The sequence below is a fragment of the Thunnus albacares genome, chromosome 7 (genome assembly GCF_914725855.1).
Source record: "Thunnus albacares chromosome 7, fThuAlb1.1, whole genome shotgun sequence".
NCBI lineage: Eukaryota > Metazoa > Chordata > Actinopteri > Scombriformes > Scombridae > Thunnus > Thunnus albacares.
In genome coordinates, this window is record NC_058112.1 from 9,960,038 (window position 1) to 10,099,075 (window position 139,038).

Here is a 139,038-nt window from a genome sequence, read left to right on the forward strand (position 1 = left end):
TGTGTTTTCTATCTATGAAATTCCTTGTCCAAACAGCATGAAAATTAACCACATAAAGTCAACTGATAAAAACATCAAGGTAAAGACTCAGCAAAGGCAATCAGCTCAGCCACACTGTTGCTGGAACAGCTGAGGACCTCCACTATGGTTGTCCAACACATCCTCATAGTTAAATGACAGTATAGGTCTAAAATTCAGGCTGGCAAAAACAACCTATAGTTATGTTTACGCCATCTAGTGATCATAGTAATGCACTCCAGAATGACCCATAGGTCCGTAATATGCTGCTTTCCAAAACCGTTAAAAATCATTGTTAAAAAATAATTATGTTTTACGGTGCAAAAACCACTTGGTTAGGGTTATGGAAAGATCATGGTTTGGGTTATAATGATCACTTGAAACGTGGTTTAAGCTTCCTTAAAGTTACCAACCTTCATTGTCATGGCAACAGTAAACACCACAACGTTACAGTTTTTAAAAAGAATGTCCTGACTTGCGGTTGCAAAGCAAAGCAAACAGTGGTCTCCTGCAGCAAAGTTCACCATCTAACTATCTAGCCATCTTGTCAAGTCACCTCATACTCACGTCATCTGAACTGCGTTGTAATTGCTACAGCTGCTAAATGGCATAAACGTAACTATAGGTTATTGTTGCTGGCCTGAATTTTAGACCTATACTGTCATTTTTCTTGTGAGGATGAGCTGGGTTGTCAGTGTGTGTTAAATCACTTGGAATCACCCCTCCACAGGTCAGATGAGTAATTCTTCTTTATCATTCTATTGCACGACATTGATCTTGCGGCAGCAAATACTTCCCAGAGGAGTTCTGAGCCCACACTGGTTCACACACAACCCACCTATAAATATTGTCCCATAGAATGATTTCCCCCTTAGCATGCATGCAGTCCCCATAATGGTCTGAATGGAAATCCAGCTGTCTGGAGAAGAGCCTGTTGTTTTGACAGAATACTGCTGGATCTTCACATCCTGTCTCTGTCTCTGGAACTAATCAATCCTGACGTCTCGATACGCACAGGCCTCACCTGCTTCCTCTCTGACAACCACACGTGCACACGTGCACGTGTATGACATGCACGCCTTTGCATACACATAATTCTACACACACATTGCGCTGTTCCAGCTCAGAGGACAATGCAGTTCTACTTCTCCACATCAGTGAGGGCAGAAGGAAGACAAAGTACATTCTGTCAGTGTAGATGTAAAAAAAAAAAAAAAAAAAAAGGTGCCATATCCTGAGATGTGTAGGTCTCAGCTGCCAAAAAGCACACAAAATGGTGTGTTCAGAAGGCCTCAAGGGTTTGGCTGGTAATAGCACTCTGTAAATCCTCAGGGGTGGCCATTTTGTGGAGATGGGGATCTGGGTTTTGTCTCCGACTCCTTTTTTGTGCTAACATTGTACAGTACACCTGCATAAGCACACATGGCTACCCATACAAGATCACACACACACACACACAGAGTCCAAACAGCGAAATAGTGCAGAGTGCAGAGTAGTGCTTCGCCAGCAATTAGTCAGGAACCATAATGGGCTTTGGAGGACTCCTACATGTCTGTACTGATATTTTGGTGAGCCTTGGTACTGAAACTCCAAATTTGAGTTCTGGGAATCACAAGCATCAGCAACTTCAGCTTCAAACTTTTCAGAAGACATTTTCCAAACACTTATTGCACTTGTGAGTAGGATGGTGTGAAGGCTAAATGCCAATATAGAGTTCTGTAGTGTTGAAGAGAAGATTAATAGCATGAATTACAGAGACTCACCCAATGTGGTAATTTCCTGTGGTATGTCAGAGCTCTCTACAACACACACACACACGCGCACACACACACTAATTTCAATGATAATATCAAAAATTCATTCCAGTCCACTGTTATTACATGTACATGTAGTTCTGAAAGCAAAGGATTTGACAGTGTAATTTTGATGAATGTGTTGTCATGTTACTACAGTAGACTACACTTAATGTGGTCAGGATTCATGGGAAGGGAGGATTTGGATTGTGTTAAGCTTTTATTATGACTCTTAATCCTTGGTATTAGAATATATGCAAAGGCTATAAAACTCAGTTTCCTAAGACATGAGATCAGAATATTTATTTCATGTGTGACCACATCTGCTGTTGGATTTAATATGGCAAAGATGAAGGGTAGAACAACAACTTTTTGGTGTCTGCCCATTTATTTCCAAACTTAAAAGTGAGAGGATGACCCAACTATGGCAACATGTGTTTCTTTATAACCAATACAATGACTCCAAAACAGCGTGCAGCTTACAAAACCATTACTGTGTATCTACCCACAATACGGAAAGATTTGACAGAAGAAAGACTTAAATATCTCTATGAACTTTGCCATGTTTTTTTTAATTTTATTTTTTAACATGTTCGAAATAAAAATCTAAATCTAATCTAAATGTGCTAATGAGAATAGCAATAGCAGTACCTTATGTTACAATGGGCAGTACAGTAGCAAATATTAGTAACACCAAAGAAAGACAATTTCCTTTCTGGACATCAAAACACTTCAATAATATGAAACAGAGTCTGCATCTCATGCAGGAGCCTCATCTTAATGCTTCTTCTATCAAGTAATAACATTGGCTATTGGGTCCAGAGGCGAGGACTTCTCAGCATCACGCACAGCCGTCCGCTCTAAAGAAGCCAGCTGTGTGATGTGAGCGCCTGGCTCAGGCACTTCAGATCAAAGTAGCAATAGTTCATCAGCACATACCACAAAATATTTGCTTGATAACAGTGGGGAGATTTGCCAGATCACAGCATAATAACAAAAATCCTTTCTCCTAGCTTGAACTCTTTCAGATATAAGAGGTCATATAAAGCCATGAAGTGCACTAAGTCAGGAGAGTGGAAGACAGACATGCTTGATTTCCTTGGGTGATGGACAGAGAACCCACAGATTTATCTAATGCCATGAAAGAAATGAGAATATTTTGATATAAGAACATGAAATCAAGTTGCGAGAGAGAGAGGTGTTTTTTTCCAAGGGCAAAAAGTATTATGTCTCGTTTTACTTGACAAACTTTTCTTACAGATTTATTTATGAAGGACTAGCACATTGAAATAGAAACTTATCCGTGCTACACATTTTTCATATCATTATGTCACTCTTCTTCTATGACACTCTAAGCCTTGAGAGGTAACTGTTTGTTTAAAGGCCCCTGACACTGAAATCCAAATAAACTAATAAGCTCAACTTGTGTTTGCTGAGTTCATTTTAGGAAAGCTAAAATGACATATTGTAGCTAGATTTGTGCAGAGAGAATTTGATCAATATGTGGTGCGGCGACATGGCTGTCACAGGTATGCTGAAATTCTGATTTACTGTGTATTAAAAAGATTAAGAGTGAGATTTTGACCTGATTATGGCGCTAGACCAAAAGTGAAGGGGTCACCACAGTTATTACAATTCATCTTGGAGGGGACAATGTTCTTACAAGATTTCATGGCAATCCATCCAACATTTGTTGAGACATTTAACTTAAAACAAAAAATGTCAACCTCATAGTGATGTTAATGGTAAAAGTCAGGGGATCATCAAAGTCAGTAGGTTTCATCCTCTGGGGACTGAATGTCTGTATAAAATTCCATGGTAATCCATTTAATAATTGTTGAGATATGACCAAACTGTGAAACTGACTAACATACTGTACGTTGCCATCTCTAGAGCCATGCTGCTAGTGTGGCAAAAATTGTAGGGCCAATGTGAATGTGCAGGGCATGTATGCAACACTGCTTGCCCTTTTAGAGATCCTTAAACACTAACACCAAACCAGCACTAAAATTCTCTCTGCTGCAACTGCCATGTGCTCCTTTGACATATCATTTCAAAGCGCATATTTAACATATTATATGTGGGAAAAAAACCATATGCCTACTGAGGCCTATAGCAAGAAATGGAAGCACATTTCCTTTGTAGCGTGTCTCCACAACCCTACAAATCAGCAAGCTTCACTATTTCATTATTTGTCAAGATAAGTGAGGCACACCTGTGTTATGAGAAGAAGATTCAAACTGAACTGGACAATGCAAGCAGCCTCTGCATTCCAGTCCAATAAAGAAAGCTGGGCACCATGGTGAGCTCAGATCATGGGAGCATACCTTCCATGTAGACATGTGAGAAACATCACAAGGCAGACTGCTTCGTTCTCAGGGAAGGGCCTTTTGCTTGTCAGCGGGGTCTGAATTGTGGGGGAGGCTGTAATCGAAACACACCAGCCATATGTAGACACTGTGCTACCCGTTCCATATGGGAATATTTACATGCCGTCTTTGTTGTTCAAAGATCAAAGCAGAGGAGATTCATTTGAGTTGATTTTATGACACGTTTTAGCAAATTTGGAGGGGGGAATTTTAAATGCGCTGTAAAACCTGTTCCACAGCATGCAAGACCACCCCATTAAGTCTGATATTCCACATGAGTATAAAGGAAATCTCACTAAGAACTGCAGAGGTTTCTACAGAGTGTGAAGGGAATGTGTGTTTTGAATATTACAAATCCATAAAGTATGTGTGTGTGTGTGTGTATGTATATGAAATGTAATCTATGTCTTCAAACAGTCGCACAGGAACAAAAACAAAAGCAGAATGTCATAAATTTATTGTGGAAAAAAAGCAACATTTGGGGGAAAAAAAGTCTATTCTGGCACATTGTTCATTTTTATATTACAAAAAGGAGAAAAGGCTACAAATCTCGATAATTTATACAAATACAACAACTTTCAAAAAATAAATCTTTAATTTAGTAAACGCTCTGTGAACACGTTTCTGCAATAACCCACTGCTTGAGATCCCTGAGCAGAGACACAGAGTGAAGCGCTTTTTTTGTTGAAAAAACATCTTCACTCAAGCAATTATCAGTGTTTTTTTTTTCATAAACACTTTATATATACAGAAGGAATTAGCACATGTGGGGTGTGTTAGGTGTAGGGCAGGAATGAATGTGAACTGTGATTATCCTACTCAACATCTTACTTCACTGGTGACTATCACAGTCAAAAACAGGACAATACATACACCATCATGACTGCAACAGATGACACATATACTCAAAATTTTACCCTCCTTTTTAGGTGTTTTGCTGTAATAATGGGCCACATTACTGTACTCAACTCTATTTGGGGACTTTTGACCACAGACATGGACATCATATCTGCTAACTTTCTTCATTTTACATGTAAAACACAGTACCAGCTGGTTCTGTTGCTAAGGTAACACAAAGCAATAACTTACAATGTAATAGACTAAGGACACAGATAGTTCAGGAGGATTGTAGCCAATAACAAACAAATGATGGGAGACTCTTTTACTCCATTACAAATACTGTACATCTTTCTGAGAAGGTGCTGTTTCACTTCATGTACGCTGACAACAACAAACAAATAGATGTTAATAACACAAAATATATACAAAATGAAACCTTAACACCAAGAACAGAGTTTTGACAATATGGGAAATACTTCATGTAACAAACCAAACTTGCCCAGAAACTTGAGCTTCCACTTTAAGTCTGGCTACTTTTTTGCTGCATGACTTTCTGTATACTATACACAATGTAGGTATATATTAGGATTCATTTATACAAACACATGAAATTAGTTTTATTCCAAACACAAAGATAGGCATTAAAACATTTCCCTCAGATTTGCTATGTCTGTGCACTGTTATGTGATGAAAAGGTGTGCATCAGCATAGCTTTTGTATTTGGTTAGAAGGACTCCTTTCATATATTTCAGCTCTGCACACTCCACTATAAAAGCTTCAGGCATGTGGGAAAACGGTGTACCCAAAACTACCGTACCTGCCTCTTTGTTGTCTACGACTTCCATGGGAAGGTAGCTTAATATTTCCATTTATAGCTTCTGACTGTTGGCGACAGATAAGTTTCCATGGTGACTTGGCTTCTTTACCAGTGCTGAACAAGAACTAGTGTTACAATGCCACCTGTATGCTATATTGATAAAGAAGATTCACACCTTTTTATTATAAGGCATTATAATATTGAACATAAAAAGAGTCCTATTTCCTTTTCCTTTCTTTTTGAATTTTCTTGCCAAAACATAGTGTATTTGGTAATATACACTCTTCGTGGAGCTTTTAGAGGCAATCGTTGTGCTGTAATGGCTAACAAATTCAATTCCCTTTTCAAGTTTGCACTAAATGTCAGGGTCTGCTACAAATGGCTTGCAATAATACTGATACTTTTTTTCATCTCTGCATTATGAAGTGTGTAATCTCATAAGCAAAAGACACTGGAGAATTACATGATTAATTTTGAGATTTTGGATGGTTTCCGATTCTTCATATTACCTTATTTTCTTTATTATCAAGATGGGACATCTGATCAAACCAAAAACTTTATTAAACGGTGATGGAAAACCCTCAGTGCGGTGTTCTGAGATTCTTTTATCTCTTGTATATTTTACTTTATCTTGCACTGCTCTGGGACAAAATTCACTCTTTTGAACTACAATTGCTTATTTAAAAAAACCTAATTCATCACAAATGTTGAAGGATGTACCTATTGTCTCACTTTAAGTTCAAGTGCTCTAGTTCAAAAAAGAAAAACAACAACAAAAAAAACATGGTTCCTGTGAGATCTCTAGTTTTTAAGAAAGTTCTAAAGAGTCCAAATACCATGTAGCGCCTGCCAAACTGTGAGCAATGCTTCTGAGGAAAGCTGCTGGCCTGAGGTGTATGCAGAGCTCAGGAGTCATTAGGAGGGCTGTGCGGCGCAGTCATGGCCTCTCTGAGCAAACATCCTCCCTGAGTCTCTTCCATCTCTCCTGGATAAGAAGAGTGAATGAGGAACTTTTGGACCGTCCTTTTCCCCCCCAAGTCTGGTGTACAGATGGCAGGTAGGCGGGCAGGGTGAGATCAGGGGCTCATGGTCCTCAGGCCCTGTTTCTCCATGATGTTCCAGAGCTTACGCAAGTTGGACTGGGTGATGGTGTCATCCGGTTTCAGTTGCAGCGCTCGGAGGTAATTGGCTTCAGCTTCTTGCAGTTTCCCATTGAGGTGGAGGATTGCCCCAAGGTTCATCAAGGCTGCAGGATACTAAAACCAAAAAAAAAGGAAAAAAAAAAGAGATCTTCGTCATTTAGGATATCAGTTTCATAAACCTCAGGCTAGCTTAAAGATTTGTTCCATATATACTCTGTCTTGTCTGTCCAAGAACTCATACCTTGTTATTGAGAAGTAGGTAAAATGAGTACAAACACAGTGATTCAACTGCCTGACATACATTGTAGCAAGAGACAGCTGACACATACACACAATGACAGATTTACTCACCACTAATGGTCTGTTTAGACTAAATTGATTTAATGAAAAATTCAAATTTTACAACAGCTAGGGGCAATGAAGGGATGTTTGGTGAGATTAATAATGCAAATGAAGTATATCTATTCACGCTCTGGGGGTATGCATAATTTAACAAGGAATGAGATTTGACCAAAAATGTTTTATGACACTCATTCACATGCAAAAATTAAAGACATTTTAGGAAATACACTTTTTCACTTGCTGGTCGAGAGTTGGATACAGTAGGAAGACTGATAAAACTTCTCATGTCTCTACGGTAAATATCTGAAACTATTGCCACCAGCATTCTAACTTAGCATAGCACAGAGGCTTAAAACAGGGGGGAACATCCAGCCTTGCTCTGTTAATGAGCATGTTATATTTCATGTTTTAAAATCTGTGCAAAAAACCTGTGTAAAAACAACATGTTTTGGTGTTGCATGGGTTATCTGACAGATTATTTCTTGACCAGGTGCAGTAACTTCACGGTGCCTTGTCATCCCAGGGTCATGAGGTTGCCAGGCAACTAGCAGAGATTTCAGGAAGTTACTGTACAACACTGCAACATGTCGATTTTATAGTTTTTTGTGAAGATTTAACAAATGAGATATAATTGTTGATTAGAGAGCTTTCGATGTGCTTCTAGGTTAACTAGATTAGCCGTTTTGCCCTGTTTCCAGTTGTTGTGCTAAGCTAAGCTAACTGGCTGACTTGCTGTAGCTTCATACTACTTAGTGGACAGACATGAGAGTAATAATAATAAGAAATTTATTATATAGTGCTTTTCAAAAACAAGTTACAAAGTGCTTTACATAAACAACATAAACAAGAGAAATTACCAGATAAATAATTAATAAAAGTAGAATTGTGACAAGTGAGGTATGAATTACTAAAACACAGTAAAAAAAAAAAGTGACAAAAATGGAAGAATAACCAATTAAAGAAAGCAATTCTGAAAAAGTACGTTTTTAAGAGAGAATTAGAAGAAACAGAGCTAGCCTGCCTGATCTCCTCCAGCAAGTTGTACCAGAGTCTCAGGGTCCTGACTCTAAAGGCTCAGTCTCCTCTGGTTTTAAGCCTTGACCTAGGAATTACTAACAGACCTCTGCCAGAGGATCTCAGGCTGCATTCAGGCTTGTAAGGAGTTAGTATATATAGTGATATTATCAGGGGCCAACCCCAAACGTGCTTTGAAAATAATCACTAAAAATTTAAAATCAATTCTAAAACATACAGGTAACCAGTATAGATGCTAAAATGGGTGTAATGTGAACTCTTCTATTGGACTTTGTGAGTTCACTTGCTGCAGCATTTTAAAGTAGTTGAAGTTTGGAGAGGTTGTATTGAAGGAGACAGGAATACAGCGAGTTACAGGAGTCTAGGCAGGATGTAATCAAAGTGTGGATAACAGTTTCCAGATTCTTAGTGGATAAAAAAGATCTAATTTTCAAGATATTACAAAGTTGCAGAAAGAAAGATTGAACGACTGACTTCACCTGCTGGTCAAAGTAAAGTTTGTCATCAAAGATAACACCCAGATTTCTGCACTGGGTTTTGATGCAACAAGACAGAGAACCTAAGTGCGAGGAAAGTGTTTACCGGAGGGGTCTGGACCTATGATAATGGCTTCTGATTTATCTGAGTTTAACTGAAGAAAGTTTTAATAGAGACAGTTTTTAACATCTGTAAGACAGGATTGTATTTTTACCAACTGTGTTGTTAGGTGTTTTATACAGTATCAAAGGTCAGAGAGAATTTGAGAATGGGGGGTAAATGCATTCCTAACAGCTTGAACCTTATTAGAAAAAAAAATGATAAAAACTCTTCACATTTATCAACTGAGGGCTCAATAAAAAAGTAGCATTATTCTTCTCCCTGTTTTCTATAACTAATTGTCATCTGGAGACTGAACTCTAAAATTTTTAACTGATATTATTTATCAAACCAAGAGATCTACGTCCTTACTATTTAAAATAAACATATTACATAAGATAAAAAGTAGAGATTTCCTAGACCTAACACACTAGTGATTCCTGTTTGTCAGATCACCCAGACTGTGGTGCAGTGTTTGGTAACCATGCTGCTTTGCGTGTCCTTGTGTCTTGTCTGTGGCCACAGATGTCATAGGGTGCAACTGTGGTGGTTGTTTGAAGTGGTTCTAGATGAATATACTGTATATTCCTGTTGGTGCCAAGAGGTAAAATCATCAACAGTGTGATGAGTGAGTCATGAGGATACAAATACAGGAAAAGTGTCCAGGGTGCAATCACGTTAAGACCATGAAGTATCCAGGCCAAGGGAGGGGCCACATCTGATCTCCATTTGAATTTGAAGTGTGGAAAAGATGTCTAATCCTGTAGAGAAGCTACTGTTTTACTACTTGAGACGATTGTAATTTCCTTAATTGTAATTCCTAGGAATTAAGGAATGCTCAAATAAAACAAAATGGCAAATGATGTGCTATTACTGCAGTATTTGTGACTTTTTTTCCTATAATTATCACCACATACATAATTGTCACATGGAATGGCACATGATTATGGCATCTTGACATTAACCGATGAGCTGTCCCACAAGGCTTAATTTCTTTCCCATGTCCCATTAACTAATCAAGAGTAATTCTCAGAGCAACACTCATGAGAGAATAGTGTTTTTCTGTAATTGTGCAAACCATTCACAACAGCAACACTGCTACAGAAAAACAGTAAGGTATACTAAAATATAAAAGATATTCATGTCACCGAATGGCTTAAGAATAAAATCTATATCTATACAAGATATAAAAAACGTATAAATATTTAACACAATCTGGAAAGTAAATTATGTTTTGGAACATGAGGGAAAGCAACCACAGATGTTTTTTTGAACCTATACACTTCCCATACATGTATTACAGTAGGTCTAAAGTTCATATTTGCATATTCATCTATGCATTGGGAATACTTTTTCAGAGAGGTTACCAAACACCAGACACTCTCACGTTGTTCATTTGTCTTGCTTTGTCTTTGAACTCCCCTCCTTTGCTCGACTGCTCCACCTTTGTTGATTATACTCACAAAACTGTCCAAACATTTCTCTATTTTTCCAGTGTCAAGGTTGAATGAGTGATACTCTATGCATGAGAATTTCAATGGGAACAATCTGTCCAATAGTGCTGCTTTTACTCACAGAGGGGAATTAAATTGATGAATAAATCAAAGAGACTCTGGAATAGTCCTATTGTCCCTTAGAGAGGGGGCATTTCTTCCCTCGACACATAAAAAAAAGTAAAGGCTGGCATGACCGACCGTGAGCTGTTGCTCACCGACTCAAAATGTGCAGCATTAAATTAGTAGATACCAATTTACTACACTCGATATTGTGTAGTGACATTAATCCCCTAACAAAACAAAATCAACATTTTCTCTCTGGGTTTCGATTATTATTCACAGGAGCAGCCAGGGTTCTTGACTGTAATGGTTGGGGTAATTCTGAGGCTGTTTGAGCTATAAATTACCTTCTGTTTGACCTGCCATTTGAAGGTCAAACCACAAAATAACGCTGGAGGGATCAATTTGCAAGTTAGGGATTTTAACTAGTGAGAAAAATGCTAGCCAAAATATAACTGTTTATACATATGGACATAGTTGAAAGCGGCAAGTCAGGGGGCCACACATAAATACTGTATCCACAACATGTAGGTGACAAGTAGGTGCAAGGCAAATTACTGTTAATGCCATTTTGTGGAGTTGGTGAGGATGCTATATTACGAGAAGTGCAATCAGTGGTGGAAGGTAACTAAGTACATTTACTCAAGTACTGTGCTGACGTACAAATTTGAGGTACTTGTACTTTACTTAAGTATTTCCATTTTATGCTACTTTGTACTTCCACTCCACTACATTTCAGAAGGAAATATTTGACTTTTTACTCCACTACATTTATTTGATACTTATAGTTAATTTTTAGATTAAGATTTTACATAAAATAATATATTTTAATATTCTAACTGTTGTTTAAGTTGTCTCTAATTTCTTATGCACTTTGTGTGAAAAGTGCTATATAAATAAAGTGTATTATTATTCTTATAAAAAACATAGTCTACACTTATGTAATATGATGCAGCACTATTATTATTAATCTACCCAAAGTATCTAAAATTGGCTCCACATTGATAAACATTAAAATGCTCTTACATGCATTTGTTAGTAATAAAAACAAACTATAATACAAATATAATACACTATAATAATCAATAATAATAATATTTATTATATCATCAAAATAATATTAATAGCACAATAAAAGAAGTCAGTCTGCATAATGAGTACTTTTACTTTTGATACTTTAAGTACATTTTGCTGATTTTTACTTGTAATGGAGAACTTTTAGACAACGGTATTTCTGCTTTTGCTTAAGTAAAGGATCTGAATACTTCTTCCACCACTGAGTGCAATAATCTCCTACTTCTGTTTCTGAGAGGTCGGTCAGTTCATAAGGTAGCATGACTTAGGATGGTGTCATTTTTCTCACTGAATGAGAGGATGACAACAGTCAAGTAATACTTTGCTTGCCACAGGGAGAAACAACTACTGTACATGTCCTCAAATCTAGTTGCTGGCAAATGTACATAAGAAGGTATTACTGGCAATACATGCTTCTTGTATTCAATATCTTTAGCCCATGGCAATATGGTGAATTTTTGATCTCATGACTCATTAAAAGTTCCTTTACAGATGGTACAGGTTGTAGGAGGGATCAATTAATAGGATTTTGAGAAGTTATGAGAAGCAAAACTAAATAGAAAAAAACACAATACTTGTACTGAAAGCTTCCTCACATCCTCCAGAATAGATACTGATGAGTGAGGCAACATATGAAGCACTGAGCAAAGACTCCTGGGTAGAAAATCAACAGACTCCTGGTTTTCCTCTCAGTGCAGCTGCAGCAGAGATTCAAAAGATCTTTTTCTTTGCCCATGCAGAACTTATCAATTCCTCAGTTTTGTTTCCTTCCTCCACTCTCCCCTGTTGGCTCCCATCTTTCCTCACCCAAGCCTTTCTCCCCCTTCTTTCACATTAGCTAAGACTTTTGTGATTTATACCACTGCTCCTGCATTCTTCCTTGCCCTAGCAACACTTGCAACACTCTGAAAAAGGTCCCTTGTCAAAAACTTTCATTTTTTCCTCATTTCCTGCTGCTCTGTAACCTCTCTGCCTCTCTACCCTTCCCAAAACTGGCATGTAGCAGCAGAGGCATGGCCAGATGTGGAGTATATTAGCCTAGACCGTAAAGCAACATAGGCTATAAAGACTGTTAAAGTCAAATATGAAGCTAGGTTGGGGAATGACCTGACCAAAATGACTCCAGATAGACATTTAGGTAAAGAATATCTGAATGTTGAAGAGCCAGTGCACAGCAAGCATCTGATAGGACTTAGCTTGTCTAGATAGAGGGAATTTGAGGACTAAAGGACAAAATCTCCTGAATGGAGCGAATTGTCCTCTTTCACTCAGAGCGACCAGACATATGTGCTTAATATAAAACACCAGAGCCTTTGGAGAGTGAAGAGTCAAGCGGCAGTAAAGCATGAAATGACAAATGAAGATGGACAGGGTACATGGCTTAAGTCAAGTCGCATCGGAAAGAACAAAGGATAATGGTAAAGAAGACGGATGAAGATCCTAAATTATAATTGTGCATCAGCTGTAAGCAATAGAAATGGCAAAAGGCATCCAAGCAAAAGTGACCAAGTAAGGACAAAAACATGCCTCCGTGTTTGGATGTGGTCATCAAATGCATGTTTATATGATTACAGATGCCAAGAAGCAGTCATGTGAAAATTACACTGATCTGGCCCTGAAATAGATCTGTGTGGAGCACAAACATCCTCATTTTAAAGAAGTACAAATCCATCAGGAGGCCGCAAACCAATGGTATTCTCTGGTTAACACTGTCACAGGAAGTGACTGAACACTCCTCATAATAAAAGGCTACTAATAACAAATAATTAATGGAAACATTCCCACAGTTCACCTTAAACTTTATGATTCTGTTACATTATTCATGTATGCATTTGAACTGGGACAATGAGAACAATAATTCTCCTTACGATACATCTGGGTTTAATTAGATGTTAAAAATACACAATGCTTTGGTAAGAGCTGAATGCTGCATCAACACTGAGAACAACAAAGGGGATAGGAGCTCAATTTCATGGTTTGTATGGAAATGTAAAAATGTATTCTTCTGTTACAATCAGGGTTTTTTTGTCTTTTTGTTTGTCATTGTTTGTATATTATACCAGGGTTTTGTGTGCTTGCAGAACTAAACTTTATGTCTGTATAACATTGTCCAGATATATTTTGATCATTAATCCTGAGCCAATTTCTTCTAATCAAGATGCAGGAACAAACAGGGTAACCACATGCCAAACATATTTTGCTCCCATTGCGGACCTCACTTAAACAACTCGACCCCTCTTGTCAGAGCTGCCAAAGACTGGACCCCATTCATTTTCAAGATGTCAAAGTCCCCTGACTGAGTGTTATTATCATTATTCTTTTCAATCTACTTACCCATGGCCTCTCCTTTGAAGTTGGTGATGGATGCTGCACAAACAAACCTCTGAGCTTGGTTAAAAGCTAGCCCTGGTTTTTTTCTGACATCCATTGACAATGAGGGCCGTTGTGAGGAGGCAGACGGGGCAGTAATATGGATGGGATTATTGGAAAGCCACCCAGACTGTGATTGCATAGTGTCCATCAGGGTAAATAGTAATGGGGATGATTAGCTAGTTGTGGCTGTACTCACATTGGGTCTCAGGCTTGCTGCTTGTCCGTAATACTTCTCAGCTGCCTCATTTAGGCTGGCTTGTCTGAAAAGGTAAAACAGAGAAAGGCAATCATTACTCATCTTTATTGCTCCCGGCTTCAGTTGAGGCCTTGAACCCTATGTGTTTACTGGCGCTTAGGGGTCACTGAGAAAATAACAGGAGGGAACAGCATGAGGAAAGAGAAAAGCCGATCCAATCGCCTGTAGGGTTCTCATTCGATAGCATCTTTCACTTGATAACATCTCTGCTGAGCAGTGCACAGCAAGCACTTTCTGTTTTAATTGAACTTTGAGGTCAGGACATGTGGCTTATTGGGTACTTGAAGAAAAGTCATCAACAAACTAAAACTGATGAGAAATATTCAATGTACTAATTACAGCCAATAGGGGAAAATGTGGCTTGACATGCTGGATGGTTAAAGAAATTGAAGGTGTACAAACAGTATGGAAACATAAAATCATTTAATCATACTATCATAAAAACAGGACAGCAGAGTTGATGGCACAGATGCACTAAAACATGCTGTATATTCCACACTGCGACAAAAAGGGTTTTTGGGCAGATGGCTTGTCGGCATGACTCCCTGGAACCAGAAATACTTTGTTCCTGAGGACATAAAACCAACAGTCATGACAGGAATATACTATATTATGCTTTTTATCTTCCTCATAATCCACTGCTCTGCCTACTGTTATACATGCAACTGTGGCTCCTCTGTGACATGGCTTTTCCTGTCATTAATACCATGGTAAACCAGAAATCACCTTTATGGTCCGCAGCTGCATGCTTTTCACTGATGGTAACAATTGTCTCATTGCAAACAATTTAACTTTGACGAAGTCAAGGGCAGAGCAAACGACGGCTGGCTGTGGAGCCCCTTAAGTCGTAATGATCAAAGGAAGTGAGACCATTGGAACCACAGTTTCATTTAGGCTGTCGCAGTCTATTAAGGGATCATCCTCCATATGGTTCCAGATAAAAGGAAAAAGCTTTTATTTTAGGATAACCAGGTCAGTGGCCTAAGAACGCACACGATACTTATGTTTGGTTCGAATGACACTGTCTTATGTGTTCTAGATGCTTTTATCATTTCTCATTGAACAATCAGTAGACAGCTTTTATTTCTTATTCTGAATATAACATGATGAAACTTTAACAGCTTACAGATCCCCTTCACCATGTTTTAAGATATATGAAAATAATTTACTTTGAATAATAATTCATCTAATATATTTTTTTCTACAAAACGTTCAATAACTACTCACAAATTCTTGCTCATTTTCCCTCATTGAAAAATCCAGAATCTATGAATATACAAGTATGTTTTGTTTGAAAAGTGCTAGAAGCACAATGTCTTCTTCTTCACTGAAAAGTTCATTCTCAGTGTATATGTGCCGGAAGTTTCAAATTTCCAAACAAAACTTGTGTAAGCTGCATACTGGACCATCAGAGGGACTTCAGAGGTAGTTGTGATGTCACAAAAATGTCAGCAGATGAATTTGAAAACGGCTTGCCAAACTCTGCACATACATCACTGTGAAGTAACAATAAGCAAAACATATTTTTGAGTGAAGGGGGTCTTTAAATATAACATTTTGAGGACACTAATTTTTCATATTGCTTGTGTGTTATTTAAAAATGAAAATATAGCGTGTACAGAAATTGTGACCTTAAAGTCCATTGAGAGTTGTGACCCTAGAAACTGACATTCAAAACTAATGACTGGCAAGTAGAAGAACCAGTGTAGTGGCATCTAGCGGTAAGGTTGCAGATTGCAACCAAATGAATACCCCTCCCATCACCCTCCCCTTCCAAAAGTGTAGGCGAACCTACTGTGGCTGCAAAACTCACAAAAAATGCAAAATGCCCTGTCTAGAGACAGTGTTTGGTTTGTCCATTCTGAGCTACTGTAGAAACATGGCAGTGCAACATGGCGGGCTCTGTGGAAGAGGACCCGCTCTCTATGTGGATATAAAGAGCTCATTCTAAGGTAACAAAAACACACTGATTCGTTTCAGGTGACTATACACTAATTAAAACATATTTATGAATATTATATTCCATTTCTGCCATGTCTGTTCTGCTAGATGCCACTAAATCTTACACACTGGTCCTTCCTTTAAAGAACTTATCTTTCATGTTATCCACACACACAAGAACATGCCACTGCTATTTTTTTTTTTTCAGTGCAACTGAATTTTTCCAACTGCGCTCCAAAGAAGCATTTTACATTCCAAAAGCGATCCAGACACCGAGTTGAGTTGCTGAATTTGTCCTGAGATTATAAATGTGGGTTCCACGTCCAACCACAACCATATGTTTGTTTGCCAGCATAATATTTAGAAAGCGCAACCTTCTAAGAAAAAAAAAAGAATCTAATCTAATTCTATAATATCATTATCACATTTATATGAACACATTATCAGAAGGGAACTGGAGAGCTGCCACACCATGACCAAAGGAGCAGCACAACCTCCTAGATCTGTCTGACTGCGGGTTATGAGAGTGCAGAAGGCATTGGACGCCAAGTATGTAAACCACTGCTTGGGTTTAAGCCCGAGGAAGAGTGTGAGACTAAGAGCACAGGAACAAAGAAAGAGAGATGGGAAAATGTAGCATGAATTAATGAAAAAAGCATGAAAAAATCTTGATCATGTTTCAAATCAGCAATTCAACCACTGATCTTCTTACCCTGACATCTTGTTGTCTGGAGATGGTTTATTAACTCCAGATATGCACAAATCACAACAATGACAGTACTGCTTAATAGCGTGACACTGTTAGATACTAATGACTCAGTGAACAAACTGCATTTTTGACAGCAGCCAGATATTTGTGCTTAAAACCGCAGCCGTCCCATCTGTCTTGAGTACAGAATTGCATTTTTTTTCAGATTCTCTTTATTAGAATATTACACTGAACACAGACATCTTCCCTAAGGAGAGTACGGTATGTGCAGTACACCTTATGTAACTTGCAACCACTTTCTCTTTATTTCCATCCTAACATTACCAATTTAAACCAATTTTTTGGAAATCGAGACACAAATATGCACAAATGGGCATATCTAACATTATGACATGCTAATAATATATAAAGTACTCTTTCAGATTCGGTATATTATATTATTATATTAAACATATGGTTTGGATGGGAATCATGTATGAGGTGAACTATGAGTGCTTCATGTGTGTTATAGTGGTTCTTTTTCTGGCTGTGAACATCTACAGATTGTACTTTACTGTTATCACATCACAATTTAATTTTTCACTTTCATTGATTTGATACATTAAATGAGCAGTACAAGCACAAGAGGGCAATAAAAGACATTTGCACTTCTGAAAGCTTCTGCCCCTCCCCCCGTGTAGATTTACTTGTGTCCCCACCAACTGTGAGCCTTTCCACGTCTGCGTCCAAGACAAACACATAAAGAACATGAGCTGCGGAGGAGTGAGACCCCATGCCAAGCAGGCGGAGAAAAGTTCAGCCTGATCACTGCTTGAAGTTCTTTTTAGCTGCCAGGGGTCTGGACCCTGGAAGAGGCTCTTGATGCTGAAAGCTGTTGGTGGTGAAGATCCTGCGTGATCAGACTGGTGGGCGAAGAGCTATGCATGAAGCAGCTGGGCAAGAATCTTACAAAGAGCTGTGCAGCAATTCTCTTGGGTAAAGAAGCAGTGGTTTTACCAAACTGTGGTGATTCAAGATAAGCAATAATGGTTTCAAAAATAACCCTCCTTTCAGCAGGCAGCTGTAATTTCAATGCAAACAAGGAAATCTCTATACTGAGTAATATAATGTTGTAGGTTTATTCAGTCAGTGGAGCAGCATACCGTAAATTGGCACACGGCTTTATTTACAAATTTCCACTCATGGCTTGCATTCAGAAACACAACAACTTGTGGGCTGCTAAAGCCTCGCTTCTCAGGCTCATCGGCTGAACCTTGCACCGATTTGGAAGCAGACTTTCAAGTATGAGCTAGGGCCAGCAGAGAAAGAGTGAAACAGAGCGGGAGAGAGGTAAAGAGAGAGAGCATATGAAGATACATAGCTGCACAGCACGCTAAGACAAACCAGGAGCTTTCAGGCTGGCACTGCAGCAAGAGGAGAGGATTACAAAGTACAGCCAAGTAAATCACACTGGCTGAGGAGTAGCGTAAGCCCCTGGATAAACCGTGCAGACAGTAGACCTCCCTCTCTCATACACAGCTTTTCCTTTCTACTCAGCCATGGAAAACTGTGGCCCACCCATCTCATCTACAGAGAATGAAATAAATACAGTGTCTTTTGTGCTTGTGCTGGGGCTTTTCCCCAGCACGTGTCTAATCAAACACTCACCTGAGCATGTGGGCTGCGCTGAAGACCACATCAAACTCCCCGCTGTCCAGACGTGCGGCTTTCTCTGCCATCTCTGCCGCTTCCAGCAGCCGTGACTCTTCCAACAAAAACTGACCTGGTAGGGCAGGAGAGAACAGCACCACTGTTAAAACACTGAGGGATGCCTAGAAAGGCACAAAGGGATACATGATAGAAGTGTTGCCTTTGGCCTATGCAGAGGGACAACCCTGTCTGTCCTGGCAATAACATGCTGAAACACTAGATATGAATGCAACATACCATCACTCTTTGGCCATCTCTCAGACTCATTTGTTCAGATTAGTCAGCCTTGATAGATCTGTTTCTTTATGATGAAAATGTTTCTTGTAGGAGGTTTGTGTCTTATTACGGGTGGGGCAGCTTTTTGCAGTTAACCTCTCATGAGATGGGATTATGACACCCTGACAAGGCCATGAACTAAGGGTGGATCTCTTGGTAAGGGCCAGGTTTAGAGAGGAATTAATACCCTGTTGATTTTGGTTAGCCCCACTACTGTACCAGGATGATAAACCACCAAGTGAACTGAAGCATATTTTCCTTAATAACCGTGGGTGAAATTGAAGCCGTTTGTACAGGCCTGAGGTGAGAGCTAGACTTAAAGGGAGACTTTAGACCATGACTGAGCGTAGCTCCAGGCTACAAACACCTCAGCAGTTGTCGGGCATGTGTGATATTTCAAAACAAGTCTCACAGTTAAAAAGCTGTTGTGCTGACTGTAAATATATGAATCTATAAACTACTAGAGCCTTATCAGAATAAATGACTGAAAGTTGGATGGATGCATGTTTGAATCGGAGCTAATTGAAACTCCCATAATATAGGTGTTCTATCTTTAATCATTTATCTATTGCTTGGCTATCTATATCCTACTCTAATGACATTCTTTCCCTCGTTATCAACATTGTTCACCTTATCTTTAATAGAGTTCTTTAAAGATGACAACTTAGACCGACACAACTTCAACAGAATACAAATCCTCTGTCATGGCAGATAGATGTCACATGCAAGCTGGTGCAACGATAACAAGCTGACAGATCAGTTCATCATAAAACGCTTTTAGGTTTTAGAGGCCTTTAAAGAAAGGAGGTAATTAACTCAGCTCATTCAAACTCACTCTTACTATCACAGTAATTCAAATCCTTTTTTGAGATTAAACACTGCAACTTCGAGGCATGTGTGAGTCACATGGTAGCAGGCTCGGACTGGCAATCTGGCAACTGTGGCAAATGCCAGATGGGTCGGCCCACCTAGTGGACCACAAGGCCACCAGTAATGTAGGGAAAAAAAATTGTGGGAAAAAAAATTCAACCTGCTGGATGCAGCCTACTTGATGTAGGAATAGCCCATCTGATTGGGGGTTACACTGTCCTAATTGTCAATAGGCTACCTATACTGTAAGGCAGGTGCAGGAAGTGCTACCGTTGTCCTCACCCCACTCCTTCAAGTGGATGCATCCATCCATGTAATGTCAGAGGTCAACTGGGAAATAATTAAATATAGATACGAAAATAAAGCTAGCCGATACAAATGGATAAAGATCCCAAAAAGCGAAAACATGGAGTGGAAAAGGTCAGAGAGAAAAAGCAAATAAAATCTTGAGGCTGATGCTGCAAAATGTTTTAAGTTAACATATTTATTCAAAAATACCGATGCCACTGCCACACAAAATCCTGTTAGCCTGCCTCGCTGAAGTAATAATTTAACAGTCCAGTGTCAAATGTAGAGGAGGAGGAAAGAGTCTGTACAGATGAGCAGGCTGATTCCAGTAGAGAACAGGGGCAAGAAGAGGAGGCCGCTGCTGAGGACGAGCAAAGGTGCATGACAACCTCCCAGCAGGTGATACTGCTGGCTCATGTAGCGACAGTGTTAACAGCCAGAGGGGATTCATCATACTCAGGAGCCTGCCATCAATTATTATCTTCTCACCACCTAAGGTAGGACATGCTATTCTATTCTATTCGCTGCTTAAGGCTGCTGTGCTGCTTTGCTATGCTGTGTTTTTTAAATGATGTCAAGGCGAGAGTGTTATTATGGCTCAGCTGATTAGTCACTCTGGATATGTTCCAATAGAGTGCAGGCATGCTGCTTGTCACAGTCTGACAATAGCAGTGAATGAACATTTAAATAGTGTCAGTGGCATGAAATCCTGACTGTTAAGCCTGATGTGTGAAATGCATCAGAACAGCTGTGAACATAAATAGAGAGCTGTTAATTAATGTCCAATTTCAGACACATTTCCAGATCATCATTAGGGTAGGCCTATAGGAAAGCTTTTGTCCAGTGTGAAAATTAAGTTCTGGCTATTTTGTTTCATGATAACAGCATTGCATTTTCTCATAGACCACATTCATGACACATGATTATGTCATATTTGTTTTATTTGTGAAGCATAAGTGCACCAAGAGTCGGGTTGCCAATACCAACTGTCAAATGAATAAAATCTGAAGTGTGCCTCTTGAGGTGCTGACTTTTCCTCTAGGCTATTTCTTGGCTATTTATTTATTTATTACATTATTTTATGAAAATAATAGTGCCAACTTTATATCTATTGTTTAGCCTATATGTTATAAATAGCCTGATATTGCTTTATGCAACACATAAGGGCGTATGTTGGGGAAAATTGAGGCTGGTCTAGACGGAAATTGCCAGGGCTGAATTTTGCTCCCAGTCTGACCCTGCATAGTAGTAATGTAAGACAGAAGAGACGCTGACATTGTCACGTTTCCATAAAATCAAAGAACAATAGGAGGAAATCATCCTCTCTTCTCACGACCCCCCACCATATACAGACTGACATAATGGCTGATTGGAGGAAGAGACGGCAAAGGGGTCGGCCAACAGTGTTGTCTTGCCAGGTGTGTACAGTGAGTTCCTGCCTTTGTGCAGACAAGTGCGGCATGTATGTGTTTAATTGCCAAATTAAATATTTGAGGGAGTAAGAATGAAGTCAGGATATGTTAAAATGAAAGTAAAAAATATCACTACTTACCATAATGCATGTAACAGTTGCCTTTAGTGGGATCAAGTTGGATGGCCTTCAGGAAGTACCTCTCTGCTTCTGTTTTCTGACCCTGAGGGAGATGGATTAAACACAGTGTCATTATTGTTTCAACTGCTCCTCAAAACTACTCACTGTAAAAACACCACACTCAACTTAACAGCCAAAATACCTTTGTGTATACCTAATGTCCCCCTCCAAACCACAGACCTACTTTAACAGTAAATCTTAATAAATAGACATGAAACACATGTAGCACCAGTGTTATTCTTTCAAGCTCATGTGTCGTCCTGTCAAACTACACACTGTCATGCTTGGCACAGTGGACCAGACGGGGCAAAGGCTCATTCATTACACACTTTTATCTGTGCAAATAACACTTCCAGAGCATAACCACAGATTGCCGGTGTGTGTGGCCTGACCGCTATGAAACAAGACAGAGAGCAGTAGAATGGAAATGGGGAAGTGGTGCAGGAGGGTGGAAAGGAGAGAGGAGTTAAGACACAGAAAAACTGAGAAACAGTCAGTGAGCTCATGTATCTATGTGGATCTCTGGTGTTGTTTCACTCTTTGGAGAGATTAAATGAATCCATACTGGAAGGGTGAGTACAGCATGATGAGGAAAAGCAACAACGAAGCCCTGTGGACCTCAAGAGCTCCCTTAGGTCCTTTAGACTGTGACACATAACCAATCACAGCTCAAAGAGAACAAAGCAGCTGGCCAATAGAAGTGGCAGCTGGGACTTTGACACATCTCTGCTCTCCTTTGGGGACCAGATGCCATCTGATCAACAATTAACAATGTTCACTCATCTATAAAGGCTGATGTTCTAGCATTAGCAAGGCAACAATTAGTGTGCGTTTCACTCTAAAACACTGCATGAATTATGTATAAAAAAGACTTATTAAAATGGAGATTTACCAAGACTATAAAGGCTTTAGATATAATGCCAAATCATCAGAAAAAGATGGAGGAAGACTACATAAAGATTGCATAAGCCAGAAAAAATAATGTGTTTGAACTCAGTGTGAAATAAAGCAAATTACTTCTGTTTAGTCAAATAGAATAGGCCCACATCCAATCAGTACAGTCTAGTATTAATGACTGTATACTTAGTCAAGCATATAGATTTTCAGTGAACTGTAGATTCAATATAATACATAATTTTCTAATGTAAACATCTGAGTGTGGTTTCCCTTGATGCTGCGGAAAATCAAGCCTGTGTTAAGTATATGTTTAATAGAGATGATGGTGTCCAACTAGCGATCACTGTTCCAGTCTGAAAAGCATCATCTTTGTGTATTTTTATACTTGTATTCACAGATGGAGGAATGTGTACGTTTGAGGGCCTGCTGGTTTTATAATAACAGTGGCCTACGTCTGTTTGCTAAACCTCAGAATTAAGCTTTCACACACTGAAATGAGTTGCAGTTGTGAGTGGATAGAAAATTTTGATTATGACAACTATATTAATGGAGACCATGGCCAGAATAAGCTATAAGGTAAACGAGTGTCGAACCTCCAAAAAGCAACAAGTTGTACCTTTCTCATTACTCATCTCAAAGGAAATGTTATAACTATTCTTATTAATCCCTAGAAAGGCAATTTGTTACACTACATGCTATATTACTTCACTGTTGGACCCTGTAACCTGGCAACTTTGCTTTCATCCACAAATTTATGGATTATAAGTCATTTGGCTCACCTGTACGCCTCTAGGAATAATCAAGGTACCCAAACAAGTATCGGTGTTCAATTTCCCCCTTGTTAAGTAAAATTGTCACAGTGCCTCCACCCAATAGAAGTCAGCTACTTTGCAGGCCTGTGGAGAACTCAAAATTGAGTGCATTAAAACCAACTGATATTCCTAAAATACATTTAGAAGCTTCTCAATCTTAGAAGTCTTGATAATGTTTGGACTACTGAGATTCAGATTTGTACTGGGCTGAGGGATCATTTCAGTGAAGGCAAACATACTTGACTGTCGGAATAGAGATTTATCTTTAGCTAATTGTGTGTGGCCCAGGATTTTCTTTCTAAAGTGGAACTTATATACTGGCAAAATAACTACTATGTGTGGCACTACTCTAGACTACACTACTACTCTAGTGAGAGCTAATAAAAGGCATGTCACTCAGTGGAAATGACAAAAACCAGGATCAATGGAACCCACTGCTTGCTTGCAGTCACTCCATTTCTACATTTTGAGACATGGCAACCTCTTTGTTGATCTGAAAGCACCTTGAGGCCATTAAAATCAGGAGAGGGTGGAAAACACAAAAAGAATGCTGTCAATAACATCCCCTCTTCTACTTTCTGTTAACTATATGTACTTCTCATTCCAGTCAGCTCACTGTGTGAGTACATTACCCTTCGTTTTGTCACACATGCTGAGTTTAGTGGTGCGTACCTCACACCTCAAGTCTCCTGATAAGATCAGATAAACCACAAATGTAGCTCTGGCTCTGTTAGCGCTGAGGTGATTATGAATGAAGCCTGCTTCGTATTAGCTGAAGGAAATGACAAGTGGATGACTGAGTCCAATATTACAAGCGTCACCGTGGCTGTGTCCATCTCTGACCTGTAGTGTGTACACGGTGCCCGAAATACATCCTGATCCCCTGGAGTGCCAGCGGAGGTGTTGAGGGGTCGGCACAGCAGGGGGGTGATACTGATCTGTGTAATTAACTCTCCCTTCCTCCCCTGTTTTGCCCTTCCTTCATCCACAAATCACAGCGACTCTTTGCTCTTCGCGCTTCAGCTACCAGCTCAGCTCCACCTCCCTCCTCTCACCCTTCTCTGACCCTGCTGACAAGCCTTATCTCACAGTCTCTCCACCTCTCCCGCAGGGATCTGAACCTCAGAAACCCCTGACAGTATCTAAAGCATCTTCATCACTCATAGTTGTGCCACAGGGAGCACGGAGGTAGGGGATGATAGAGGTGGGGGCTGATGGGCTGGTCAACTTCCAGAAGTGGTTTTGATCATTCTTAAATGCTGTTGTCACCAGGGACAGAGGCTATAGCCACAACAGAGAGAACATACATAAAATGATATGACTCAAAGTCATGGGTACAAACTTTCTGACACATTTCAATAAAGAATCTTCTTTCTTTTAAAATTTCCTCATGGTTGAAGAGGCTCTAAGCCTGTCCTAACAACTGACTCCCCTTCTCTGATGACATTATTTGCACTCACAGGATCATGCAAGCTCAAGACCCTTCTTCCATCCATCATAGTCAGAGATCTACAGAGATTCATCCCTGCAGGTTTGAACTCTACTTTCCTCCAAAATCAATAACACTTTCTTAAATAAAATGAGTTTCTCTTCACGGCCCACTGAATTTTTCCCCTGAGTCCACTTCACCAAGTCTTAACGCTCTCCTCTAAAGGATTGTGTTGTTCCTCTAGACTGTCCTTGCTGACAGAATTTGGTTTCAGATGGTTTTTGAGGTCCAGCGGCTTTTGTGCAGAGAGGAATTCATGTCAGTTTAACAAGCAACTTTTAGCTGTGATGTCAGTTGAACTATTCTTAAAGCTGGCAATCAGTCGGAGTACAGATGGGAAAATCAATCTAGTATGCTGCTCCAGCTTAATCCAATTTAGACACACAAACTGTAAGACTTGTAAGACTTCACTGAGGATGCACTACGGTAATGGTGTTATTGCATGACACCCATGAGTAAGAAACAAGACTAATATTGGACTAGGGGCTCACTGTTAACTGCTGATATGAACACGGACTAAAAATTGTCAAAACATGCTGGAAAATTAGGGGTTTGCCAGCAAGTTCAGATAAGATGACATGCCTGTAAAATTCCTCCACACATATCAGTTGTGATACACACAAAATCATAATTTTGGAAAGATTCAATGAAAAGAACTTGAAAAGGACTCTGTTTCCATGCGGGAAATGAGAGGGGACAGAGCCAGGAAGAGTCTAGTCTTTCTGTGGAAATCCAGATCCCACTGCTCCGGGCTTTTTGAACACAATTACGTCCTTTCATTAGGGCCCAGACTGTGAGAGAGAGGGGTGTCAGTTGAAGAGAAGGCCTCTGCCCTTCTTTTGCCCTCCTGTGCAGCTCTTCCTTTTAATTTGTTTATTTCTGTCCTGACAGCCCTTTTCAGCTCTAACTGCTCCTCTGACGCCAGCTCTATTCCAAGAATGCCTATCTAGCGATGATCTGTAACGGATGACTGTATGATCCAACCACAGGACCATCTCCTCGTCATCTGGGACCCTGGAAACTTCTGCCCCTGAGACCCTTCTACATAGATGGCCTTGTCTTTGCTTATCCAAACATAGGTCAGCTGTCTGACCCTGAAATTATATTATCTTTGTTGACCTAGAAAATGTAGCGTTTTTTTTACAGCGTGTAGAGATTTCAATTTTTTCTACATTTAACTTTGCAAACATGCCAAATGCCTGATCTGTTCTTGCTGCTGTTGATCCAAAGCAGCTTGTTGTGCTACTTTTTAAGACCTAGACAAGGAATTTAGCAACAAGTTACACAGGCCAAAAAAAGGGCGGCCACGAAAATACTTTTAATCGGGAAATTATTTTCCCATGACAGAAACATCTTGAGAAACTCAATGTGATCACTCTCTTCCGCTCTTTTTCTTTTCTCTCACTCGCACGCTATTGATCAACTGTGGAGACTTCAGGAGAATATTACAACCAACAGAAAAGTGCCGGACAGAGCTGATGAAAAGTTAGAGGACATGAAAGAGAGCGTAATGAAAAGAACCGAGAGAGGACAGGTAGAGAATGAAAATTGGTTTGGGGATGCAAAAAGTTAGACGGTGTGAGTCAGGCAAGTCAGGCTTCAGACCAGAGGTCGATACAGAGGTCGATACAGCAGACCAGCAGAAATAACTTTGGTAGGGACGTGACTGACTAACATTCAGCCTCCAGCACATCCATTGATGAGCGAGGCTCTTAACCCTCGAGCTACAGTATACAGACAAATTTGCTGTCAAAGTTAGTAGTTGAAAATATTGAATTTAGTTGACTGTATGAGTTTGATGCTGGGTGTTGCTCATAAATCTTAAACCTAGCCTATATATTTGCTGGCCACAAATGGCAAATACATAATAATACATAATAAGAGATGCTAAAACATAATGTTTAAGTAGCACTAATGACTCACTAATGTCAATTTACACAGCAATATCTATATAAAGTTTGCTAACATTAGCCATATCAAACCAAGTCAAACTGTAGCAGAAAAACACCTGAGTGTACTGCTTTAAACAAGAGTGTGTTTTGTTGCTTATGAGTTCAACTTTTGGTGTTTAAGAGAAAGAATTTCTCATTTCTTCTCTCAAAAATAACATAGTCTCGTCTTAAAGATGAAACAGAGAGCAAGGGAGGATGACATAAAAAAACAAAGTCTTACCGTCATAGCCAGGAGTTTGCCGTAGGTGAGGTGTGCAGGAATGTGGTCCGGCTTGGCTCGCAGGGACTCTTGGTACCAGTGTTCAGCTTCAGTCAGCTTGTTTAGTCTCATGTAGGCCTCTCCTGTGAGAGCAAAGTGGGGGTCGAGTCAGGGGTCAAGCTGTCAGAGGTTAAGAAATCACACATCTGCCGATTGTTCTGCTGAGGATGACAGAGTGGCAGTGAGGCCAGAAACTCAACCCCAGACGCCATGTTGTCTATAAATTTCATTTATTTTCACTTGTATGGTAATATCTGGCACTGAAGAGACTGCAAGTTAACCTTTGTTTAAAATGCCATGTTCATACTGAATACTACATGACTACCTTCCGTATCTTTTACAACAGCAAACCTTTCATACAAAGTCAGTAATAATGTTTCGCAAGAGGTTTTGATTTCTTAAAAAAATAAAAAAAAACCTCAGTTCAGTGGGTGGCTTAAACAACTATGAGAGAATATCACTGAGTCTGTAACACTCTCTCACTCTCACTCATCTGTCAGACATCATCTCGTACCTCCCCCACCGCCAAATCTGACCCTCTGCCTGCTAACACCTGAAAAAACAATGACCTGTTTCAAAGCCATCCAATAACACCTGTGCTATTGCAAGAATTTGACAATATCGGATGGTAATTGGACACAACACAGTTCAAATCAACATCCTAAAGTATCTAGGGGAACAGACTGAATGCATCACAGGTGTTAAAATTTCACTACCAAATTTCGTGAGCTGGACAAGTTGTTTAGACTAGAGCGGACTGGAACTTTAATTCTGTGGGGATCAGGTTTAGTCACTTCCCTGATAAGAAACTGTGATAAGCAACAGGTGACACACACACACCTAATCACAACTCAAGGACATTTTTAATGATGTGACAAAACACTTTCTCCTTGAATGAGCGATGACACCGTGTAATGATATCTCTTGACACATAGGCATGTAAAAAACATCAAATTTAAGACGTAACTTCCTTTTATTGTAAAAAAACCCCCCAAAAAACAAACACTTTGAGGATTAAGACCTTTCCCCTGGGATGTAAAGTAATCCATGAGAATATATTTTCAAGATGATATCCATTAGCACAGCTTTACATTTCAGATTCAAGTGTTAGATATCTGTGGTATGGTCCTTGTCCTTATCAACAACCAGAGCAAAATAATGGATTATAGGATATCAAAATATCCATATCTCCCTGTTAAACTACATACTGATGCTTCTATATTCCCGTGACTTTTCAGAGACATTTTTACTATCTGGAAAAACATTTCCAGAATAAAAACTTGATAGCACTGGAGGATAATATAAGAATAACTAAAGTTTCTGTTAACAAATCCTTAATGTGTTTACAGACAGGATTATCTGAATTTCAGAGGTACTTAACATTTTTAAAATGTAATAGAGCTGTATGTATACAGTTCTATTTTGACATGACCTCCATTTGTTGATATGGCTAAAAGCAGCCAAAATATTTTTCTCGCCTTCCTGGCAGCAGACCTCCATATGAGATTAGCACAAACATCAACGTGCAATTAGAAGTGACATTGAATCCAAGGAGCTGAAAACCAGCTCCTCGGAGTGGAACATTCCTCAGCCCACCAGAGAGCGTTGGAGTGAGACCAGCGGGGCGCAGATTACCACCCAGGTCTGCTTCTGATGAAAGGTTCTGCTCCTTGGCGTCTGACAAACAGCATGAGAGCGGTGCAGCGAGCGAAACTGGAAATAGATACGAGCAGGTGTGCCAAATGTGCAAATTCAGTTCAGTGAGGAAACAACGTTAAGCTGCAGGAATCACACATCTCTGGCTCAGTGCCTCCATTACAGACGCTGTGCTGCTCCTTAACGGTGACTGGAGCTTTCATCAACATTTTGACATAATCTCAGTAGCTCTGTCAAATTGCATTTTGCCAACATACAAGCGAACCCATGGCACTACCAAGTCTGGATTACAGACATCCAAGGTTTCAAGTGTGCTTGTACGTGTGTGTGAGAGAGAAAGCAGGAGGGAGACAAGAGATTAAAAAAAAGCAAAGGCGCTGAGAGAAGCTATAATGAGCCTGCAGCAGCTGTTCTACAGCTGTAATCGAACGAGATGGATTGTTCTGGTAGGGAAAAGCAAATTAATTCTGTTTAACATGCTATTTAATAAATTACTATGGTCTGGTCATAACAGCATAAAATCTAATTATATTTGTCACAAAATCAAAAATTAGAGTTTAATGTCTATCTGGCTCTGATTTTACAGGTTCTTTCCTTTGTATTTTACAACCACTTCCACCACCAGCTACAGAAAGTTAATGAGTGTAACCTTGTTTTCGTAATCATATTTATCAAGCAAGGGCTTAAAGTAAGCCCCAGCTTTAGGATTCACTACTGGAAATCGGAAAATAGAGTTAACATCTTCTGAATTCTGGCAGCGCTAGAGGTATGACAAATGTTTGACCTTCTGTTTTCTATATATTTAAATGTTTAATCATTCAGGAGCAAAGAAATATAGTCAACAACATTCAGTCTTTTGGTTTTGTTACAACTTTATTGCTCACAGGTGGTTTTTGCCTGTGTTTCTGTGGCAAATACTGAAAAGTCAAGGATAATACAACTGCAAGCCCTGGGCTAATGGAGCTGTAAGCCCTGGGTTTGCTTGTGATGAGTAATTGCTAATGCTGGTTCTGTTGGACTCTGCTTATCCAGAAGATATTTGTCTTAAAAGGCTCAAATAATAAATAACAGAAAAATGAAAAAATACATGATGTATTGCAGGAAACTGCTCCAAAATACTCCCAAAAATAAACTTTTACCCTCACTTCCGCTATATGTTATTTCACACTAAAAAACAACAACAGCTTTTGTGCTTCAAGTCAGGAAACAAAAGCAGCTCTTACCCATCATGTTGTAGAGACTCTGTGGTGCAAATTGTCTTGGCATTTTCTGTATTGCTTCTTTAAACACGGAAAGGGCCTCCTGTGAATGAAGCAAATACAAAAAAGAAGGTGGGGGATGTTTGCATTAGAGACCGGAGAGACCCCGCTAGAGAAACTGGCGCTGGGGTAACTAGTCATTCCTCCCCTGCAGCCGGGGCCCTGACACAGTGAATACACAGCGTGGAATTGGGGGTCGCTGAGAGGCTGGTTCATACAGAGCCGAGCAGAAAGGGTCTATCCTCAGTGTCACGGCTGTTAAGACGACTAGAGCGGTGTCACATATTCACTCTAGCATGTATAGAGAGTAGGTACAGTTCCTCACATTTTAAATGATAGAAGGAGCTGTAACTACTTTATTGCTGAGGCAAATGCTCGAGTTAGAGGTCGGAGGAAGTGGGACTCCCCTCCCTCTCCAGCATGCAACAATTTTTCAAAAGCCTTTATTGAATCTGCAGTACCACTTCTTCATTCCTGATTGAATCAGCAGCATCAGTGCTTGTGTACAATATAAATGTGCAGCATTGGAAAAACAGTTACTTAAGCCAGTACTGTAGGTCTTTAGGGGCATGAAAGAGAGTGAATTTGTTGGAAACAGCCCGAGGATTATCTGCGCAAAACATTGTGTCCCCTATGACAGAGGCAATTTTGGAACATGTCCATATAAAACCGAGCATTTTCTCAGTGTCCCCCAAAGGCTCCTTTGGCAACTGTCTGCATTTTATCTCAATTCACCATGGTTTTATATTTTCCAGCATGTGTAAAGGAGCACTCCTTGGAATTTCATGATAGCATGTGATGTGTGTTTCTTAGACAAAATATGCCAGAAATATGTATAAAGTATATAGAAACCACCAGTCAAAAAAAGATTTGTGCATATAAATTATAGTACATACAATCATGATATTTTATACTTCATATTTTGAGCGGCCAAAATATACATTATAAAGATATAAACAACAACATTTTGTAGGAATGTCATCTTCACCTTGTGCATGGTGATTTTTGTAATTTAATATTGTGTTGAGCTATCACTGAATTCCCGACTTTATCACTAAAAATACACACACAAGTTATTCCAGCTATTCAATGAGGCAATAACTAGCACAGCTAAGTCTGAGATGCACATTTTTGCTGGTAAAATGATGTTTAAATTAACACAGTGGGATACTTTGGATGCTTGCTGTGAATTAAAAGCTGCATTGCTAAGATGCTAAAATATTTTGAAACATTCATGCATCTCTTAGGTGAAATTTATTTTTCCGCAGTTGGGGGCATTACCTCCTGGTGTCCCTGCTCATGGAGCTGCTTGCCCAGGTTGTACAGGCAGCTGGTGACTGAGCTCTTGTGGGCGTGGGGGTCCTTCAGGTTCTCATCTGGGATGTCAGCGCAGGTTAGGAAGGTTCGCTTGGACTCATCTAGGCGACCCTGATTCATCAGGATGATGCCTGTGTTCAAGTAGGCCGCTGTAGGGAAAACAAAACAGACAAAACAAGACACAGAGCATGACGTTAGTTCAGGCGGAGCACTGACATTGCACTTCCATTAGCTGACTGGGATTAGCTGTTTCATTCAGTCTTGATGATGACTGGCTCGTTCACCAGCTGTGCGGCTATCAGCTGACTAGTAATATCCAATCATATATATGTCATGTCTGCAATAATGCGGCTATTATAACCTGACTCTTCTCACCATGTCACTGCTGATACTTTGATATCAACACAGCTTCCTCCCAACCTCCTCCTTAGTGCTATTTTTCAGTTTTGTTGATTTAACTAATATTTAATGTTCATGTATGTGTTTATTAAGCAGGGGGTTTGCTCTCTTCGCAGAATCCTCGATGCTGCTTAGATTCTTTTGAGCGCTCCCTAAGAGAGCAGAGCTTTTTTCCATAGAGTGTAACCCTTTGCTATAAATGGTCAAAAGCGTCTGTGACTGAACCGAAGTCATGTAGAGCAATAGTGCTGACAAGTTGAGTAATGGCCATTTTGCTATGAAATACACCTTAGGGGTGGAACAATGAACCACTGTGGATCTTATTCATGCTCTACGTTTGACCTTTGCATGCATCCCACGGGATACTTTGGATGCTTGTTAAACTTTTTCTTGAGTGGTCAAAGACAACATCTAATAGTCAATATGCAGCTGGAGAGTAATTAGTCTCTGTGGACCCGCCTCTCTAAACAACTCCCTATCAAGTCTGGCTGCTGGAATAAATTAACTTGATACAGAAGATCAATCTGGAAGGCTCCATTATAGGGTGTTGCCGTATAATCGAGTCATGAGAGGGTGGTTCAGAATCAAACCACCTTTTTTTTTACATTTCTTCCTCTCCTGTCCTTGGAATTTGTTATCTCAAAACCTTATATTATTTTATTCCACATCCTTACACATCACAGTCTTATCTATCCCACATGGTATTGCACTCAATGCTCAATATCTAGACTAGTTTTCCACTGCATGTATCTGCACCGAAAGGAAAACAGATAAAGAAAACCACAGATGGACAAAAGCAAGTCTTTTTCACCAGCCTCCCAAACTGATTTTTTTATGCATTGTATGCATAAAATGTGACAGAAATCAATAGTGCTTTATCACATACAGGATAGCTCTGCATATATAATACAACAGGCTACAGTTTGCGCGACGTAGCTCTCATTAGGCAGTGAGTAATGGTGTAACCTTGAAAAACACTGTCACATTCTCATTCTGCCTTCAATGTGTCTGCTGCTTAGGGTAATTAATTAACCTTGTTATCGGCTATAACAGATTGGATAATTGCACGCTGAATGGAAATTTTCTAGTCTAACTGGGATCTTGATTGGGTCTATAATTAATCCTGGGAAGAAAGGAAGAGATGTTTAAGATTTTCTGTTTATCTGTCATTGACTGATGCCTAGAACAATGGGGAGCTAATTTATTGCATGATCAGGTAAGATTGTGAGTGATTTGTACTAATTAGGGAATGAACGTGCTGCAGATGACACTGTATGGAAAATCTAATTGCAGGAAAAGCAGCCAAATTGTGTTGAATGGAAAGGAGAGGAAGAGAGATGAGCAAAGGGGGAGAGACACACCAGACACTGAGAGAAAGAAGTAGATATAGAGAACGTGGGAGGCTTTAGGAAAAAAAATGAGTGTCATGGCCTGAATTCATAATAAATGACATCATGCAGTTGCTTGATCTGTTGACATGACTTGACTCTGAAAGCCAGTCAGATGGCTGTGTTGAATGTTTAATTCAGCTGTACACCCACTGCCCTTTGCCACCTATTCCTCTCTTTCCACATAACCACAGTCTGTGCTCACTGTTGCCTGGACACAGCACAACCACAACCACAAGAGCTGGAGATTGTCAATAAAAAGAAGAGCTGTACTTACAAGCCAGAGTTGGCCGACTCCCAATGGCCAGCTTATAGTAGTGGAGCGCCTCTGAGAACTTGTTGCTCTCTTGTAGCAGCAAACCGCTAGTACAGACAAAAGGAATGACAGTTCAGCAGGTTAGAGCTTAAAAACTAAAAAGCTGGGGTGTTTTAAGGTTAAACACATCTGTTAGGATTTGACAAGAATACAAGCGGGATAACAAAGAGGAGGAGAGGGGGAGATATTTAGATCTTAGCAAACCACGGACATTTGAGCACACTGTGATTATTGGCTGTGGACGCTTTGTGTTCCCTCAGGCTAATACAGCATCATTAATATTGCTGTCAGACAGAAAGCACTCCGGGGAATACAAGACAAGGCGGCACTTCCTCTGAGAGAACAGCTCTGATCAATGGACACAAGCGTGTACAAAGAGAGCTCCTCCATTTGTTCATGCACACTCAATTGAGAGAGCTATTTGTGAAGACACAATTTGCAGAAAATCATGTATACAAGCACTACGGACATTTTAAAGCCTTATGGACAACAGTTTGATTTAAAACAAAATCACAAGTGAATTTAGTATTAATGATAAAACAAACAACGACAAAATAATCACTAACACACAAAATGATAAAACACAAACTCACAGGTTATACAGCATGTCAGCCATGTTGCTGCGGTAATAGAGGGCATTTCTGTACGCCTGTTCAGCCTCCTCCATCTTCCCCTGGCTCTTTAGGACATTTCCAAGGTTGCCCCATGCTGATAGGTTCCAAGAGAAAAGGTTAATCAAAGCAAAACGATTAACAAAAACAACTTTTTATGAATCTTAAAAGGCTCTTAAATTAAAGCAGCAGGAGAGAAATGTCTGTGGCAAGTCATAAATTTCTGTTGTTATTCACAGACACTCGCTGCTATGGGTTCAGTGTTTTTAACCTCTGAGGAGGATGTTGTTCTGCTGCTGCAGCTGGTATACCAAGGCATTATGAGTAAATAGAGATGACACACCAGGGGAGCTTTGTGTCAAAATCACCACTCATTCCTATGAGAGTGTGTATGAAAAGGAGACCACCACGGTGCTATTGCATAGCTAATAGCATTAGTGTTGAATGGCATAGTGCAGTAACTGACAGATGAAATAAGGTTGCTAAGAGCTTTTGTATATTTCGTGCATAGACTCTCGAGTCTGAAAATAAACTTAGAGGGTTTGCTGGAACAAGACGAATTGCACCGGATGTAGAATAACAGTGGTAAAGGGTAGAAGAGTGCACTTTGATGCCTAATATTTAGTTGCAAACATAATATACTGATTGATAAGTTATTTCATAGATTGCACAAACCTGCCAATAGATATGATTCAACACAATGAATTTCTCAACAAATGTGCCAGTAAATGCACACAGACAGGCCTAATGTGATAATTGTGCATTTATGGTGTTATGTTTTAATGCACAAGAGAAAATGATTATAAATAACCTGAGATTTTGTTCCTTCTCTCTACTTGTCATGTAGAATAGGAAGATAAAATCCTGCTGCTTTTGTTGACGTGTTTAGAGAGCTAAAATATGCACTGCGCCTTTAAGCAATGTATTTATTTAAATGTTGAAAATCCTTCCATCTGCGTGATCCCAGAGGAATATTCAGTATAAATAAAGACAAACAGCAGGAAAAAAACACGAGTAAAGCCTCCTTCACTCAACTGTGCTCCCAGTTATGCATGCATGTTTAGAAGACTTTATGAAGTCTCTTTTACTGTAAAGCGTTTGTGTATTGTGAAATTTCACAGTTCAAACAATTCAATGAGCGTGTCTGTATTTGAGGTTGGGTTCCGTTCAAATCTCATATTAGCTTTAATGAATGTGAGTCGGGGACATTGCTGCTGCTCTGTTCGGCTGATGGCCTGCCAAAACAAACAGCTGTCATGCCTCAGCTCCTCTGCAGAATCTGAAAGGGAAATTAGCTAACACAACGTGTCCTGCTGTTGCCTTGAAAGTCCCTGCCCTGCGTCTCTCTTCAGCAGAGCTGAGAACAACGCTTTGGATAGGAATTCTGTGTCTGATGACCTTGAATTTAAAGGCTGTTGAATATTTCATCTCCTGTTGAAGGTGCCAATCAGAGACGGGTGCCATGGCAGTGATGGTGCCCTTCCAAGTGAGAAAGGGCATCTCGTGTCATTAGACAGAGTGAATGTTGGGTGTAAGAAGAAGAGGGATAAAGACATAAAACTTAGTTGTATTCATTGTAGAGAGTTCTGAAGAATTAAGTTTGCCTTGAGCAGCACCATCTATACCAGTCTCATTGTTTTTTCTAGGGCACAAAGTTTAACTTGTATACTCTAAATTGTATATTCTTTGGTAAGGCTGAGTGATGAAGAGAAGACATATTGAAGCAGCTATACTTTGAATTATTCAGGGCTTCAGTAGACTGAGAGAGGCAGCGCACATTATCAAATTCAAAAAAATTCCTCAAACCTCACTCGCACTATTCAGACATCCAAATATGATGGGTAGAGAGGTTTTGATGTGAGAAAACATGTTTTCTCCATGTGCATAAAAGTGCGAATGTGCGCATGTTAGAGCAGTTGCACCTGTGTGCATGCTAATGGGAATAAAAGCATGCATCTGAGTTAAGTCTTACCTTTAGCAGGATTGACATAAATCCCTGACTTGTAGAGCATCTCCTCATTTTCCCAGTCCCGGTTCCTCAAAACAGTTTTGACACCAAAAAGAAGAACCAGGGCTGCGCTGCAGTACACCAGCATCGTCCTGGAGGACCTACGTCGCAGTCGGACGTACAGGGACCTCATCCCCACTGCCACCAGCAGGCAAAAGCCCATGCTGGGGATGTACAGTACTCTTTCTGCTATCACAAACCCCACATAGAAAAACAGGTTTGTGGCAGGGAGGAAAGGGATAGCTAACAGGCCTAGAGAGAACACCACAACATTTTCAGAGGTGGGCAGGGGAGTCCTGCTCTCATAGTGCTTTTTGGTACCATTTTGTGCACTGTTAATGTGAGTGTTTGTGTGGGAGTTGTTCATTTGTTCATGTTCGTGATATTGATAACTGTGTCCATTACTGTTCCCATTCCTGCCATTGGTATAATGATACGCTTTACCATTGGTTTCCTTGCCCTTGGCTGTCTGGTGTGTCCACAGGCTGAACCAAGCCAGCAACAGCAATCCAAGGTAGAAGGCTGCTGTATGAAAGTTTCTCCAATCAGCAAGGCTTCTGATCAAAGGCAGGGCATCCATTGACCAGTCAAAACTGAGTGTGTGCGGGCAGAGGAAAAGCCAAAAGTTGATGGCAGGCAGGTAGAAAAAGGTTAAAGTCCTGGTGAGCAGTGAGTGGGAGTCGGCTGCTGGGTTGTCAGAGTTGGAGAAGTTGGGGGGTTTGTTGCCCATCCAGTAGAAGCGGCAGGCCAACAGGACGGCTCCCCAGGCTGCCAGCAAAAACACATTCAGCAGCAGGTGGACGTTATTTCTCTGAAAGACAAAGAAAACACAGAGACAGGGCTCAAACCCTCAATCCACTGGAAAGGAAAGGAATGACTGAAGGAGAAAATATACTGCACATCTGAGAGCAAACTAGTTTTCTGGGTGATTGTAATATTTATGACTCTTGGTCCTTACATTTACTTTGACCCAGACTTTGGATTTGAAATTGATGAAAGGAATGTCTGATCTTAAATCACTTCACCTCAAACATCTCAAGAATTAAGTGGCCACTATACGGCCATAATAGCACATCTGTGTAATGTGCCATCTGGAAAAGAAAGAGCGTTCAATGACAATTTATTAAATAAAGTATTGACTAGCTTTGATATGTATTTCATTAAAAAGTTTTGTTTTGGCTGCTGTGATCTTTTTGAAAACCCATGAAGCAAGAACAAATCAGTTCAGTGCCATCCTTTTTTTTTATTATTCAGACTTTAGAGGACAACAGAGAGGAAAAAAATAGCACACAAACGTCTTTTATTAAAGCCAGAAACATTCACATAAACTCAATTTATTGATTGTTTATGCAAAAGATTGACCTGACATCATAACTTTCTATTCATGCACAAGTTTTTTCTTCCTCTGAGCTCCATCGCCTCCACAGACATATCAAAACAAACACAACTATATGAACTCCGTGCATCATATTACAGATTTGATATTAAACACTTTCCCAAATGCTGTCTGGAAATACTTCTGAAATATTTATAGTGTGTCTGGTTGTTTAATACTTGGCAGGGCATTGAAAAACGACTGGACATATTTCCTCACAAGTGTATTCCACTATTAGGACCAAATGACCTTTTTTACTGTTCATGTTGGGAATTCTAAAAAAAAAAAACATAATAATAATAATATCAGCAGCCACCTGTGTCCTGCAGTATTGACTCACTTTCTCAGAAAGAGAGCTACTTGAACCATGCCTGAAAAATAGATTAGACAAAACATAGATTATCAATAAATGAACTATACAGCTGAGGTTCGTTCCATTAGTCTCAGCTGTCTGAATCAAAATCTCCAAGGATTCATGCCATGTGTTTCCCTTTATTCATCCGATAGTCCTACATGTTTTCTCAGATGTAATCTTTTTCATTATTCAAACTTAAACCCAAGCCAACAGAGACTAACCTCACATTACCTTTATTTGATTTGATTTAACCTGGAGTTTCATTGAGATTAAAAATCTCTTTTACAAGAGCGTCCTGGCCAAGACAGGCAGCAGCACAATTAACAGGGTTGCAGACATAAAAAAATATAACAATTTACAATGAAAATAAAGAATAAATTACAGAAAATATTCAAAAAATATTCATCAGTATTCATTGCAAGTCATCAACATCTGGGATCAAACAGGGGCAATATGAGTCAGTCAAAACATCCACAGCCAGATATGTCTGCCTCCAAGTCATTTAGAATTACTTTAAATGCATCCAGTGAGACCAGCTCCTTAAGATTCAGGTAATTTTTCCAACTGATTCCAAGCAGAGGGAGCCTAATACTTTTTCCCAGTTCAGTACGGGCTTTAAGGACAGATAGTAGGAAAAAGTTCTGAGAGAGAAGACAATAACTTCCCATACTTTTCTTTTATGCTGGTGGATGTGTGACCTCTCTCCATCTCCACATGCCGAAGGGCACAAACATGTCTCATTTGTGATCATAAACTTCAAACCACCACTGCTTTGGGGATGTACTATTGATTTCCTCGCCTGTCCATTGTCATTTACAGATTGCATCTGTGAAGAGAGGCTTCGGTAACCTCTGGGGATGTCTGACGGCAGAGGAAATGCTCTCCTGTCTGCTGATGATCACTGCTAATGAAAAGAACTGCAGCCACAGGAAATGAGACTGGAAACATAGGAGACAACACCATGACACCACCGTGAAAATGATCTGTAAACAACTAATTATGATACTTGCTGTGGGGCAATATGGGGTGTGGACACCATTGCAGGAGGATATAAGCAATCCAATACAACAACTCTGCAACAAATTCTTCCCATGCAAAGCTTCTATGCTCAGTGTTTGTCAAAAATGTGTTGGTTTGTATAAAACTCTAGCAATACTCCTCATAATATTACAGTATGACTGGAATGACATCTTAAAACTGTAGGTCATAGAGAAAGAGAATGAAAGAATATTATTCAAGAAATAAAGGAAGACTTCCTCTCCTTAATGGTTCATTTCACAATGTTTTTGCAGAAAAGAAATCCATTCACTCCAGTCAGAAGATTGATACTCTTAAGTGCTCAGATGAGCAGCTAGCACACTTGTCTTGCTAAGGCATAACATTCTGGAGCTGAATATTGGTATGCAATATTCGTGTCAGTTTTTGAAATGTCACAAGCATGAAAAAAACCCCAACTTGTATAAGGTCAGCTCTGTCAAAACCTTCAGGGGAGACCTGACAACAACCCGTAGTGATTCAGTATTTTGTGAAGATATGCCACTGCTGAAGAAGTCGCTCAGTCGCTTAGCAACAAAAGGTCATCTTTTCAATCCACATCACCATTTCTCATTAATACTGCCAAAAGCATTACAGTCAGGTCCTCTTAGACATCTAGGGGAAAATGTGGACTGAAAATACTAGAATTATGAAAAATTGTTATTAGATGTTGTTAAATAAGGCTATATTAAGAGCGTAGAGTCAAAGTGATCTATGCAGAGACCTAATGGATGAACCAATTCGTGATAATGAATCTAGTTTAGCTGGAAACCCACTATGACAACAGAGGCTCCAGCATAAAAACAAAAAACCCAGCTAGGCAACTGAATACAAAACAATGGACTCTACGTCAAACAATCACCATTATCTCAATGGTATTAAAAGTAAAAAAGTACTAACATCTGTTGGTGTACACAGAAACAAGTTTCAGAAACAGTAACCAAAGTGGGTATTTTTCATGTGGAAATTTAATGTGAAACTGTGCCAGTTCAAGTAAAAGACTAGAACAGAAAGCAAAAAGATCATGAAGCAAAACTATGTTTAAATGTTCTAGTAAAAAAAAAGAAATAAATAAGCCACATTTCCTGTTGAACAAATGTTAGTACCATGACTATGTATCATTTTAATTAGCCCTCAGTGACACTCAGGAATGCTGATTGTGGGATAACCCACTGAGGCTTGCTTAAAAGTAAATAAACACATGCGTAAGGACTAGATGAATTAAACTCTTCTATACAGCTTAATGTTTTCAATCATCTGAAAAACAAAAATCTGACAGTGTCAATTTGACAACTTTGACAATACAAAGTTCTTAAAGTGCTTCAATTGTTTGGGCATGTGTGCATCAATTAAAAATTTGATAAAGGAGGCACTTACACCAAAAGAAACATTACATTAATAAGACATGAAGTGGACTGAAGTGGTCTGTGAGGCCCAGCAGCTGTACTTTGTGCAGACTTTGCCAGAGAGGCTTGTTGAGCTGTGTTAATACGTCTCAATCACTGCTTCAGGGAGATCCAGCTTGGATTTACAAGGCTCCTCGACAGGCTTTCATGTCGCCTCTCAGGCCCAAGCATGGACTTATGAGACACCACCTCAAAGTTAACTTACAGTAGAGCACTTTGCACGAGAGAGTGGAAGAAAAGCCTCTATTTTTGGAGAGGCCCAGTTGCCCAAAATTGGGTGTTATATGGAAGGTGCACAGTGCCTGGTTCCCAACCAAAGACAGATCTCCTAATTTCTTTGTTGTTGATGACTGATTTTTGCAGCATATTTGATTCTGCAGAGTGGCTTTGCTCCTGCTGTGATGAGACCACCATCCGTAGGGCAGTGGGACAACAGGTGAGGTTCGCAAACTGCTGATGATCCTGCTGCCTTCAGAGCTGGTGACGCAGCCAAACTGAGAACAGCCAGTCAACCTGTCCTGTGGCATCAGAAAAGCCAAATGTCTGTACACCAAAAAGATAACCCATCATTTCAAAGACAGCAGAGACACATGGAGCCTGTGGCAGCTGATTCAGACCATCACAGACTATAACCCTCCACCACAGGCCTGTAACGACAACATCTCTCTGCTGAACTCAGTGACCAGGTTCTGTGCCTTTCCTCAGCCAGTGTGAAGAAACAACTCTCCATGATTACTGCCAACAAGGCTGCTGGTACAGACAACATACCTAGTCGTGTGTTGAAAGACTGTGCAGAAGAGCTCAAGAATATCCTCACAGATGTCTTCAACACCCTCTTGAGTCAGGCTGTTGTCCCCACAACCAACTGGCCATTTAGTGCAAAGATAACAATCTTTCCCTATATGTAGGGAAGACTAAGGAGACTGTTATTGACTTCTGGAGATCCCACACTCAACACCCCCTGCTGACCATCAACAGTACTGCTGTGAAGCAGGTGAGCAGCACCAAATTCCTGGGTGTGTTCATCGCAGAGGACCTCTCCTTGACTAATAATACTGCATCACTGGCCAAAAAAGGCCAGCAGTATCTCTATTTCCTCTGGAAGCTAAAGAGAGCAGGAGCCCCAGCACCCTTTATGTGCTCCTTCTACCAAGGCATCATTGAGAGCATTCTGACCAGCTGCGTCACTGTGTGGTTTGGGAGCCACACTGCCTCCAACCGTAAGACCCTGCAGTGCATAGTAAACGCGGCTGGGGAGATCACTGGTGCCTCATTCCCCTGCCTCCTGGACACTTACAACACCCGCCTGGCCTGCAAAGCAACCAGCATTGCGTGACCCCACCCATTCCTCACACAGTCTCCTCAGTCTCCTGCCATCTGGGAGAAGATACCGGAGCCTCCGAGCCTGCTCCACCAGACTGGGGAACAGCTTTATCCATCAGGCTGTCAGGATGCTGAACTGTCTCCCCTCTGCCTCCAAGAAGTCTGGACTGTAACTCACCCATTCCACCCCCTACATGTCCAACATCACCAGCCATAAGAACTTTTTATACAAATATATACACACAGACATACACGCCAACACTCAGCACCAGTCACTTTGTACAGAACACTACTCTGAAACTGCAAATTACTGTGGATGACATATTACTTGGACACTACTACTTCTTATCATTACAGTTTTTGTTCTTGACCTGTGCCTTGTTATCGTCCCCCCCCAGCCCCCAACTTAATTTATAAATATGGAAATTCTTAGTACTCTTTTAGTATTATTTATTTTTAAACCTTTTGTTGTTTTGTTTAGGACCTGTATATGCCTACACCGGTGTCTGAGAGAAACGGCATTTTGATCCTCTATATGTCCTGTACATATGGCAGAATTGACAAAAAAGTTGACTTTGAGTCTTTGAAATAATTGAATTAATTTTAAATTAATTTTCACAAAAAAAAACAAAAACAAAAAAAAACAAGCTGGAATGTGTTTGTGTGTGTGTGTACACCTCTGAAGGCCTGAAAGTGCAGTAGTTCTTTCTGCCTCTTTGTTTCTGACGAGAACCTGGCACTGCTCCCACACATACTCATACCTGGCGCTGTGACAAACAGATATGTCATCCTGACTCTTCCCAGACACAGCACACACTCAGACACCAGCACCTTAACCACATCCATATGTCGACAGTGCGGACTGAAGCGGTGTTTCATTTACATGCTTGTGCTGTACTTGCACTTTGAGATTTCCTTTTTTTCTGTGCAGGATAAAGTCTTTGGGCAGTACTGAGAACATAAAACAATCCTTTGATTGCACCTCAGCACACATTTGTAACCCCACTGCTCCTCCTCTTGGCCTACTTCGCCAACTGCTCTGACTTTCTAAGGAAAACATGTGAAGACAAACAAGTATATCGGCAGTGAGCAAATAGTAAGGCTCTAGAGATGTTCTGAAGGGTACACTTATGGGGGACAACATAAACCTTATGTGTATTATCTCTTGTATAAACAAATGTGTACATCCTTCCTAATATGCCTGTGGTTAAAATGTCTACCATTCAAAAGCATAAGTTCAATTACCAGCCAGGCAACGGCTCCCCTGGTGCCACGGCATTATTATTCAGGAAAACCAAGGCATTCCAGTTTTGTGTCTTTTGTCTATAATCCAGTTTAGTTCAAAATAAGTGGTTTAGCACAACCCCGTAGGAGGCATGAGGGCAGTGTTTTTTTCTTCCCTTTTGTGTTTCAGGCGCAATGAGTTCAGAATTGAAACAGTTTAGCTTTTATAAGGCAGGCGTGTGAATAAAATATCCTTGGAGATGAAATGCAAAACAGGCCAATTACGGAATCCCTGTTTGTGTCTGCCTTTTTTTCACTCAACACTTTGATTAGCTTGAATTGACTGAGAAGAAAACTCAATCTAAAGTTTTTTCTTCTTCTTCTTCTTCTTCTTTTTTTTTCTTTTTACATCCTTAAGGGTGTTGTGAAAGAAGTGTTGTGGCAAAATAAATTGGAAAGAGCTCACAGAGAAATTTAATTAATTAGTTTGGTGAAAGTGCTCTATTCTCTGGGCACACACAGGCTTTTTTTTTGCATAATTGGCTGATGCACACCATACCATTTTTCAAGAGCATTTTAAGAACAATCCATCACATGACACATCTAACTAGCCCATCAGACTGCAACACCGCGACTGGCTCACATTCCAGCAAGCACCTCAGAGAAAATCAAATGAAAGAAGAAGTGGCATGTCTGACCTATCCCCTCCTCTTCATCATTACTGAGATCAATTGTCTGCAGAGGGCCTTTCATCAAGATCCTGCTTCACATTGATAGACTTGTAATGGAAGCGAAAATGAGCTCAGGTACCAATTAAAGAGTAAAACCACCTTCAAAGCCTTCAGATACACACACACACACACACACACATAAAGCTAATGATTGTTAGCAGGCAAGACAAGATAAGAGTCCAAACATTTCACTTCCTAACAACGTGTTCTGGATGACCAACAGCTGGCTCATGTTTTCAAAATGTGATTGAGCTGATGTCTGACAATTTGCTCTCACACAAAGAGTGTGTAAGCTGTTGCACTTTGTAATGGCCAATTTCACAGTCATTTATGCAAAAACTGAAATAGATTTGGGAAAATTGTCTGGCTACATTTTAATACTGGTGGTCATCTACATCACTAATAAAACAATAACATTTTCTTGCTTGTAGAAAAAAGGAAAATACAAGTGTTCAACAAAGACATGCTGTAAATTATTCAATACTTTTCAGTGAGACTGCATCTTATTCCCAATTCCTTGAAACAGAAATACAGTTTTCTTGTTGAAAGTTAGTTTGTCTGTACAGTAAATTTGTTGCCAGAGCAAATAGCCAGTTAGCTTAGCTTAGCTCACAAAAAGAGCAACAAGTAGTTTTTACACTTCAGTTTTTGTACTTATTGAACAACTGACATATGACATGTTAATTAGTAAATTTTTGAGGTGCTGGTAGGTAAATAGGTAATGCTTTATTTTACATGTCCCCTAATTTTATACTAACTTCCTGGAAAATTTTTGTGTAATTTGCTGGTATTTAATGGGTAATTTTTAGGATATTTGGTACAAATTATATGAAAAAACTGAAAAAGTAAGTTGGTTTAGTTGGTAAGAACCCACTCATTATATGCTATTTGGATTCAAACGTAGATGTTCTTTTTCTAAATCTCTAGTCTTTTGACAATTCTTTAACTGACAGAAATGCATGCTAAACCTATTATTAGCATATTAATTTTTTCAGTAATTTCCTAAAAGTAGCTGCTATGTAATTGTTAATTCTTAGGACATTTCTTTGTGTGTATGTAATTTGGTATTACGGGAAATGTACTTGTTATAAAATTTTAAGAAACAACCGAATGTGCTAATATGCAGTTTGACACACAAAAGTTTACACTGAAAACTGAATATTTTTATGTCAGTTGAGGAAAAACTACCAACTAAACTACCTTTTCTGTTTTTTTTATTACAATTTACACTGAATTGCACCACCCTCTCTGTAAAATGTGCAAATTACTCAGAAAATTTCCAGGAAATTAGTATAAAATGAAAGGACCTGTAAAATAAAGCGTTACCAGTATATATTTTCACCATTGGACAGAGAGCCAAGCTGGCTGTTTCCACCTGTTTCTAGTCTTTGTGCTAAGCTAAGCTAAGCTAACCAGCTGCTGGCTGTGGCTTCATACTGTATAAGAGTTAGTGAACACCTAAGAAGACCCAAAGTCTCATAACAATTTTTTAAAGTCTCTAGCAAATCATACTGTGAATCATCTCAAGATACATACAATAAATTCTCATTCCACAATTTCTCATGTAGTTAAGATTAGCTACATGGATGCTGTCGTCACTTTAGGATGGATAACCCTCTATAAATGACTGTGTAGCCTCAGTACATGGTTTACCATGTACTTTAAATCAAGTGGACCACTGCTGGATCGCGGGCCACATGGTGCGAGGGGTCATGGAGTCAAACCCCACAGTGGACCTGCCGCGCACTACTGATGATCAAAGCTTTTAACCCATGTGAACCCATCAGAAAACCCACCGAGTCAGCTGGTCTGGCTGGCGGATAGACAGAGCACAAAGATGGAGGGAGAGGATCTGCCTCAGAGACAGCAAAGGCCTGGAAATAGGCCAGTGATGAGCAGGGAATCAATTTGAGGTAAAAACAGACATTTATTGACTGTGAAACATTTAGATAAGAGAACTGAAAATATACAGTTTCAGCGGTGAGGTTAAGAGAGGTTGGAGAAAGTGGGAAAGAGACCGACATATTAGAGAGAAGGGCTACGGACAACATACATTACTGTAACTCTGCATTATGTGGTGTCTATCTGAATGAAAGGTACTGACAAGTTAAATTTCTCTGCTGAATGTGAAAAGAACAACATTTTCTTGTTTAAGTTTTACTGGCTATCTCCTAAGACCTACTGTGAAAAAAAGAAGAAGGAAGAAGGAATTTAAATGTACGTGGTCAAAGCAAATAAATCTGAGCAAGAAAATTTCCGACCAAGACGTTGTAAAACATGCCAGCTCATGCTCTCTTGGTCAGCTTTTATTAACCATAACCATTGAACCAACACAGGATCCATTTCTCTTGAAACTTTCACTCAACATTCCAGCTCGTCTCACTCTGTCTCACTTTAACTCAACCTCTTTAAACACACTTCTATTAGATGGCCCAATCATCCTTCAAAATGTCTTATTTTCATGCTGAAGCCAGATAACCCTGATTTAGGGGTCAGAAAAGGTCTTCTCTTTCCCAGTGCCATAATCAGAGAACATTTATTTTGTCATCAGTGGCAATCAGACATGGAAATCTATAGATCTATAGGGGAATACACATCTCATTCTGTCCAACCAGAGGGTGCCTCTAGAGGCGATGAAATCCAAACTTTTGTTTGGGAGTAAATAGAGAACTGTGATATAGGTAGGGAGGAGGAAGATGAAGGAGGGCCTGAGGGAAGGAACATAAACAGCTAATCAATGGAAAACCCTTACATTTGCCAAGTTCTCAGTGGTTACTGAGACTTGAGTTGATAAAATGTATGGCAAAGTATCAAAACGTTTCAATACATTTTCAAAAAGTAATGACAGTTTGTCCTCTTGAAGTTCAACCCATTTGACCCATTGAGAAAAATCCCTGCGCCATTTTGTCTTTCTGTTGTTTTTCAAAAATATATTTGCCGGGTCACACAGCCCCACAGTCACATATCACAATTCATTAAAGTAAGTGAAAAGTACAGAAAATTAAGCAACTCCGAATTCATTTTCATTAGTACTCAATACAAACTGCAGTCATATTCTGAACAGGCAAAAAGGTCAAGCAGACCAAACAATAAGAACATAATGACAATGGAAAACCAAAGTCTACTCAAACCCTTAACATTTCAGAGGGGATATTTATTGAGTGAAACCACAGTAATGGTTTAAAAAATAAACTGACTTCCTGATTTCTGCTCTTTCGTTTCCAATATTTATTTGTACTATGAGGGCCAACTAGACTGTGTGACCACTACTGCAAATTTGCTGTGACAAGATGCTGATTCAAGCTCTACAGAGGGGGATGAAATTTGGGTTGGAGGTAAGTGCTTTATGCTCCATGCTGCTCATGGTCTCTTAAGGACTTCGATGATTAGTAAAAAAAAGGAATTTACAGTACCAGAAGTGTGGATTTACTGTTCCAGGGAGGAAACGTGTTGCCAGTTGCATGTTGCCAGTTAGATGCCAGAAACTAGATTTGTCTAGTCTATGCATGGATTCCCAGTCATTACTGCGCATTTGGGAGATCAGACCCATTGTATTGCAGGGTTTAGAGAGGTGGTAAGCTCCTGCAGAACATGCATGAAGGAGAGGGACAAAGCCAAGGCTGGGGTCAAAAGCTGAGCAGATAGACTGTGAGAGGATTGTCAGATGCTGGATATGCAAAATTGCTCCAATGCATTTTTCCTCCCTGAACCACTTTTTGAAAATTGCTATCTTGTGTGTCACGTTATGGTTGACCACCACATCTCAGTGACAGCATGCCATTTGTTGCTGTTTATACTGGCTAGTAATGCGCACGAGAGGAGCTCAGCAAACGTAAAAAGATGATTTGTGGTGTGGGACGATGATGAACAGCAGAAACAGGCATCAACCATAAAGCAGTTGAGTCCAAAATTCACTCTCAGCAGAATCAAATCAAATGATAATGTTTTACTTATAACCAACAGAAGAGAGGACGGGTGACTGAGTTTATACAGTATGTGTGTTGTGCAGGAAAGGAAAGGTGAGAAGGAAGATGAATGGAGTGCAACATTTCTTTGTGAGAAAATGATCAGGGAATAATGTTTACTATGTTCACCACATTAGTTTAGTGTGTTAAGATGCTAACATTTGCTAATTAGCAGTGAACAGCTGATAGTACAGCTAAGTGCAGCATGACTGGAATTTCATTAGCTTTGGTATTTGGTCATAAACCAAAGCATTGCACAAATTAAACATTTTGACAAAGTGTTGAAATGTATTCCTAGAATCTGTTCCCAGAGTCAAAACTAAACATGGAGAAGCAGCTTTCAGTTTGTATGCTCCACATATCTATAACAAACTCCCAGAAAACTGCAGGTCTGCTGCAACTCTCAGTTCTTTTAAATTACAGCTGAAGACTTTTCTGTTTGCTACTGCCTTTTATTTAATCAATGCTAACAATTGAGGGTTAATATCTCACACTGCACTGTAACTTTTATTCTCCTGTTTTATCTTATTCTATTTGAGCTTCTTTTTATTTCCAATGTAACACTTTTTAATTGTATTTAAATGTCTTTTTACATTGCCTTGTGTTGCTTATATATTCCATCTTGATGCCTTTGATGCTCTATGTAAAGCACTTTGAATTGCCTTGTTGTTGAAATGTGCTATATAAACTTGCCTTGTTGAACAGCAAGAATTATCACATGTGAAACTACATAGCTACATTTGGCAGCTTTTTCATGGAGCTCATTCCAAGTCATAAAGAAAAAATATGTATTTGTGTGCAAATTTCAACCAGAACATTCCATTTGGTTTATTACTGGGTTGAATGTGGTGAAATTGCTCTGTTTTTTCAGTTGTGGTTGTTAGGAGCTTATCTAGGTCAAACATACACTGTTGGACTCCTCTGTTACCTCTACATTGTGTCCCATGTTTGTGTATTGCCATAGCATGGCTTTCGTTGTTTTCGTGGCTGTCATTGATTTTATCGTCATTAGATCATAACAATCAATGGTGATTCTGAGTAATTCGATTTTTTTCTGTAACTTCAAATCCTTTTAACAGTACATGAAATTTATTCCAAGAAGAAACATGATTCTGAGTCATGTTTTCTGTAACTTTAAGGCATTATTAGTAGTTGAGACATAACATTAAAGAGGTTACAAAAATGCGGTCAATGGTGTTCATTTTCCTCTGCCAATTCACTGAATATCCAATAAGCAGAATTAACTCAGAATAACATACCACTGCTTATTTTGTAAAGTAATGAAGGCAAAGATTAGACTCGTCATCATAAAATGGTTATAGGATCATAAAAGTCACTGAAAGACTGTGGAATTGCTTTAATTTGTAGTTTTCAGCATAGACAGTAAATCAAAGATGGCCACAGAGAGGGAAATACAAAGGGCACTACAGAGAGAATGACAGAAAATAGAACAAACAAAAAGAAAGAAAGAGCCTGAGTGATCAAACAGAAAAAAGAGAAACCTTTAATGTTGTGAGAGTATGCTGAGCATGCCAGACATCTCTCTGTACAGTCAGTCTCTGAGCCTCCACATGTCTCCATGCAGGCTTGGCTTCACACCAAGGCATGATAGCTCAATTCTACACCGGTATGCCCCGAGATTACCAATGGATCTGGGGTTTGAGAGAAGAAATCCCAGACGTGCTGGCACAGACATCGTTGCGTCTCCTTTTGTGTTTCACTCTATCAATCTATCTATCTGACAGGATGTTTAGATGCAACATGTAAACCTTTGAACATCTAATTAATTAGATTCATTCAACTCTGTAGAGGGTTTTCGCAGCCAGTCTAGGTAAAATATTATGCTTGAGGTAAAACAAACTGCTATGTAAAGCTGTATAAATACTATAACAACAACCTGTAGTTAAATTATTTGTCTTAAAGAGATGCTCTGGTTGAGTAGACATAAGGGTGCTCGCAAAAGCAACCATTGATCACACAGAATCAAAGGATTTAATGAACGTGAGTCTTTATACTACTGACATTTCCTATTAAAAATCCTATTGTGGAGGAGGATTCTTTCCACTATTGGCATCCATGTTTACAACCGGTGGATTGTCCTATGTGGCTTTGCTTTACCACTGCGATAATCATTCCAGTGTGTCACAGTAGAGAAATAAGAATTGGGTGTGGGCCAGAGTCAATTTAGTCCTCACGGTTGACTGAATGTTTAAGGACAAAAACTGCAACTCAGCAGCTAAACAAGAAAGAATGGAAAACAATTAAGACTGTATTTTAATAGCAGAAATGAGGGGAAAACAGCTGAAGAGCAGCACTCAGTCTTTCACGGATGCATTAGCACGCCCAACATTCTGCATGTGCTTAATCACTGAGGTTATTGAAATTCAGTACATCGCAAGAGAGAGCTCCCTGGCTGCTCATTTATCACTTTGTTTAACGGTTGCTTTGATAGTTATGAAACAGCGTATAATACGAGAGGGCAACAGTATACCTAAAGTGATACTCTGGGTGAGACTGAGAAATGGGATAAATAGAAAAGACATGTGAACAAAGAAGGAATGAGTGGAAGAGGTTTTTGGAGTCGTTCAAGACTGTGTCCAAAGAGACCAATTTGTTCAGGGGATTATTCTTCAAAATTCACAATGTCTTCTTTGTGTTCTTTTCATGGATTCATGATCATAAAATCATGTCCTGATTTGATGGATAATACAGCCGTTACAAAAAGCATAAAATGGCTCTCCCTGCACTGATCATTAATATGAGTCTTGTATCAGGATTCTATCTACTTTTATGTAATATTATGTATTTATACACAACTTCAGAGTCTACACTGTGATTCAAAAATGATCCAATCTCATGTGACTATGCATCCTCTTCTTCCTAATACACAGGTCTATTGAAACATAATAGGGGTCACCATGTGTGCTACATGGACACGACTATGACGGCATTATAGTGCCAAAATCTGAGAGCACAAATGAGATCCACAAACGCGGATGTAGAGGAGCCGCGCCTGCAACTCACACAGCTGTGCACACATATTATTTTTGCAAGCACAAAAAAAAAAAAAAAAAAAGTCACATATCTTAACATACTATATTTCATTATAGTTGAAAATATTATATATATATATATATATATATATGTGTGTATATGTGTGTGTGTGTGTCATAGGCCTCACACAGGGAGAGGAGAGATAACACAATGGTTGAGCAAAGGCTATACAGCAGCTATAACGGTATTGTCAGTATAATTTGTAACACCACTACGAACAAAACTACAAATAGCTAAGAAAATGAGTGTAATGGCTATTTTGTAAAGTTGTAGCACTGTAGGCAATAGCTTATATTTTTTTCAGAATGAATGCTTAAGCAGATACTCAAAATTTGTATACTTTCATTTTTTTAACACTACTTTTATAACTTCCAGGGCCAAAGAATAACATCTTGAACATGAACCAAACAGTTTTACCAAAATAAACAGTATAAAAACGACTAGAGGATCTAAGTAAAAACAAAAAAAGTCCCAGTGTTTTATCAAATTAATGTCAAAGATGGAAGAAACAAAAGACAGAGCTCAGACAAACATATTCAATACATTACTGAATGAATACAGTTTTGCATTTCATCAGACAATATAACCATGAACCAAACATGTTTATGTAATAACTCACATGCTGTGAAAATGTCATAAAATACAATTAGAATGCTGAAAACAGATGAAAAGCTCCATGAGGAAAGCCTGTGCTTGTTGAAATAATATTTCTGTTTGATCTCAGTGTGTTCAATATCTTTGCCTACACTGACATTTTACCAAAATAAACAATATAAAAATACAAAAACAAACTAATACAGAATCTAAGTTAAAACAGTCACACGCTGCTGGGCGTGCTCAAAGCGTGGTTTTCTCCTCACAGGCTACAATATTGCTCGCGTGAGCAGAGATATTCTGCACGCGAGTTCTGTGACAGCGCTCACAAAAATAATATGCGTGTGCGGCTGTTTGAGTTGCACGTGTGGCTCCTCTACATCCACGCATGCGAATATCATTTGCGCTCGCTGATTTTGGCACTATAATGCCATTGTACACTACCTTTGACTTCTTAAAGCTGCAAAAAAACTGGAATGCCAAAGACAACAGCAGATGAGGTCAGTCGCATGCAACAACACATTTCCATAGCAGTTGCAGTGAATCACTTCTGGATCACTTTTTTCCCATTTCCATGTAAGAAAAACAAAAAAAAAACCCAATGCATTTACTCAAAACTGTATTCTTCTTAAGGTAGAAAGCTCCTACTAAAAAACTTGCTTTTAATATTCATAAGGAGTCAGTAGCTCTCTAAGACAGGGTGATACACCGAAACACTTCAATGGTAGAGTATCTCTGAGCCTATAAAAAATGAATGATGCAGAAATAAACATGAGCCATGTGCAATATTACAGGTTTCACATGTGCCAAGAGAGGAAATTCCATGACTGGCTGAAAAAAACTATAGAAGAAACATACTATAGGTAGAAAACTATAACACCAGCCTGCTATATGGGTCTATCCCTCGTCTGTGTATCCTAAAATAGAGCATCCAGCGGATGATGTTTCATGGGGAGCGACAGGCCATCTGACAAAAGCACTTCAGACAGACTCTGCCTGAAAATGTGTACAGCAGGCTCTCTTTCCGTCTCTCTCTCTTTGTCCATTTGCTGCTCCATCCATTACTGTCTCTGCCCTCCTCTTCAACACATTTTTGCTCCATCTCTTTCGCACATGATCTGTTTCTCTTCAGTTCCCTCCCTCTGTGCTGGGAGCGCCCGCAGTGATGATAAGACCTCTGCTGGAAAATGCAGTGGTCCTTTGTAGCAGCATGCACACAGGGAATTTCTGCTAAGGCTCAGAGCTCCAGATGACCGCCAACCTATTCAGGTAACAGATTGGACCACTCTGCCTTCAGCAGCCTTTGTGAATGTTACAGGATGTGATGAGATGATGCTGCAGAGAGAATTTGCAGATAGCTCTTAATTTGTTTTCCCTTTCCTTTGTTTGTTTAAAATGGCGTTCTTCCCATCCTGCATCTGAATGATTTCATTTCCTCTTATCCATCAGGACATTTTTGGCAGCGGTCTATAATTTACTAGATTTCTGTTTGCTTGTTTAGATTAGGATTCCGAAAAAGCTATATTTACTGTATTACTGTAGCTGTTCCAGTTTTCATATTCATCATTTTGTTGAGTTTTATATAACCGTGTATGAGACACATGTCCTCCCAAGGACATATTTTAAAGGACAAAGTCATTACTTCACACTAAAAACAAACTGACTTTGTGAACAACTGCGATTTGGACAGTGTATATCTCTTTTGGTGTACATCTCTTTTCAGGTGCAGAATAGAATAATGTAACTGAATGTAAATGAATGTATATGTAAATGTAAATGAATCTTGAAGAGAAAAATGCAATGAAATTAGATTCATTCGGAAATTATATGGTGTGTTCACATTAAGCCTAACAACAGTCTTACTCTGGTCTTTTTATACTGGTATAGTTGCTGGAAGTCTCAAGTAATGCAGTTTTGGCTGACTGGTTTTACATGCCAGTTTATTTGCTGAGACCATAAAATGGAACCATAAACAGGAGCTATGGTCAGCAACTGAAACAAAGGCCCAAACTGTATTTAAGTGTGTTGAAGCTCTATTTTTAAATTTAAAACATCAATTGACATTAGTACGTGCTGGAAGAAGAGGGACACTTTTATTCAGGACTGTCCACAGAAAGAAAAGATAAAATACACTGAGAGTGTGTTTCTGTTCATTAAATGGAAGAGAATTTTATTACTGTGAGTGTGTTATTTCTTGTAATACTTCTGGATGAATCAATTATCCCTCGTGAAGGCTTAATGATTTTGGGAAAACAGACAAACCAGCAAATCTTTACATGTCTCCATGAAGGACACTAGTACTGAGGGACATTCCTTTCCAGGACTGAGGTCTTACATAACGTGCCACTATTGATTCTCAGACACGCCAGCTATAAAAAGAACGGGGGTAAGCATTCACTCTCAGCAAGGCGCAAGGAAAAAGACAATGTGAAATATTACAAGCCTCATGCTGCGTTTCATTTTTTCATTCTTTTCTCTCCGTTTCCATCTTCTCACAGTAGGCAAAGTCAGGGTCACAGTGTTGGCTGTCGCTGGCACCGTGCCTGTCAGGTTCACTTACGCCTGATGAAAGGTATGGCTGAAGCAAACCCAGCTCAAGTCACTTTCTATCACTATGGTTGTGCTTGCCTCCATTTCCCCCAAAGCAATGACATTCAAGGGTCGAAAGACCTGTTCAATCAGCGGTGTGAGGAATGTCTTCTCTATTACCCTGCTGTGTGATATTCAAACAACCATTCATATCCAGTTTCAAACCACATCTAAAGCTACCTAAGCATCTGCATGTATTAGCATTTTGTTTTTCTATTGTGTTTCCATTATGCATTGCCCATCTCCTTATCCAGACCAGAAGCGGTGGTGTGTATCCCCATGTGGGAGGCAGGTGGGTGAGGGCAGAGGGCACTAGCTGAGCCCGCCAGGCCCAATCCATCACATAACGACAGAAGCCATTAGAGCATGGAGGAGCATCTGTGGAGCCCCAGGTAAGAATGTAAGGGCTAAGATGTGTTTCCCTTTACCTCGTCTAATACACAGCGAGGGTATGTATGGTAGTCATATTTTGTATGCAAGGTCTGTAGCTCATACACACACACACACACACACACACACACACACACACCTTGGCATGTAAAAACACACTGCATGCATACATATGTTCGGGGGGACTTCCCATTTCACATCTGCCCTCCACAGACTCCCTCCATCTCTGACATCCCCCGGGTCAGGTCTCGCCGGCCTCACTAGCTCCACAACATCTGAGCTCACAGCCCAGGTAAACTCTGTCACCAGCCAGACGCATAACACACACACGTGAGCAATGACCTTGCACTAATAGCTGAAGTGTGAACAGAAAACGGGAGGTGTGAAAAGATAAAGTGTGTAAGCTTGACATTCACTAAGGGCCAGCTGAGTCTCGTGCCAGATTTGGAAATTATTTTCCAGCAGCTGCATCATCACATGTTGGACGTGAACAAAAGCGATCACAAAGGAACATCTCGAGTTTCTCTGAAGATGTACAGAATATGAGCCCTTGTGTACTCGAGAGGTACTGATGGATGTACAGCATTGACGTGACATCACCGAGATAATTCCTCTTCACTCAGTTTACACTTTCAAAGCATCAGATTTCTGTATTATATTATGTTTTCAAAAGGTTGTTCTCATCATGTTTAAGTCAGGAGTGTCAGCCCCTCAGGGACTTTGGCTCATACTTTACCTGTACAGTAACTAGACAGCATTGTCTCACCAGTGTAAAAAAAACTCACATACACTTTCTCTTTCTGGTTAAAAACATGGACAGTGAATGTACCATTATGTGGGCAAACAAAAGAATAGGCTTTCACAACTAAATAAATATGAAGGTGCACATCAAAAGAAAAGGAGTTAAATTTGTAGTGAAGATGTTTACATAGAATTATAGGGCCAAACGGGTCTTGTTTTTTCCCCCATGGCTAGAGCCTGTGTTTAGGCCAATTTCACTGTCTCACAACTGTCCAAACATTTATTTTATTGGTCAGCTAACCTGAAGAGCACACCAAGTCCTCAAGAAAGACAATTTATTAAATTATGCTATGGACTAAACAATGTGAGATCACATTAAAAAGCATTCCTTCCTCAACTAAATTAGGAGCTCTAATTGTGTTTCAGTATCTCTTATTGAAAATGAGCCTGTTAACTAAACCCTTGTAAAAAGCACTTTTTTCCACATAAAATGTGGTCACACCGCACACACGCCATTGCCAACTATGTTACATTTGAATGCTATAAACTCATTGCCTGGGAGTAGCTCAACACATGGCCATAAATGCTTTAATCAAGCACAAACGAAACTGGAGAATATCACAACTGTAAAGGTCAGCTTGAGTAAACAATTTAATGGCAGGTTTTGGGTTTTTTTTGTTGTTTTTTTTCCACATTTGAAGAAAGCACATATCTCGAAAAGATCTAATTAGAACACACTGTAAGCTGTAGACTCACGCTGGCACCGGTTATCAACACTGTAAGTGCTGGTGGGTTTCACACTAAACAGACACACTAATGACTACAAGGAGGAAAAGGAAGAAGACAGTGGTTGTGCAGGCATTATCTATAAGAAAAGGAGTATCATTTATGTATATTCATAAGGTCGCTGATGGGTGACTTTGATTGCATCTAAAGGTTGCAGCAGATCTCTTAATAAAAGCCTTCTGCAGAATTCAAAATTGCTGAGGATGCCAAGAGCTTTGACTCCAGCGTCACAGTAAACCCAACATGTGCTTATTCAGTTACTGTCTGGGTACTATTGTTTCCCTTTACCCCTCTCTCCCTTTTCTCTCACATTCTTACACCCAGAGTTCTTGTTAACACAGAGAGAAGGAGCCCTACACTGACATATTATTCTGAAAGCACTGCATAATGTGGCAAATGTTTCATATTCACATAATCTGTTGTACAATACAAAGTTGGCAAGTGTTTGTCTAATCTCTTTAAGATTTTGCATTGCCCAGGGACAATTAAATTTGACGAATGGATGAAATGGATCCATGTAAGCTCTGATGCTGACATTACACAGACAAAAGCCTGCAAGAAGAGACACATGTACAGCACCATAAACAATTATAGTCTATTCAATTTGACAATATGTTCTGACCTAATGTAATTACATGCTTTAATGTCTCTCTTTCCACAGTGCTTCCTTGTATTTCGCTACAAGTATTAATTACTAGTTTTACTTGTACACATGGCTAATTGTAATGCATTATTCTCCTGTTTCAAGACTTCTTATGCAAATTTCAAGTTATTTATCATATGACCAATAAATCAAGATAATGTCCATGCATTGCCTCTTCCCTCTCATTTGTATGCAGAGAGTCTGCAGTTCAAGTCTTGATGAAATGAGTTATGAACTCGCAGGCCTACACGGAATTATAGTGAATCTCCTGGTCTCGATTGCCTACAACCTTCAAACCGCACACAGAAGCTGTAATGACACAATGGGAGATTTGCAGCAGATATAAAACTCTAATGTAATTGACTGAGAGCCACAATCAGATAAGCAGGCCCATTTCACCGTAAATGTCAAATGACTTCAGCTGAGTGGAGGGCTTGGTAATAAAACGTGGTGCCGGCCCATTGTGGCCTGTCAGTCACGCAACAAGCAAGACTCTTTAGTCTGACTGAAGAATGGGTTTTATGAACTCAGACAAGGAACAAGCTAGGACACAGTGACAGTTCCTTTTTCATTCTTTTATGCCTCGTTTCCCTCTTATCACAGAACATTAAAGTTACAATGCAGCTTTCCCATTCATACATTTCGGTTTGGGGAGTTAGCGGCTCACTTTTCAGCACCTGATAGATCTCAAACCCCAACTTGAGGAGAGGAACTACATTTATTTTCAGTGTGATCAGTTTCAGCTCTGTACACAATTTAATGTTCATGTGGGCGGTTGACGGCTCAACTTGCCCTCAGGAATAACTCCCTTTGCTTATCATCAGTCAAAGTGACTGCCTCTCTCCACAGAGACAGAGAAATGAATGCACACGCTGCAGCAGTGGACTGTTTGCTGCATGGAAATGACAAAGAGGATAATAGATCGGGTCACAATACATATGAACTGGCTCTATGATCACAGAGCACCAGGTAGACAAGCCTTATAAGAAAATTAACATGATTGAAGGGATGACAGCTCTCTCTCTGTGCTTCCTTTTATGTCGTCTCTGGTGCAACTAAATGACATGCTACCATAATGACAATTGTCAGCCCAAAGCTGCACATCATGAATGTCAAGCCCTACATGGCAACCTCACATCCAGAAAAAATAAGCTGTTTTACAGCATATTCTTCTCTCAACAGAATGAAAAACAGTTAGTTGGTTCCAAAAGTGCCTGACAACCCACGCAGTTCCTTATTTGTCTCCTCAATGCAAAGCAACCCACTGTGAGAAAGCTGTACCTCACTTTCCCTCTGTGAGGCAAAAAATAACTTGATTTCTCTTTTCATAATCTATCTAGTGTGTTTATTTGTTAAATGTGTCTTTATATATATATATATACATACATGAGTATATGTGGCCTATTCACTTAAACATGTTTAACATGAAATTGACAGAAAAAAATACTTGTGATTTAAGTGTAAAATACCAAAATAATAGACTGCCTGGATGGGTGCAGTATGCAAAATTGTAAAAGTGAACATGTGCTGCAGCCTTTTACTGAATGTTATCATGGAAGCATCTCGTGCAGAGGTTTTGTGAAGGTTCCTTCAGTAAAGTACATCTTTTGCTAATTTTCAGTTTCATCAACATTGTCAATCTCACAAATGACTTTTAAGTTATGAAATCTTTTTGCTATGGTAGTTAAGAACAACCATGGCACTGCTTTAACTAAAAATGGCTTAAGAATGGCTGACAATAACCGCTGTAATGATCACCACTGAATTGCAATAAAGACATTTTACACAAAAACTGTAAGCAATCAGGGCAAAAACCATCAGAAACACAGCACTGTTTAATTCAGAAGCTACATCTGCCCCTGGAGACGCTTGCCAAGTCAGTTAACCACAATGGCAAACCATGAAAGAAATCTATAGGGTCTGAAGTGCAACTATCTGCCAGTCATTTTTTTCCAAAGACAATTGGACCAGCAGGGTTTGTGGATTTTCAATCAAAAAGTTGAAAAACTGTCAGCTATGAGGCATCATATCTCCTTTGGTCCTTTTGGCCCTGTTTCCTTACTGGTCCAGCCATGCCTGACAAGCCATTAGAAGGCCTGTCTGCCAGCGGCAATGGATGGGCCATACTCCAGAGGACACAGGGAGTCAGATAAGACTAAAGTCATGAGACGACAGTGTGGAGAAGAAGACAGCAGAGGCTCTCACTCTTCATTTCCACACTGTGCTGAGCACTAAAAGGGAGGGGTTATATTTGCTCTTCAATTAAACCATTTCCTCTCTTTGTTTCCATCTCTGTGTCTGTCTCTCTTAGTTTTTGCCTCTATTCTTGCTGACTCTCCTTGTCGCATAACATTTCTTAAAGTGTTCTTTGCTGGGGCGTGCCAGATAGCCACACTCTCATTGGCTGCTCTGGAGCCCTTTTGTCACATTTGTGCACACGTCCTGTTGAATTTGCTATGATGGCTAGAAAGTCGTGGATGTCACATTGACTAGACAGCAAACATTAAATACTTCTGACAGAAGTTGTTGGGGAAAAGGCTACTTAATGGGCGGGTGCTTCGAAAGCGTCAAGAAAATATAAAATGGCCATCACTTTTTGTTATCTCAGCTATTTCTTTTGAAAAATGTTTTCATTTTCTTTCTGTCGCCGTGTTCAATATGAATATACGTAAGCATAGACACACACACACACACATACAGTACACACAGAGGGAGGAAAACATGCACAGTATAACTTGTTCCAATGCTAATGCCTAACGTGGCCAAGAGCACACTTTTTATCATTAGGTTTCTAAAGCCATTATCCATCTTAAGATAATAAACACTAATGGGTCAATGAGCATTTAGCTGTTATATCTCACATTGGGTTCAGTTTAATTGACTTCTTATTGGCTAAATTGGTCCTTAATTCAGATGTTTGTTACAAATGCTCAGAGAGATCAGAGAAGAGAAAACTGTACATGTGACTGTTTGAGGTGGAGCCACATGAAGGGAAATATTCGAAATTAAACAGGCAGCATTTTCATCTGTGAGTCAGGTCCCAAAACTAAAAAACAATCTGTGTAGCAGGCCAGTTTGTTGTGGGTTAGCGTATGAGAAGAACACAGCATTTCTGTATCCAACCTTGTAATAAATTGAGACTGTTTAGTCCTGAGGCTGAAAGGGTTGAGAATACAACTAGACTAGGTCAAAACCTAGAATATGATTGGACTGTGTATGAAACACTAGAGGGCTGTGAATTTGAAATGACAGATACAGGAAGTGGTGACATGGTGACACATAGCGACACCTGACCGAGGCCGAAGTTACACCATTGGACAGCCAATGGTGTAACTTCGGCCAGCCAAAAAGTTAAGTGCCTTCTACAACAATGATTTATCATTACCATAATGATACTCATCATCCTTGTCAATTATATCCATCCCAGATTACCCATGCATTAATGAATATACATAGATATGGCTAAAAACGGTGTGTGCGTCATGCAGAGAAAAAAAATTTGCTTTGCTTTCCAAACATGTGTGTTTCCTTGCTTTTTTAATGGAAAACACAACAATCTGACCTGAATGACACAGCTGTGCATACACTGGGAAATGTTTTTCAAATTATATTGCGATGAAAAGCAAACAAAACACACATATTGCGCACACACCCACCTATATATCAAGTTCCCAATGTTGTTCGCCAGACTTATGAGTGTCAGGGAGCAGGAAATCAGATACATGTGATTAAGCAGCACCAGGGGGTGAGAACAAACTGTTTACCTTATAGAGGAGCATGATGACCTGTCGCAACTTAAGCCTGTGGAAAACGCAGACGTCGTACAGTGCCGATACAGCCAGGACGGTCACTCCAAGCTCCTTCCACAGCATGCTGCAAGCAGCGCAGCCCAGGCTGCCCAGGAACCATGCCACGAGCCGCCAGGGCCCAGCGTGCCCTCGCAGTTTACAGTGACGTATGTAGCACAGCAGGGACAGCAAGAAGAACAGGGCAGCCCCTTCATCTGCCCGGCCCACAATGCCCGCCACCGCTTCAGTGTGGATGGGATGAGAGGCAAAGAGCAGGCCGGCCAACAGGCTCCACAGGCCTCCTCCAAGCAGCAGGCGAGCCAGCGAGGTAAAGAGGCCTGTCACAGCCCCATGGAAGGCAACGTTAACCAGGTGGTAACCCCAGGGCTCCAGCCCACCCACAGCATGGTTGAGGCGGAAGGAGAGGGTGCAGAGGGGCCGGTAAGACTTATGGCTGCCACTGTGTGTGAGTAAGGTGCCCCAGAAGTCATCATAGAAGATATTTGTCCAGGGGGTTTCTGGGAGCAGGTCCTGATTGGTCTTGATTGCACGGCTGCAGAGAGAATAAAAGAAGAAAAGGTTAGAAAAGGACTTCTTGGTACAAAAACAGGATGAATATAACACAGATGGACAGATTAAATTAATATCTGATGCAGTACTGAACGCTGACATTTTTGTCAATTCATTTAACATCACACTGCTTCACTGCCTGACTATGTTATCACTCTGACACATTCAATAATAGTGCTATGTCTGAAAACAGTGTATATTTCTACTGGAAATACACTGTAGATTCTCTGAGGAGGATGTACAACTATTCTTTACCAGTGCGGACTAAGCAGAAAATATAGGTTGCTATGAGATGAAACTTTGCAATTGCTTACAGCAGAGAGAGAGAGAGAGAGTGTGTGGTCATGTGGCATTCACACACAGAAAATCAGAGGGTGAGCTTCAAACTCAAGGCAGCTTTGCCACCACAGCCACAGCTCTTACAGCTGTGCACTTGGGGATTAGGCAAGAGTGCCACACCCTTAACCACAAACAAATACAGGCGCGTAGTAGAGGAACGCCATGTTGGCAAAATGCAGCTTATAGAGAAGGCAACCTGTGGTGACAACGACATGGTAGCTCCAAGTTTGTCTGCCGCATGCGGAGGATGAAGTGTTTGAAAAGCAGCAATGGTGCAAAACAGACGGATATGCATATTTTAAGGGCAATTCTAAACAAAAGTCAAAACCAAATGTCTACTTTCATATTCTCTTGGCAGGCATGGCTACTAAGTAAGGGGTGAGTTTGACTTTCTCTCTGTCAGGGATGAACCTGCGTGACCTAGCCTAATGCTGCTACATCAGCCACAAGCTGTGTGTGTCAGTGGCTGGGGGGATGGCCAGCAGGGGTCAAGGGAGGTGAAAAGGAAGGCACATTTCTCCCCACAGGAGTCCTTAAATGTTAAATGTTTTTCCTATCTTTTCTGGCAAACTGCGAGGTGTCTGACAGAATGACAGGCCCCTCCTGCTTTCTTTGGGAGATGGTGGTGCTGATAGTTTGAAGGCAATAGAATGGGCCTCCTCAGAGAGACGTTGGTTGGGAATAGCAGAACGGAGGTGTTGTAATTAAAAGTGTGATAGATGGGACACGACATGTGATAACAAGCCAAGTGCACCAGGTTGTAATCTGTCCTCATGGCAGACACAATTAACACACTCAATTAGTTCAAAGAGAGATGGGTGCAGAAGAGGTGGGAAGGAGTCTTGAACAACACACGAGAAGTAAATGATACTTTTAAACTGTGAATTAAAATAAACCTAAGTGTAAGAAGTGAATGAAACAAAAAAAACAGTTGACTCAAGAGTAATGAACTGCTTCCTCAGCCATTCTGAGGCTCTTAAGCATAACACTTTACCTTGGCAAAAGCCTGCTGAAATTCTGCCACATCTCAATACCAGAAAGCTCATGGGGAGTTTGGTGTGGCGCAGCGGGGATTGCAGCATTCATCAAATCACAAAATGAACCAGGCTCTGAGAAGGGTGAGTAGAAATAGCCCGTCTTATGATGGATCTAAGGGAAATAAATACTACCTGGCCTCAGGATGTTGGAAGGGGCATAGAAATAATCAGCTGGGATATAATAGAAATACCTTGGATGTCAGCGCACAGATGATTAGGTTTCTACAGCTTCTCTTGTCAGACCGACGGAGGCTCCAGCCCTCCACCAGCAGGCTTAAGAGTCGGTAGCCCAACTCTCCTCTTCATGACTCAGATATGCCAGTTTATTTTCTCTGGCCCATTTGTCAAGTGAGATCTTCATTCCACCGCAAGATGCTCACATAAGAGGCATTATGGTTCAATTCCATCTCAAAGCCATTTTGGAGACAAGTGCGCTCTTTTTCCATTGCACAGTGCGGTGAAGCCAGTGAGGCCAGATACATTATATATTGCCTCAAAACCACACCAGATTTTTCTGGCAGCAAAGCACAGACAAAATCCAGTTCCAGTCAGTCAAAACCCCATCGCGTTTACGGCCTTGGCTTCCTCATGCCGCTCTCAGATTGTCTCCTTGATATATGTCACAGAGGCAAGCGAGCACCAAATGTACTGTAGTTGACAAGCAGAGAGAGAGAGTCGGGGGGGGTTGTATCCTCTTAACTCACTCTGCAACAACAACTTGGAGCAGATAAATGGGATACACTCAAAGCTGAATTAACACATTTGCATTGTAGTCTAACTAGTCTCCCCAATCTATGGCAAATCATTAATCCACAGCAAGCCAAGCAGATCTTGATCATCAGACCCGACTCAGCTACCAGCTAAGAGGCCAGCTGGAAAGGGAGATTGAGTTTCCGCGGGTGGCCAGGCCCATTTCTCAGTAGAGCGGGCAGCAGGGAGGATCTCTCTGTGCTCTGCAAACCTTTTCCAGCCGGGAGCACATTTCTCCCCCAGCCGCATGCCTGTTCACAGACTCCCAGAGGAATGAAGGGATCATGTGGCCACTAACAAGAGAAGCCCCCAAAAACTCTTCTACCTCCCTCATCTCCTTTTTGCTGTCAAATTCAATCCCTCCACAACTTGTCTGGATCTAAATCATGTGCCTCAAACGGACACAATCTGTTTGCTTTACCAAGTGAGGACTGAAACAGGAAGTGAAGACAGAAACTGAAGTTTTATCCTACATGTACCACTAAATATTTGTTTATTATTTTTAATTTGAGTATAGTATTATTAGAGTAAAAGTAAAATACTTACACAATACCACTAATTGGTGTAACTTTGGTGTACCCAGAGATCCTAAAATGTTACCCCATAAACATTTCCTCAGGTCAATATTTTAGAAAAGTATTACATGACTTCACCAGCACAAAAGCATGTGATCTGAAGAAAGAAAACAAAGGCAGCACGGTGTCTGTTGTTCATATCAAACAGGCCTGACTAACTCTTCTCACAGCGTCGGCACCCTCACAAAAAAGATCACTTTCACTCCAACACCACCTCAGACTGCAGACACAGGACGCTGCAATTTAGCCCATTTCTTCTTGTGTAAGTCATTATTCGTTCATGATCAAATAATTAGTGTTTCTTTTAAACCAAAATGAAAAAGAGCCTTGTTTATATCATTATAATATGTAATTTACCATGCGCATAAATGAGCATCTAACAAAGGACATGTGCTTACGCAGAGTTCAAGACCATGAAATAATAAACTGAGAGTAAATCAATGGAATGGGTGTGCCCTCGGCCTACGTAAGACACCTTATTATTACTGAGTTCAAAAGAATCTCCATGAAAAATGCACCTGCTACCTCCTTAGCTGAGAAATAATCATATGAGAGCTAACCTCTTTACCTCTGGAGCGATTTCACTTATAATGTGAATGCACAAGCAGGGTGGAGAAAAATATCCACATCCAATGACTACAGGATCCCACATAAAAAGGCAATCTAGAACTGAAGATTGAATGGCTTTTTGATGCAGAGACTAAGCAGCGGTCACATGCAGGAGATGAGACTGGATATTAGAAAGGAGATTGAAAACCAAGGACATGTCCTCAGGATTTTCCCTTTACAACTAGTCAATGAATTTGAAATGGAGCTGGGAGCGAAATGGACCTGTATGAGCAAAATAAAACCTTTTTAAAAACCTCTAATAGCCTGAGGGGAAAGGACATGAAAATTGGCAAACTATTCCCATCATAGAATGTATATGCTGGCATATAAATCACACAGGAGAAAAGCTTCATTTCAAAGTGAGAGACACTTTGTGTGGCTGAAAATATCAGAGAAAGCTGAAGGACATTCAACAAGTAAAAAGTAAGCAAATTACCACCCTTTTCACTATGAGTCAAGCCTTGACTCTAGATCATTGGAGTTGAACCTGTTGATCCAATATCTCCACCATAACACTCAATAAGTTACCTTCCATTATGTTTCTAATGCTGCCTCCTTTCCCTAATCCTGTCACAAGAAGGACAGACAAAAGAAAAAGACAAGAGAAGGCCAATTAGTAATATTCACACTGATTCCACAGTTGGTGATGAAAGTACGTACTAACTAGAGCGCAGTTTGGATATTTAAACACTGAAGAGAAAGTCAGCTCTTTAAAACAAGAGGCGTATAAAGATTTCCATTTGTGACAGCATGTGAAAAGAAAACTAAGTCTGGTGGGAGTTTGGAGAAAGTGATCGAAGGTCTGCCAACTACATGTCATCACCCGGCTTCAATATCTGAAAGAAGCACAGTGGTATTTTTAGACTGCCCACAGAGACGTCGGGGTAGCCCGCTCAGTGTTTCCGGCAAGCCCTTTTGTCTAATGTTTCTTCCCATGGGCATGCTAGCAGGTCATTAATGGCATACCTCCACTGCACTTATGATGCTTAATATAGAAAAAATGGTCTCTTTCTATTGCCAACAGTACATCTTCAATTTGTTTTCTTTAATAAAATGCTGTATGACAAAGTAAGTAATGCCTTAACAACCTATTTTAAGGGTATTTAATGATTACTACACAATATTACTCTTTCTGCTCTCCAATCTTTTCATGGCATGAAAGAAAAATATTGTCCTACCAAGGGCCTGTAGGGTGCTGTGATTAATGTATTCTGCATATCAGAAAAGCAACTATCAAAAGGCTAATTTGAATACATCAATTATTAATGCAGAAGGTGATGGAGATGAATTGCACAAAGATAAGAGACAATATTTGCCAAAACAGAGGGGGGAATTACTGTTTTAAGGCTTTGTTAAATAGCTTTAAAAGCAAGGGGACTGGCAGCCCACAGGCAATGGATGCCAAACAAGATAAAATGTAATCAAGCATTAACATTTTAAGACAAGCTCAGTCAGGGAGTGAAAAAAAGCACCTGGGTCCCATTCAACATGGAGAAAAATGTCCAAATTACTTTTGGCTTACATTCAGAACTCTGCTTTTCTGTATCTTCTGGCTAAAATGTAATTAATACATCCAGTGTCAAAGTATCACTAAATGTTTTGATATTTTAGTTTTAACAAGAGGGCAGTACAGTGAATAAAAGAGGAGGACGGCTAGTGAGGACATGCAGAGAAATCAGTCGTGGGGTAGCTCACTGTAGCCAACACATCCCCACTGAGGCAGCTGTAAAATCCCTATTTTCGAGAATGAATGGCTGCTTTCTTCCATTAGACATATGTGATTAGTAAGCCTATAATAAAAGCTCTTAATAAAAGAAAACAGCCTCAGGGAGCATTGAAAAGCATGTTTCTAAGCAAGGTAGAATTTTTGGTTTGACAATTTGTTATTATTTAGACAGAAGAAAATGCGTTGATCTGAAAAATAACTGCAAATATTTATGGTCTCTTTTTTTTTTCTTTGTAAATGTACCATTTCTGGTACATTTAAGCTCAAGGTGTTAGTTACACCAATATCCCTGACTGCAGACACGTGATGCCTCCCTCCAGCATTTCAACTGATGAAAGGCAACAAAGTAAGAATGGATGAGATACTGGTGATGGACAACAAGCATAAAAGTCAGGGACCACAATAAAGGGGGTGGATCTGGGCTCTTCCTAAAGAACAATTCTATCTTTCAGTACTCCTACACCACTCACCAGTCTCAGTTACTGCAATATACTTACTGAAGTGTTTTGATTTCCTTTTTTCCTTCTACATGCTTAGTCTATTTTTTTTCTTTTATCCTTGCCTCTTCCAAGAAAATATTTCTTGTACAGTGGGTCTAAAAACATTTGAGCTACTGGCATCAAGACTTTTTTACAATTAATGTCAATATTTTGGATGGTTCACTTTTCCTAATTGCAGCTGATCTGGAAAAACCTTAACGTAACATCACTTTTCAACTTCTCCACTGGATGAAGAAAAAATAAACTCCTTAACAATAAAATGGATGGATGGACATGCTCCTTGCCTTAAATGTTTTAAAGTTTAGAGTTTAGTTCATATCATATCAATTTAGCAAATTTGTCCTTTCTTCCTAACCTTAAGTACTTTATAAAATGCACAAAAAGACATGAACTCACTAAAAAGTGATTTCCAAGGTGAAACATGCAACACTATGTCCAGGTCATCCAGGAGCATTATCTAACTAAGTGGAATAGTTCTTCCCCTCAGGGAGGCTATTTGCATTGCTCCACTGGCACAATCATACACAAACACTCCATTTCATGGCACAGTAGACAAGCAAACACTGGTACACTGAGACACTGAGTCTAGAGCAGGGTGGGCTCATCCAGCACTGCAGTGTGTTTTAGCTAAGTGAATACCCGTGCCGCTGCCTAGCATCCCTGATCAGCCCCTTGTGTTGTAAGGGATGGGCACAGTATAGGGCATGACCTGAATGCTGATCACCAAAGCTAACCATCCAGCCAGCGAACTAACCAACCAGTGAGCCACACTTCTACCCAGCCAACCAAGCTGGCAGAGCAGGAATCCTGGCAGCCCAGCACTGCATCCCATCATATCATATTTCATTAAGGGACTAAATACTGTCTAATTTCACTTAACTATTGTTGAGAATGTTGTTGCTGCTCTTCAGTATTAAAGCAACAAACCAGGAAGCAAAAATCACTCTTGATCACTGTCCAAAGCTGGAGCATTCTAAAGAAATCATTTAAAAGTCACATTTTCAGGCCAACTTTAAAGTTGTGTGATGTTTATAGTCGTTTCCAGGTGTAAGAACCAATTACAGGAGCAGGCTGTGCAGAGCAGAGCAGGGTGATATACACTCTGATTATTGTATGCAATAAATATGTCAGCATGTGCAGGGCTGTGGCAAGACAGAAAAGGGCTGCTGGGTCACTGCTGTAGGCCTCTCTCTCACACACACACATCCCTCTCTTTCTCAGCCACTAACTCTTCTTTTTTCCTTTGTCTAAACAGAAAGTCTTGCTTTGTATTTGCCACCACCTCTGTCTGACTGTCTCATTGGGAAAAGAGTGTAGCGGGCAATCAGAGGTAAGAGCTTTCCATGGCTGGGACTCAGATGGTTTCCATAAGCGTTAATTCACTCCTTGAGGGTGAAATTCAAATGGAACCCCTGCGCTTCCGCTTATTGACACACAAGCACCTGTCTGTTCAAAAAAGAAAAGAAAAAAAGAGAGAAATGAGACTGAGACTCTACAGCCATGCTTGCAGCTTTGTGAGGCTGAACTTGGCACAAGCATGCTTTCAGCTTAATGATAACATGCCGATATTCAGCAGGTATCCTGTTTATCATGTTCACCATCTTAATTTATTGTGTTAGAAAGCTAACACTTATCAAAAAACAAAATATTGGACAAATATATATATATAATATATATTATACAAATTCAGAGGCTCATCGAAGTTGTTAGGATTCTTGAAAGTTATGTCTGTACCAAATTTCAAGGCCATTCATCCAGTCCTTATTGGATGATATATTTCAGTCAGGACCAAAGTGGTGGACCATACAACCCACACACTGACAGACAGACAAAGCAACATTGCCATCCCTAGAGCCATACTGCCGGTGTAGCAATAAAAGCCGTCACAAAGAGGAAGAAAAATGATTTCCAAAAGTTAAAAGAAAACAGAACAAGCTGACAAATCATCATCTGATAATTCCTGATAAAAATGCACTCTTGCTACTAAATTAGGATCTGCCAACCACATTTCTAGAAAAAGAATCACTTTAGAAGGCTATATTAGTTTCCTGTAACTGTATATTTCAAATAAGCTTCTCTATTCAGATTATGCTGAAAGTCTATAGTGTGTTGAACTTCTTCTAATGGAAACATAATGGTCACTAAATTGAAAAATTCAATTTCTCAGCGTCTTTTTAGGCTTTTGAGACAATCTAAGACTCAAGTGGAAAATTTAACCAAACAGGTTTTATTAAATAAATGTCACAGCCAAACAAGAATCAAGAACAAGCTCTTTGTTCTCAAATGAGTTCTACCTCCATGTTTCCCCTCAGACTGACCCATGTCTAATGCTGCGGTAGTCACCCAGGCTCTGTATGGAGGGGGCCACTCCACAGCACTCCTCCTCACAACAGGAGGGCTTTTGTCACGCTCTGACCTTTTCGGCCATGTGGTAATAAATTTGTTTGATTTGTTCCTCCTCTCGTGTTTAGAGTGCTTCTCTTTCACATGGAGAGGGAGATCAGTGCAGGGGAGGCTACTCTTCCAGGGCTGTGAGCAAGACCCATCCTACCTTGCCCATCACCACTGGGCCATAAGCATCCTGGTTTGGGCTCAGAAGACGCTGACCCATGGTGGGGTTCAGGGGGAGACCCACACCAGATGGAGGGGACCAGGAGGGTAGGATGGAAAAATTCTTTGCAAGCCAGAGCTCAGACATCTATACAGAGAAGCTACAAATGAGTGAATGGGTCGCATGTCCAGTGTTTTGCCATCCTTATTCCCAAACCTTTTCACATAGAGGGGCTTTACGAGACACAGCAGCCCTGAAGGATGAGCCTGAATCATGGCACATCACCGCAGAGGCCTCTGTTCACTGATGTTTATTGCATGTGGGCTTAAGTGCAGGAAGAGCCTTTGAGAATGCCAGTGGAGCAGAAAGGAGAAGACATCTTTAGTGCTCCGACCATCTTATATCTTCAGCATTTGAAACAGCTGTGTCTTGTCCCAGTTCTCCTTATGGCTATAAGGCTCCTGTGTTTAAATATGAAGAAGCTGCCTTAGTGCAAAAGGACTCAGGGAGCTCACCCTCCCGCAGGCTTTGTGATTAGTGGCTATTTTCTGGAAGCCCTGTGCAATCAATTAAAGACAAACAAATATGAGAGGGAGACAATCAGCTAAAGGAACCAACAGCGCAAGAGAAAGCAACCGGGAGAAAGAGAGCAACTGATTACTTTGCTCTTTGCTTAGATCATACTGTCATTAGCTGTATAGAAAACCTTAAACACAGACTATTTAGCTACTCCCTGTTCACCGCAAGGCAGCAACGAGAACACAGCATGAAAGCTTATTTAGTGAATTGGGACACACGCACACATATACAAAGGATCATTACATTAATGAATGGCAGCATTCAAGGATGCAGCTCTGAGTGATCTCATTAGATACTATCACAACAGGCCAGTGTTCTCACACTGCTTCTCAACCCAGCCTTACTCTTTTTAACTTTCCCATTTGGGCTCCAGTTCCAGCCCTTAATTGAAGGCACATGTAGCTTACTCACTGAGATCGACAGCCCCCATCAACAGCCACGTGAGTGTGTGGAGGCTGTCAGTGTTAACGTGGAGGGACGGGGCTTCGGAGTTCCTTCAGGGCTCAGCGCCGGTCTTTCTTTGACGGACTGGACTAATGCACCTCTGATAGCTGATATTGCCGCCTCATTAACTTCTGCTTGCTCTAAGATACTCAAGGCCAATGTAAACCAGTACACAAGGAGGAAATCAGATTAAGGTGCAATGGTAATCTGGTATTTATTCTAACTCAAATTGGAAAAGGAAAACTAGGTTTAGTTGGCTGACACAAAAAGAGATGAAAGATCAGCTTAACACTCAGTAAACAATGTTTCAATATGGAACTAAAAGATATAAAAGTCACTGAAAGTAAAAAAAAAAAGAAATAACGTGGAAACCCAAACTTTATTTCAGGCCCATCTCCGTGGCCTGAAGCCTCCTATTAATGCAGAGGAACCTAAATATCTCCAGCGTCGTCTGCCTTCGCGTGAGACTGCACTGCCTTGTAAACCCATAAACATGTCCGAGAGGAACCCAAATAGCCTCTTACGTGTTTTTAAATGCTTTGTCTTCCACATGGTGCCATTTTGCATTTTTGCGAAGGAGCTCATTTACGCATTTGAAATTTTACAGCCACCAAATCACACAAACCGCACCGCCTCTGTAACTAGTGCCTGTGCTTTTTTACAGACTTTGGATTTCCTCATTTAGTTTTCCATTTACAAAGAGTAGAATCTCTCAAATACAAAACAACATCAACACAAGTAAACACATTGGTCATACACAAGCTGCTGAAATAGTGCTGATGTGCACACTATTGTCACACACAGCTCCTCTTTTATGGTACATAAATAAGATAACTGCCAAATATTATCCCATATTGATTTTCCTTGATAAACCTAAGCTAATCACAATGGAAAGGTAATATTTCTGGATCAATATGAGAGGGATTTCTAAGATGTGTGAACTTGATATCAGGAAATTTTACTATTCAGTGTACATGCATCTAGTAGTGGCTATTTGTGACCTGAAATGACGAAGAACGGAAAACCTCCTCCATTAACAGTAATGTTCCCCCCTGTGTTTTTGTGTCTCTGTATTGTATTGCCCCTCTTTTCACTGCACCACAAAAGACTTTCCCCAAGCTAATCTCCTTCTCTGAGTCAATAACATTCAGAGGCAATTTTCCTCAGTTTCCATTTTCGGGCCAAATTGAATTCCAAACTAAGATGCAGCATATACTGCACCAGTCAGCACTATTGGATTTTCTAAAACCATTTGTTCAACACAGGCTAACAAAATGCCACATTCTACAATGTTAACAACTAAGGAAATACAATCATATTAATAATAAAATAACAAAAGGGAGATATACAGTACATGTTGATGAGGCTGTATAATTAGCTCTGAATTACTTTGGGATGAAGTGAACATAATCAGTTGGATAAAGTGAACAGTAATCAATGTGTTGGCTGAGTCTCCCCCTCTGAGAGCAGGTATCAGACAACAGCAATCTATAGTGTCTCTATCCTGAGGGCAGGCGCAATTGTTAAGCAGACAGCCGCTTGTTTTCTTGTTCCTAACTGGCTGGTGTGAATGATCGGAGTCATGTGACTCCCCAAGGAGAGTTGCTGGATTTCAATATCTCCCTGAGAGTCTAGTGTTAGTGATGATATTGAGAAACAGCCCCAGGAGCTGGAGGAGATGAAATATTAAGCATACACCTACTGTACATCGTTTCTGGTTTTTTTCTCTCTTTTTTGGTTCAGATGAAGTCTGTATTGTAAGACCAAGGAAATATTATAAAAATCCAACTACACATGTGGAAGTAAGGATAGCACACTGGCTTCAGAGGTTATTGCAGTTTTGCATGACTGAGATCTGGTGTTACTGAGTTATTGGCAATAAAATGATACTAAGCAAAGCAGGTTGGAAATTTTACACAGATCAGACAGATATTAGGAAGAATCTGACTCAGTTCCTCAGACTAAATTTTTTAAAACTTCCAATACTTGGACTTTGTTAAAACTGTGTCATATACACTACAGGCGGCACTGTGACCTGAATGAGCAAAACGGGGAAAAACAGATTTTTTTTCATGGCTTCTAAAGGTAGCTGTTCCTCTTTGATGTTTTGCCATACTGTATTTCTGGTTAGCGGCAGAACAACAAAGAACCACGTGGTGCAGAGGACTTCTTTTTTGAGTGGACCGGCATTAACAACTGCACGTTATGCTTCATTTTTGCAGGTCTGTGTTGGCAGGCAGAGGGACAGCACCAACAAATCAGTGCTATTCGTATGGTAAACCGGAGCAAACCGGCAAATGATTTCATGAGGTATATAAAATGACATCCCTTTCACAATGTGAAACGGTTGCAATGAAATTCGAGCTAAAGACGGATGGGGATTTCATTAAATTTACATCATTACCATCCTATATTCCTTATGTTAATAAAGTGTCAGGGTGGTACCATCGTTAGGCCTTGACAGAAGTTTTCTAAATTAGCGAGGCCTCCAGTATAATGAAAGAAAGAAGAAAGAAATCTCCCTGATGTGTGTCAAACATCAAAAAGCTTCACTCCACAGATAAAATGAAAAAAAAGAAACTTAATAAGCCTTAGATATAAAGATTTATGGTTGCAAAGTCAGACATGTTAGTGGACGTGGAGACAGAGGGACATAGTTTCAGTATAATATCCAGACTTCTGACGCCTGTTTTTCAGCTCTTTAATTCATTCAAGTATGATAAATATGTCTACAGGTTTGATAAAAAAAAAAAAAACCCTTTCTGGGATTCATGTGGTCTGTGATGGAGATTACTCAACCACTGGGGACTGCTGGGACTGAGGTTGGCTCTGTATTGTTGAGTCTTCGGTAATGCAAGCGTGCATAAGGTTTTAATTCACATTTAATTTAGACCAAACGCAACAAGTAAAAAAAACAATCCTTCACTCAAGAAAAATGTTAATTAAATGTTAATTAACCTCCATGAAGCAAGAATCTCATTTCATTTTCTCTAAAAGTAAGGAAATGAATGCTGGATTTTCTTTTACCTCTTGTATACCAATGAATTTATGCACATCATCAGCTCAGCTCAATAAACTGCCCAAATCGTAAGCAAAACCTTTTGAGCAACATGAAATCAAAAACCCCTTTTCTCTGTCTTTACTGAGGCACATTCACGGTGACAGAAAGACTTGCATTCATTGCATTTCTGGAATACTTGTTGGTGGCATATTGTAGGTGGAGTGAACAAAGCTGAGGGAGTGGACGCAGAGGCACCGGGCCCCTAGATAGGAGGACAAAGGCCCTGGCAGAGCTCAGGCTAAGTGAAAGGGCCCAGACAAAAGGCTGAGAAGAAGAGCGCTTTATGGGCCGTCTGAAGGGGGAGGAGGCTGAGCCGGAGCCTGTGCCCACGCACCGAGGCCCGAGTCTTGGTGAGCCGCTGGAGCACAACCATGTGTGGTCCATTATCACACCCAGCAAGGACCGAGCGCCACGCCTCCCTCAATGGGAAGACGGATGCCCCCTTGCTGACTGCCCCAAAACCTGGTAAGAAAGGCTCAAGAAACAAAGGCACCCGCCCCGTTGGGAGAGGGCCATTGATAAGGTCGTAGGAGCATGCCTGCATGGGTTTACTCTTCTTCAGGGGAGGACAATAGTGCTGACAGGTGCTGAAGGAAGACAGACAAGAGGACAGAGTGAGAGAAAGGAGATGGATGGGTTTGAGCATGGAGGTGGATGAGAGACTGAAAGAAACGGGGGAGACTACCAAGAAGCAAACGGCTTCCTGAGGGGAAGACAACAAGTATTTATGTTCTACATTATGAGTTGGCTTGTTTACTGACGGGGCACACAATGGAACCCAACCAAGTAAACACAGCGATGTCGAATTGGTAAACAGTTATAGACAGAAACGTTGTCAGCAGAACTGTCTATTGTGTGTGTTTATCCATTTATAATGACGCCTGAAACACAACCACCCTCAAAGTCATTTAACAAACATGTCAATATTTCCAGCCTCACGCACTCAAGCAGAAGAAGTTGTCATAACATGTGAATAAAGCCGTGACTCATCCTTCCGTTTATTCATTTGTCTTCATCCGATCTGACTGTGAATGCCACAGCCCTCTGGAGCAGGAAACAGATGGAGCCATGTCCTTCATCAGATCAAAAACCAAGGGGCAGTTCAGGCCCCCCAGCGCATCGTACACAGCCTCTGTCTTTGCGTCAGCTGCTCTCTGCGCTGTTTCCAGGTCAGCTACCAAAACGGGACAGAGAGTGAGCAGTGTCTTCTCAGGAAACTTTTCCTTGAGGAGTTAGGGTCAGTGGAGCAGAGCTGCTGACCTTCCAAGTGCTCAGGATCAGAGATCAGGCGAGAATGGAAGGAAGAAGAGGATAACATTTACGTCATTCCCTGTCCCCTCCCGTCCCGTCTTCGGTGACTAGGACTCTTACACAAGAGGCTTTAGAGCTGTATTATCCGCTGCTAACAGCAGATCAGACGAGGCTGTTGATGCCTCTCATCAAACACTACAATCCCTGTCCTGGATGTTCAGCAGGCTGTATCTCACAACTGTCACTACATATCCGTCAGCACTGAGCATGTATAGCGCATAGACACACACACTTCAAACAGCACTCAACAGCTTGTTACAGTCTGGGATGGACGCCTGGGAGTGGCCTGGATGTGCTCGAGAAGCTTAACAGTGCTCCTGTTTCCATGCAACAGACCGTGTTTGAAATCAGCAAAGATACGTTTAAAGACATGGGAACACACAATGTTTTCTGCTCTTGGACGGGATAGTGTGTGTCGATATTGTAAAATACGATAGTTAATGTTACGCAGCTGTAAAAGCTTACTTTTTTTTTTTCTTTGAATCCAGGCTAATCTCTTGGTAGCATTTAAGCGATAAAATGAACAAGTCAGTCTAAGTGCGTTCACACTGTGAGTAACAAGATCAACAAGTCACCAGAGGGCCATTTTTGTAGCGCTGAGAGAGCAGGGAAACTCAAGCTTGTGCAAGAAGCCTTCAGGCTGAGAAAAGCAACCATGTCTGAATTTTTCGTGGACATCAGCCATTACAAAGAGGATCGTACATCTACAAAACTCTTCAACAGCTACTAGACTAAACTTAATTCACTGTAACATGGGACACAAAGCGGCAAATCCTAACAATTAGGAAGCTGGAATGAGGTAATGTTTGATGTTATTACTTGAAAAATAACTAACAATTAATTGATAATCAAAATAATAATTTCTACTACTAATTCTACTACTACATATTGTTTCAGCTCTAAAATAATATAAAAATAATACAGCATATCTCCGAATTCTTGCTGTCGGAGTGTCTGGCTCCGCCCTAATTCAGCCAGGTTAGAAAAGCCCATCTGGCTCACATTGTGAACACCCTATAAAAACAGAGGTGGTGAGAGCTGATGAGACCATCATTAGAACATCTGGAGAGGAAATATCTCTCTGATAGTTTAGTGGTTTTGTCTGTTGAATTCTGTGGTAAACCAGTTAAACTCTCCCGCTTTTAGGGTTGATTTTTGCTAGGACCAGAAACAATATTTGGTCGACAAACGAGAGACAGTAAACATGCATTGTGCAACATCTCTATGGTTGTGACCACCCAGGTCCAGCATCTGGGATCTAGTCTGGAAATGACTCAAACACTATCCAGAACTGAAACTACCCACATGTTCTTCCTGTGGTGCAAAATCAAAGCTCTTCCCACTAAGATAAATATCACCCAACATGAATATCACACAATCTTTCATCAGCAGGCCAAATGGTACAACGTGGAGGGGAAACAATCAGTTTCACAGTACGCGCAAACAACGTGTAGTCTAATTTCCAAATGTCTGGGGATGTCTGAGGAAGAACAATAAAGTGATCCTGGCCAAGAAGCTTTTACTGTATCTGTTTCCAGCCGCTCCAGCGTGCTAGCCTTTACTGCCTTTCTTCAGCTTATTTCTCTCTGGACTGTTTGAATTATCCTGGAATACACCGTATCACACCATCAAGACATGAACATTTAAACAAATGAAGCAGAGCCAGCTATGGCGAAACACTCTACCCGATCTTTCTGGCCAAAGACAAGGTGATAAGTTCAGCCTTATTCGGTGTCCTTCACTCCCCATCACTTCACTCCCACCTCACCGGCAGATAAAGACATGACATCAAGATATAAACCCAAAGAAGAGATCAAAGATGTTTGAGATGAGCTGGCCAGAAATACCATTCTGAGGTGAAAGTTGCTCTCCAAGCATTTGTCTAAGTAACAAACTGTCATTTCTGGTATGTGCTACTGAATATAATTGGCTGGGAAGAAGCCCTTCACAAAAGGTATATTTTTCATCTTGCAACCCCTCTAGCTATATTTCATACACAGCCCTCAGGCATATGCACAATATTAACAAATCAAGACAAACATCATCCAGAGTGCTGCTTTTAGATGTTTCCTACACACTGGGGAGTAATTTGTTATTGCAGGTGGCCCCTTACAAGCCCAGTGTTCCTTCTCAAGTATCCCAAATAAAGAAAACAAAGGCTCTCAGATTGGAACGGCAGCTTTTTCTTGTCTTTGCTCTACATAGACAGTACAAGATACAGAAAGTGCAGCTTTAGATGATAAAATAAATAAAATAGAAACAATATTTGAAATATGGAGCCGATGGCAGGGCTTGTGTGGGGAACACTTTGCATAAGTAAATTCACAGAAGTAGATTAGTCTATTTCGCTCATAATCCCTTTGTTGCCTAGCAGGGATTTGTGGGTCAACCGTGAGGGGGGTGGGTGGGTTCATTCTGTGTCCACCTACAGCAGTATGTCAAGAAAAGCTACGATGCTTCGACCAGACAAATGAACAAGGCCTTCCTCATGCTTCTTCTCCCCCTCCCCAACCAACACACACACACACACACACACACACACACATGCATATAACCTCCCTCAGACAGACCAGGAACACACCATAATGGCACAATGACCTACAAACTACAACCCCACAGGAATTATGCACAAGCTTTCAAATCAGATTCCATTCGAAGTCAGCTGCAGCAGCAATATATGATAGAGAGAGAGAGAGAGGGAGGGGGAGGGGGATGGGGTGTGGAGGGGCATGAACCCCACCCTGCCCCACCCAGAGCCCCTGCATTCTAACACAACATCATTTAATGAGCTCACTCCAAAACAAAAGACAGTCATCCTTTGTTTCCAATTTACTATATATTGTTCAACTAGCAGAAGGATTAAAATGCGGCTATGAAAAGAAAGAAATAAGCAGAGGATGTTGTGAAGCAGTAGGTCAAACAAAAAGCAATTGCAGAACAAAGAAAAAGAATTAGTAAAAAAAAGAAGTAATAAGTAGAAGCTGGTTTTATCTTCCTAATGCCAGTGATGAGTTTAAAAGTCTTTTAGAAACAATGTAAGTGAACAACTTCCCTGTTCACCAGCCAAGTGCCCAGACACACCAGCTGTCAGCCTGTAATCTTTTTTTCTGGCTGAGTTATTAACATCAACAGAGATATTATCGTGATGAGATATATCTATGATTTAAGTAATTAACCTTACTTAACCCAATTAATGTTTAGTGTAATGAGGTGTAATTTGAGATAAGGACCTTGCTGAAAAAAGCAGTTCCACATAATGCAGATAAAACAGCAGACTAATGAAGATGAGAGTTATTCATATTCAGATGTGTGATGTTTCTCGCTGTTGAAATTTCTAACCCAGGGTGGCACAAAGTCTGTTCAGCAAGAAGGGAAATAGGTTGATGCTCTTGCTTTCGTGGTAGAAAGTTACAGACTGAAAATGGGCAAGTTTGATTATTTTTAATGCTTATATGTTTTTTTTTCCTCGTCTTTTCTGTCTGTGAATGTTTGTTCTGTGTTTTTTGTGCAGCACAATTACGCCACTATTTTCACTAGGATTCTTTTCGATCTCAACCATCCTGGTTTGATAAAGTTCAAAAACAAAATGAACAAAAAATAAAATCACTTGGTAAATAATTAATTAAGTATTTTACAAATAACTTATCATTATAATTATCATTAACAGAGCAGGAAGCAGCAAGAGAGAATAAACAGACCTTTTTGTTAAACATTGCACTACATCGGATGGCTGCCAACACAAAGCTAAGCTTATAGACCTCGGCACAATTTGTTAAAACAATTACTTCTTAAAATTGCATTTTTACAAAAAATATGTAATAAACCCACGTTGTGTACAATCACATAAGCAGAAGTGCAACTGGAAGCAATTAACTCTTTTACAGCTCTTTTCAGTCCAGCTGTGTAAATTGTGCCTCTGTTTTATAAGCTCTTCATAGTGGGATCATGAAACAAAGCGACTTGTTCACAGTAGAATTTAGACACTGTATGAAACAGCAACAACCTTAGATCAGTCAATTAACCGATACTACCTTTCAAGCTTTTTATGAATTTGTTTTAACATTCACAATTCATCTTAGGCTGCCAATCACCAATCCAAGAGATTTTGTGTTTATGATTCAACTTCCTCACTAGATGAAGAAAAAAAATACCAATTGTGGTCTAAATAAAGCCTCTCCACAAAGCAAAATAAGCAATGTACATACAAACAGTGTTATCCCTCTTGTTCTCAGTGTGCCGATAGACCACCTGTTAGACACAATGCTCATTAGGCTGGAGACTGGAGGCCACCATGGGGCTGTTCTATCAAACAGTCAGACTCATCCTGGAGGAATCCGGCTGTAAAACGCACTCTCACTGGGAAATCACTCAGACGAGCTCATAAAAAGGCACACACAAGAGTTTACTCACACGAGCGCACACATACACACACAGCCCCAATATGCTCAAACAAATACACACATTGTTGAATTTGAACTGCTTTCCAGTGAACGCAGAGGCAATCCCTATCAGCAGCCCTGAAGGATTCAAAGGCCCATTATCCAGCGGGTTGGGATTAGATTTTCTGTTCGGGTGGCTACAGCGTGACAAGTTGCTGGTGAAAATAGATTATCTCACCAGGGAGTAAGAAATAACGTCCTTTAGCGCACAATAGATGATGTCTCGTAAACATTTTCCAACCCCATCCTTGTGATGGAGCATATGTCGTCAGCATTTACTGGTTTTCTTCACCATAGTAACTTTGTTTCTCTCTGAGGGTGTATCCAAGCGACAAACCAAGAACTGCTGGTCTGGGATTTGTCAATGCAGAAACTTGAATTGCTCTTTCGCTACTGTATCAAACTAAAATCTTTCACTAAAAATGCTTAAGGTGTATTCTAGGTTATTTTACCCATAATCAAAAACATACAGATTGCTAGATTCTCAGTTTTTTTTAACCTGAATCCTGAAGTGGTCATGGCTGTATAAAAAACTGAGATAGCATCAGTGTGTAAGTCATTTTATTTCCTTCGATTACCCATAATTCCGCTCACTAGAGCAAACAGATGATCTCACTTTGGATATTTATAGGTGTTAAACACGCACATGCTGTTCTTCACATCGTCTACCGGGTGGTTTTCTGTTTATGTGTCTTGGGAAGCAGCATCGCCTCCACTATCCTGCAAACTATTCCGAGTTTCAGGATCAGGTTTCAGTGTTTTACATGAACACGGGAAGTTTTTTCAGCACTCAGCAGGGCCCCAGGGGCAGACAAAACAGCATTAAGTATTAAGGCTGCTTAAATGGAAAGAAATTCACTGTGTCAACCCAATTTCCTCATGAAGGAGCGAGGAAGCAATAATCTCAAAAATAACATGTTGACAGAAGGTGTACGTTTGTCTTGCTGCCAGTACTGTGGTAATGACCAAAGTGGTGAGGTGCCGAGAAATTACTTTGGGCCCGGTTTGTGATCCTCTGACTCACAGAGGCAGATTAGTTGTGATATATTCAAGACTACTGTGGGAATGAACAAACTTCCCTCCCTAGTCACCTGAGGTAGCAGCTTATGATAGTCCAGAATGGCAACATAATATGAGGGATAAGCTGTTATAAAAGCATCGAAGAAATTTGAAAGCTATTACATCCACAAAACAATGGTGAAGAATAAAATGTCATCATGAAAATGAAAGAAAAAGGAAAAATAAAAACCCTGCTGGTTAAACTCCCACGCAGTAGTTATAATGCCTTGTTAGATGAATGTGATATGAATTCTTCCAGAACAACACCTGCATATAATGTCTCTATGGGCTATTTGTGGAGCAGTTTCTTAACTACCATCAGTTCAGGTGCTCTGAAAACCCTCCACCATCATTCCAGTCAGGCTCAGAAAGCTGTGTGGGCATGTGTGTGTTTACATACGTGTGCGTGAGACAGAAATGGAGAGCAAGACTGTAATCTCCGGCATACCGCCAGCACAAATCAGCACCAGTGAGCCCTTAATTCACTGATGTACTTAATTACGAGCAAACGGCATGCCTAATGATGAAAGGAAGGACAGTGGAGGGCAGAATGTGTTAAAGTGAAAGAAAGACAAAGAGGGATCTTGTAAGACACAGCTGCATGCAGATGTGAACAAAGCGTTGGGGTTTAATGATATGGACCTGCTAGTGTGTCAGATCCCTGATAACAGGGTTCAGAGGAGGTTGGGCTTTCTCAGAGGAAAGATTTACTGGCATGTTTGACCTAGAATAAGTAAGTGAATTAAGAATGGGAAGACGGATTTCATTTTAGTCATATATAATTCAGAATTATGGCTAGGTCATACATTTTTGGCTTTAGCTTACTACATACTCTAGTCCATCTCCCTCTTATATCTTGACTTATGGCCCAGGTGCAGAGCAATATATTTGTCTTTTTATAATTATGATTTTTCATTGGCCACTGTTTTAGCCACGCTAGCAGTGTGGGTCTACTCCCAACTTTTCCTCTTCTGTGTTTTAGAGTAAAATATCACTGCAACTATTGTATGGATTTCTGTGGCATCTACTGCAGATATAAGTCCCTAGAGGATCGATTCCAATGACTTTGGGGATCCCCTGAATCCCCTAGCATTTTCATTGTGAGCATCTTAGCATCTCAGCGTTAGCTTGCAGCTCAAAGCCTCACGCTAGCATGGCTGTGGACTCACTGATATAAATGATCAATTCCAGCTTTGTTAATGGATCTCAGTCAGGCTTCATACTGCTGCTTTTGTTGGACCAATAGTCTAGAATCCAAAAATATTCCATTTAAAATGACATAAAAACAAAGAAAAGCAGCAAATCCTCTAATTTGAGAATTTCAACCCAGTATAGGTTTGGCATTTTTATTTGATAAATGATCTGATATTGATATATATCGCCAAATATCAGCAAGTGATTTCACAATAATGAGACCACACTACTGCCATTGAAACTTGTAAATCTGAAGAGGACTAATTTCTTGGTTTTGTTCATCTGAACTCAGAAAATCAATACAGCTATTCTGAAAACTATTTCCTTTTGTGCAACAAATGACTGGCAAAAGAAAACTGAAGTGTAAAAGTGCTCATTTGTCAGTTTATCCATTTATAAATTTATAGATCATCAATTGAAGTTCAGTCTTCATTGCCCAGAAATAGTGGTGAGTGATGGTGAACTGCTGCAAAATGATGAAATCACTTGCAGTAAAAAATGCAATGGAAACCCTTCGCTTATTATTTCAGAGCAACAGAGTGCATTCTTGGAGCTTAACAATTATTAAAAATTCAAATCACATAAACTGGGTTAAATACCACACAGTGCACACATTTAGTCCAGCTCAGTAGCCAAGGGTTCAGGCCAGACTCTTGCATTTGTGGCAAAGAAATACACACTTCAGCACTTAGGAGTGTGTGACTGGCAGCTGTGGCCGTGCAGAGGAGCCAGCAGGAGAAAGCTGTGCTCTACTATCACAAAATGAAGGAGGACGAAGAAGAGAGAGAGAGCAAACAGGTATTCATGATGTCCTGTATCACAAATAACCTGTGGCTCATGGCGAAGGACAAGGGAGAAGAAGACTAAACATACATATCAGTGGTGTGAAGGCAGATCGTCAGCAGAGCATCCTCTGGGCCACCCTCCTCATCACTTTTATAATCCTCGGGGACTGTTTGAAGGCTTTTAGTGAGAGACCTTCAGTGAGAGGCCTTCAGCAGGACCACTCGAGGTGTGTGCACAGGTTTTTACGAGGTGCAAAGTGAGCTATTACTCCTTCCAATCCTTCAGCTGCCTTTCCTAAGAGCTAGGCATTCTCTCTAAACCCCAAAGAAAAATACTTGTATATGGATTTTTATGACTTGAAAAGTATACTTGAAATTGACCTATCCCCTGTTTAAGCTGAAAAAAAGCTGAGTAGGAAGGCGATGCACTGAATGGTACGATTCTACACATGCAAACAGATCAAAAGCTTGTTTCAGAGTCTCAGCCACAACCCATAGAGGCTCCTACGGTATGCAACATCATCTCTGCATTAGTGTCCTTCGCTTGTATTATTCATGTTATACCAACAAATTATTTAGGCCTTGCCCTGAGCAAATGTCCATACTTGGTAGAACTAATGGACACAAGGCAACACCATTTTCCCCCACACATCAGGTATTATACTGTACACTGCAGTCAGCCTACATCCCGATGTGAGCTCATCTATTTCTAATACAGCAGAACTGTGGTTATTAATCTTTGTAACGACTTCTAAGGAAGAATTTGACCCAAACGCAAAATAGCATGAGTCTGTGATTTCTGTATTCCCTTGTAGTGGGACTTCATGTCATGGTATATTAAAAGCCTTAGCTTGGGATTCACATTGAATTGTGTGTTCTTGATATCACTTACAATGAAGGGCAGTTAAAAAGAATTATTCTCTGCCTGTAGCATGAAAAACCACATGGTCAAACACATGGCCAGTAAAAACAAATGGCCTGTGTCACTGTTTTTTGTAATAACATCACAAGTGTAGTGTGGCAAAATGGTTAGTTGATAGCAAAGGCCTGAATGAGAACAAAGAACTGCAGCACCATTTCCACAGCTTCGTCATGTAGTATTGATCTTCCTGTGGGTCATGGACCTCTTTTTTTCCCTCATCCCTCCCTCCATTCAACTACGCCTCAGGATTGTACTTGTCATCTCATTCCACCAAGCCAGTGGGGGGGCTTTAACAAATCAATTACCAGGAGCTTGCTGGTTAGGTCTATTGGTGGCCTTTGATTTTGGGGCAAAGTACAACAGTATGTTTCTGTCAGCCAGTTAGACTCTGTGTTTGGTTCATACAAACCTGTGCTGACTGATGAACTGACTCATTTATGCAGAATAAAAATGTACAGTACTGACACAAAACACTGCTACCTTGACTAAAAAATCAACAGTGGCCAAAGTGGTTAAAGAGAATGTGAACATATTACTCCACAGAGAAACATGGATTTTAATCTATTATTATAACACAGAAGGCAAGATCATGTTAGGTGAGGATTAAATATGTTTTTGGCAATGAAAGATGAAAAAAAGTACATAAGGAATTACAAGTGAAACAATTAGTTGATTAACCAATTAGTCAATTGACAGAAAATTAATTGCAAACTATTTTGATGATTGATTAAGCATTTAAGTCATTTCCAAGGAAAATTATCAAGGATTCTGTAGTTACAGCTTTTGAATTGTGAGGATTTGAAGCTTTTCTTTATCTTATTTTATAGTAAACTTCATATCGTTGCATTTTACAAAAGAAGTGATTTGAAGACCTCAGGCATTAGAGGGATGTGATTGTGAAAAATCTTCATTTATCATCGTGCATTTTACTAATAAATGAATGGGTAGATTAATAAATAATGACTATAATCATTAGTTGCAGTCTTGGAAGTAGAGATGCAACAATGAGTTGATTAATTCATTAGTTGATTGTCAAAAAATGAATCGTCTACTATTCAACAATCAATTCGTTTTCAAGTAATTCTCTGATTCCAGCTTCAAATGTGAATATGTTCTGTTTTTTTTAGTCTTTGGGCTGCGTCACCCTGGGCTTTGGGAAACAGTGATATTGGTTCTATTTCAATCTATTTACTTCTAATGCTGGGTAGAAAAAAACAGGATAATTACTCTCAAGTAGTCAATATCCGTCATATGCACAAAATCAGAGGGCATTCAGAGAAAAACAGGTACTTTCTGTTCAATGCGAGCCAGGTGCAATAATTTCATGGTTGTCAGTAAGAAAGCAGATGATTTAGCTACACCAAAACTCTTGAGGTAAACATTGCTGAGCACGGAACTGGTATTTTATCCAACACATAAATCTTCACATATCAGACCTGGGTCTGCTGTGTACTGCAGATGCTCGTCCTAAATAAACAGCCTTAAATCCGGCTCAAATAAACAAGAAGTCCCACCAGCCATAAACACATTACCAACTGAGCTACAGTACAGTTATAACCCAAACCAACACTGCTGGAAATAGTGCAAGCAAGGACGTGCTGTCAAACCTTGTAGACATATACTGCACTATATGAGAAAATAGTGTTTACATCTGGCAATTGGTTGACTGATGCTGGAGATATTTCCAGTTATTAATGATTTAGGTGGGATTCAGTAAATTCTGAAACAGCACTGAAACAGTAAATTTTGGTTTCACATTGCTGGACTGCAGTTCACCTCATTAATTTGCATCATTTGTAGTAAACACCACAAGGCATCAAGTATGACTTCATATTTGATTTTCTGCTTTGAAATCATGCAACACGCTGTGTGTTGCTGCTAAGACAAGATGCTTGACCTTCTATTTGCTAATGAGGGCAACAGAAAAACACTCCAATTTCCATTCCGTTAAAAAATGAGGAACGCAGCTGAACATATCAAATGTTTATGAAGTCTCGTCATAATAAGCAAAGGCGGCTTTTCCAGTAAAACTTATACTGGTTACTGCACAAAGCTGGCAGGGAGACTCACAGATCAGCCAAAGGTTGCACCACACACAGCTAAACTTGCATCATAATGGCTTTGTTATATTGACAAGGTGAAAGCTCTCAGCTGCCCCACATTTTACATTATGGTCTTGTCATACTGGCACCTAGTGTTTTGATGGATAGTGTTTACTTAGTACACTGAGACCGACAACTCTGGATTCATAATGATACACAATGTGTATATGGTGGATACTAACGCAGGGAGCAGGTGCCCTCAATTTAAAAAAAACAAAACAAAAAACTATTTGTCCTCAACAATGTAGTAACCACACTAAATTATCTGCAGACATACATAAATGTTTAGAGCTGAACATGCAGGTAGACGTCAGTAGGTCAGCTGTACTGAGGTTTATGAATATGCAAGTGACCTCTGCTTCAAGGTTTCCAGCTGTCAGAAAGTATAACTGTGTTGAGGTGAAAGCATTGTGCATGCACTGAGGGAGAAGAACTGGGTTTTATCGCTGTATTTCTAGCAGAGTTCAGTACATGTCAATTCTTTGATCTTTTTTTTTTTTTTAAGATTTGACCAGTTCTGATACACTATCATTTCAATCATCAGTTCTATGATGAATTCTCTGATCAAGATCAAATGCACCGGGACTTAACTGTTCTTCTTTTTAACCTTTAACAGATTTCGTTTTTGTCATGAATCTAGAAATAACAAAGTCAACTTTTTTCTTATTTTTGAGAAGCAATGATTTTACAGTACGGCGCATTCTTGCCTGAAAAAATCCCTCGCAAGAAATGTATGGTTCTAAATTAGGAGAGGTTTAACAGCCTCACAACTGGGGACTAAAAGGTTTAAACTCTTAATCTGGTTTAGACTGTGCGTGTCTACTGCCACTGCAGCTGACTCACCCTTGGGAGTCCACTGATTATTATACAGAAAGCCTCCTCAGACAAAGTCAGATTAATCTGCAAATAATTAAAGCCTGGGAAGAATAGCCTATTTTATTAATGAATACATCCCAAAACTATTTTGAGAATACAAACATGCATACACATCATCCATCTGCTAATTGATTTTAAAAAGCCAAATATAAGAAGAGGTACATCTGTCCATATTATTATTATTACAGTATTATCAGCATGGTTCAGATGAGGTAGAACCACACATAAGAATCAGTTCTATTATTATAAAAAACACTGGATCTGCACATATAGAACCAGGCAAAGCAGAGCAATAAATGGACCTGTGGCTCTTCATTAGCATTGCTCAGGTTTCTATTCCCCGCAGTGTCCCACTCACAGCCATCCATTCCCAGGCCAAGGACTCCCATCCTCACAGTGATTAAATATATTTTTATGGATCTGAACTGGTTACATTAAACTGGAAATGCAATACTGTGAAACAAGACTGAAACATAAATAAGCAATATTTCAATCAGCTATTATCTCTATCAATCAGACACCACTGTAAAACATCAGATTATTTAGTGGAACCAACTAATATTTTGTCTTAATTTGAATATATAATTTTTAAAATTTCAAGTCAATTCAAGTTCTTCTGATTTGAAGTGTTTTGACTTGAAATGATGAGTTGAATGAATGTACTGCTGAACTCTCAGCAACTCGACTCATTACATTAGGTTTCTAAACAAACATGATCGGCATATTAGCAAATTTGTATGATAATAAGGTCACTGGGGTCAGTGTTGTACTGTGTAATGACGCTAGAGAGCAACAGCAGCTTTTGTGTCAAATAAAAAACTGACTCTTCGAACTCTTCAAAAGAAAATATGAATGAAAACTGACTTTAATCTAAATTTGATCTACAATTTTCAAATAACTACCTGAGCAGTTCACTAAATTAACAGATTTAAATCCATCAAATGAAGCAAGGGTTTATACACAACACATCCTCATAAAAAACCCCAATAGTATCAGTCTAAAATTCAGGCCAGCAAAAACGACCTATAGTTACGTTTATGCCATCTAGCAGCCATAGTAATGCATTCCAGCTTTCCAAAACCGTTACAAATCACTGCTAAGAAATAATTATATTTTATGATGTGACAATGCTGTGGTTAAGGTCTGAATAGGTTTAGGCACAAAAACCACTTGGTTAGGGAAAGATGGTTTGGCTTAAAATGATCACTTAAAACGTGGTCTATACTTTCTTAAAGTTACACAACATCTCGTCATGGCAACAGTAAACACCATGACATTACGTCTTTTAAAAAAAAAGTCCATTCCAACCCGTCCCCTCCTAATAAGGCAAAATCAACTTATCAAGTCACCTTATATTGACATTATCTGAACTGCTTCACTTTCCCTGGTCATAATTACTAAGGCCGCTAGCTAGCGTAAACATAACTATAGGTCATTTTCGCCGGCCTGAATTTTAGACCTATACTGTATTTTTCTTGTGAGTACGGACTTTTTATACAACATGGAATATTTAGTCAAGATAACTTTTGGTGGCATTAGAGGAACCATTCGTATTTGTTGATTTAACCTAAAGCACTCATGTTTTTCAGTTGAAACAACATGTTACATTTTACAGTGTGGACATGATGAGAGACAGCAGAGCTGGTCTCCGGAAGAAAACCAGAGTTCCTCCTAACAAGTGCCATGAGATCATCATAATGATGATTATTATGGCACAGCTTAGGATGTGTCCTTTCCAACAATACACTCCTTCAGACGGTGTATTGTAAAACTATTAGGCTTTGGCAACATGCAGTATGACTGTCATGACAAAAAACTTGAGCAAACATGTACATTCAATTTTCTACTTAAATGTTCTTATTTTCATGTAAAATATTGGTTAACTACAACAGCTGAGCTTGCCTAGTGTTAAGCAGGTTGTGGAGAACAAGCATAGCTTAATCATGGCTCCCAGATGGGAAACTATAATTGCACAGGGTGAAAGCCAAGTTTGCAATTTAGTGTAAAACACAAACTTCCCATGAATACAACAGCCAATTACACTAAAAAAACTAATGTGTATAAATAGCCAAACAGAGAACGAGGGATAATTATGTGTGTTAAATAAATAAAAACAATAAAGATGAATAAACTAGCCATGGAAGCAACTCTAAATTGTTCCGAAATAAGTCGAGGTGTCCAATAACACTGGCTCAACAACAGAAAGATCATTTCCTTGACTTATGCCACAGCTTTTTCCCAGATGCTGCAAAACATTTTTCTCTTGCATGTTTCCTTTGTACTTTCCTGTACTTTGCATAAAACATTCACTCCCTTAAACAGGTATGAAAACAGGTATGTGAAACAATTGCTTTACTCCTCCAGAGAAGTCTGATTTTCTGATTTTCAAAGAGACGCTCATTTGCTGATGTGAAGTCGTTACCGCAAATTAAAAGCTCATTGAGCAGGCAAACATGCCAGCGAGGGTCCTGCCAACTCATCTGTTCATTCTGACAACCGGTATCCATCATTCACAACCAAACGTCTTAAACAGTAAAGTGTGAGATACACCACAATCTTCTACATAAATTTGATCTGTACTTGTTGGCCACATGCAATATATCACATACTAAACACTAACATTTTAGTTTAATTTTATTTCCTCGTGCTTGTACAGTTCAACTCCAGCTTTTTGAGTCACTTTTGAGCCCATTTGGGACGATAACCACAGCCACAGAGAATATATTTTATATATAAATGTATACTGCTGTGACACTGCAGGCAACAGACATTTAAAGCTGGAGTGCACGACTTTTGTTTCCCCCTTCTGGCAGTGAGAGTAATTACAAAAACACTGTCGACACGTGCTTATGTCATAGGCTCCGCCTACTCTGTCGCTACTGTTGCCGCTGTCAAATGGTGGATAAATTGTTTTGAGCATCACGCATCTCCCACAGAATGACTTGTTTTACTATCAGAATTTGATCCATCTGGTCTGATAACATTTGGAAAGTCTAGAACAGCCACATGATTAAATTATTTTATCAGCATTCAAGTTAGCAGAGAGCTAACCGGAAGTTAGCCACTCTGTCAGCAGAAGTCTCTGGTGTGCATGCACTGCCCATAGAGCATGAGCAGTATGCATTCATCCGGCCAGCGCAGGGATATCTCCCCCAACACCAGATTTAAAAACTCTGTATACTGTGAAATACTGAGAGATTTACCTGGTGGTGATAAGCTTAATTAGCATTGTGTGAACTTGTTTGGCAAGGGCTTGAATGTAACAGGCGTTCATTTATATGTAAAAGTTCTGCACTGCAGGTTTAAGTCATTAATTTTCCGTCATGGATTTGCACTTCATTGAATAAATGAATGAATGGGCTCTGCAACAGTTGCAGGAAGAAATAAATGAAATCCTTATTCACCTAATAAGGGCCAGCCATCTGTGCTCTCACTGGGAAACTATGGTGGATCATTCCTTCGCTGAAATCAATAGCCTCTCAATGAGCTGCCGGTGGTAGATGCTAGCCCCTGAGGAGTATGAGAATAAGAGCTGCAGGACGTTTGGTTTAGGAGGTGACATAATGATAGCGACAATCGAGATCTATTCTCTCCAAACAACAAGGCTGTGTCCCTAGGGAGTGAGTGAGCCTGAATGGCAGGTACCCCAAGGCCTGCCTGCTTTCCTTCAGCTGTCATGAGGGAGAGTCATCAGCTCAATCAATCAAGTGGAGTGATGGGCGCACTGCATTAGCAAATGTTTCGGAGTAGTACTAAATGAGCAGCGAAGGCTGGGAGAGCACTGCACAAGTCATTTAATCTAGTGTTTAGTGCTGATAATGTATTTTTCTTCACACGAGTGAAGGAAATCTGCCAGCAGAGTAAGATAATTTCACTTCTTTCCCAGACAGAAATCAATTTGCCTCAAGAAGTTTCTTGATATAAGTGTCATTCTCTTCAGACCACAATTTGTCTTTTTACGAGATAATGGCTCTTGTTTCTAGAAAATAAAACATTAATCCTGACCATGAGGCTAAAAAAACTTACTAGGGTCAATATATTTTTGGCAGTGAAAGACAGAAAGAGGGATGGTTTGAGGTTTCTGAGTGACAGTTTGTTTGAACAGTCGTGAGCCTCATGTGTCTGAAGGTTAGGGTCTTCATTGGGGACCCCAGCAGTCACTCACATAAAGGAAAACAAAGCTTGCAAGTCAGCGGCCCCGAGGATGGATTTTCTTAAACTGCTTCCAAATTAAAACAGCTGCTGATGTTTCCACCATGTGGTGGCAAGAAATGCGTCTACTGTACAGGCTGGACACGTTTGGAAGAGCCGCTTGGGAGATCCGGTGTGGTTTTGGAACCTCTTAACATCTCATCAGGTAAATGTTGTAAGACCCTTAGCAGCTGGAGTTCACAGTCAGGACAACACATGCTCACCACAGGCTGAAACAGATAGCCTCGAGGCCTTCGCAGCCACACTTAAGCAATCATGAATCAGACCTCCATTTAATGCCATAATGCTCCATCAGTCAGTCTTTCTCTTTTGCCAGCTCGGCTCTTTTCTTTTTTCTCGCTTCAGTCGCTTTCTTTTGCATACCCTCAATCTCTCTCAGATTAGAAATTTATTTTTCTTGAGAGCCTATTTAAGAAGTCTCATTATTCCGTCAGGGCAGCTGACAGCGCTTCTCCCCAGATCCTCAAACCTCAGGGGCTGGTAAAGGAAAAACAGTTGCGCACACTTTCTCCCAATCCAAACTTCCTTCCCGGATCAAAAATAAACTCCAGCCAATTGTGTGTATCCATCTCCTGCCGAAAAGGAAGACCTCACTTGGAAGAATAGCTGGAGGGGAAAGTCACACATGCGAAGGTCAAAGATGAGGAGAAACACCATGGCCACAGATACTGAGGGTCAGTGCTCAGCCAAAATAAACCACTGAAATCAAACCTGTAAACCATCATGATTCCATCAATCTGTCACCGGCGTGATTTTATTCATGATGACGGAGAGAGGGAGAGCGAGCTAGAGAGAGAGAGAGAGAACGAGAGAGTTGGCTCTGTCTGTGAAATACAATACAACACAAGCTGTTCTCCATCTGGAGAGATGTCAGACTCGTCTGCCTCGCCAAGACATGACAAGCTACATTAGGACTAGTCCATTTACACCTGATCTGATTCGATTTGATAATGCCATATACATATCTCTAAACACAAAAAATGGCCCAAAACCTCACTTAACATGAAAAATAAAATCTTTTATTTTAAACAACTCTGAATATGCTACAGGTGTAGCTGGTGAGGAAAAGCAAGGATATACAAAAATAAACAGTAGCAAAAAGCCAGTACCCACAGTAGTAACTTAACCTACATATATATCTGGTTTCATTCTTCAAATCCCACACAGCCATTTAGTGAAAAGCCCCCTAAGGCTGAGATTACAGCTCTGGATTGGATTCAACTCTTGCCCTCTCTCAGTGTAGCTATTTGATGAAAGGCTTGGCAAGGGTCACATCCAAGTGCGGTGGGTATTTTTTTTAAACTTACTTAAATGAAACTATATGAGAACCTGGGCCAGACTGGTCGTCTGGTTGTAAATAACCTGTGGTGTCCCAGAGGGTGGCATACTGCAGGCTGTTGTGCTTTGCACGCATTTCACAGAGTACTAAAACCACGCACTGGGTTCCCAGGGCTCAACAGTATCAATTAGAGGCAGCTTGTGAAAAGATGTGCTTCCTCCATTGCTGTGGTCTGGTCAGAGGTAGGAAGTGAGGGAAGAGAGGGAGGAGGAGGCAACTCCTACATCTGGGACTGTTCGGGTCCACAAGAATTCGGCCTTCAATCTGCTCCGTCAGCTTGTTTGTGGGTCCACAAATAAAGAAATGTGCACTATAAAACACACCTGACAAGTATCTCCTAATTTCCTCTCTCTCTCTCTCTCTCTCTCTCTCTCTCTGTCTCTCTCTCTCTCTCTCTCTCTCTAAAGTGTACAATATTGTTCCCTCTCTATAGATATCTGCTCTCAAATCCAACTCAGTGACTTAAAAGAACACACAGAATCAGAATAAAAGCCACAGGGGGCACATGTTCTCTTGTGTCCCAGTGTTACAAGCCCCAGGGGAGCAGCAGGTTACCCACAGTGGCTAAATTGGCCAGACCACACATCCTTCTGTGCTGAATCTGACTCACTTACCACACTTAAGAAACACCAGATACTGTAATCATATCTGAAAACCACTTAAACCACAAGAATAACACAGTCAGTAAAAATCCCAACACGAAGGAATTAACCTAAACCTGACAACAGAGAGCAGTTCTCAACCACGATAACTGAAAATTCTGCTCGATCACTTGTCTTCACTTGGCCTGGTCTTCACTGCCCTTGCCCAGTTGCCCCAGGCAACAGGATTAAGAACACTGTCAGCCATTTCATTTGGTCTGGTTGACACTGTAAAAATGTCCTCTGTATTTCTCAGTGGAGGATCTTCCACACAGGTGAATGTGTGTTGCTGCTGTTGCAACGATTTCATCAATTTTATCAAAACAATTAATAAACTGTGAGCAGCAATGCACACAAGACAGTACTATGAACAGCCAAATGAAAATGAAAGAGGAACAGAAACTTCTTCAAACTGTGAGAGGCAAAGCCTGGCTGATAAACAGGATAATAACTGGGCTCTACAGCAGTATACACCACACTTTAGAAAATGTTTGTTCTGAAATGCTTCACAATGCAAAAATGGAAAGAGTGAAAACACCAACAGGACCATTAATGCTCCAATTATTAACAACTAACATGGCAACCATTCTGTCAGCTTTGCCAAACAAAAGCTGATGGCTGGTTTCCAGGCTGGCAACCAGCTCTAAAACTTGTCATGTTGCATTTCCTCAAAAATGTTGACTGACACATCATTTTTCCTGCTAAACATCCATGCCACCCAACAAGTTGAGCTACCATATTCATAACACAATTCAGCTTTTGTTAGCTCACTGACCGTCAATCCTCCGCCCTCCTTCTTCTGCTTCTCCACTTTGAAATGCTAACCAGAGCTTGTGCGACCGTAATGAGTTCACCCAATTGGTTCTGACAGGTCTGGTCTGCAAAGCTGCAGCAGTTTTCTGCTCTGTTCAAACAGTGAACACTGAGGTCTTGCTTCTTTGTCCTACATAAACAACAGGCCACCACAACCAGGGTTTAATTCCCCTCTATTTGGGGACAAATGGTCTCCTTCATTGGGTCCAGGGAGAACAGAGGAACCTCACAACCCCTTCGTCTTACAATGGACAAAGGCATCGCTACTGAACCAGCCAACTTGTGTCATAACCTTATCGAAACGAGCCAGTGCTCCTTGTCAGAGAATAAGGCCACCGAGAAGGAGAGGCTTGGTGAAGAGGGGTAGCCTTCTCCTCTTCCTTAGTGAGAAGGGCAAACTGTAGCATCCTTGTTGGTTATGGGAGACAGGGGAGTTTTTGTTTCTAATGCCTCTGAGTTCTCTGCTTACATGTCGTGCCCCCTCTCATCCACGGTCCTGTTAATCCCATTAATATGAAGAGGGCCAAGAGCCTGAGAGTGGCCACGGCTTAAGAACCATCAGCCAGCATTAGCCCTCGAAATCCAAACCCTTGTCTAGACCCATTAACAACTTAGCCCAGCGGAGTCAAATCATTTGAGACCCATGTCTAATGATGGGAACATAACCTATACTTTTATAAACCTAACCTTTACCAGCTTGTACACACCTTGAAACCATTGTTGACAGGAATGCACAGAGCTGACACGCCAGATGCATCACATTATTTTATTATAAATCCCACTAATCTCATTTTGTTGGTCAAACAGCACATTTTATCCATCATTTTGACTCAGTGTATTCCTTGGCAGCTCCAATGCCTTTCTCACATTATTGAGTAACTGTGTTGAACGTCTGCCATGCAATACTGACCATGTGAAGGATTTGCTTTTTGGATAATTCAGTCCGGTGTTGCACATTATTCCCATTTAAGGCGATTATTATCGCTGTGTGCGTGTGTCTGTCTGTGTGGAGGATACTGTACGTGTGTGTGCTGCTATAACCACATGATGTATTAGGGGAGATAATCTGTTGGCTTTTAATTAAATAGCCAGGCTAGGAGACTGAGAATACCCAAAGAGGACTAAGGTTAACATCTTGTGCAGTGCAGCAAAGACAATCTCTAATGCCTCAATCCACCACCAGGCAGCTAACCCGACATCTACATATGGCCCATTTCTCATCGCACTGCATACCAGTCGGGTGATTACAAAGCATCAGAGTCTGATTAATGCAGCTTTGAAGCAGCTTGCTCTGGCCTGGCTGGAGCACAGCAAGGGCTTTCAAGAAATGGTGGGCATGGTGGCTGCTAATGAGCAACGCTGAATCCCACAGTAAGGCCACTGGCCTGGTATATCACGGCAGCATATCACAAACGGCAATCAGCTGAAGCAGACAATCCCTGGAGTGATTCAGCTTTTTACAACCTGCCAGGCATATTCAGTTTCATCCCAAGGCAGATAGCAGTGTGCTCCAGTAATCAAAGGGAGTTTGTAGGGTACCTTCAGCTCCACGCTGTGTGATCGGCTCCACATCAAGCTATCACAGGTATTTAAGACTGATGTAATGTATCATGTTTCTCAAGAGGCAAGACAGTATCTGAGCCTGGAGGTTACCAGTGGTATCCAGTGGCATTGCAGGAGCACGCTCTATTGTCATGTATGTCATTCAGGATTACTTAAAGACTTGGACTACGATTTAGTGGTGCTACCATGCTTAGAATTACATCCTGCTACTGTTCATACAGTAGCAGGTTGTAGAGGTAATGTTTAAACACTATAAAACAAAATCATGAAAAAGGAATGGCAGATATGTGAAGAGTTATCCCGTTAGTTGGTCTGGTGGCTGGAAAATGAAATGTCAATTTGTTATTAGAGAACAAAATATACAGGACTTTTTGAGCCTGGTATACATATCAATATCTGAGAGTTTTAAAAAATCGTGGCCAAGATACATTTTTAAAAAATAAACACATAATATAAACAACATTTTTGATGACGGACCCCTTAAATTTTTTAAACATGGCACTTTTGGTCCCTTTCTTTTGAATAGTATTCTATAAAGTGTTTTGTGCTTTGAAGAATATGATTCCCCAATAGTGCTTCTTCCCTTGTTATTTATTGTTTGTTTTATTGTTTGTTTATTATGTAAAAAGTATTTATTGTGTAGAAAGTCATACAAAATGTTGCAAGTAAACCAGGAAATGATATTTCCTCTTCTCTGTGGGAAATGAGAACATTTTCAAATCCTCTTTGACTTGCAAGAGCAGTGAGAGTTCACCATAGGTCACACCCACCAACACACAGATGACACAGTGGAGGCTGCCATCCCACTCTGGGCCACACAGGAGTCCGCAGGGCTAATTTAACTGTTTTGACAGTTACTGAGAAACCTGGTGACCCAGACTGGAAAGGTAGGGAGAAGGAAGCCCACAGTTAAGCAATAGGAATGCAGTGTTCTGCTACAATGTGTGTGTTTCCATGCTTTTTTTTTTAACATGTTAGGAAATGCTCCAATAAAACACTTTCTCAAGTTTAATCTGCATTGCACATTTTCCAAATATTACAGGTATTTCAGATTTTTCCTATCTGCCCTCACCACAGGGAATGCAACACAAAGGCCAACATTTTCATTGAACTTCAGGAGGAGTAATTCAATAACCAAGATACAGTATAATGAAGTCTTATTCTAAGCCTTATGACAGTCAGGGAGAAAAAGAAGCATCATATCTAGTCAGCTGTTTCCTATTGACCTAAATATGAACTCACTCTATCCAAGACTCTGATGCTTCAAGTAACTCTGTAGGGTTTTGTGGGTAAGGGGAGCAACTCACAAACATATTAGAACCCCTCATTAATGCTATTTTTAGAAACAAATGCATTTCTGCCAGGCTGGCTTATCTTGCAATTGTGGCGAGGATGAAAATAACAATTTCTACCCTCAACAGCTATCTGTTGGAAAATGAGAGCTTAGGAAAATGGAGATTCAATCTATCTGTGGTTAGACACTGAGCTGATCTTTCCGGGCTGGTTTAGCTCAAGTAAAGATGGTCACAGTGACAGTAATTCTCTATAATGTCTATTTCTGTGAAATGACTAGATGGCAGCAGATTAGCTATTGTGTCTGGAATATTGAGGCAACATGAGAGAAAGCAAATCAGAATGACAATGTTTGGTTTGTTACAGAGGCACATGTAGCAGCTACTGTGTCTAGAATGTTAAAAAGTCTCAAGTTGGCACCAAGTAATTGTGTATAATCTGTAAACGGTGCTCACAAATCTCAAAACACCCTCTTCCGCTCATCTGAGAAAATCTATTAGAGAAAGCGTGAGGGCTTCACTATTGGGCAGGATGCCTCCCACATCTCCTTCCTCTCCTGCCAATGGGTTGTACTCCCTGGTGGTTTGAGGGAGGAAACACAGAAACATCAAAGCTTCCTCTTCCACACAACAGATATACCTCTCATTGAGAGGTCACTACCACAATGGTCATCAGTATTTGTCACCGTTTGTTTGTCTTTTTAATTTGATGTTTATTAGGAAAAAAAAAAAAAGATAATATGACTGTGCTCCAGTCATGAGGCCATTTTCACTGACTCTATTACGCACTCTCTATGTCATCAGAGACTTTGATGTCTCCATCCTGGCAACTGCAAGCAAATACATCCTCTATTTGAATCCACTTCAAACCTTCCCCTCCAAACTGCAGAAGGAAGAAAAACCCTCAACTGCTCACCAAACGAGACCATCTGGAGGCAGTCGTTGGATGATGGGGCTGGAGGCCTAAAAGGCTTTGGGGGGCAGTTGGAGGGGAAGGCAGACATAGAAAGAGAGAAAGAGAGAGAGAGAGAGAGAGAGCGGAGCAGCTACGTCTACCAAACCATGTCGTGAGTCCCTCTCTGCAGGCAGGACGTTAATTACAGGGCACAGACAGAGAAAGCCTGACTGGGAAAAAAAGCGGAGATACTCAGACTGCTGGGTTGCCGCCCTTGGGCCCTCAACATAACCGCAACGCTAACCAGCCCATCCTACAGTACAGGGCACGAGAGCAGGGTTCCAGATCACTGCAATGACACACAGAGCCAAATAAGAGGCAGCCATGAGTGCAGACAGTGGCACAGACTAGTCCACGTCAGGTCAGGTAGGCCAACGCAGGCTGGTCTGCACCTGACAAGGACCACACAGAGCCTCGAAATTGGTAACATAAGCTACACAAAGGCTCAAATTAAGCTTTTGGGACATTATGTGTAATATTTATGCACTCAGGAGAACAAGTGCACAATGCAGACAACTGTCTTTGTTATATGGTTGGAATTTTTAATAAATAATCAGCCTACTTTGCAATAAGAGGCAAACAAAATCAAGACTTGAAAAGGATGCTGCCTACAATACATGATAAAAATAGAATTCAATTAAGCAAAAATGAAAAAAAAACCCACAAAAAATAAATAAAGGGAGATTCACTTCTGTTTTTTTCCATCACTGGGTTGGTACCATCATTAAACAACATGAGTCACTGCCCAAAGCGCTGTGTGGCTGATTTGCCATCATCGAGTCAAAGATCCCATCTAACTGCATCAGCATTAAGTGTTTGGTTCTGCCTCCGCCCCGACTTCTCTAATAAAGCTTTCGGGGCATGGAGCATCGACTCGCCTTTTCCAAACTGTCTGAGTGTTATAAATCATCGCCCATGCCCGGGGAGGCTGCGTCCTTCAGCGTGAACCCGCAACCTTCACACATCCTCACACAGTCAAAGCTTTACGACATCACACGAGGGCAGAGAAATGAGGTGGGTGCAGTTCATCACATCCATCAGCTCCTGACAGGGAACGATAATCCATAAAACCAGTGTGCGTGGGTTGAGCACTCTCAGCTGAAATATACCTTGAAAACAGCTGTGTTTTCAACTGTGTGATGGGGGAAAAAGTATGCTGCCTTTCTGACTTCACAACTGGTACATTTACCTTGCTTAACCTGTGACACAACAGCTTTTCAATTCACACAATTTAAGAAGTGTTAAGACCGCGTGCGAACATACACGTGTCCACCTACAATCAAGCTAATAATGCACTAATGCCTTCACCAGGTTTTGCTGCTATACTGCCGTGCATGCAGGCTTACACAGCAAGTCACAGAATATTGCACCAATATTTCTCCTCTGACATTTATCTGGGCTCTCCCATTCCTTCACTCCATCCTAACTGTAGATTATAGTAGCAAAGATATGAACTATGTGACATATGATTCCCATTTTCCAGTGCAGGTGTCAAATCCATGTATGTGCTAATGATGAGTGTGTCCAGGGGAGTGACAGGAAAAGCTCCCCAAGGCAATTTAGCACCGCAGAGCAGGCCACTCTTCCAGGTTGTCATTTTTATCGAGGGAGGGGCGGTGAGTGACTGCAGGGTCAAAAACTGCCTTGTATGAGATTTTTTTTTTTTACAGCCTAGAGGATAACATTAAGTAAACAGTTTTTTGTTTTTTTTTTGACTGTGACCTCCTGATGGCCTTTGTTATTAAGTAAGGAATGCGTAAAGTTTGCTCAAATGAATGTGTAACCAGTGAACCTAGCTTTGATAAGAAGTATCTGATTAAGAACACGCAATGTCACTTTTTTTTCCCTCGAACATTCCCTTTGAATAAACAGGAAGAGAGTAACAACTCGTTTTGTATTCCAGCGACGTAACAAGACTACCAGCCAATCGATTTCAAATCCTCAGGTGTCTTTTATGCCAGTTCTTTAGCCCCTAGCCATTTTACAAACACACACACACACACACACACACGCCACGATCTTGGATCTTAACTTTTAATCACTAGCTGAGTTAAACCAATGCACTGTTTTCATAGCCAGGAGCAAAAGGGAAGCACTATCTGTCTTCTCCCTGAAAAAAATCAATGCTGCACCGTGCCAAATCATCCATATTTAATTCCTTTGTGACTATTTGTCATAAACATTCAATGGAAGGCAGGGAGTTTCTGTTTTTTTGGGGTTTTTTTTTTTACATGCACACTAAATAAAACATCAGCTGTAGGTGTTTATTTTTAAGCATGAGGCTTTACGTTCTGTAATACTGGTGTCCGCTAATGTCTTCAAGAAATAGACGAATTCATGAAAAACATGAAAGATCCATTTAATTGCTATCAGATTCACAGTCAAAATAAATCTTTTCTACAGTCTGCAACCCTGCAGTTTGATTCATCGTCATTCACGCATTCAGTGTTTTCCGTGATGACTCCTTTACCCTCACCATGTCACATCAGCTTTTTCTCTTCACAAATGCACCATTAGCAAGTTAGATCAATGTGTGTGTGTGTGTTTGTGTGTCTCTAGGACTGCTTCGCTTAACAAAATTATATATCTCTGTTGCCCCCGCCCTTCCTCTATCTCTCTCCCCCAGTGGAGCCTGAGGGGACAGGAGACGGCTGCTAATTGCACGCTTGAACCAAACACATGGTGTTAAAAAACAGATAACGCCGGATGACAGATAGCCCGCAATGAAAAACATGTCAGAGACACAACACGTCAGAAAAATCTTTTAAAAATCCCTGGCTGGGATTGGAGAACTCCGTCATTCATCTGTTTCGTAAGAAACCTAACTTGGACCTAACTCATATGGTAATAAATAACATTATTGTTAACATCTCTTCACAGAATAATCAGGGTTTGGCTTTCTGTCTTCCATTAAAACTTGGAAGCTCCAGCAGCCACACAGCAGCCGCCTCTGCAGCAGATGCAGTAGCCTCTCACCTCTCCACCGTGCTGCCACTCCCTGACAGGTTTATGGAAACAGAACACCATCCTTCTTACACAGAAGTGCCTGAATCATCTGACCTGAGTGCAAAGTGCAAAGGCACAGCGACTGCACCACGAGAAAAGTATCTCACATTCTGCTAAAAAGGCCTCGGGGAATGTGTTACGCAGGAAGTGTTCTATATACACAGCAGTAAGCGGAGTTGTAAAGGAAATACACCACCAGATGATGCGGAGGGGGTAAATGTACTGTTTGTTCTCTAAGCTGTATCCTCTGGGTGTGTTTTAATATTCGCAAACACCTGTCATGAATAAACAGACTGTCAGTAATAAAGGACTATAAACTGCACCATATTCTGTCCCAAGGAGGTGTATTTCATCCTAATATCTATAAATATTAGGACATTATAAAATAAACTTGTATAGGCTATAGCACGATAGGAAGATGATATAGTGATGGCAAGAAGACGACGATGCCTCTGACCTACATCATGGCTTGGATGGTGAATAAATAAGCCTGAGGCACTGACAACCGTTCAGCCATCAAATATCAAAAGGCCAGCTATGAGTAATGCATTACCCTGCATTACAGCGGCTGAACCAACGCTCGCTTTCTCAAACCGACGGTTTCCAGTGGAGGGTGACAAGTTGGAGCCTATTTTTAAAGTAAGTTAATAATAAAATACTTTGATCAAAGTTTCAGTAGGCTGTACATTTGGACGAGTTTGGTCAGGGACATCTGCTGTGGAGTGAGAAGACATTTCTTCTCCAGAGATCAATTATTTCCTCAGCACAACTTAAGTCTTGGAGTATCTCCACACTCTGGAGACTGCAACACTTTGCACTGAGGCATCCAAGCACACTGCTGATGTCACTGCCCATCCTATGGAAACTAATTGTAATCCCACAAAGATATTAGCCTACTACATGGATGCTGCAGAAGTTTTATGGTAATTGCATAGGAAATATTGATCCATAAAGTAAGTACGGAGCTGATTTTGAAGTTATAAGAGCACTGTACTACAGATAGAGAAACAGTAGGGCATTTCGATCCCTCAACAGCCCTTCAAAGCACCATACTTTATTGATGAATTGATACTTGCCTTCAGGCAGGCTGCTTGTTCTGTTAATGGAAATGCTCAACTGCTGTAGCAGTGAAATACTTCTCACTCAGAGTTATGCCAACATAATGAATGAAGCCCATCATGATGTCTGTGCTCTTGTGCAGAACTGATAGGGTGTTGGTGAGGAGAAACAGTGGAGACAGTGACGTTAGTAATACGGATCTGGGTGTCATTCATTCATCCAAGTACCTGTCATCGTAGCAGAAATCGGCGCCCAGAGTGTTGACATACAGGACCAAAGCCACGGCGCCGCACAGCAACTCTGCAAACATCTCTCTGTCTCGCACACACGCGGGGAAATGATGATAATAATATTAAAAAAAAAAAAAAAAAAAACAACATAAAAAACGAAACACGAGAAGAAGAAGGATGCAAAGCGAGACAGAAAAAGGCAGCGGATCCAGGTCTCTATTCCCTCTCAGTCCCCGTCTTTGTCAGGATGTTTCTGCGAAAACAAGTCCATATTCTTCCCCCCATCATCCTCGCTGAAGTGCACAGAGTGGATAATCCATAGCTGGCTGTCTTTCTAACCCATGTTGGGTCTGAGCTGCACAGCGTTTTATCCTGCTGGGAGTTGGACAGAGAAAAAAACAAAAAAAAAAAAACAAAACACGAGCAGCGTTGACTGAATGTGTGACAGCGCGCCGCACGCCTTCAGAGGAGGATCAGCGCTCTGACGCTCAGCGGCCGCTGCTGGATCAACGTCGTGATGGAGATGACGTCAAGTTAACCGCAATCACACACGCATTTTCCGGTTAAACTTTCAAAACAAAGCGTGTTGACCAATGCTTTATTAATACAACCAGAGTCAAATTGCAGATAAACAACAACAACAACATTAACAACAACAACATGTAAATAGTTTCTTCCTGTTTTATATAAAATCATGTGTATGTTTTATTTGACGGTCTGTAATTAGCTACTCTAAAATGAAACAGAATACAAAAAGATAAAGGCTAATAAAAATATTTTTATAGGTTTATCTGTATTCCAGTTACTATAAGCTCAAGCTCATTTATTTGGGTGATCATACCGAGAATTGTGGTCCAACTTTATTCACTTTCTGATTAATTCTGGCCTTTAGTTTGGAGAAAAACTGTACACACTTCCGGTTCCAATCACTTTATCTCTGACTGTTTGACGGAAATTGTGATCCAAACGCATGTGGTTAGATCTTTGGTGCATGCGCACTACCCTTGATCCAGAGATGGGGGATTAATGACACTAACATGTAACGGTCACTGTGCAGTACCAGCAGTCCATGATATGAAGATGGTCCTCAAAGTAAAGTCAGTCAGGTGGATACTGTGGATTGCCAAAGCATGATCATGAATCTTTGATTTGATTTCACCAGCTGGCTGTTTCATTCCTTAGGGGTTAACACCATAATGAATGCAATATTCTTTCTATCAGTGCCACATATAGAATAAATATGGAAAATCTGATTTGTGTCTCTTACTCCTTAATGAAGATACATGATAATTAAAGAATACCCCCAGGATATATAAAGTACAGCAGCACAGCTGAAAAATCACACAGTGTGTTCTGAATTATTTTAGTAAATCCCACAACTTTTACCATAATGCTGATCTGGCTTCAATAAACTCAAAACAAATGATCACAGCTGTAGGAGACAGCAGCTACAAAAGGAACATTGTGTGTATTTGCTTTGGCTTCTGTTCATTGAAAAAAAGAGAGAAAAAGGTTGAAAATTCACAGTTGCTTATTTAAAGCTACTTTATAGTCTGCTTTTAGCTGAAAGTATAGTTTTGCGATCCAAAGAGAGTGGACTTCTTTCAGGGTAGGGATTTTTTTCTTATAAGAGCACAGACCACTTTGATTAAAAAGATAGGCTGATTGAATCATAAAAGGAGAAATATTTTCCTTTAATTGATATGAAGAATAGGTGACATGTTTCATCACATTAGTCCCTGAGAAGCTCTCCAGGGTCATTCGAGTAATTACTTTCTATTGATTTAAATCTGAGCAGGTTAAACATGAGTACACACAGTAGCTGGCCAGTAGAGGGCTCACAGTGCATGATATCTGTGGGGAGACTATACAAGACACACATTTCTAAATGCAACTAAATGCATGTTCTTAAATAAATACAAAGTTGTTCCAATTATAATCACCGGTTCTTCTGTTCCAAAATGACTCTGATATAATAAAATAACAACAAAATTAGTGCACTTTTTCATGATTGGTAACTTTAATGTCTGCTTATTATTACATGTTCCTAGATTTGATCTTGGATCATCAATTTCAGGATCAACTGATGAACAACATGTTTTCATTTCCATAATCTATTTAAAATCAAGCTCTTATTCATGATTGTTCAAATGTTCTTGGACCACTTTCAATGGAGGATATTGCTCAATATAAAGACGTAAGAGACCAGCGGCAAAGAAAGGAGAAAAAAAAAGGAATAATTGTAAATGTGCTCCACAGACAAAGCAAGTAGCCTGGCCCACTGCATATTGATTCAGGGTTGTTTCAATAGACAGACCCCATCTGTCGGGGCAGACTTCAATGTAGCCTTTCACGGGACAGCAGCAGGACACTATGATGTAACACATTTCAGGAATTAATTAGAGTGATCAGAGCAACCGGCGCAATGCTGTTTCTTCCAGTCTACAATTCATGAGGACTGATGAAATATCCAAACATAAGGAATGCAACCCTATTATCATCAGGTTCAAGAGATGTTCACGTGTAATGTCACTGTTCTTTACTGAATTAAAACAAAACAAAAAAACCCTTTCTGATCCAGTAACGTGATAATTTGATGAGCTGCAGATCAAATTATTCTTTTGTTGTTGATTATGTTCTGCAGTTATGTTTCATGCATGTAGCTGCTGTACTTTTAGTACAATTTTGAGATGTTTGCACTTCACTTGATTATTTTCATTTGACGCTACTTTATACTTCCACGTCTACAATAATTTTGCAGTAACTTTACTAGACCTGAAATAATATATAATAATAATTATTCAACTAGCCAATCCACTGAAAATTAATCAGAAACTATTTTCATAATGGATTAATCATTAAAGTGATTTTTCAAGGAAAAATGCCAAAACATCACATAGTTGCAGTTTCTCAGCTCTACTTTGTTTAATGTGTAATCAATTAATCAAGGAAGATTCATCTATAATGGACATTAAGAAACAGTAATGGAAATTAGGTGCTCTCATATACCTTATAGATTAAAATATTACATACAAAAAATATGATGAGCTTATAAAATATGGCGCATTGATATAAATGAAACCACCACCCACCCATGCTGCTTACATGTTAATGCATTTGCAATAATAATCCATTAATATGGGTAATAAGATTGTCTATTGTTAAGGGGATCCCCATTAGCTCCCACTGATGTGATTACTAGTCTCCCTGGGGTGTGTTAATAAACACATAGGTTATTAATATTAATATAGATACGACTAGATCTATACATTAACAGTTATTAAGAACAAAAATAGCATGAGACATATACAGTAAAAGAAAAAGTAAAGAATTAGCAACATGATCAGTTTAAAAAAAAAGAATGAAATTGGTACATAACCCAAAAAGACACATGTTAGATGTTTACATCACACAACATTAACTAATATAATAATAACGAATAAAACACTGACTGGGGCCATTCAGCCACATAATGAGTATTTTTTACTTAAATACTTAAAGTACATTTGGCAGATAATACTACTGTACTTTTACTTAGGTAAATGTTTGAATGCAGGACTTTGACTTGTTAGTAAAGTATTCTTACATTGTTGAAGTTCTACTTTTTTCCTAAGTAAAGAATCTGAATACTTCTTTCACAACTAACCTCTGAATCCTTGTGTGGATTTATCATAAAGTGACAGTTCAACACAACTAACTTCTGTTGTGTTTTATGGACATTACCAACTTGAAATGAAAGAAGTGAAAGATAATGGATTGAGGGAAACGAGTTACTTACCTTTTCTATAGTAGTGCAGTTAAATCACTTATTGAATAAAATATAATTTATTGTTAGAAGTTTTTGTATGGGAATGGGTATACTGTACAATAGGATAAGTTCTCAGCTCTGCACATGAAGTGTCTACCAAAGTGAAAACATGTGTATGTATGTATGTGTGTGTGGGTGAATGAGAAAAGGGGGTGCATGGGTGTTTTGCCTGCATGTGACAGAGGAAGACCTCCCTGAATGTCTTTGGATCCTGGACAGTCTGCAGGAATTACAGGGACACTGCTCTGGCTGTTAGATAATTACATGTTCAGACCCACGTCTGAGGGCAAAATCACTTCTGCATGGAAAAAACGAAGAAGAAACGTGAATGTGGTCAAACAGAAAGTGATGCTTAATGCAGGCTCTCTTACATATGGCTTTGCACAAATCCAAGAGACTTAATCTACTTTGTGGGTGTTTTGGAGGAACTGACACTCAGCAGAATATTAAACAAGAAAACTGATAAATATCACCAGCCTGTGATAATTGATAACTTGCATTACAACCAGAGATGCACACAGGAAGTGTTTTATGACAGGCCAAGATGAAAACAGAAATACTGTCGCCACTTCTCTCTCCTCGTTTCCTCTCCATCTTCATGATCTGAGCCCCCTCAGTCTGTGCTCCAGAAGAGAATAGCAGCCATCAGGAAAAACATGAAATCATCAGTTTGAATGTTCATCTCGACACAGCTTACTCAGCAGTAAACTATCACTAGTAAATCACTTTTCATTCCAGAGCTGATGGTGCAGCCGGAGAGAACATAATGCTGATAGACAGGCTGAGTGAAGGTGGAAGAAACATGCATTCGTCAAACAAGAAGCAATGGCATTTCATTAATATAATTTGTCTTCTCTTTTTCATTAGGGAGTTAGTTTGTCTGTCTGTGTGGCAGGTCCATTAACTGTTATGGGATTGGAAGAGCAGAAAGTCTGATGGACCTTCTGCTATGTGTTGTATGGAGCATTGGTATCATTTGAGAGAAAGGTCTTGGGAGATTCAAACTGGTTGTAAGATGTTAAGAAGGCTTTATTGAGCGTGATTCTTTCAAATACACATTGAGATAACTGCTTGTGCACACATATACACACACACATACATCCTATCTCCACCACATCTCGGTGTGCGATGGTGCGTGGAGAACAACATTTCCAATTTAAAAAGCAATTAAATTCTGAGCAGAGAAGTGAGCAGAGAATCTGCAGTATTATCAAAGCGCCCAGCTCTATTATCTTCAACACGAACTTGCCTAAATCAGAGATACATGACCCAATGTTCTCTCTTTGGCTCTTTTAAAAGAGCTGCACTACTTTTTACCCCCCTTTAAGTAACCACCACCATTTTAGGAGTCCATCAACACACTCTGCGTTAGACTCCTGCTTTGAACCCCGATGCCCCCTGCAGCAGCAGCCACACTGCCGTCTCCCTCTCAAGTCTAACCAGACAGGGATAGTCTTGATCTTTGGCAAGGAACAGAGTGCTGTCTTTTCTCTTTTAAGTCATATAAGTTCTGGGGCAGATTCTTGTTATTTGCCAGGTAAAATTAAAGCAAGCTGGAGTGCGTAAGCCATGGATAACTTTGATTTTAACCTTTCTTTTCCCACACATCAACAGCCTCTTCGACTTATAATGTAAAGTCATATGCATCATGAAGCTCAAAAAGATCAGTGTAGTAAGTTTTAATAGACAGCAAAAGGAGAGAGGGGGATTATTTATGGTGCAAAGACAGAAACTGAAGGAAACAATGCCTGCAGGAACACAATGCCAACATTTCATTTATGAAATGAACACTTTCCACAGTGTATTTCAACACGTTGTATGAAACCTGTTATATTAAATGTCCACTTTAATTTTTGTTATCATTAGCTATGGACGGTTCAGTAACATTAAATTCTTTTTGATTAGGCACCAAATTCTCCACAGGATAAAAATGCCAACACAGCAGCAGCCTGCTATAAATAAAAACAATAGATCCTAAAGTAAAGTTAAGCGGGAGCCCAGCATAGCCAAGAACTCCCATCTGTTTATGCTATACAGACATAAGCATTGTCAGAGGAATGTTGTGGCTTTTTACAGAATACCATTTTTTCCTGTTAACTCAACCCAAGGAAAGGGGATAACTGCAAATGATCAGGAGATCACTGTGGCGATGGTGGCACGCTGCCCGCAAGTGTATGGATAACTCTGCCAGCCCATAAGCGTCCTGCCAGCCGCGCGCCTGTGTCCTTTTCAGCACAGTCACAGGCACAAGAGCACTCATCTACATAACCAAATTACCCGGAGCAAGGTCTTTCCACGGATGAATCAACATCTCCACTCCAGAGACAATCACTGAAACCTCTGTTATTCCTAACCTATGCCTCCATAACCCACCACTGGCAACTGGCAGGTTCCTAACTCCAGTGCACAATCTAGATTCATATCAGACCCTTTACTTTTAAACCTTTAAAAGCTACAAAAATGCCACCCCTCGGACAGTGAGTGGCCTTTAGCTGACAGCGTTTCCATAGAGCAAATTGTCCCGCTGCTGCAATAAGCTTTGTTTTTGCTTGAGAATGTCCTTCAGATATTGGATATAGCCAGACATGACTTTCTTGGAAACAGATTTGAAGACATTCAAGTGAATCCTTTGCTCTAACCCTCAACAAATAGTCAATAAAAATGTGCCCTGTGGTCTATAAACAAGTGAAATAAAACAGAGATTGTTAAAACATAAGAAAGAAATATTTAAAGTTATCCACAAAATGCAAGCAGTTGATGATTATCTGTAAAAACAGCAAACTACAATGTGTTTGATCTGTAGCAACAACCTGTACTATAAACCCTTTAAATGATTATTTTAATGAGACCCAGTGGACTGCTTAACTGTATCTAGCACATCTCTTAACTAAACCCTATGAATATGGTCAATGAGAAAATGTTTACAGTCTTTTTAATGAACACACAGCTCCCTGAACCTGTCCCAGCAACCTGAGCAGACTTTAAATCCCAGGGCTGTAGTTGTGCACACATGCACAAAAACCAGTATGTACGAAGTGTCTGTTTATAAGAGCGTAGGTTTATGCACCGGTTGTTTTTTGATGTGTAATATTTGGTCCTCAGCCTGAGTGCCTCTGATGAGAACCGCAGCTGATCTGGGCTAATGTGTTCAGCAGACAATCGAAGAGCGGAGCCCAGTCGAGGGATCCTTTAGATGTCAGCTCAGGTCTCCTCTGCTTGCTCCTCCAACTCTCCGCCTCGACTCCTTTGGTAAGTGCACGCCAGAGGAGGGCTAACTACAGTACGAATAAAAGTCTTGCTGATGTTAAGGAATTGTGTATTTTTTTTATGTCATGTCTTGAGACAGAGTTAGACAGAATTACACGGCCGCTGGTCATGAGTCTCTTGGCTCCGCTGCAGTTTGGCAGATGTTTGAATGAGCAGTTTTCTTCAAGATGACATAGAGGAAGGAAATGAGGGCGCATGTTCATGAATACCCCAATCACTAAAAATACCACCAAGAAAAAATGCATACATCTCATTCTGCTTTTTCTGCCATGAAAAATCGTCATGACTGAAATTCCATTTAAAGTCCGTGTGAAGCAATAATAAATGTGTTCTGAGTTTTTCACCAGAGAAAAATGTTATTAACCACCCAGCCAAATTTGAATGATTAAAAAAATTGGCAAGTATATAAAATTAGGTTTCAAAAACCAAAACCAAAAACAAGCAGTATTCTGAGCTCTGAAACACCGGGAGCATGTCCACTGAAGATGCTGAAACCACGCCCCAACTTAACAGTCTCTGGGCCTGCAGAACTCCCTAAAATGTATAAAATTTAAAATAAAGTAACACTAGGAGCAACCAATCATTGTTATGTTAAATTGTCATTTTTTAAAATTCTGTTGAGGTACCGGGCTCAACGAGGCAGATACAACAGTTAGTGACTCTGGAAAGACCAGAGGTGGGGCGTGGAGGACTGTGCATTTATATTAACAAAGCTTGGTGCACGGACAATGCCATCGAGAGGCACTGCTAACCTAGAATATCTCATAGTTAAGTGTAGACCTTTCTGTCTGCCCAGAGAGTTTACATCTACTGTTGTGACTGCAGCATACATCCCCCTGGATGCTAATACTAAGCTTGCAATTACAAAAAATTCCGTGCTGCCATTAGCAAACAACAAACTACACTACCAGCTGATGCCAAAGTGCTCTAGTTCTTATATAAAGTTAGGGGAAGGGTCATGCTTGTAACGCCTTTACGTCATTGATTCACCATTTCAGGCCTGCCCAAAAAATCCTGAACACAGAAATGGTGGAAAGCAGTTTAACGGTCTAACTCCTCAGTTCAGGACTACATAGTTCACAGTCTTTTCACACTTTCAGCAAAAGAAATCTCTGATTTTCCTTTACATGGACTTTCAAGTTTTTGAACTTGAGGACTCATTCTTGACCTTGCAGTTAAACTTTTGGTAAAAACATCTCAACACAAAGTCCACTTCTGAAGCTCTCAGCAACATTTAATGGCCTGTCTCAGTGGATGGATTTGCTCAGTTGTCATGGAGATGGTTTAGTTATCATGTGACAAAAACAGGTGTACAGCAGGAGAAAGATCAAGGAAGCCATCCACATCTAATGCCATAGACCATCCTTGAACAGAGACAGGCTATGCTCCCCTATCTGCGCCGATTCACAATCACCTGTAATCACTTAATCCAAACTAAACTCCAGGTCACGTGATAACAAACTAAACCATTTCCATGACAACTGAGCAACTCAATCAACTGATGAAGGCCATGAGATGTGGCTGCAAGTTTTGCAAACACCAAGTGGACCTTTTGTTGAGAATTTTATGCATGTGGATGTTTTCACTTATTAAATGTGGGTGTACCACAGGTGTGTAGGGCCTTTGAAACAGCAACTATAATCAATATTTTTTTAATAAAAATGAATCAAATGACTGTGTAATGTAAAAGGCGTTGCTCATAGTGACGGACCTGCACCTGACCAGCTAATGTTACTTCTAAAACCTAATGAAGACCAATAACTCCCATTGTTTTACCTTGTAAGTCATCCAGAGGCTTGGAGGAACAGTGGCACAGAATGGTACCAATCCATACACCCTTCCCTAATCCCTTTGTGAACAACAGTGAGGTCCTGTTAAACTTGCAAATGAATTTATATTAGCTCAGAGTAGCCAAAGATCATCAGACAGACTGAATCACAAAAGCTTTTTGCAAGCAAGAACTTTCAGGGAAAATCAGTTAATTGAATTGCATGGATTACTGGAAGATGTTACTGGCAAAGGAGGTTTTATTGTCTGTCGGATGCCAATTATCAGTCAAATCAATTTTATCAAGATGTTCCCCTAAATGTCATTAGCATAGAGAACCAGCTCAGACTGCAGGCTTTGCACATAAAATCAAAATCAAATGTGAAGCCCACAGAGTGGTTTCATGGTGTGCCTTGCATCGGCAATAACCACTCCGTCGGTGCACTCCTACACCGTAAACATGCTGTTTGATTTATAGTGGAGTGAGCACATAGTGGAGTGGGACTAGTCACTGAATGCTAATGTGCCAAAGTTAAGCCTTGCATGCAAATTTCTTCCCCCTCTTGCATTTGCCAACACACTTCTCACATTATTTCTCTTTCTCTTTTGTGCTTACTCCCCTGCTCTCGCTGTCGCTCTTGCCTACTTTCCTGCTCTCTTGGGACACAACATACAGCAGACAAATCACTGGGCCGCACACACTCATGCTTTCTATGTGGTGGAATAGTTTCAGTGGTGAAGACAACACGCAAGCAAGTAAAGACAAGTGGCTCCAACATTTTCCTTTGTTCTTCTACTGGCTTTCTTTTCCTCTTGGATCCAACAGCATTCAGAGCCAAAAATCCACATGGTGCTTTATTGTTTAAGTGGAGCCACACATCAGGATATCTGACTGGACTGATATGGAGGGGACGCAGTAAACCCTTGTTTGGGGGCTTAAAGAAGTGCTATTATGCTGTAATTTGTCGAATAATGTGGTTTAGGGCATTATGTATTATTATACATCAGAGAAAACCAACATCTTTTGACTGGTAATTATGTCATTACATGTATAAAAGAACAGAGATGAGTGTCATCAGGAACATGTTTAAAGATCAGCTTTTTTCCAACTAAACATTTAATAACTTTCACGTGTCAGAGGTGTAATTCTGGGATTTGGTGAGATACCGTAATAATTTTGGCTTTTTTGTTTTGACATCAGTATTATCTATGTAATGCACTGTCCTGAGGGTCCTAATCGAAGAAGACAGATGACAAAAAGATTTCTATTTGTTCTTTAAAAGTCGAAGAACAAAGCAGTGTCAATTCCAACTGACTGGAAGTGAAACTGTGTGATATAAAACGATTTGTCAGTGCGATCTTCCTCGAACTGGCTCCGTCACAGCAGAGTTGTGCTGTGGCTTACTTTGCAACATGCACGAACAACGGCAGAGTGAAGAAAATGTAACCTTTGCCACTTGACAGACTGCAAATGAGATCAAGCCTGAAGGATCAGTTTTGATATACTGTGCCCAGAATGCAATGTGACATATATAAACGGGCCTTTGCGTTCATTTAAGAAGATGTCTTCAAAGTGAAGCGATCTAATCTTATCTGACAAATCCGCAGCAGTCCGCTGCGCTTTTTCTAAAACAAGCTGAGGACAACAGCACATGGGATCACAGTGCAGTCGTGCCAGCTCACGCAATGCGAAGAGATGACAGACACTAAACAAAGGCTGAGTGCTCAAAATACCACAATACCACCACCAGCCTCTACATATTTTCCATCAAATGTAATGAAATCGGATTTAAATTTTGCATACGCAAGAATGTCTGCCAGACCCTATGTACATGAGCTCAGAGTGTGAGACGATTTAATGCGACAGGCAAATTAAAAAATGAATGAATGTACTTTTGTTTGTTTTTTTGTTGTTTTTTTTTTTAAACAGTGTGCTTTTAAACTCAGTACCATGCTGTCTTGGCATATCACAGAGCTCTAACTAAATGCTACAGCAGACTATTTCCACCATCAATAACTTTTGGTTTTCATGAAAAAAGGGGTGCAGAAGACGCTGTTTGCCACTGATTGCCATTATTTCCTAAACTGACAAGCAGTCCATCTTAAGCCCAATGTTTAAAAATGAAAATCAGCTTCATATGTGCCCCTAGAGCAGATATTAAACTGGTGTAGCCTACTTCCAGCATACGGATGTGATAAGTGCAGTATCTCATTATTGTTAATCATGGCTGCATCAGTGACATGCATTGTAAAAGAAGGAGCATACAACCAACGTCTCAATCGCCAAAGCCTGGTAGATAATTAGAGGAGAAAAATGGCTCCAACTCCCATATGAAATTACAGAGAGTGCTCTGATAGTGCGGCTCAGCAGCGTCCTATAAAAATAATGACCGTGAGTGAAACTCCTTCACACGCATAATGATCGCTTTTGTCTTGGCTGCACTTGGAGCGCCATGATATTTCAAATTGTTTACATCGTCAACTAGAGTTACACAGACCCTCTGCTCTGCAATTTCACCACACTCCCCTGTGATATAGGATACAGTGTCACTGAGGCTCTAATGGGCCCTTTAATCTGCACATCCCTTCAGCGATGCAGCCCGGTACAACAGACAAGGGTGGGGACAGATGTGGAGGACGTCGAGGAAAATATTTTGACTGGCGATAAACAGTGGCTTGATAGTGTTTGGACATTTTTCTGCAACATTTCAATTTTGAAGAAGATTGTGTTGTGCAGGTCTATGTGTTTGTTTGATTTTTATTTTTGTCCCGGCCATCTGGAAGCAGTTCAGTGAAGAATTTCTGCTTTTCTGTGTACTGGGACAACTGGTGTGATGAGGTCTCTGTTTGCTGTTTCTTTTTTTTTTTCCCCCCACCAAATTGACAGTTTTAATTTTTTTCAGTGCTGTGGAAAATTTTAAAGTCGCACAACATCCTGTATCTTTGTTGGTAAATGTTGCATTCTATCAAAACAATGTTAATGTGGATCCTGATGTCACATGTGTCCTTCTGCAAGTAAATCACTCACTGAGGTTACATCGGGGATTTTCCCACATTTGGAATTTCCCGGCCACTGAGAGGGACCCATCATACAGTTCAAATTGTATGTTCAGTAGACTGTGTACTTATAAAACACAAGAATGCTCTTTTTGCTCTTCCATTTGGAACCTTGCAGACAAAAATCTGATAAAGAAAGAAATCTGTGCGCTGTCCAAAACTTGCAGCTAGAATGTTTCAGCAAATCAGATCAAAACAGTATCTGCAGGTCAATAAAATGTTAGTCTAGTTTCAAGCTTCTCACAGTAAGCAGCATTCCTTTTGTATCATTTCAAATAGTAGCTTTGCTAAAGCACTTGCCCCTCAATGTGTTCACATAAGAGTGCAGAAGGACATGTTTTATGACTTAACATGAGTCCCACATCTCTCTTTAATGCTGGAAACCATGCAAACAGCTACAAGAAGTCCTGCTGTGTAGTGTTTACTCACTAAATACTGTACTATATATACCATATATATAAAACTATAATTCATATTTTTATGTATTTGTCAGGGACCATGTACAAAAACATTCATCATACAAAGAGAGGTGACCGGGTTTAGCAACTAGCTACTTTCCATCTGCAGTCTCTGGGCGAGTAGAGAGCTCATTTTCTGTTATATTTCAGAACTACAAAGAAAAGACAACTGGCTTTAACTCTGGATTTGTGTCTGAAATGAGTGGTGGCCTGAATTATGGGATCCATATTTATCCCACTAAACACACACTAGAAATGGCGCTCATTAATGACCAGTTGCTGTTAACACACCGCATCAGTTTTCAGTACATTCATGCTAATACATTGTGTGTTATTTCAACATAACTGTGTTGTCTGAATTAAAAGCTCAAACAATCACATTCTCTCCGATGCATCTGAGCCGTATAGAACAAGAGGCTGCAATGATTTGGATGAGCAAAGGTCAGATTGTTGATAAATGCAACCTATAGTAAACCAATTAACCAGTGTCCATGAAGCAGACATGCCTTATTAGATTGAACGATTACCACCAGCATTTATTGGTTCTCATTTAGCACAAGTGTCCTTTACAGACAGATTGTAAAGGCCTTTTTCATTTGAAAGTGGCAAGATGCAGTTTGTAAAGGTCTGAGTGTCACTAATTCATCACAGGGTCTGTTGCTGGGAAATGCTAATGGCAGGACGTGACTTCCAGACTTTGCATGCATGGAAAAAATATCAGGTTAATGATGATGATGATGATCGGTGGGTGGACCAGCCTTGAATTTTTCATTGATAATTATGCAACAAATCATCTCTAAGCAATTTTCTGTCCTTGCTTTAATCACTTAGTGCAGGTTGTGCAAAGTTTAAGAGAACAAACTGTTTTCACGCTGGGAGGATGAATAACAGATCAAAGTGAAATACACTTTTAAATTTCCATCCAAAAGTCACATTAGACTTTAAAGACACACTCATTGAATGAGACATATGTTTATGGCCAAAAGTATGCGGACACCCATACATGCTCTATGTGCTTGACAAGGCCCCATATAGTTCCAATTAAGCCCTGGCTGTCATTTACTTCTCCAGTCTTTTCATCGCTGTTAGATCCAGCACTGTTAGTTGTGGTTGTTTTTCAGTGCCTGTCATTCACAGTCTGAGTCTTGTGAGTATGTGTGGCTGAGCTGTTTTCACTCTCAGTATGCAATAATGTCATGGAAGACTAGCTGGTTTCCCTTTTTAGTGGAACGATGAGTGGGAATGAACTTCTGTACAGTGAAACAAAACACATGCTATTTTAGAAATCTTTGGCAGCTCAGAAAACGGGACACCAGGCCTTGCTTTATGTGTTACTGTTTGCAGTGTGCTGCGTGCCTAAAATCAACTAACCCCACCGCATTTGTTTTAGACTATAACTCTTTGCTTTGAAATGTCAATGACAGTGAAATTCCTGCCGTGTTATATAGTTTAAGACAAGGAAACTATTTATGCCTTTGGAACAGGTAACTAATGTGTTTAAGATGCTGAAGAAGACCTTTGGCACCCGATAACTAATTTCCCACTCTATTTGGGCAACAAGTTCTCCACTTTCCACTTCCCAATAAAATGTCTTTTTTGATTCCAGCAACAGTTGTCAAGTGCATCTCTTCCAATACTCCAATACGGTTTGTTTTTGCTCCTGTATCTGGAGGCAGTGATGGAGTTTGTTTACTGCTTCCAGACTCAGCAGGACAGTGTAGCAATTGCGTGCATACTTGCGTGAGTATCAGAGAGTCAGAGAGCGCACATCATTACAAACAACAGGATGTGACAATACAATGCCCCGTATGGCCCTCTCGCTCTTGGCTTTAAAGCAACATGTGGACATCTTGAAGTGCTTTATCTCATCAAGGCGTTTTTTTTTTTGTTTGTTTGTTTTTTTGTACAGCCGCTCGCTTTTAGAAGTGGCGTCTTGCCTGGACTGAACACACTCCATCCATATGCAGCATCCCAGAAAGTGTGGATCGAGGCTTGTGAGAAACCAATTAGCCCCTGGCTAAATCCTTTGATGATAAGGACCAGTGGTTTGTCCATGGGGCAGCAGCACAGCAGAGGAGATATTCTTGATGGTAGAAAAACAGCACCTCCTACAGGAGAGTTTAAGTAAAGGAGCAGAAAAACGAGATGAAATACAGGTATACTATGTTGGAGACGATGAGTACTGTTCGGTTGAAGTACCGCTCCTCTGTGACAGTAAAATTCACACCCAAAAGCTAGAGGGATGTTGTAGAATATGCGGGATTCATTTCTCACTGGAAACATAATCATTGCCAGATCTTTTCCTGTTCCAAGTGTCCCAGAGGGACGCTTAGGGACGGGCAATCAAACGGAGTCCTATAGGCAGAGACAACCTGTAATGTGGAGACAGACTGGTCGCAGTGTGGAGGCAGCAGCACTGAGGTCTCTCTCCCATCCCACACGTTCACATTACAAAGCCACTGTTCATCCATAAATCTCCCTTATCCAGCCATCTGGAGCCCATCTTCACACTCTGACACACAAACCCATCTCACAGGCATTGACCTCACTCACACAGTCCCATGTACAGTACAAGAGCCTGAGCATGATATCATTCTGGTTTATCTCATTGTACAAACATATGCTCATCTGTGCACAAATTTCTACATTATAAAACAAATATAATGCACACATGTGAACCAGAGGGGAGGGGTCATCCAGTAAACGCTGATGATGACTTAGGAGTGGAAAGTTCCGCAAAGCCAGGCATCACATTTCCATGCTTCAAAGCAGTTTGACTCAGTAAGCACGGTTCAGCATTGGCTGTTGGGTTTGAGTAACTCATAGGTTTGAGTGTGTCAGGCAGGTATTCGTTTACCTCTTTTTCAAAGTCTCCTGCTAGCAAGCTGCATTTCACTTTGACAATTTGGTGTTTCATATTTTCAGAAAAGCAAACAGGTGCAGGTCCTGGCTGTGCACCAAAACAGAATGCATGCAGGAATGTTAGACTGTTGCTCGAAATAAAGCCTCTGAACTGTCATATAAATAAAACAATTTTCCAGGGCGGGGAGCTTTTGTGAAAACAGAGCTGTGTTTACAGACATCCAAAGGTGCTCTGCGTGTAACAACTGAAAATAGGGATGTTGGAGCCGGTATTGACAATTTGGTTCATAATGTTTTAGCAGCTATGGACATAACTCTCAGATTCACGACATTCACAATTTCCTGGCATTTTTCAGTCTAATATAAGATAAAAGCAAAGAATATAGGCCTATGCAGTGGAACTGAGTAGCTTTCCAACTGAATATAAAAATCAACAGATTAATACTCAAAGTCAAGTTAAGTTGATTTGTTTATAGAGCACATTTAAACCAACACATTCTGATGAAACTGTTTTAATTAAGGTTTAAATGTGCAAGTGAATAATTAGAATGAAAATATATAGAATTGAATCTTCTTTATATACTTTACTGCAAGAACGCATTTTACATAGATTTACATTTGCATACATTTAATAGCATTCTTATAACAGTTATATATTTTACCATGAAGAAGAAAAAAAAGAAAGAAAAAAGGGTAAACAAAACAGTAAGCGAGAAAGAATATGGTAATATATATACATACACACACACACACACATATATATGTGTGTGTGGTGGTGGTGGTGGTGGGGGCTGTTTATGTTATATTCTTTATATATACAGTACATACGTATATATACACATGAAAGAAAAAAACATGTTAACACATTACCATGTCAAATGTAGACCATCTGAGCAGTCTGTCTTTTTAAACACCTCAAATGGTTGGCCCACCCAAAACAGAAAAAAATTATACTTTTTCACTTACCCCTAATGGGATCTGGAAACATTTGTACATTTGTACAAACATTTCTGTGAGCATTTATAAAACATTTTGTAAAATGTTTGCATTCAAACATTTGATCTAAGAAAATGTCTGAAAACTACTCACAGCACTATCCAGAGTAATGGGAAAACATTTTTTGTCATTTGGGTGAACTGACTCTTTGAAAAGACAAATATGCCAAAAGAAGTGGAAAATAGCAGCATACTAATGTTGTGGATAAAAAGCAAGCAACCACAATCATGTGACAGGTGCACCTTTTCGCTTTTAAGTGTATGCAGTATCATTAGCATTACAAAGCTATTGATCAATGACACGCAGGTGATGATGACTAAACATTGATGTAAATTAAATGCTAATAACATACACTGACAGCTCAATGATGCCTCCTGAAGTGAGCTGACCTACCTGAGTCGTTACCTGCCTGTGGGACACATTCATCATGGATTTAGCAGGTCAGGTACACGTATCTCACTGACAGAACATGCTTGGTGACATTCAAAGGACACTCGGAGATGAATGTCTTCTCAGCAGTAATTAAGCCTTTACAATGAGTTCTGTAATTACTATGAGTGTTACACTAACACATGTATTATCTCTCCATTGTGTATGGGTTTGTCTATGTGTGTGTTTATGTATTTGGGTGGATGTGCTGCTGTCACCGAGTGCTTGCGCATGGGGGAATTGGTGGGTCTCTGTAAATTAAAGAGTACGGTCTTGACCGCTCTATGTGAAAAGTGCTCTGAGATAACTCTTATTATGATTTGGTGCTAAATAAAATTGAAAGGCTGAATTGAATGTGCATCCCAACAGACCTTCTGGCAAGGTCCAGTTCAAATTTCAGTTAAAAAAACAGCATTACCAGTGGATGTCATGCAAATCTTTGACATTATGTGTATTTAAGAAGGTAAAATATGCTGGTTTACTGACAGTCATCAGTCAGCCCTGAAACTGTTTCAAGCCTTACTACAATACCTCTGCAGTGGTCATTGCAAAGGCTGTGTTCTGAGCTCTGAGCCCATGATGCCTTCAGGCTACATTCCACAAAACTTCATGTGTTTCATGTGTATGCAATCATTTTGTTATATGATAACTTCACATTTCATGATTTGTGCAGTTTCCAGTGTCCTTGTTTTTAACATCCTGTCGGCTCTTCCCTTTCTTTGCTCTCTCTTTCTGTAACTATGATACTGTTTTGAATAGTGCTACAATGTGAAAAGGCCTAGATGTCTACAATGTACAGTTCCCCCTCAGGTAATGTAATGCAAGGAAGACAGAGTGTCTTACAGGAAAGAGAAGACATAAATATTCTGAACATATACACTGTACATTTACATAATGAGCAATGAGAGCAATTAATAGTAACAAAATCAGGACATTTCAAACAATGTGGCATTTGTGGTCCCTTGAATCTGAGACTACTCCATAGAGAAACACAGTTGTGGGGTGTACGATTACTATTGTGCTCACAGGACACAGTTAGGGAGAAATTGATTTTTGCATCTGTAGTTCAGGTGTGTCTGAAAAGTTTGCTACACTGTGGAAAGAAGTTCTTTTCAGTCAGGCTTTATTTCTGCTACAGAAAGATACATCTATAGTAATGACCCCTCTGGTATTGTAACAACCATCTGAGGAGAACCTGTGCAGACTGAAAATCAATAACAGCTCTGTTGTCATTATTTGTGATGATCCCCCTTCGCACAAGTCCAGCGTCAAAGAACTCAACATACCTCTATATTTTCATTCAGAGCAACCTATCTCTCATAGCCTCGCTAAGACCACAATCCTGAGAAGATTATTTGACATGCAAACAATGCAGCAGACTGAGGAGGGACCTTAAATCAGCCGCCATGTGGGAGCCATCACCTCTCTAAGGCATTGCATCATCTCCATAACTCACCACTCATACTCCCACACAGCAATAGAACCTTTTTCTTAGAGAGCCTGAGATAATGTATGATCTTCACCAATGCATAAGAGGAGGTCCAGCTTTTCTCCCTGCAGGTTTGGAAACACCAAGGCCCCAGGTGTGAGTGTTTATGAAGCAATTATGTGACAGGAAGAATTGCCTTTGTGTCACAGATGCTGCTTGATCAAATGGCCTCCAAGCTTTAAACCTTAACAGGTCGCTAGTGATGTCTGCTGTTTCTCCTGTGATGTGGGCTGTAGGAAGGAAAAGCAGTTGGCTGCATGCAGAAACCTGGCAGATGGCTTTGTGGCTGAGGCGACTTGTCCCCAATCATGTAGCAATCTCCACTTCTCTCTAATATCAGTGTTTAATATATTGATTAAAGGGTAATGATAATAAGATAATGAATAATAATGAACCTTGGTTCAAGATTAAAATCACATGTAAAATGTAAAAAAAGCTGACAGTTACAGTTGTGGAGTTGATTTGTTGCAGCTTAGCCATCTTTGCTACATTACAGGAAATTCCACTCAATGAAATCCATGAGACAAACCGCCATAAAAATGAAGGATAGATACATATACTGGGAAACATCTGACCTGATGATCTGAAGTCCTGCAAAAATGCAGTCTGGTATGAATGTACTGTACCTAAATGAGAAAAAAACAAAAGCTATTTCAATCAGTTACAGTATGTTTATCCTGTGGAGTTGTTTTCCTGCATTTGTCCTAACTGTGTTGCCTAGTCCTGCAGTTTGGGACTCTTGTGACCGAAAGAATGTATAGCCATTGACAAGGGACATAAGTGTAAAATAGCAACAGCTTTTCACACATTTTCTCACCTGCATCAAAGTCCCTAAATAACCTTGGGAACAGAAAATCAATCATCTTCCATTTTAGATTCCACTGAAGCAACAACTATTACAAATGTGTATATGCAATAAATAAAGAATGATTTCCAGTGACCCAACAGCTGACCTGAAATCAATCTGATGATAATGCGTTGATGCTAATTGGGTACATTAAACGACTCTTTGAAAAACAAGGAGCTGTTCCTTTCCCTGGGCTACAATACCTCAGAACTGTTGGAGCAGATAATCGTGTAGTCCCAGTGGGAAACATAAACCTCATGACATAAATAATAACACAACCCAGATCCTTAGTTTCATTAGACACATTTTTGACAGCATCCGCCAAACCCTGGTGGAAAAGTGTGTTTTAATAATTATTTCATGGAGTCAAAGAACGACATCTGGTAGAGTACTGCTAGAGCCCCACAGCATCCTCTGCTAAACAAGCTAAATTACACAAAATCATATGGTGCTCGCGTGTTTCTGATTTGATTTGCTTGGATGCACAGGCAATTTGTCTTAAGCCCTCTAATGAGAATATATTTTCCACAATGGAGTGAGGGATTGCTACTTTTGCAGTTGTGTCTGTTTATGTCATACGCAAGGCCCGTATATCAGTTTAATTAACAATCTGCAGTGTGATAGCCTCCCACTCAATACTACTCCCGCCATATTCTCCCTCCACAGAGCAGTTGTGAGACCCTGTTCTCTTTCTTCCACTATTCATCCCTCACTCGTTTGACAACTGGATTATTGTGTGCTCCAACAGCCCCTCTCTCACGGCTCCCCATACACTCCTCAACCAGGATACACCGGGTGTGGGGTTACAGGAACAACCAGAGGCCATGGTGGCTTTTCCAATGCCGGCACCCCTGTCAGTGAGATCTGTGACAACTCACAAGGCAAAAGGGTGCCATAAATCCACAAATATTGGATCTCAGGGTGCGCAGTCACTCTCTGCTCCCTCGAACTTTGCACGACAGCGCGACCACCTTCTGAACAGACATGCTTAAAGTGACATATCACCTTTTTGACATGACAAAAATTGCCTGCAGACTCAAATCAAATTAGTCTCAGGGACAATGTCTACCTGAAGGGACACTAAAATGAGCTTGATCTGAATTTTCCACTTGAGATGGATAGACATCAACATTTCAATGACAGTCCAAGACAATTTTTTTTCTCTGTTTGTGCTTTTTTTTTCCACTTATGACTTGGAAAATGTTCAGCGTACAGTGTGGAGGAGGATATGCCAAGCTATAAAAATATAAAATACAAAGAGATTTAATTGCTCTAAATTGCCATGACTTAGGCTGTGGTAAACTGTAAAATTTCTGACTAAAAGCATTTGCACCAGAGGAAGATGCATTTGCGGTCAAGCAGGAGAATAGAGATTACCGGAATTACCAGTTAAAATGTTTTCTACTAATGTATTATTTATCTAGAGCCAAAAAATCTTTTTACTCATACTCTTGGGGTAAACCAGCCATTATTTTTTAAGTGCTGCTAAAATAAACATTGCCTGTATGCATTTCAGATTATTGCAACAACACAACTAGACTAGGCTGCACAGTCATCCTTAATCATGTTTCTGATTGGTAAGGTCATAAAAGGCCAAGAAATCTCTGCAATATTGCACAAATCGTGTCCGAGATTACTTTTATAATGTCCGCTTAGATTTCAGTGAGGAAACTTTACTTGCACAGCCTTTTGGCAAAGATGAAAGGGCCAAATAGTGCATGTATACAAAAGGATTTTAAAAAAAGTTGTTTTACAAGTAATTTAGATCAAAAAGTGGAAGTTCATTATTTCTGTGTCATATCCTGTTCTTGTGCAATATGATGGCATTTTGTTTAAAGAGTGAAACTGCTGCAATTTTTTTTCAGGTTTTCATCTCAAAACTAAGGTGGTATCATACAAATAGGACCAGTTAGCTTCTTTCTCACAAACCTTCCGTTTATTTAGTTTTAGCTACATAGATTTCAGGATGCAGTTGCTGGCAATTAAGCCTGTAGACATGTTGTGTTTGTGGTTTCTTTGTGTGTTCGGCATTGGTGAAACTTGATGGCACACAAAAACATGAGCTAGCTATAGATTATAAAGAGGAAGTGGTATCCACAGGAATATCATCCCTGAAACTATTATCTATAGAATCTGAGTTACATTTTGAAGTGAGTAAACTTATTCTGTCAAGGGAATATGTAAGGTGGTGTAGAGACATTTTGGAGACCAGTTGACCTCTTCTTTGAAATAAATCTCCAAACATTCAAAATAACTAGATTAACTATGACAAAACCTGTTCTACATTGAACTGATCCTAATACTGGTACAGTGGAGTGAAACAGAGATGAAATACACATCAGAATCCCTCACTCTATCTTTTTAAATATAAAACTCACTGTAGAAGAAGCTTTGTACAGTCAGCCATAGGATATTTGGTACAATAATACAAATCTGTGTCTGACAAACAGATCCGAGGTTAGATAATTACACATGCAGAAAGAAAACAATGACTCATGATCAGTAGCCCCCTCACTCATTAGCTGTGTGTGCAATACATCACACGTAGAACTGTGTATTTATTTAATCTAGCTCAAATGATGCAATTTCCTGTGTTTAGGAGAATTTAATTTTGCACTAAACCTATACACAGTAACAGCCGTGGGGGTTTATATAGTTTCTATGTATGTTTCTTCTTTCTTATATTTTCCTATACAGAATGTGTAAACAGCGGTTAGATTCTGCTTCAAAGCCAGCCTGAAGGCATAGAAAAGCTTACAAATACACAAGTTACAAAAATTTCTGTGTAGCGTCCAGGAAACTATCCATATGTTTAGTGAAGAGCAAACTTATGTGAGGGAGAACATAAAATAAAAAAAAATAAGAAAACTTAAGCAGGACTGTAGTGGGCCATAAGACTGCAGTCATACTGTATTTTATTTGAAAAGCAAAGCAGACACGCAGACCTGATTTACCTTCTAAAAAATGAGCGTCTATTGGTCTGACAGTCTTGCAGCTGTTCTTATTTTACTACACGCCCAGATGTAACACATATCAGCCACTCGTAACATTTATCTTGGTGTTTACACGTAACAGTCCTCTTATCGTAAACTTTAGCCATAAAACATAAAGAAACTGTTCACATGTGATCCATTAATACATTGGACTGGTTTTGAGTTTTGAACAGATGACAGATAAGATAAACTTGAAAGAGCCCGTAGTTCCCTCTTTTCTCTTTTGATTCCACTCTCATTATTTAGCAAGACATTTAAAAATGAAAATAGAAAAGATGCAACATCTTTAAACGTCGCAGTCAAGGCATAATAAATCTACCAAACAACGCCTCTCCTTCACAGAAACAAGAATTATATCACAAAAAATACATTATTCATTCTCCATTCAATATATTTGCATTATGGAAATGTCTATTTTCTTTGGTCTCAACCTCAAGCAAAACATGACTCAACAACCAACCAAGTGTCTCTAAAGTTTTCAGTCCATGTGAGGGCACCTTGAAACCTCAGCATTTAACACCCCAAAGAGTTTGGATGATCAGACAATCTCCTGATTACACCTGTATAAATAACCACACTATATCACAATGAAAATTACAAACGTGAAAATATTAGAATGTAATAACTAAGTGTATCCAATTCTTATTTTTACATTCTTAATAACAAAAAACCTACCAGAGGAAAAAAGGCAACTGGAGCACACCCATTAATTCACAGCCTTTAATTGTGCAAACAGTCTTATGTTTCAACTATTGTGTCTTCATCAGAGTCAAATTGGATGAAGACATGAGGCAAACAACATATATAATAAACCAAGACCAGGTGTACAATTATCATTGTATAATTAGTTGAACAGGTTTTCAAATCTATTGGATAATGAATCAAAGGGTGGGAGTTGCCATAGTCAGTGATCAGGTGCCACACCCCTAACACCATGTCAGAAACAAAAGAACATAGACTTCTCTTAAAGTTACAAAAATAAAAGTACAAAAATCTGTCAAGTGTGACAAATTGGAAGAAACATGACTGATTCAGTTATTCATTTATGCCAAAGGGCTCCACTGTGTTCAGAGTGTGGATCCAATATGCCTCTCTGTGGAGCAGTGACTTGATGATGGAGAGGAGCACACAGATTAATTCACAGCCGAGGAGATGGTGAAATTTATTTCTATTCCCCAGAACTTTAATGATGCTGCAGAGCCTTGGTTAACCTCCATGTTCTGTGAATGCTCTTTTTGTTTGTCTGACATGAACCAGACCACAGGGACATTTAAGCATATAGACAATGTATGTGCTGCAGCAGTTAATGAAGGATTTAATTAAGTATTTTTTACCAGTACATGGATGTGTAAAGTACTTGGTGTCCAACAAGTTAAAGCATTGTGCACAGTGGGAAAAGCCTGTAGGTTGATTAGAGGAGACACTGTTAGGTGGTTCTCTAATGCCAGAATGAACAGTCTGTCTCTCAGATTGTAGTAACGTGTAAATGTGATCAGGGGAGTCACAGAGGTGATATTATTTAGAGATGGGTCACTTTTGAGGACATTCCAATGTTTAAGGATAATATTTTTGACCCTGCCTGCCAGAGGAAATTACTCAGTAGAGAAAGTGATCAGTGAGGAAATAGTGGTAGCTCTAGTTTTCTTAACTAACAGGGATTCCCGCTCTGTATGTAGGCCCCTGTGTTAGGCTGAAGAGATATATGATGTAGGGTAACCCCTATGCTGGAAAATATACTGGAAATCTGTAATAGTACTGCAGTTTCTGCACAATTTCAAGAATTGACCAACATGAATGTTGCAAATGAGTTGCTTTGGATGGTTACTCTCAGCTTTTAGAAGATTGTTTCGATAGATTGTTATCTCAATAGTACTGTTGTTTCCCTTGTAAAGTGTTTGGTCTATAAAGTAGACAAAGGTTTCATACTGTTCCATAGTGATAGAAAGATAGTTAGTAGTAGAATTTATACATTTCAGAAAATCAGACAGCTCTCCTCTATCACCTCTCCATATGACCACAATGTCATTAATGTATCTTTTCCACAAATCAAATCTTGGACAAAAAAGTTTTTTGGTGTGAGTTCTGAATGAATTTCTACTGGACCTAAAACCTTATTACATTCTCTCAGAAAAACAAATTCAAATGAAATTGCTGTTTGCATGTTGAATATATTTTTTCACTATGCTTTATATTCCTTTTCTGCTAATGGAATCATGTAACAGCATTTAAATGTCTAATGAAAACTGTCTTTGTAATCTCCATGTCTGGATCATTTGAGACACATTTACGGTCTGTCATAACAAAGTACCTTCAGACTTAAAATGATCTACTCGGATGGTAATGACAGCTTTGAGTAAGACAATGACTGCTTGTTGTACGTATGGTGAGCCCACATGAGCTTCAGAGCCAGCCAAAACATACCCTTCTCTGGGGACTTCATGAGAAGCCGTATGGTCCTAGTGTTGCCATGTGAAACTCATTGGCTTCAAAATGACAAAGGTTTAGCTCTCTGTGACCGAGATCTTCAAGTTGGAAAACTTGTTTTTTAATGATCAACTCATGCATGACAGCTGTGACACAATATCCTGGTTTGGTAAGAAATGATTTACAAAAATTTTAAGAGTATGTGCTAAAAATAAGAGTGATGACAGAGTAGTGAAGAGTCTTTTGAACTTTTTTCTTTATTCAGAGCTTCTACAAAGCAAAGTTAGGCCTTTAATTATGTTTCTGTAAGGCTGGTTGACATGGAAAAAATATCTATATCAATGCTCTAATGTCGAGCGAGTGTTGCTGTAAGCATCCCTGCTAAGAGAACACAAGCATCCCTCCAATGTGATTGATGTCTGGCTTTTAAGTAAACTTAAAACACAAAACATGAACATGCTTACGCCAGTTAGAATCTGGCAAATACTGGACCATGATGTCCATGATGATGGATGTTTTCAATCTGGCATAGCTTCGAGATATCCTTATGCCATAAACAGACCACAATAGCAGATATTTGTACATTTATTTACTGTGATGCAGAATCAAATTGAATACTGGTCGTCTTAACAATGCAGCATCCTCCAGGGGAAATTATCCTTCATGTTGTATTGTACATGTTATTGTTCTTTGAGAACAGTGACCCATGTGCACAACTCATCACATCTTTGAAAAAGCTATCCAGAGGACATCTCAGGCCTGCACAACAACAGGGAGCCTGGAACACATCACCAAACACTAATTTGTGTACAGAAGAACAAAAGAGGAACTGACATTTTAACAATTATGCAAGGATTAAAGAATGTCTTTTTTGTTGTTTGTATGATATTAGTGTAACAAATCTTATTCTAGCTGACCTCTCTCCATCCAGAGAGAAATGGGGATTGCATGCAGAAAACAGCCGAGCCTTTTCATCCAGGTACAATCCAGGAGAATTTATCGACCATGTGGTGCGCAGATTCATACAATACTTCATCATAGGCTGGAAAAGAGGACGTTTGATTCATGGTTTCTTGCTCAGCTTGATGGCTCTTATCTTTTTTTTGACAGCAGTCTTTGCTTTTCAAAACCAAAACAATAAAAACTGGAAACATATGGTGAGATGGAAGAAAACCAAAATGACCTGCTGCGCTCTTCTCATTCAGCCACAAAAGAGCATTTGTTTTCAAATGCCTTCTTAATTTATTTATTTAATCAGTGTGTTCACTACATGATTGAAGTGTAGAGAATGAGGTAATCCTCAGCTAAAGACAGATGGCATTATGTCCAACATCCCTGTATTGAGCTGAAGAAGTGGTCATGAAGTGATTGATGGAGGAATTTGTTAAAAAGATAGATCTGATTAGTGATTTATTTTGGCCCATTAGGGAATTAAAAGGTGACAACTTATGAAAAACAACTTTTTAGGTGCATGAGCCCGAAGGACCTCATATCATTGGCAACAATTATGAGTGTATACAATACATTTACTGTAGAAATGCTCCCATTTTCTTGGCAAATGCCTCAACATGTGTTTGAATGTACAGAATATCAACTTTCAGAAGAAAAGGAGACAGCACACACCGTATTTATCCTTCAAAGCAGGAAACAAAAATCCATTTTCCAGGTCATTTAGCATCATAATATCTGATGAAATATTGAATACAAATGATAAAAATGATATAGAAAAGAAGTATTGTAATAATCAATTCCACATGTTTCCTTGTTTGTTATAATTAAGTCAAATCAAGTTGATTTTATTTATATAGCCCATTATCACATATCACAAATTGCCTCAGGAGGATTTACAATCTGTACAACATATGATAGCCTCAATATATATACAGTTAGAATAATGACAACAAATGAGGCAGATAGTGTCAACAAATCACTACTTCAATCAAGAAACACTTACAAAAGTCGACTTATCTCCTCCCCATAAGAATATTCCTTTCAACTGTTCAAAAATATTATTCAATAAATAATAATAATACATTTAATTTGTACTGCACTTTTCATTCATAGTGAAACTCAAAGAATTAATAACATTGAGCACACAACATAAAGAAAATAGTAATAAGAGTTCAAATGAAAAAGCCTTCCTGAATAGAAAGGTTTTTAGGCCTATTTTAAAAGAGTCTGGGGTCTGTGCTGCTCTCATATGGTTAGGAAGTCTGTTCCACAAGTGTGGTGCACCATGGTGTAGAGCTTAGTACTGGGGGCCTGGAAGAGCAAGCTGCTGGCAACTCTGCCAGCAGGTTTGTGGTATAATCAGTTCCTGTAGGTAGGGAGGCGCAAGTCCGTTGATTGTATGTGAGTAGCAGGACTTTGTAGTCAATCCAGAAGGAGACAGGGAGCCAGTGCGATGAAAACAGAATTGGTGTTATATGTTCTTTTTTTCGCACTCTCATCAGGATCCTGGCAGCACTGCTTTGAATGTACTGCACTGTGTTGCAGTGGTCCGGTCTTAAAGGCATGGACAAGTTTCTCTGCATCTGACAGGATTAGAGAGGAGCAGAGTTTAGAGATGTTTCTGAGATGCTAGAAAGAGGTTTTGCATAGATGTCTTACATGGTCATCAAAAGTCAGCTGAAGGTCAAAACTAACACTCAGGTTAGTTGCTATGGAGGAAAGTGGGAAGTCCTGGCCGTCAAAGGTGAGAGGATGTATGGGGGATGACTGAATCTGGTGCCAATAGGGAGAGCTTAAATTTTGCTGCTGTTTAAATGGAGGAAATTTGTGCTCATCCAGGCCTTAATATCTCCTTGAGGTGCTGACCTGTGACATGGCTGCAGAGGGGCTTGGGGCAGTTTTGATGCACAGCTGGGTATCATCATCATAGCAATGAAAAGACATCCCATGTCTGCTGATGACACTTCCAAGGGGGAGCATGTAGAGGGTAAAAAGGATGGGGCCGAGAACCGATCCTTGTGGAACACCACAGGTGACAAGGACCGATCTAGACCTGCATCCTTCCAGTGAGATATACTCCGTCCTACAGGAAGGGTAGGACTGAAACCACTTAAGTGCAGAGTCTGACAGTCCAGTGGTGGTGTGGAGGTGTTCTAAGAGGATAGTGTGATCCACAGTGTCAGATGCAGTGCTCAGATCAAGTAGAATCAGGGGAGAAAGGGACCCTGCATCAGCTGCCATCAGCAGGTTATTCACAACACTGAGCAGAGCTGATTCAGTGCTGCGTGCTGAATGAAAACCTAGTGGTGTACTGGTGATCGGGCATACTGGGACAAATCCCAGTGGGCTGCCGCATCAGTAGGCCAGCGGACCATCAAAACAAGCGTAGGATTCACAACAATCTGTTTTTGGGCCGGTGGACTGTCAAAAAAATCGCTTTTTACCAGCCCAGTCTGTCTCTTTACTGGCCCTCTCTGTGTGCCTGTCATTAGGGGTGCGAATGATCACAACCCCCTTAGGGCCGGTCCCAGAGGATAAGTCCAGGGCTGAATTTCTCTCCAAGTGCACCGCTTCAAAAACCTGACTGAAATTTTTTAAATAGGTTGTTGTTTTTAAGGTGGTCCTGAAGCTCAGAAGCAACCACCTTCTCCAACATCTTGAACAGGAATGCGAGGTTGGAGATAGGTCTGTAGCTTGCAAGAACTTCTCAGTCCAGGTGGACTTCTTGAGGAGGGGGTGGATGACTGTGACCTTGAGGCCAGATGGAACACTACCGGTTTGAAGGGAGAGGCTGACACTTTGGTTGATCAGGGGGCTGAAAATGGGGATGTATGATTTGAGCAGAGCTGTGGGAATGGGGTCCAGGGTACAAGTACAGGGTTTCATCTTCCTAAGGATTTCCTCAGTGTGGCTCTGCCTGAAGCCAGTAAAATGGAGTAGAGACGGCAAGCTCCCAGACAAAGGGTTGATGACAAGAAGAGGCAATGAAGAGGAACTGGACATCAGAGAGTGGATGTTGTTGACATTGGCTCTGAAAAAGTCAATGAAGCTGTTACATCGCTCTTCTGTAGCCTCAATTGGGGAAGATGATATTATATATAATCAGTGCTGCATTGTGGAAAATAATTGTCTTGGAATGAAAAAATGTTTCAGGAAACAGGAATGAGAAAATATCTGTTATATATCTCAAGATGCAGACAACCTACATTTAGTTTTCCATTGTCTGTGGGTGTTTATGGGACCTTATGCCGTCTGTTAGAGGAAAAAAGAGAGAAGTCTGTTAGATAATAGTAATCACATTATGCAATACAATTAAGTAGTCCAGAGAAGACTCTGAGGATGTGGATTAATGGCAAGGCACAACAAGTTCACCAACTTCACATTAAACTAGAGATGCCTGCACATCTGGACTTGCTGGGAGGGAGTAATAGGGGATCCCTTGGCACTGCCAGATTCCAATGAAACAGAAGATTTTTGCTGATTAAAGTCAAAACAAACTCCTCCACCACCATCAGATTATAATTCCTCGCAGTTTATTTCCTCGCAGAGTTTGCACTTCCTCTGCCAAAACTAGAGCTTGTTTAAAGCCAGTTCCAAAGTGTTCCCTATACTAGCAACACTCAAAAATGATTAATATGCTGAGAGGGGCCAGCACAACGTTGCCATTAACAAAACTTAAGCAGCAGAAACTGAAGTCAAGAACATGTCATCCATCATGGATTAAAAATGACTTCATTTTGGGTGATTACTTGGAGGGGTGTTATGTGTGTGTGTGTGCGCTTTGCATAGCTGGACATATTTTTCTCCCAGACATTCATTACATTCATTTCAATTGTTTTATTTCAAGGTCAGATGTACAGCGTGTTTAGAATATGTCATTTGATATTTTGGACCATTATGGAAGTATGAGCAAAGGAATGTAGCAGGTTTCAGAGAGTGAAACCCTAGTATGGAAAAATCATGAATGTCAAATTAGCAACAGGCAATTTCTGTTATACACTTATACACATCAACTAAATTCATTCACTGTGGTCTAGCAGCACACTTGCCAGAGCAACAAGGACTGGCACACAGATAGAAAATCATTCTTACTACATCACCATGTCACAAGAATATATTTATAAATGGGATTATTACTACAGACTGTTGCTGGATAGCCATTATTTTGTTCTGTTGAGTTTCTGTAGATCATTTTGTAAATTGAAGGGTAGTTTCACAAGAAAGCAAATGAAATCAAAGACCCATTCTCTGTACAGTACAAAGCTTTGCACTACATCCTTATGGAGGATATATTATTTAAGATAAACAAACCAGTAATGCAAAACTACCTAATTATTTTTTCTATTAGCTGGAGGCATCATTGCATGAGGTCCTCTGTAATGTAGAAAAAACAACCTCTGTAACTCTCCAATTGAAAAAAAAGTCTCCGAAAGCTCATTAATTGGAAGGAGGGTGCATTTGTCTTCATATTACATCATGGACATGGGTGCTTTGTTATTGTTTTTATAATGGCTCAGTAATTGTACACAGAACACCTCTTTGTCTAGTATTTCCCTGTAGGACAAATGAGTTCACATTCATGGCTCACACAACACTGCCTAAAATTGACATTCCCATGAGTGAACCATAAGAACTGAGCAGAAACCCGTGTAAAACTTGCAGCTCTGTAAATCCGTGTGGATGCCGACATGGCAATCTATTCAAATAATCCATAACAAGTACCAGAGTACTTCACACGCAGTCTATTCATAGGAACATCTGCAACAGCTCCGGGGTGTGGGCTCGAGAAAGTTAGATTTATTTCAGGGCAGACTGGAATTGCAGCTAAGTGGCATGGGTTTGAGATACAGAGTTGTGACATCTCCCATTTCACTTCACACTTTGACAGGCATAAAACACATCAAACATTCAGCTTTTGTCGCAGTCTGAATTTACTGTATAGTGTTGACCAAGAATTGCAGTATATTATTCAAAATATATCCCTTTTAACTTTGAATATAATACACTGAGAGTGTTCAGACCCCCTTAGGCTGAAAGGTCGAATCATATAAGCATTATGTGTTGAACATTACTTTAACTGAAGTAAACAAGCCACTCATGAAGCACCAAATTCCTCACTGCAGCAGTGCTTGGATAAATGTCTTTCATTCCGTGAATGTAGACATTTTTATTCTCAGAATATTTTGTCCTGCCAACCACCAGTCTCCAAAACCAACAGAAACTATTCAACACCTCCTCAAAAAAAAAAATCACTGACATTATGTCAGTCTAGCTAGCAACCAGCTGTAAAGAATAAGGACGTAAAGGATATTTACAGTCTATTAAGAAGTTAATGGACATGATGAATACGAAGTTACCAAATTTGCATCATTTTATTGTAGTTTTTCGAATTAAAGATAAAAGAGTCTGAAACATATCCGTCCTCTGATTCCAGTCCTAGCTAAATCAGGGAACCCGCTTTAATCTAATGAAAAGTGTGCCACCATCTGCCAACCCTCAAGCTGCTTGGTAATATTTGAGGAGTTGGCAGGAGACTGACTCACTAAAGATTCAACAGGACAAGAACAAGACCTCATCATGGCTTTTGATAGCAACAAGAAAGTAGAAACCTTACCCTGGATTCATAGCAACGCTCTCTCATCTATAAAATACTGTACATACCATAACTGCTAAGCCTATCCAGAACACATCTTTGAGTTACGACTTGCTGCTTGACTTTTTTACGGTTATCATCTCAAGCCAAAAGTTAATCTATCCAATTGTTTTAAATTATCTTTTAGGTTCTCAGTTGGACCAAAGGACACATATCCTAAATCATGACTTGCACGAATAACAGAACGTTTCTGGTGTAAAAGAGCTCTGTGGAAAGAAGGCTGACTTCACAGAATGCCTTGCTGCAATGCATGATAGATATATGAGTTGGGAAATCTATCAAATATAGGGCAGGAATGGGACATATAATGGATAACGTCAATGAAATTCACTTTTTAGAATCATATCTATGAATTTAAATTTGGAAGAAAGCATTTTATCTGCTTTAAAGGAACATTGGATATATTATAGTGCAATACTTGTGTTAATCCACGTCAGACAGACCACTGAAAGTCATCCGGCACCCAGAAATCCAAGTATTCATCCTTCCCTCGGGATGGTTAAAATAACAACCTGCTGTACATCAGCTGCTCTGCTCGGCCTTGGGTGAGGTTGTGAAACCTTTCTTCTCTGGTCTGGGAGAGCAGACTGATGCCGAGGCCTTCGGGGTCCTGGCCAAACACATGGCTGGCACTGCTGTGGTATTTGCCTTCTGGTCAGAGCAGACATTTACAAGATGTGCCACCCAGTGAGAAGGCAGTGCCCATTTAACACAGTGATTATCAGTGGGAGGTCCAGTCTCTCCCTGTCTGTCTATCTGTTTGTCTCTCTCATTGGATGCCTTATCTGACAATGTCTAAAGATACATTCCTTATTACTCTATATGGAAAGGTTCAAGACATAACAACAGCGTTGGGTATAAAAGTCTTCAGATCAGGTGTAACCATAAACCTGTGCACTCAATAACTCACCCTAAAACCACTCCCCACCTTTAGAAGTCAGAACGAGAGTTTTACCCCCCTGCGGACAGCTGAAACTCTCTGGGGCTGCTGAGCTATGTGCGCTGTGCTCTCCAGTTTACAGACTCTCACTATGTGAATAGATTGTATTTTGGCAGGAGCGCTGACAGAGAGCCTGGATGGAAAGTATCAGTAGGAGCCTGGCTGTGGAAAAGAAGCTGTAGCTCTAATCTGAAGGCCCTTGATCCCTTGAGGAAGATACAGTTCTCACCACAGTCTTACTCTGTAGAGCTTCAGGGTGATATTAAACTTATTGAGAGAGCTTTGACACCAGTTTCACATAGGAGAAAATGAATCTGATGTTTTTTTCTGCAGCTATTAGTGGAAATAGACTGGATGGAATTCACTCCAAGTATGTCATTACCTGATATGTGTAAGTGAACAATCCAGTAAAATTTCACAATCCACATTTATATATACCCCTGCTCAAAGTAAAACCAGGAAAAATAGGGGTTTCTTTACAATTCTGTATAATGCACCACAGTATGTGGCTTCTTAAAAGTAGGAGAACGCACCATTAGGACAAAATTTAACACAAGTAGGCTACATATGTGTCTAGTATTATTAAGTATTATGTGAAATGTGGATAACAAGTTAATGAATGATCAGCATCTCTCCTCAATTAAGAGATTATTGCTTTGTTTGTTTATTTTGACAAAAATAAGAGGTTATTAAATCATCAATGCTGATGCTAAAGGACATGAAGTCATATCTTATAGTTTGTTTGTAGCTCTTTCATAGCTGTTACCTCAAAGTATTTTTATGTTATGTTTATTCCTCCAGACACTTAACCTTCATTCAGTCAGAAAACCATCTGATGAGGAGCAGAACAATGATTGACTTGAATTAGGTGAACAAACTGGCTTTCTCATTTTAGAATTTAGGGACCAGTGTTGGCTTTGGCCACAAGAAGAAGTATTTACTGTTCCACAAAGAGAGAAGATTGATAATAGTAATATTTTTACATAATGTTATGTATCCATAACAAATACAAACCAGAGCAGAAAGAGAGCAAAAAATGTTTAAAGCCTCTAACCATAAAATACAAAGCTTTGCACAGTTTTCCTTGTGATTTTACAGCCAAACCCAAACACAAAATATCAAAATATTGTATATGTAATTCTTTGTGTATCTTTTATAAATTGTGCAAAATAGCAATCTGCAATCTAGACAATCAAAACATTGACTTTCAGAAATGTTGCTGAAAGGCAGAGTTTGTTCAACAAAGAACCAAATAGCATCAGATGGTTGGAACGTAAAGTAAATTTCTTACAGATTTGTAGGTTTCTAAGACTTTAAGACTTGTAAAATTCTGATATGTCCAACACAATTTCTCTTATATTATGTCTTGTAAAATCATTTCATTTGTTTGTCATCACTAATTCCAGCAAGTGCTTTATGATCAGTTTGTTCTTTCACTTCCAGTGCTGGCGCAGCATTTAAGCTATTTATTTTGGCTAAAAGTTTCCAAGCAAATTACCCCCCTCCAAAGGAAGAAAAACCCTGGGACATACAGTTTACAGACTTCAGAGCAGTCTGTCACTTTCATTTTTCTTTCTTGAACACAGAAAAATGGCAGATTTTTAACTCTATACTCACCAACACTTCATTTTAAAGAGAGGACTGTCCCATCCTGGGTTTCTTGACCAAATACAACACATCTGACATACTGCTGACTATAAGGGAACTTCACAACCATTTCAAGATGTGCAGTGCTGTCTGAGGGATACCATGCATGCTATATTGACATGTACTTAACTTCGTCTTATTCACCTCTTAAAGTGTTTCCTTTTAACACATACTTTATCTTGCACCAATGTGATTCTGATCCCTTCACCCACAAGACCTGATCATGTTCTTTTCTATTTGTCCTTGATAGACCCTGAGAAAATGAATATTATGCTGAATTAAGAGATTTGCCAACCAAGTGTATTCAGTGTATTTACTACAAAAAATAGACTGCATGAAATAAAGGACAGAAACAGATGATTTCATCTGCCTGGCCATCAGGTTCATAAATCAATCATGTATTTATGGTCAGGCCTGTAAAAGATTTGATGGCGTGGGGCGTTCATTTTCATATCTGTACCATCTTCCATTTTGTACTGTAGAATACTGATATGAGCTGGTTTGAAAACTTTAAGAGACACTGGGGAGGCCAGCTATTGAAGAGGTGAACGGCTTAGGTTAGATTGATAAAAAAGTAAGTGGCTGTTAAAAAGGTGCAAGACATGGAATTCCATTTTAGTATCAGACCCATCCAAAAGAAAATGTCATTACATTTGTAAAAACACGATCTGCCAGTTTGATAGAGACTTAATTGCTTCATAACAACATTGTGTTCATATTATGTTGTAACACATGGTGTGTTGCCAGCTAGTTCTGCCAAAGCATGTTTCATTTCACTTATCCACCTACTTCCCTGTCTGTTTTATTTCATAAGTCACCACAACTAATAGACTACTGTGGGAGGACCGATCAGATATCCATTTTACAAAAGAGAAGCTGTAATGTAATCTTACTGCATGGCCACAAACCATCACCTTTCCATACAGAACTGGGTAAAGGACCAATTGATCAAAGATGGGAGTGGAAGAAAACATGGTATATAGGATATACTGTGAGTGATGGCAGCAGATGAGTCAATCAGTGAAGATGTATGACGACCATGTTGATAAGAGAGTTATCAGCTAATAGTACCACAACCCTTTTTTAGGACATCAGAAATGTATTCTGTTCTTACAAACTGAAACAAACGAGAAGCTCTGTAAACTGCTGTGTGAAAGGAATATCTAAAAGCAAACATGCTTTGCAAAAGTATAACTAATAACAGAAATAGCAAATCCAGCTCTTTCTGTGCAAAAATTGTGAAATTCCAATTCATCATCACTATCACAACTACAGACAATTTATCCTAAAACAGGGTTATGACATGAAATAACACCAACAATTCATTTCTGCAAGAGACATTTATCTTGAAGTTTATGCCAGGAAATTGGCCTTTTTCTTCCTTTGAGTACAGAATTTGACTCTTGTAGGTTGTAAACTTGTGACTTGTGAAAGCCTGATCCAAATAAAAGATAAAAACACAGGTTATGAAAGTGACTCAAAATAAAGCAACTTTAGGCAACTGGAGCACATGCTTCAAACACCATATTTGGTGAGTCACTGGGAAAATAAGTCTGCAAGGCTTAAATGTTTTTTTTATAAAAGGAAAAGTATTTTATTGTAGCTAAAAGCCATTTTACTCCTTCAGATTGTAGTTCATCAGGCTGGGATCAGCTTTGTCAGTGAGGATATCAGTTAAGAGAAAGTGAAATGTTTGGGGTCAAAGGAATAATTTGACATTTTGGGAAATAGGCAACGCTTTCTTGCCAAGAGATAGATGAAAAAATTAATACCACTCTCTTAATTTGTACACTAAATATAAAGCTGGGCCAGCAGATGGTTAGCTTAGGTCAGGATACACGCTGGAGGCAGGGCGAAAGCTTGTCTGTCAGCATTTTCAAAAATGAAAATCTGCCTACTAGCATCTTTAAATTTGACTAAATAACACGATACTGTACATACTGTCCATTTAATCAGTTCAAAAACTGAGATGGCCAGCTATTTTCTCCTGCTCTAACCGTTTAATGCTATACAGATATGAGAGTGGTATTTATCTCATCAAACTCTCAGTAAGAAAGTGAACAGGCGTACTTGCCAAAATATCAAATTATTTCTTTAGATCTTTTTAGGCGGTATATAAGCATACCACCCCAGCTACAAGGTTACTTTAACACTTATTTAAAGCTTTGCTTTACTAGCGTAGCTCCTGTAGGTGATATAATCTAAAGGCAAAGATGATAAGAGGGTTTGTAGGTACATACAGCACAGTGAGATAATGGGAAAGTCAGTGTGGTCAGTGTGAACATACCAAGAAACCAATGGAACAATGGGAAACACATGTTCCCATAATCCCTTTGGGAGGGGCCTATGCTAAGTGTTAGTTACATGCAATCATACTGGCATGAGTCCAGTTTCAAGAGGGAATGGAAATCCTGATGCAAACGTACAGTATGGTTGAGTGCAGGTATTCAGCACTGGTCATGGGGGCTTCACTAATCAATTGAAGGTAATTTCATAATATTAGAGTCCACAGAGAATGAATGGGATGGATTGGTGATGCAATGATGGCCACCTTGGAAGCTTCCATTATGTCACACATCAGGCTAAAAAGTCTGGTCCTCAGTGTATCAGCAGCCACCCTGTAAATGGAGCGTGTAATAGATTGTCTTGCACAATAACCCTTTGTGTGATAAGAAGCAATAGCAGCAGTGTGCTTGCTTTGCATGCACACTACCGTGCTTCAGTGAGGACACTCAGGAGTCAGGATGCCACTTAGCTGCATGCCAACCACCACCATATCCTTGAAAATAAATCAGATTGGTCAGCTCTTTCATCATTATTATGTGAAAATACTTGTTTGCAGAGGGGAAACGTGAAGGGTAAAGTTGTTTGTGACTTAGAGGTATGCCACTTATGGTATTTTGCTGTAACAGTAAATTAACCATACAGTAGCTCTCATACAACATGAGCTTAAAAACAATTCAAAATTTTCCGCTTCATACTGTATTTACTCTCCCAGTAAACCAATATGTGAAGCATCTGCATTTCTTTCTAAAAGATCATTCTTTCTCTCACAAGATACCATGAATGAACAGCACATATTTGTCCTTTCCTTGACTTGCAGAAATGTGTGAATAACAGAATGGAAGATCTTAGATTATCCATTCATAAAATAATTTCTACCGCTCAGCAGTGATAAATTATCCATGACATATTCTATCTCCATATCCAGAGCTCATTAGTGCGGGTGTTTTGGCTGCAACTTTAGTCTGCAGGTGCTCAGCTTGATTCTTTCACCACATTAACCTACTTTATAGTGCCACCTACAGGTTCCAGTGGGAAAGTGAAACCCCAGTGGATGCCCCCATCGAAGACAATTATCAGTTACAAAGATGATAAAACTCAGTCACAGATAATAGAATACTGTCATTAGGTCTGTTTTTGTTAAAGTTTCGATTAAATAATTAAATAATTGATGCATTACAAACATATGATTATATGCATAAAATACATGCATTGAACTTGAAGCCAAGACAACTAGGCTAAAGTTGTCTTGAGGTCATGAGAACAATTGCCAGTGAATCTAAAGAAAAGGGGCACTGCAGTTAAATGAAGCTCGAATGCCATTTGGGAACCTCTAGGTGAAAATAAGAGCAAACATACTGTATCATAGCTGTCAGAAATGGTCTAAATTTGGAGGCCTTGTAGGTGACAACAACCCTTCAAAGTAGGTCTGACCTACATGAAAGTTTTCAGTTGGTTACTCAGACTGCAGAGGTGTAATGACAAAAGATCAGGTAGTCCTCATAAGGTTTTCCAGTCTTTCTGCTGCAGCATGAAAATGTTGAATGAGGTCTTCAGCTCTCCCTGGCACAACATCCTTTTGTCATTACCAGACTGAAAGCACAAAGAGCATATCTATAGACACCCCAAGCCCATAGCCACAAATACACACAATGATGCAGAAAAGTCCATGGCTTTGAATGGAAGAACTGTCCACATGCATAGCCTCTGGCATATCTCTGATCATAGCCACATACTGTGATCAGGCACTGAAAGACCACTAAAGCAGTGGCACAGATGACTCCAAGCCCCCAACCACACACCCTGTCATACTCGGGAATGCAGAGCTGAATGAAACTCTCCAAGTGTGATGTCAGTCCTTCCAAGGCCTTCAACCAGAGCAGTGTGGCAACACTGGCTGCATACACTCTCAATCCCTCTCCTTCCTCTCAGTCTCTTGCCACTCTGCTCTGGTTCTCCTCTCTGCTGGTGGAAATGGCTCCCAGAGGTCCTGTAGCAGTGTAGGATCTCTGTTTGGCTTCAGTGCCTGGCTGTAGTTTCTTGTCCCCCTGTGAGCTGCATGGATGATGGTGTTGGAAGAACTGTAGCCCAAATAAGAAAAATTTTGGAAGTGCTCAATAGGGATTAAAACAGATATCCAACAATAACTTAGTTTTCTTTATTGTGTACAGATAATGAAAATATATAAGAAATATTACAATCACTGAATATAGAATTTAAACCCAGTGAGATCAAATAGAGAATTATCACAAACAACACAATGATCATTACTCAGCGTCCCCTGGTACAAACACATCTGGATCTGAAATCTCATCTGGACCATCGCCTTGCATGCATCTGTTTGCTGCAAATCTGGCTTTCAAAAACAACTTGAAGAGGATACAGCGTGAAGCTCAAGAGCCCTCATCATCACCACACATGTGGAACATCAATGTAGTTTCAATCTGCAAAGTGGGAAACAATGACATCCGTGGACTGGGAGAGTGTTTTTACACCTGCTTGGCTGCTGTGCACAGGAACAGACACATTTTTTTACACTACAGTATGAAACTGTTCCCTCTGTAGATGAGACCCACTTGTAATAAGACCAGGTCCAGTTCATTCATACCATTTATTAGACTATATCTGTCCAGATGGAGAGTATAAAACCTGCAACAGTATGTTGGAAAGTTTATAAACTATTATACTATTAAACTACTATATAATATTAA

The 139,038-nt window shown here is 40.0% G+C and overlaps 1 protein-coding gene across 1 annotated transcript; it reads right to left on the bottom strand.

The window, feature by feature from the left end:
* Positions 1-4,756: 4,756 nt before the first annotated feature.
* tmtc2b (transmembrane O-mannosyltransferase targeting cadherins 2b) lies at positions 4,757-101,020 on the bottom strand. Its single transcript, XM_044357193.1, has 12 exons — positions 100,454-101,020; positions 59,894-60,470; positions 35,883-36,729; positions 33,893-34,007; positions 33,261-33,346; positions 31,161-31,345; positions 29,844-29,922; positions 26,926-27,047; positions 21,517-21,598; positions 18,489-18,603; positions 14,132-14,195; positions 4,757-7,093 (listed from the first exon to the last, which is right to left on the bottom strand). Exons 1-12 carry the CDS (start codon positions 100,534-100,536, stop codon positions 6,914-6,916), a joined length of 2,535 nt encoding a protein of 844 aa, XP_044213128.1. The 5' UTR covers positions 100,537-101,020; the 3' UTR covers positions 4,757-6,913.
* Between the last annotated feature and the right edge of the window lie 38,018 nt (positions 101,021-139,038).

Coding starts and splice junctions, on each gene's coding strand:
- tmtc2b (XM_044357193.1), bottom strand. CDS start 100,536: ATGTTTGCAGAGTTGCTGTGCGGCGCCGTGGCTTTGGTCCTGTATGTC. Junction 33,347..33,892: donor GCTGACATGCTGTATAACCT/GTGAGTTTGTGT, acceptor TGTCTGTACTAG/CGGTTTGCTGCTACAAGAGA. Junction 7,094..14,131: donor CAGCAAGCCTGAGACCCAAT/GTGAGTACAGCC, acceptor TTTTGGTTTTAG/TATCCTGCAGCCTTGATGAA.